This window comes from Panthera tigris, chromosome X (assembly GCF_018350195.1).
Source record: "Panthera tigris isolate Pti1 chromosome X, P.tigris_Pti1_mat1.1, whole genome shotgun sequence".
In the NCBI taxonomy this organism is placed as follows: Eukaryota; Metazoa; Chordata; class Mammalia; order Carnivora; family Felidae; genus Panthera; species Panthera tigris.
The window spans coordinates 116401863-116546041 of NC_056677.1; the positions used below are offsets into that span (position 1 = coordinate 116401863).

At 38.5% G+C, this 144179-nt stretch overlaps 1 pseudogene; it reads right to left on the reverse strand.

Moving 5' to 3' along the window:
- Window positions 1-122682: 122682 nt before the first annotated feature.
- On the reverse strand, window positions 122683-123752 carry LOC122235463 (annotated as a pseudogene).
- Between the last annotated feature and the right edge of the window lie 20427 nt (window positions 123753-144179).

Below are 144179 nucleotides of genomic sequence, written 5' to 3' on the forward strand. Positions count from 1 at the left end.
TTAGCCTACTGAGCATGTTTAAGATAGATTATTTAAAGTCTTCATCAAGTAAATCAAAGGTGTGTGCTTCCTTGAGTACAGTTACTATTCATTTCGTTTGCAAATGGACCATAAATCCCTGTACCTTAGCATTCATAATACTTTTTTTGTTGAAAACTAATCATTTTGTTGCATGTCTGAATATCAGAGCCTATCCTGCCTTATAGATTTATTTTGTTGCTTGTTGCAGGCTGTAGCTGTTTGTTTAGGGATATTTCTAAATTATTTTATAAAGTCTATATTCTTTTTTATATGTGGTGTCTAAAGTCTCCTCCTTTGGCTTGTGTTTAGCTAATGTTTTGACAGATTTTTTTTGAGTGCTAGGAGAAAAAGAGGAGAGAGAAAGGGAAGGATGGAGGAAGGAACAAAGGAAGGGAGAAAGGAAGGGAGAGGTTGAGAGAGAGAGAGAGAGAGAACAAGAGAGGGAGAGAAAGAACAAAGAAAAATAACCTTTGCGCTGAGGCTAGAGACCAGCCAGAGGTGAAAATGCAATCTTCCCAGGTCTATTCTGAGCATGCATCAGCCCTGGGCATAGGTATGGCTTTCTAAATTTCCTGTTCTATGTGGCTATATGTCAATACCCAATATCTCAAAGAAACTGTCTCCCCAGGTTTTCCTTCCAGACTTCTGGTGCTTAAGCATAAGTTTTGCCCCAGATAACTGCAATAATTTGCCTCACATGTTTTTGAGGAATACGAATGCTTACCATTTTTTTTGTCCTGAGTGAGTCAGTTCCCAATTGGGTGAAACAAAGTCAGACACTGGTTAGAACAGACAAACAAAATCTTTGTAAATAATATCTGCTCTGCTCCACTAGGACCAGACACCAGAGTTTCATACTAGGAGTGTAGACTGCTAGCTCCAAGGCTACCACTGACCTGGGGAAAGGGGTTAAGGTAAGGACAAATAAAAATGCTACACATCTTTCCTATTGTGTTACAGTTGCCCTTTTTCTGAATTCAGCATGGGCTTGATTGTTGTGAACCTTTGACTATTTTCCAGTGTTGTGACCAAAGTGATTCTTAGAGTTTTCACTTGAGTTTTCAATTGTGGCAAAATCCCATACAATATTATTTTAAGAAAAGAGAATAATGAACAGAATAATGTCCCTGTAGACAATGAGAGCACACGGGAAAGGTATGCTCACAAAACAGATAGTGTAAAAAATCATCCCCCAAACCTAGAGAAGGTATAAAAGAACAGCATCAGATGGAATTATAAAGACTAAAAAGTAAGATTATTTGAGAAAAGGACAATGTGAAAACATATCAAAACTCAGGAAGGAATTGAAAATGAAAATGAAAAGAAAAAACAAATATGGTAGAATTGAAAAATGAACTAGAAAAACATGACAGCAAACTAAAGCCATGGAAAAAGCCTTGAGAATGATAAAATACAGAAAATAGGAAATTTTTTTTTCAATTTGGAAAGAAAAGAAGAAAGGGATAAAAGAGGTTTCAAAAGAAAGTGATAGAGATAGAAGATATTAAAGCATATTTTATATATGAGTTTCTTTCTCCCCCAGGAAGAAAAAAAACAATGGATCAAATATACGTAAAACCAAACAAATTAACCAACAAAAATTTAAATCAACAAAGCTTTTCTATCATAAATTAAGATTTAAAATATACCAAAAGGTATATATGGGAAAATCAATCGAAAGTGGTCAAGAGCATGAGACATTCAAGTCAAAAACAAATTTGACTTTTAGAGGAAATAAAAGCTTCTAACATCCAGGCAGCAAGGTGTGTGTTAGCGAAAGGAAAAACAGATTGTCATCAGACTTCACAGCAATTCCTTACCAAAAAGCAAAGGAAAAAAATGTATTAATTTTTAAAAAAAATTTTTAATGTTTGTTTGCTTTTAGGAGAGAAAAAGAGAGAGTGTGAATGGGGGAGGGGCAGAGAGAGAGTGGGAAACAGAGAATCCGAAACAAGCTTCAGGCTCTGAGCTGTCAGCACAGAACCTGATGCGGGGCTCCAACTCAGGAATGGTGAGATCATGACCTGAGCTGAAGTCAGGCACTCAACCAACTGAGCCACCCAGGCACCCCAGGGAAAACACGTATTTAATATCCTGGAGGAAAGAAATATGACCTCAGCATTTTGTATCCAGCCAAACTGTTCTTCAAGGGAAAAGGCCACCAAAAAACCTCTTGTGGATATGGAAGAAATCAGAGTATTCTTCCCATGAGCCTTTCATGAGGAATCTATTAGAGAAAAAACTCCAGAAAATAAAATAAATGGAGGAGTATTGGTATGAAGACAAGTGATTTGAAGTTGAACCTATGTAAATAGTTTACGTAACTACTTAACAATTAAATTTAAAAAGCCAGTTCTTTTTTTTATAGAGGTGTGATTTATATACTTCCAAATGCAGATTCTTTTTTTATTTTATTTAAATTCAAGTTAGTCAACATATAGTGTAATAATGGTTTTAGGAGTAGGATTTAGTGATTCATCACTTCCATAGAACACCCAGTGCTCATCCCAACAAGTGCCCTACTCAGTACCCATCACCCATTTAGCCCATCCCCCCACGAACCTCCCCTCCAGCAACCCTCAGTTTGTTCTCTGTATTTAAGAGCCTCTTATGGGTTGCCTCCCTCTCTCTTTCTATCTTCTTTTTCCTTCCCTTCCCCTATGGTCATCCGTTGTGTTTCTTAAATTCTACAGATGAGTGAAATCATGATATTTGTCTTGTTCTGACTGACTTATTTTGCTTAGCATAATACACTCTAGTTCCGGCCACGTTGTTGCAAATGGCAAGATTTCATTCTTTCTGATCACCGAGTAATATTCCATTGTATATGTAAACACCACCTCTTCTTTATCCAGTCATCAGTCGATGGACATTTGGGCTCTTTCCATACTCTGGCTATTGTTGATAGCATTGCTATAAACATTGGGGTGCAGGTGCCCCTTTCAATCAGCATTTTTGTATCCTTTGGATAAATACCTAGTAGTACAATTGCTAGGGTGTAGGGTAGCTCTATTTTTAATTTTTTGAGGAACTTCCATACTGTTCTTCAGAGTGGCCGCACCAGTTTGCATTCCCACCAATGGCCAAATGCACAGTTTCTTAAGTGTGCAGTTTGATGAATTTGGGGAATGTACCCACATCGATACCCACATCAATATATAGAATCTTTCCAATGCTCTGGAAAGCTTTGTGTCTCTTTCCAGTTAACCCCTGTCTCCAAAGGGAGTCACTATGAGTTTTACTACCATTGCCATAAGTTAGTTGTGCCTATTCTGAAAATTCATATTAACAGAATCTTAGAGTATATACTCCTTTATTTCCAGCTTCGTTTGCTTAGAATAAACTTTTGTGATTCATCCATGTATCACTACTGTGTTATTTTATTGCTGAGTAGAATATAATTGCATGAATATACCAGATGGACACTTGGGTTGTTTTCAGTTTGGGCTATTATGAATAATACTGCCATGCATATTTTTGTACAAGTCTTGTGAACTTCTATTACCCAGGAGAATAGATCTATTTCTCCTGGGTAAATATCTAGGAGGAAAATTGCTGTGTCATAGTGTTCAAATAGAGGTTTAATTTTATTAGACATGCTAGCAATTTTTTCCAGAGTGAAAATACCATGTTATCCTCCATCAGCAAATGTATGAAAGTTTCCGTACTTTTGTATCCTTGCCAAGACCTTGTATTTTCATTAATGTAAGCAATTCCACTGGGTAGGTACTGATATTTCATTTGGGATCAATTTAGATACTCCTAAATTATAATAATCTTAAGTATCTATTCATGAACTAACTGGCGATTTCTGTATCTTGTTTCGTATTGTTCAAATACTTTTCCAATTTTAGTTGCTTGTTATTGGTTAGTAAGAGCTTCTTAATCATTCAGATACCAGTCCTTTGTCATATGTGTGCATTGCAAATATGTTTTCCATGTGATGAGGAGAGAGTTTTTTTAATACGAAGCCCAATTTATTTATTTTGTATTGTTTTAAGAGTAATGTCATTTGTGTTCTAAGAAAGTTTTGCTAGAGATATTTTCTTCTAGAAGCCTTGAAGTTTCAGCTTCTTTATTTAGAACTGTGATCCATTCTAAATTACTTTTCATGTATAGCATAAGGTAGTTCACATTCGTTTCAATATAGACAGTAAGTTGCTCCAGCACCATTTGTTGAAAAGATTTTCTTCTTTCCATCGAATTTCATTATCACCTTTGTTGGAAATTGATTGTGTATGTGTGGGTCTAGATGTAGATTGTCTATTCTGTTCTTTAATTCATTTGTTTATCTTTATGCCGGTACCACACTGTCTTGACTAATGTAGCTTTACAATACATATCGAAGACAGGCAGTTTGAGTCATCCAATTTTGTTCTTCCTTGTCAAAATTGTTTTGGCTGCTCTGGAGCCTTGAGTTTCCATATGAATTTTAGAGTCAGCTTGTCAATTTCTAATTTTAAAAAGCCCGCTTCAGGATTGACATCTTAATAAGATTATGTTTTCCAATCCATAAATAATTTTTATAGCTCCAATTTCTCTGGGCATTATCTTATAGTAATACTTGTAGAGTTCTGCAACATGTTTGTTAATTATTTCTAATTTATGTATTGATATTGTTATAAGTGTATTTTTTCTTGTTGTCCAGGCCATTCAATGATATGTTGAAAACAGGCAGGGGGAATAGACATTCTTGTTCTAGTCCTGATATTAGGGGGTGAACATACAATAATTTCTCATGAATTGTGAATTAAACTGAAAATTTTCATAAATACTATTTATCAAATTTAGAAAGTTACCTTTCTGGGCGCCTGGGTGGCTCAGTCGGTTGAGTTTCCAACTTCAGCTCAGGTCACAATCTCACAGCTCGTGAGTTCGAGCCCCGCGTCGGGCTCTGTGCTGACAGCTCAGAGCCTGGAGCCTGTTTCTGCTTCTGTGTCTCCCTCTCTCTCTGCCTCTAACCCGCTCACATTCTGTCTCTGTCTCTCTCAAAAATAAATAACCATTAAAAAAAAGTTTTAGAAAGTTACCTTTTATTCTTAGTTTGCTGAGAAGTTTGTAATGAACAAGTGTTCAATTTACTACATGTTTTTTCTGCATCTATTGAAATGATCATATCGTTTTTCTCCTTTATTCTATCTCTTTGGTGAATTATATTAACTTACTTTCAAATGTTAAACAACCTTTGCATTCCTGGAATTACCTCACTTGGTCGTGATGTATTTTCCTTATAGTACAAGTCTCCATTCAGTTTTCCCACATTTTTAAAGGATGTTTCTACCTATCTTTATGGAATTCAATGACCTTTAATTTCTTTTCTCTAATAGCTAATTGCATTCTATAGAACTTGTTTAGTTACTGACACAAACACAATGCAAAGTAAACATTTTTGAGACAAGTGGGGAAATTGAACACTTCTACATATTTGATGATATTAACAAATTATTCTTACTTTTTTTCTTGGTCTGTTAATGGTGCCGTAGTTAAGCTTTTTACAATATCACTTTTTTGGTAAAGGTTTTAGACTATTCTAGTATATTTACCTTTCCATGTGTCTTTCAGAACCAACTTGCCTATATCTACAAAGAATCTTGTTGGGATTTTGTTTGAGATTGTGCTAAACTATCTATCAATTTGAGGAGATTAACATCGTGTGTTAAGGTTTATAATTTTTGGCCATAGTATGTCTATTCAGAAAACATAGAGGGTTAGTGGTATGGGCAGAAATTGGGTCATTCATACATTGTTGATGGGAATGCAAAATGGTATAGCACTCTGGAAAATGGTCAGTTTCTTACAAAGATCAACATAGAATTACTGAACAACTCAACAATCCCATATTTAGGAATTTAGCCAAAAAGGGAAAAAAAAACAAAACCTGTGCTCACATGAAAGTGTTTTACAGTAGCACTATTCATAACTACCAAAACTGGAAAGAACTCATATGTCCATGAACTGCTGAGTGAATAAACAAGCTAGCACATCCATATTGTAGAATACTAACGATTCAGCAATAAAAAGGAACAGATTATTGATACATACAACTTGGATGAACTTCAAAACCTTGCACTAAGTGAAAAATCAGCCTTAAAGTGATACATACAGTGAGATTCAGTTTATATAACATTCTGGAAAAGGTAAAACTATAGGGAACAGAACAGATTAGTGATTGACAGAGATGAGGATAGAGAAGGTTCTGACTGCAAAGTTTCAACGTGAGGGAATTTTTAGCATATGGGAAAAATAACTGAAATACACAATATTTAGCACATAGTGCAAAATGAATGCTACCTTGTTTTTAAAGTGAAAAGTAACTGGTACTTTATACAAGAAATTTACAGGCCACGGGTCTCCTTTTCTTTTAAGTTATCTGAGAGATGCATGGAAGAGATCGTTACCTAAAGTATGCAAACATTTGCCCTCCTCTACAATGTCCAAGGATTGTTAGAGCTCTGCTCATATCTTGGGGAAAAAAGTAGCATTGAGCAGTCTAGGAACTGGCCCTTTAAGAAACCAAATATAAACTATAAAATAAGCAAAGACTTGAACAGTCTAGAAGAAAAAAATGAGGAAAAGACACACATTATTAGAAAAAGGGGCAGCTAGAGAGGTTTTTTGTTTTGTTTTGTTTTTCTTTTTTTTTCTTTTTTTTTTAATTTTAGACAGAGAGAGAGCACGAGTGAGTGGGGAAGGGGGCAGAGGGAGAAAGAGAGAGAATCCTAAGCAGGCTCCATGCATTGGAGCCAGACCCAGGGATCATGACCTGAGCCGAAATCAAGAGTTGGACGCTCAACTGACTGAGCCAGCCGGGAACCCCTAAAGTGATATTTTTAAAAACATGTACCAAATTATGTTAATCTCAAATACTCCTAATGTTTCCCATCAATGAAATTTTTAAAAATCTTTATCATGCCTATAAAGGTCAGTTTGATAGGTTTGCTTCTCGGGGCACCTGGGAGGCTTAGTCGGTTGAGAGTCAGACTTCAGCCCAGGTGCTGATCTCACGGTTTGGTGAGTTTGAGCCCTGCGTCAGGCTCTGTGCTGACAGCTCAAGAGTCTGGAGCCGGCTTCAGATTCTGTGTCTTCCTCTCCTTGCCCTTCCCCTGTTCACACTCTGTCTCTCTCAAAAATAAATATTAAAAAAAAAAACAACAACTTAAAAAAAAATAAAAGAATGCTTCTCTTTCACTGCACTCTAGTAGCTTTCATTTTCATATCAAATATTACCTCTTAGAGGTCTTTCTCCAGTTACCCCATTTCAATATCTTGAAATTCAATTGCATACCCCATTCAGTACCCCATTTCTTGCCACTATTCAATATCTCATCACCTGTTTATGTCTTTCATAGCATTTTCTCACAATCCGTAATTGCCTCGTTTGTTTTTGTCTCTTCCCAATAGCCCTTAGTCATTGTGCCACTTTATCCCCCTTCCTTTAAACATGCTGACGTTTATTTGGGGCAGCAAAATACTATACACCCATTGTCACCGTATGTTGAGTCTGTAGTCCTAGATGTGGATCTAAAATTTACTGCACAAAAGACCATATGAGTCTCTGTCCCTGACTTCTCTGTAGTTAAGGTGCTTTAGAGAGCTAGAACACTCTATGTGAATTGTGAAAATTAACCTGTTTTACATATTCTGTCACCTCCTACCCCCACCCCCACCACCACATCCTCATCCTCTAGGACAGAGGTCGGCAGACTTTTCCTTCAAGGGCCAGATAGTAAGTATTTTAGGCTTCCAGACCATCAGGACTCTCTCACCATAAAACTTTATTTGCACAAACTAGCAGCTGGATCTTTAGCCATAGTTTGCCAAATCCTGCTGTGGGGGGCACTAAACCTAAATAAATATTTAGTAATTTCCGTTATTCAAGTGGAGCTAGTTTTTACTGAGTTCTTCCTTCTCTATACTCACATCGTGTTTCCTTACATGATGGCAAGTTGGTTTGGGATCATTTATCTATATCTATAAATCCTGTCTCCTTTCCACTAGGTCATACTGAGTTTCACATATGGAATGTTGTAGAATAAATTTTTAAAAAATACATATCAAGACAAATAAAGAGAAGTAGCTAATTTTAATCAATGCTGCCCGTTCAAAGAACTCCATTTACCACGAAATCCATCCATTTAAAGCGTATAATTCAATGTTTTCTTACCAAGTTCACAGAATTCTGCAAGCATCACCACTGTCTAATTTGGGGACATTTCCATAACCCTCAAAAAGAAATTCATTACCAACGACAGTTTGTCTACTGCCTCAAACAGCTGACAATGACTAATCTGCTTTCTCTTCTGTGGAATTACCTATTGGGGACATTTTATATAAATGGAATCCTACAATATGTGGCCTTCTTTGCCTCCTTTGCCTTAGCATAGTGTTCTCAACCTTCATGTTGTGGCATGAATTAGTACCTTCTTTTTATAGCTGATTTATATTACATTGTATGGATATACTACATTTTTGTTTATCCATTCATCAGTTGACGAGCAGTTGGGTTGTTTCCACTTGGATCAATTATGAAAGATGCTACTATGGACATTTCTTGTACAAGGTTTTGGGTGAATATGTTTTCAATTCTCTTTATATACCAGAGAAGTGGAGCAGTGGAATTCCAGAGTCATATGGTAACTCAGTATTTAAGTCTGAGGATCTCTCAAATTGTTTCTCACGGTGGCTATACCATTTTCCATTCTCATAAGCAACGTAAAGAAGTTCAAACTTCTCTATAATACTTGTTATTTTCCATTATATTCCATCCCCATCACTAGTGGATGTGAAGTGGTAATTCATTGTAGTTTTGATTTGCATCTCTCTAGTGGCTAATGATGGTGAGTATCTTTTCCATGCTTACTGGGCATTTGTATATTTTCTTTAAAGACTGGTCTGTTTAAATATTTTGCCCATTTTAAATTGGGTTATTCATCTTTTTAATCATGAGTTGTAAAAATTCTTTATATTTTCTGGATAATGGATTTCATCACATATATGCTTTGCAAATATTTTCACCCATTTCATAGACTGTCTTTTCACTTTCTGATGGCATACATTAAAATTAATGAAAATATAATAGAGATAATCAACAAGTCACAGTTGGTTTTTGGAAAAAGATCAATACAATTGAGAAATCTTGAGCTAGGCTGACCCGGAGAAAAACAGACAAAAGTCAAGTTACTAAAAGAAGGGATAAAGGAGAGACATCACTACTGACTGAAACCTTACAGGAATAAATTTAAGAAAAGGAGTGCCAGACATGCACATTGAAAAATACAATATATTGTTGAAACAAATTAAGGAATATCACTGTAAATGGAAGGCCATTCCATTTAAAAAAAAAAAAAGTTTATTTTTGACACGGGGGGAAGGGCAGAGAGCGAGGGAGACAGAGGATCAGAAGCAGGCTATGCACCAGCAACAGAGAGTCCCACCATGCGGGGCTCGAACTCACAAACCGTGAGATCTTGACCTGAGATGAAGCCGGATACTCAACCAGTGAGCCACCCAGGCACCCCCAGGCCATTCCATTTTTATGGACTGAAAGGCATATTATTAAGATGACAATACTTTCCAAATTGATCTACAGGTTCATAATAACCCCAGTCATTGTCCCAGCTACATTTACCCCACAAGTTGGCAGCTCATGTCACAATTCATATGGAAATTCAAAGAAACCCAAAATAGCCACAAACAATTCTGAAATATAAGAACCAAACTGACAGATTCATATTTCCCAATTTAAAAATTTACAACAATTGTAGCAACCGTGAGAAAAAGTAGTATGGTACTGACATAAAGATAAACATATAGAAGAATGGAATGGAATTTTCAAATCCAGATATAAGCCCTTATATTTATGGCCAATTGCTTTTTAAGACGGATGCCAAGATAATAAAATGGAGAATTTTTTTTTTAAACCAGTGATGCTGGGTCCACAGGATATCCAGATACAAAAGAAGGAACTTAGGCACCTACTTACACCATACACAAATATGAACTCAAAATGGGTCATAGACCCAAATATAGAAGTTAAAATCTTAAGACTCAGAAGAAAGCATGGAAGTCAATATTTATGACTTCAGGTTAAACATAGTCTTTTTCGATATGACACCAAAAAATACATGGGTGACCAAAGGAAAAATAGATAAACTGGACTTCTAATTAGCATTTCCTTCTTTCTGCTAGCTTTGAGACAATCTTGCAGTTCCTTTTCTAGTTCCTCAAAGTGAAGAGTTAGGTTACTGCTTGGAATCTTTCCTCTTTTTTAAATGTAGGCATTTAGAACTATAAATGTCCCTATAAAGTTTGCTTTTACTGAATCCCATAAGTTTTGAGTTGTGTTTCCATTTTCATTCTTCTCAAAGTACTTTTTAATTTCTCTTGTGATTTCTTTATGATTCATCTGTTATTTAGGAGTGTTATTAAATTTCCACATATCTATTAATATTGAGACATGTTTATGTTCTAACTTATAGCATATGCTCGAGAACATTCTGTGTGTACTTAAGAAGAATATGTATTCTGCTGTTGTTGGGCAATGTGTTCTATAAATGTCTGTTAAGTCTAGTTGGTTTATAGTATTCAAGTTTCCTGTTTCTTTGTTGAGTCTCTACCTAGTTTTTTTGTCCATCTTTGAAATATAATATTAATCTCTGTCTACTTTTTGATTGGTTTGTTTAACCTATTATATTTAATGTAATTAATGATAAATTAAGATTTATGTCTGTCATTTTCTATTTGTTTTCTGTATGCCTTATGTCTTTTTGTGCCTCTATTCTTCCTTCACTATGTTCTTTGATGTTAGTTACTTTCAAGTGTACCCTTTTTTTCTTCTTGTCTTCTTTTTCTTCTTTTTTTTTTATCTTAATGTTTCTCTTATTTTCTTAGTAGCTATCCTAGAGATTAAAATTAACATCTTAGGGGTGCCTGGGTGGCTCAGTCAGTTAAGCATCCAACTCTTGATCTTGGTTCAGGTCATGATCTTGCTGTTCATGGGATTGAGCCCCACATGGGGGTCTGGGTGGACAGAACAGTACCTGCCTGGGAGTCCCTCTCTCCTCTCTCTCTGCCTCTCCTCTGCTCACATGCTCTCTCTCTCTCAAAATAAATAAACTTAAAAATATATTAAAAAATAAAATAACATCTTAATTTCTCACAGTCTAGGTAGGATTAATATCACATTAATTTCAATAGAATAAAAACTTTTGTCCCTATATTGCTCCCTTTCCTTTCCCCTTTTCTTTGTGCTGTTGTTATCATGCAAATTACATCTTTATATATTCTGTGCTTGTAACAGAGATATATGATTATTTATGTAGTTGTCATTTAAATCATATAGGAGGGGAAAATGCTTTACAAATAAAAAATATTTATACTCTTTTTTACTTACTTATGTTGTTACATTTACCAGTGCTTTTATTTCTTCATGTGAATTCAAATCACTCTCAAGTGTCTTTCATTTACGCCTGAAGGATTCTTTTTCCGGTTTAGGGTTTAAGGAGTTCTTACAGGTCAGGTCAGCTAGCAACAAACTCTCAGCTTTTGTTTATCTACAAATGTCATAATTTCTCCTTTGGTTTTTGAAGGATATCTTTGTTCCTAGTCTATTTCTTTCAGCTTCCATATTTACTGATGAGAAGTTAGCCGTCAATGTTATTGAGTATCCCTTGTACTTGATGGATCAACTTTCCCTTGCTGCTTTCATGATTCTCTAGTTTTGTTTTTGTCATTCGAAAGTTTAACTGTGTGAGCATGTGGTCCAGTTTCTCTACTTGGAGTTCTTTGAGCTTCCTGGATGTAGATTAATAGTTTTCATTAAATTGGGAAAGTTTTCAGCCATTACTTTTTGTTTTTCAAATATTCTTTCTGCTCCTTTCTTTTAATCTTCTTTTGGTATTCCCATTACATGTTTTTTGGTGTCTTTAATTGCATCCCACAGGTTTCTGGAGCTCTGTTTCATTCTTCTTCATTCATTTACTTTCTGTTCCTCAGACTGGATACTCTCAAGTGACCGTGTTTAAGTGTGTTATTTTCCTCTGCTGGCTTAAGTCTCCAGTCTGCTGTTGAGCCTCTCTGGTGAATTTTTCATTTCAGTCATTGAGCTTTTCAGGTCCACAACTTGGTTCTTTTTTATAATTTATATCTCTTTATTGATATTTTCTGTTTGGTCTAACATCACTGTCCTACTTTCCTTTAATTCTTTAGATGTGATTTTCTTTAGTTCATTGAACATATTTGTTCTATCTGATTCTGAGTCTGTCCAGTAAGTTCAACATCTAGGCTTCTCGAAGATAAAGTTTCTAGTTCTTGCTTATATTCTGGAATATGGTATGTGCTTTTTTATTCCTTTATGTGTCTCATAATTTTTGCTTAAAACTTGACAGTTAGGGTGCCTGGGTGGCTCAGTCGGTTCAGCGTCCGACCTCAGCTCAGGTCATGATCTCACAGTTTGTGGGTTCAAGCCCTGCGTTGGGCTCTGTGCTGGCAGTTCAGAACCCAGAGCCTGCTTTGGATTCTGTGTCTCCCTCTCTCTCTCTCTGTCCCTCTCCTGCTTGCACTCTGTCTCTCTCTCCCTCAAAAGAAACATTTAAAAAATTTAAAAAAAAACCTTGACACTTAAAATAGTATAATATGGAATTTTGGAAATCAGATACCATTCTCCAAAAGGATTTGTTGGTACTCTCAGTTTTTCTTGCTTTTGTTGCTTGTTTCGGTGACTTTCGTAAACTAAAACTGCAAAGTCTGTATTCTTAGTTGCGTGTGGTCACGAAGACTCTATTTACTTAGCTAGTGATTTACCAGAGGTTTCCTTCAATGCTTTGCATCAATAAATTCTCAGCCTTTGCTAAGGGGGCTCTGTGTATACGTTGGAGCATGACTTCTATGTTCTAGCGGTCACTTTACAAATCTGTGCTCACCTTCACTTCCTGCTTGTGCCGAGCTTTAAGGTCAGCCAGAAATGAGAGATTAGTGTTTCTCATGTATTTCATGGGTATATACATAACCCTGCACGTGCTTTCTATATTCCCAGAAATGTGTTGGAGCTTTTCAGAGCCTGCTACAAATATCGCATTCCCCAGATTTATGTTTTTTGGTCAATCTCTGACTTGTTCTAACTGCTATCATCACCTCAGGCAGCTGGAATGTTATACAAGTGTGGCTGATGGTTTTTAGCAAGTGTCCTAAGAATAGGACAACCTGCACTGGTCATGCTATGAGTCCGATCAAATGAAGATGAGTCATTTAAGTGGGGACTTTTCCAGGAGCTGCCAGAACAAGTCAAACAGTGACAATTCTTTATATAAGGGGATTTGGGGCCAGCCCCAAACTCTTTCTTCCTTCAGTGACTGCTTAGCTGTTGTTTCTCATGGCTAACATAATTGTGAGGCTGTTGAATTTCATTCAAGGTTACTGCAAACTGAGGAGAGGGGAATGGAAAAGGTCAAGATTAAGCACGTCACAATTGCTGTATACAGAGATTTGGCTCTTTTTCTTGAATAAACATTCCTTGGACTTTTGCAAGCTGTCGGTTAATTACTTCAATTTCTAAAATGTTGATTTTGAATATTTTGTCAGTGTTCTCAGTGCTTCCATAAAAAAGTAGATTATCCAAAGGTTTTTACTCTGCCATTCCAGAAGGGCTTCCTTCGACCTAGAGCACCTATTGAACAAAAGTTTTTCACAGATTATTTGGGGGTGAATGATGGTTTAATTTTTGATACTATAGTTTTCAGTGAATAATAGTTTATAGACTCTATTCCGTTATATATAATCTAGGTTCCTTTTATTTTTTTTCTATTAAGTTTATTAAAATATGCGTTTCTACTGTGCTAAATTAATGGAATAGCACTTATTCCCTCTCTCTTCTTCCCTCTTCTCTTTATCTATAAAGAAAAATATACAAACTACCGTCAAATGAGAGTTGTGTTCAGCTGACTTACTTGTGTACTGTTAAATTATGCATTAAAATTTTGACTTTAACTCAGGAAAATGGGCTTGTGTTTTGGCTCCAATAGTGAGTCTACAACCTTGTCCAACTTTCTTGGCCTTATTTTTGTACACTTGTTTCTCCGACTGTAATAAACAGACAGTGACACCGAATACAATTTTGCGAATTCTAGCTCTCTTACTGTGCCCCTCCTACATTTTTCAAGCACCTCATCAAGATAAACAAAAAGCTCACCAGCCCAAGGTTTCATCTCATGCATAAGGTGCTCTACTGTTATCAAAAATTCTGTTTTAAAGCACCTATGTTAGTAATTTCCAAGAAACAAACATTCCTTCAATACAGCAATACAAAGGAGCCCCCTAGTCCTGGGCAAAGAACACAGGATTTTATGAGCTTTGCAACGCATCACAGATATCATCCAGCAAATTTACCCTTGCTCAGAGGAAAAACAAATAATTCTATCCCACCAACTGGCTTTATCTGCATGATACCAACTGGAAGAATAATCGTGTTAGTTAACCAATTGTTTTGTTTCTGATGCCAAATAAGCTGTTTGGAAAACTAGCTCCATTGGAAGCATAATAATTTGAAAGATAATAACAGATTTTATACATATTTCATTGAGTCTGCTTCTGTGAACAAAGACTGTTTCCTTCATTTGGTAAGGCTCTCTTTCCGATTCAAGAAGTAGAGAGAATTCTTTTCTTCCCCTACCCACCACATTTTCCTTCAAAGGTAATCAAGTACATAGTTGCTATGGTCCAAATATTTATGTACCCTCAAAATTCATATATTGAAATCCTAACCTCCAAAGTTGATATTAGCATGTGGGTAATTCAGGAGGTCCTTAAGTCATGACGGTAGAATCCACATGAATGGGACTAATGTCTTACAAAAAAGGCTCCAGAGAGATCCCGAGCCCCTTCCATCATTGAGGGCATAGTGAAACGTTACCGGCAATGAACAACAAAGAGGACCCTCACCTGTCCCGTGCTGGTGCCTTGATCTTGGACATCATAGCCTCCAGAACTGTATTAAATAAATTGCTGTTGTTTCCAAGCTACACGGTCTGTAGTATTTTGTTACAGCAGCCCAAGCGAACTCAAACAGTAATAATGGTCTTTTGGTAGTGGTAGCCGTTAGCACGTGCGATTATCTACTGTATCAAACGCTGTTCTACACTTTACACGCGTTATCTCAATTACTCCTTGTAATAACTTTGAGGCATCTTATATGATCATTCCTATTTTACAGATGAATAAACGGTGAACCTCTTCATAGGTTCACAACCAGAAAATGACAAGTCCGAGATTCAACCCAGGACTGTCCGTGTGCCTATGAAGTTTCAACTTTGTGCATTTTTCCATAGTGCATCTAAAATCACGCGAATAAAGAGAAAGAAATAAACAAAGCGAAAATGGCCTAAACAAAACCCAGGACATTCACAAAAGGGAAGATAGTATGTGTAAAACCACCAGAGAAATTTCAATACATAATCCCTTGCTTTGCCACAATAATTCCCTAGCCGCTGAGCTTCTGTACATGTTCGGCATGTGCTCGATACGTAATTTCAGGGAAAATCCAGAGTTGAGGTGCCTGTTCATGTAGGCTGAACTCTTCCTCCAAGTTGCTCTGAAACTGTGATGTTCAGGGGCAGGTACAGCTGGGGATGGAGTAATTCAAGAGCGCTTCAGTAATACAAACATGGAAAGGCTTTTAGACTCGAATGCGTATACAAAGTCACATATCAGGAAGGGCTTTAAATTCAGCTGGTGAATTCTTTGCTACCAAAAGTTTTTATTTTCCTAACTAGTGCCTACCTTTGAGGGATAGGTTTGTGTGAGAGGAACAAGTGATTTTCATCTGCATAGCGGACTTCCTTATGAAAATCTTTTCGGAGGTTCTCTACCAACAGAGCAACTGGGGCTGACTTAAGCCTGAAACACAAACTTGGACTGTAGGGAAATTATTTTTAATTTTTACAATGTGTGTCACACACACACACACACACACACACACACACACACACACTAAGCCTTAGAACGCTTTAAGCCTTTTAAAAAAATCAATGTTGCATTTTCAGTATGCATGAATGAATACAAGATGTTCAGAATTTTTAGCTCTCCTATCATATTGCACATCTATATTTTTGAAATTATTCTTTAGTCTGGTAGCTTTAAGAGTAAACTGAGCATTGATTTCTTTTTATTCTATTGATTTCCCTGTGCATTTAAGTTTCTATTTGTGAGGCATATAAATAATGGAGATATCATCTCAATGGGCTTTGTCATTGACCATCTATAAACTTTCCTTTTACATGTGTTATTGGCAACATTGTTATTATGGTATTGACAAAACATGGGGGAGGGGAGCTGAATTTACAGTTTACCAAATATCTTCATTTCCAGATACGGGCAATCTGGGGAAGGCTGAAATTTCTACGTTAGACTCTATCTACACAATAGCAAGTAAATGCCTTTTCCTGAAATTGCTCAGTAAGTACAGTTGCTGCTTTTCCATCGGATGTTATTTTCTGAAGGCGGAAGTGCTCTCATTTGGCTCTCAGTCAGATTCTCACTTGGATGGAGTGGTATTACCTGGCTCCCTAGATGTCTTCAAACAATTAAATTATTTAATCCTTATATTGTAAATTTGAGGACGCTTGCTAAATTTGACCACACAGCCATGGCCTAAGACTCTCCTTTTACCCAGAGCTGATAGAGCAATGATTCTACAGCCTTAGAAAGTCTCAGATCATCCAACATACATGGTACCTACCTATCCATATTGATGGCTCACTAGGGCACTGATTTGTAATGACAGTGCTGGGGAGGCAATGATGACCGCATCTCCCCCACAGGTGACTTATCTGAATGGAGGGGGGATGGCATACTTATTAGGAAATCCCAAGGAAACAGGTCTTCTCTTGGATTGCTAAAGGGAATATACACTTCTACAAATATTTTCAGACATAATCTATTAGGATCTATTAAAATGTAAAAATGCACATAATTTTTGACATTTCCACTACTGGGAATGTATCACAGTGAAATAAAGAAATAGTACATATGCCTACATCCGTGTGTCTTCTTACACACACACAGACAAGAAAATGAACAAAAATGGCTTCCAAGTACATAAAATTAGGGAAAGTTTATGGGCTATTATGCGGGCATTAAAAAATGAATTAGATACATAGCTATTAATTGGAAGAATGCCCTTGAAGTATAATTGAGATTACAAACTTTGTGTAAAGAAAAAGGGAGGAGTCCCTTCCTGTACACACGTACACAGATAGATGGGTGGGTCAATAGATGGACAGATGGAAGGATAGAAGGAAAGACAGAGAGTATCTTTATCTGTATGTAATCGTGGAGACAGTGTTTACAGTGAAAGGGATTGGGACTGGGTTTTCCTCTTTATGTAACTATGAATAGTTTAACTCGAGGGTAAGAATATTTTAATTTGAAATTAGCCAGGATGTTAAAAAGGAGGGTAGTCTCCATGGTACTTTGTTCTCCTTCTTCTTCTAAGCCTCTCTCAGGCCCTATCGAGAATTACGAAACCACAACGTGGTTGGAAAAGATTCCAAATGCTCACAAGGCCATTCATACCAGAATATAGGATTTATCAATAGTACTACTGAAGGAAGGCCTAGAGGTCACCTCATGAAGTCCTCTTATTTTCCAGATGAGGATTTAGAGTTCTCTTTTAGGTCCAATAGTCTCTATGATTTTTGAAGCATTCACTCTCACGTCCACTTTCGAGGCTTCTCTGGTGGCTTTCTTCCAGTAGTATATATATATATATATATATATATATATATATATATATATATATATATATATACTGCCCAACCTTTTCCTCTGAGGTTCAGACTACTTTGCAACTCCACTTATGTTACCTAGAAGACCTCAAAAGAGTTGTCTTCCCCTTCACAACTTTTCTTGATCCCACTCCTATTAGGTTTTTATTCTTCACAATACATGGAAATTATTCTGTTCATGGTCGCCAATGACTTCTTTAAACCCAATAGTCAGTTCTCAGAGTCCGTTATACTTGAACAATGAGTAATATTTAGTTCAGTTTATCACTCCCTCCTCCTTGAAATATTCTTTTCCTCTGCCTTTCATATTGTCATCCGCCTGTGATACTTAGACCTATAGCAGCCATCTTTTAACCATGACGCTATTAACTACCACATTGAATATGATAGAGCAGAAAAGAAAAAAGAACTCCAGGCTTTATGATGTAGCTGAGTTGCTAAATATATTAAATCTGAAATTGCTTATCTATGAACTTCCTGATGTATGAGAGAACAACTTGTCTTGATTGTTAGAAATACTTTAAGTTGGCTCTTCCGTTAATGAAACTGAAGTCACACTAATTGATAGATTTACAAACATATACCTCTGGCCCAGACTTTCCTGCTATAATCCACATTCATACATCTAGTTGCCTACTTGATATCCCTACTCGGATGTCTAATAAACATTTGCAGTTTAAGAAGTCCAAAGCTGACAGGCTCTTTGAAACTTGATCCTTGGCCAGCTTTCCCCATCTTCATAAAATGGCACCAACAGTCACCTGGGTGTTATTGATTTCCTTCCTTTTAGCTTAATGTCCCACATGCAATTCATAAGCAATCCATTGGATTTATTTTCATATTATCTCTTGGTGACACCACTCCCCCATGCATTTCACATGATCACAATCCAATCAAAGTTACACCAACTCCTGCCTCGCCTCCTGCAATGGGTCTCCTGACTGGTCTTGCTTTCACCTTTGTGTTCTGCTGTATATTCTCTTGTACAGCTATATGTGAGTTCTCCCTAAAATGTCAGTGGGATCACGTCACTCCTCTGCTAAAGCCTCCCAATACCATCACAACGGAATAAACTCCTCATTCCTTACCAAGTTGAGGTAGACGCAGTGTCTTCTTCACCTCTACCTGCATCCACATCCTTTCCGTGGTCTCATTGCGGGAGGAGGTTATTTTCCTATTTCTGGATTTTAAGCCCGGACCTGTGACTTGCTTTATCCACTGGCATGTAGGTGGAAGTGCTAGCGTGCCATTCCGAGCACCCACCTTTCAGGGTCCTTACGCACTTCTGCTCACCCGTTGGCTCCTCTGCTGACCCCAGAAGAAGATGCCCCGGCACTCCTGCGGGTCTCAGGCAAAGAATGAGAAACTTGGGAAATGGAGCCAGTAACATGCCACAGCCCAAACCAAAGCTGCCCTAGCCACCCCCCAGACCTGCTGTCGAGGGCGGACTCATCTAGTTGGGACCAAACTCAATCACGCAGATGTGTGAGCAGCAGGAAATGAGTACAGGCGTAAATCATGGATTTGAGGTGCTTTGTTACACGGTGTATTCGAGTTCACCAAAGAAACAGAACCAATAGTATATATATCTATAGATGGGTCAGTGTGGATATGGATATAGGAATGCTACTATAGGAATTGGCTCATGTGATTATGGAGGCTGAGAAGTCCCACAGTCTGCTGTCTGCAAGCTGGAGAACCGGGGAAGCCACTGGTGTAATTCAGCCTGAAGCCGAAGGCCTGTGAATCTAGGAGGCTGGGGGCTGACGGGATAAGTCCTGGTCTAAGAACCAAGAGACCAAAGGGGAAGTTGAACTGTTCGTATATTATGTCCTAAATACTACGCGGGCAGTCCAATTATAACATATGGAACACATTAAACAGCAAACATAAACACTAATTAGTCATCAACCAGTTTTGTGTGGTTTTGATAGTTTCCTACCCCCTCCCGCCACCCCAGACAAACATTTATATACTGGTTTGGGGCTAAGTGATGAATTTGGTCAAGTAATCACTTCTTACCATAAACCTGCTGTACGGTTCCTACTGGTTTTTGAATTCAGTTGCTGCCTTCCGAATACGTGAATGGCTGAATTTCTATTTTCCAAACGACCCTTTGCATAGGTGGTCTCCATTCCACTTTAGTGATGCTTTTTGTGGCCACTTCTTCCTTTCTGCAAGTCAAATTGTAGGTCTCTGAGCTTGTTGCTTTCCGCCCGTTTTCCTTGCTACCCTTGTCTAGAGCTCTACACACAGTATATTCTGCATAAATGCCTGTTGACTGATAGTCGATGATTCATGGTCTTTATTACAAAGTATAAGGGATAACACAGTATACTGGCTAACAGCCCAGTCTGATCATCCCTTGGGAGTTTGGACTGCTTTATTCAGCAGACACGCTGGCTCTGTAACTCTGCAGAGTCTTCTTGGAAGAAGAATTACCTTGAGCATTAGTTAAGATCTCAGGCACTAGAATCAGAGTCTTGAGTTTGAATGCCTGCTCTGACTCTTATAGCTGGGTGAAATATGTCAACATCCTGTGCCCCAGTTTCCATATCTTTAAAATATGAATTATAATAAATAATAGCAACTATGTCTGAGGTTTCCTGTAAGGATTAAAGGAAGTAAGACATATCAAGCATAATTTATTGCAGTACCCAATGCATAATAAGAGCTTAATAACAGTAGCTATAGTATTATTATTATATCTCAAATCAAAACTGTCTTTACTTCCATGAGTCAGCTAGTAGTTATTGACTGCTGTCAGTGAGTGGTCAGCACAAGAATTCTTTCCGATTGCATTTATTTATTTTTTTTCTTTTTAAATTTTTTATTTTGTTTTATTTCTTTGAATTTTTTTTTGAAATTCCAGTCGGTTAGCACACAGCGTGATATTAGTTTCGGGTGTCAAATGTGATTCAACATTTCCATACGACACCCAGTGCTCATTAAAGTAAGTGCGCTCCTTAATCCCCACCGCCTGTTTTACCCACACCCCGCACCCACCTCCCGTCTGGGAGCCATCAGTTTGCTCTCTTTAGTTAAGAGTCTGTTTCTTGCTTTGCCCCCTCTCTCCCTTTTGAATCTTTGCTCGTTTGCTTTGTTTCCGAAATTCCACAGATGAGTGAAATCATATGCTGTTTGTCTTTCTCTGACTGGCTTATTTTGCTTACCATAATACTCTGTGGCCCCATCCATGTCATTGCAAATGGCAAGATTTCATTCTTTTTAATGGCTGAGTAATATTCTATTGTATATATACGCCACATCTTTATTCATTCCTCAGTCGATGGACACTTGGGCTTTTTCTACAATTTGGCTATTGTAGATAACGCTGCTATAGACATCGGGTGCATGTATCCCTTTGAATTAGTGTTTTTGTGTCCTTTGTGTAAATACCTAGTAGTGCAATTGCTGAATTGTAGGGTAGTTCCTTTTTAACTTTTTGAGTTACCATTTTCTGGAGTGGCTGCACCAGTTTGCATTCCCACCAACAGTTCAAGAGGGTTCCCCTTTCTCCACATCCTTGCCAACACCTATTGTTTCTTGTGTTATTGATTTTAGCCATTCTTACAGTTGTCAGGTGATATCTCATTGTAGTTTTGATTTGCATTTGCTGATGATGAGTGATGTTGACTGTATTTTCATGTGCCTGTTGGCCACCTGGATGTCTTTTTTGGAAAAATGTCTATTCATGTCTTCTGCCCACTTTTCAATTGGATTGATTGTTTTTTGAGTGGTGAGGGTTTTTTCTAATGTTGATTTATTTTTGAGAGAGAGAGAGAGAGAGACAGAGTGCAAGCAGGGGAGAGGCAGAGAGAGAGAGGGAGACACAGAATCTGAAGCAGGCTCCAGGCTCTGTGCTGAAAGCTCAGAGCTTTCAGCACAGAGCCCAATGCAGGGCTTGAACTCAGGGACTGCAAGATCATGACCTGAGCCAAAGTCGGGTGCTTAACTGACTGAGCCACCCAGGTACCCCTTGAGTGTTGAGTTTTATAAGTTCTTTATAGATTTTGTGTACTAACCTTTTATCGGATATGTCATTTGCAAATATCTTCTCCCATTCCACATGTCGCCTTTCGTTTTGTTGTTTCCCTCACTGCGCAGAAGCTTTTTATTTTGATGGAGTCCCAATAGTCTATTTTTGCTTTTGTTTCTCTTGCCTCAAGAGACATATCTAGAAAGAAATTCCTACAGCCATGTCAGAGAAGTTATTGTCTGTACTCTCTTCTAGGATTTTTATGGTTTCAAGTCTCACATTTAGGTCTTTAATCCATTTTGAATTTATTTGTGTATGGTGGAAAGAAGTGGTCCAGTTTCATTCTTCTGTGTGTCGCTGTCCCGTTTTCCCAACACCATTTGTTGAAGAGACTGTCTTTTTCTCACTGGATATTCTTTCCTGCTCTGTCAAAGATTAATTGGCCATATCGTTGTGGGTTCACTTCCAGGTTTCCTATCCTGCTCCATTGATCCATGTGTCTACTTTTGTTACATGCTGTACCATACTGTTTTGATGACCACAGCTTTGTAATATAACTTGAAGTCGGGAATCGTGATGCCTCCAGCTTTGCTTTTGTTTTTCAAGGTTGCTTTGGCTATTTGGGGTCTTTTGTGGGTCCATACAAATTTTAGGATTGTTTGTTCTAGCTCTGTGAAAAATGCTATTGGCATTTTGATAAGTAAAGCCAGAAAAATCAAAGCCCAAGAGTGAGGGGACAAAACTGAACTGCAGGAAATCCGAGTTATGATCTGTTTTCAAATGCTTATTTTGAATGACATGGAAATAATGGGATTTAGTCTCATGGTTGGGTTTCTACAGTGAAACTTTATTTATTATGCACATTTGGGACCTGACAGACACCGAATATTTATTAGAGATGTGCCTGTTCCAAACTGCAGAACTCAACGCTTAGGAACATATTAATGAAATCATTTGCAGAAAATAGAATTGATTTGTTAAATTAAAGTTCAGGCCTCTATTCACTAGTTAGTTCCTTCCCCTACCTAGATGGCTGTCATCAAAATTAAGCCACAGTTTTTCATTTTTTTTCAAAATATGTTTCTATAGTATTTTATTTTCAAGGAATAATTTGCCTATGCAGCTGGTGCTATATATTATAGTGTTTCCTGCTTGATGTGGAATGTACTTGTCAGTGAACTCAAAGAAGAGCCCAAAGGCCATGGTTCTCCAGCTCTGTAACTATTTTCTGAGTGATGCTAGAAAAGTCATTTGCAACTTTCTTTAGCTCAGTTTCCTCATCTGTCAAGAGGCTGATAATCCCAGCTTTTTCCTTGAAAGGGCTGTTAATGGAGTTAATTAGATGTTGATCCAGCTTGTGCCAGCAAGGCAGCGCTTTTATTTTTCCTGATGCTAAATCTGGGCCAGTTCGTTCAGTTGGCTGGATGCTAACGATAACGAGGGACGTGACAAGTTGTCTGCGCATAGGGGAATACGGCACTGGGCTATAAAGCCACAATGCGCCCTCCCCATCTGTTAAATGCTCGTCTTCAATCACAAAGGCTAAGGAGGACCAGCCGAGAGAGCCCAGATGCTTCAGCGTGGTGTAGCGGAACGAGGAAAGGCTTCTGAAGTGATGACAGCTCTGTCCTGATGAGCCGTGGAACCCTGGGCAAGTTGCTAACCTCTGTGTTCTTCAGTTATTTTATCTGCAAAATGAAGACAAAAATAGCCGTAGCGCTTGGATTTTTTTTTTCTGTATTAAAATGAGGTAAATTCTGTGAAGAACCTTATGGAGGTTCCTCTGGAATTTGAGGATTCTTTTTTTTTTTTTTTAGTGTTTATTTATTTTTGAGAGAAAGAGAGAGAGAGCGAGCACGCAGAGGAGGGGCAGAGAGAAAGGGAGACAGAGAATCCCAAGCAGCCTCCACGCAGTCAGTCCAGAGCCTGATGCAGGGCTTGAACCCACAAACCTGGAGATCATGTCCTAAGCCGAAATCAAGGGTCAGACCGCTTTACCGACCAAGCCACCCGGGCGCCCCTGGCATTTGATGATTCTCAACAAATTTATGTCTCTCCTCTCCCCCACATTTAATATTATCTGCCATTCTATGAAGAATCCATCTTGGATTTTTCATCATCATTATTATTTATATGGTTGTTTTTCTCTCTAAACATAAGCATCTTTGAATATTATCCAAATTATGTTTAGAGAGAAAAACCATGTTTTCTTAGTATTCTATAAGGTAGTCTGAATTCTTTGTCCTTTTCCATGGGAAGAAGCAGATGAAGACTGATTTGCTATCTTTGGTAACTTTGCCCTTTCTGCTTTGTGAGACTGACCCCACCAATTTTCAGCAGGAACCTCATGGTTATTGTCATCAACTTGCAATTATTCTAGTTAATGTGAGGGAATATTAGTAGATACAGCACAATTAACTAATTAACCTGTTTAGAACTTCCTGCATTTCTACTCTACTGCCGACGTTCCAAAGGCCTCACTAACAATGAGACTCAGGGAATCAAACCAAAGACGCTAAGAAGGAGGGACCAGCTGTGAATTCTAATCTTTTCTTCTTGCCCAGCTCGATATAACTCTCTGGGGGACTTCCTTTGTGTAATTGTCCTAGAAGCTTATGGGAGCAAATGCAACCTCCCTTTCCTTTGGATTCTAAAAGTATTTATGAAAGGATCATGTTGGTAAAATGAGAGAAACACAAGCCAATGAACATTGTGAGCTGTGGTGAGGAGGAACTGGCCTATAAACTGTTGAGTGAGCAAGAAGACAGGCAGATAGCCATCACACTCTAGGGAAAATGATACAGGCTTTGCAAATGTCTGGCAAACCTTAGGGCAAATTCCTGTTCTCCTTCTGGGCTGTGTGGTCTTGGGTGAATTACTTGATCTCCCTGATGGTTGGTTTCCATATCCAAAAAAATGGATACTATTGAATTAGACATTGGATGATGAAGATTTTATCTGGATGAAAAGATTTTTAAAAATCTTTTTTTTTTAATTTAATTTTTTTTTAATTGACATCCAAATTAGTTAGCATCTAGTGCAACAATGATTTCAGGAGTAGATTCCTTAGTGCCCCTGACCCATTTAGCCCATCGCCCCTCCCACAACCCCTCCAGCAACCCTGTTTGTTCTCTATATTTAAGAGTCTCTTCTGTGTTGTCCCCCTCCCTGTTTTTATATTCTTTTTGCTTCCCTTCCCTTATGCTCATCTGTTTTGTGTCTTAAAGTCCTCCTATGAGTGAAGTCATATGATATTTGTCTTTCTCTAAGTTCGCTTAGCATAATACCCTCCAGTTCCATCCACGTAGTTGCAAATGGCAAGATTTCATTTTTTTTTGATTGCCGAGTAATACTCCATTGTATATATATATCACTTCTTCTTTATCCATTCATCCATCGATGGACATTTGGGCTCTTTCGATACTTTGGCTATTGTTGATAGTGCTGCCATAAATATGGGGGTACCTGTGTCCCTTCGAAACAGCACATCTGTATCCCTTGGATAAATGCCTAGCAGTGCAATTGCTGGGTGGTAGGGTAATTCTATTTTTAGTTTTTTGAGGAACCTCCATCCTGTTTTCCAGAGTGGCTGCACCAGCTTGCATTCCCAAGAGTTTTAAAAATCTTTAAAGGAAGGGGCGCCTGGGTGGCTCAGTCAGTGGAGGGTCCCACTCTTCTTTTCGGCTCAGGTCATGATCTCACGGTTTGTGGGTTCAAGCCCTGCGTCAGGCTCTGTGTTGACAGCGCAGAGCCTGCTTGGGATTCTCTCTCCCTCCCTCTTTGCCCCTCCCTCACGGGTGTGTGTGCGCGCGCTCTCTCTCTCTCTCTCTCTGTCTCTCAAAATAAATAAACTTAAAAAATTCTTTAAGGAAGTGCAGGATAAGGTGGCCATGTAACTCTCAGACAGGCTACAGTGCTCTGGTCACCTTATCTTAGGAAGTCTCCGGATCCAACAATCGGGCATCAAAAGCAACTGCGTCTCTTAGGAGCCACGTTACGTTCAAGTCAAAGTGACGTGTTGCATCTGTCAGGTATCGTGGATGCAGGACACTGCCCCGTACCACAAATGTGTGGCCTGACCTGAGCTGCAGCTCTTACCAAAGGCCCATTTAAAATACTCATAAAGGAACTGTTAACGGGCAGCTTCTGCTTGTTTCCTTTACAAAGAAATGTTTGCGAGAATACAAGCTATCCAGAACCGCAAAGTGCTCTTATTCTAATCAAGCTGATTTTCCTTTGCCTCTGCATCGAAATGACGGGCAGACGTCTTCCCCGGATATCTGGCACCTCCTGTGAGTTTCTTCTTCATGTCAAAGTGACAGACTCTGAACTACCAGGGCTACTTGATCCTTCCTGGTAGCAATTCCTCGCGACACTTTTATCCTCATGCCCGTATTTAGTGTTCAGTCAGAAGTGAGGATGCTTTTCAGTTTGTTTCCAATCAGTTAAACGTAAGTGACTCATCGCTTCCTAAGACCTATGAGGTGTTTTGTGTATTTTTAAAAGATTATTGTCATTTCGATCATGGGCATTCTAGCCGTGTTTATGGTCTCTCCTCTCGAATCCAGCTCCTGTAGGGAGCCAAATGATAACCCAGACAGGACTCAAAAGTGTAACTCAATTGTAGGTGTGCAGTGAGGCAGAGACAAGAGCATTCACGACAACCTCAGACGCCAGGTCGGGGAACGTGTGGGTGCGTTTCTTGCCAAGCATTTACATTATTGACATTTCTAAGGCTGCCTGTAAGAATCCGTTCTCTCAAGGCTGCTCGCTTGATTAAAATGAACTCAATTTATTCTAATATGTTCTATGCTACTTGTGAGGAAAATGGTTTTTGACTTCTTATCAAGCACCCCTTACGGATCTGATCTTTGGAGATTTTCTTCAATTAAATGAATGTGCTTTCCATGAGATAAAACAGCAGATCTAAGCATTTTCAATGGACTTTGACTTAAAAAGCTGTTTATCTGTGCATTGCTTTATCTATTTCATTTCTAGATTATAAAATAATATTTCAAAGCTAAAAACGCCTTTGGATTCAAGTGCAATCACAAATAGCATTGAACTCTTTCAAACACCTAGCAGCAATGTGATCCAGATGTCCCGAAAGACTTGTGGCTTTACTGTTGGGGTTGTCGGAGTAGGTTCTTGTGTAAGGTGAATAGCATATCTAATAAATCACCTCTTTTCAAATTTTTATCAATCCTAAGTACCAGAATCAAAGAATATGAGCACTTTAAAGGCTTTTGATGCATTTTGTGTTTTTTTTTTTTTCCTCCAGAAACTCGGTGTTAGTCGACATTCCCATTAGCAATCTATGAAAGTGCCCTTCTCATCTCTCTCATGCCAGCAAATGGCGTTGGCATGTTTTATTTTTGGCTAGTTTTTAATATTAAAAGTGGTATATGACCGTGCTGTCAATTTACATCCCTTTGATGATTATTGAGGACTGACCATTGTTTTCATCCGTAACGATCCTTACCTCTTGTTGCGCGAATTCTCTCTTCGTTTCCATCACTGATTCTGCACTTCCGACCCTAATGAGCTACACTTATTCCCAATCTAAGGAGCAAAAAATCTCACCATTACCCCTTCTGAGGATTCCATTTCGCCCGAATTAAAATGCAGAGGAAACAACGGAGGCGGGACCTCCGGTTCCTGAGTCCACACACTCTCAGGCAGGAGTCAGGCCTTCGGCGGGGCTGTGCTGACTTTCAGGCCGCGCGCATGCTCCCCTTCCGCATCTGCCAAAGCGCTTAGGCAGATCTGCTAATAACTTGTCTGCTTCTTAACAAGTGTTCAAGAAAGGGCCATCCTTTTCTTTTCTTTTCTTTTCTTTTCGTGTGGTTCAAAAGCACCGAGAGCGGCGCATATTTGAAAGCAGGTCACTTAAAAACAGCCAGAGCCTAGAGTGATTTTCCTGCAGCTGGCCTCATGTGGAGAAAAGAAAAATGAACACACCGGTTGGTTGCTAAAAGAAAAACGTTCACTATTTTTAAGGGTGAATATTTACCATTTTGAAATGTATTTCTTAGTGAACCAGAATTAGGAAATATCAGAAAGCCAATCTTTAGTTTATTCCCTCATTCAGCATACAGTATTTTTAAGTCATTCTCCAATGTACATGTATTTTATATCAATCGTTTTTCTAGACCCTGTGGGGTTTTTCAAGAATTACCTTGGCTTTTGCAAATGTGACAAGTCTTTTATTGGAGAAGCAGTCTACTGTAAGACCTTGCAAGGCTCGTGGAATTGAGAATCCAATAGATAATCAGTTACTTTGTCAGTCTTATCTTATTGGCCACCAAAGAAAGACCAAGTGACTCTACCTGGGGAAATAATCTTGATTATTTGGGTTTTACTAGCATGACAGGTGGGCAGAAACCCACTTCACTTGTCATTTCGAAGACATTCTTGTCTCTCCTATTTATTATTCTTTGGGAGAGGAATCGGGTACTGATTAGCTTCTCTGGAAAATAACTCTATTTTATCTCAGGAAAATAGTGGCTATCTGGAAAAGAAAAGAAATAGAAAATTTAAGGCTTTCTTAGTAAAATTTGAGAAAAAAATCTGTCAGATTTATTTTTAATTTTATCCTGTAGATATCTAAGTTGTAGACATTACAAGTTAGGGGATATTGATTCAAGACTATTTGGAACAGTTAGATAACTTGTATTTACATATGAGAAATTAAAGAAATGTCGATCTAGGTAATTCAGGCCATACACATTTGCAATATCCAGGCTTTCGAAACAAAAACAATTGCTTAGCCAGAATTAATTGTGCTTTAGCTTCCATTCAATCTATACATTTCAATGAATCCTAAAAGGTCAACTACTATGAATAAATAATCCAATCTATCAAATAATTGATGGAACGATTAGTTGTGGTAAATCTTACCGAAGTGAATAGTCATTTTGGCTTTAGGTAGCTTTACTTGGTGGAATCTGTGATTCCTAAAACGTTTTGCACTCTGTGTGTAATAGGATAGAAACAAAATGTTTCCCCACTTGGAATTATATGATATGCCACTAATAATTACTGCCTTATTTCATTTTTTTATAATGATGTAATGCAAGATGTACTTCACATCGTAAAGAACTACTAGATTAGCTAAATAAAATGTACATTCTTGGACCGTCTCTCTATTCTTATTTGCCAATGTCTTTTACATTATCTCTCATTGATAACAGAGAGTCCTAGATCTTTTCACTGACTCATATACTATAATTTTAGACAAATCATGCAATTTGCCATCTGTCAAGCCATAGATAGTGAAAACAAAGCACACATATTAAGCACTCTATATATTTGCTGAATTAACAAAATTTAAAAAAGGAGGGAGGAAAACAAGAAGTGAATAGTATTCTCTGTTACCAGGAGTCAGAAAGTATTAATTAGCTTGCTCTTGATATGGTTTGATGCCTTCTATAACTTGCATTTCTCTGAGCTTTGAGTCCTTTATCCCTGGGTTCATCTTCTGAAAAATGATTACCACCTTTCCTTTCTGAAGGTGTAGATTTTGTTGATCACCAAATAGTCAGAAAAGGGTAAAAATTTCTCTACTTCTGGTAATAAATGCATTCAAGTCTTTCCCCTATTACTTTTTGCATTCTTTTCCTGGTGTCGAAGTTTTGGGTGGTTACACACTGTGTTCTGTCCACTAGGGAGTTTTGCTTTGCCTAATTTTGCCTCTGGTTAATGTGCAGATGGCACGATATTTGTTACACTGATTGATTTTTAAAATTTTGCCATATGGGATCGTGGCTTTCTTTTGAGAGCTTCTTGTTCCAAAGGCAAGAGAGGCAGCAGGGATTCAGTGCCTGTAGCCAAAGCAACATCACAAATCCTATTGAAAGATAAAAGAATCGATGACATATTTGAGCAGGAACAATATCTCTTGGCAAGACTCTTTGACCCTCACTTTTAAAAATCAGACAGAAAATGTTCTTCTACCAGACTCTACAATATGCTGCCGGAAAGTTACATTGGACGAGGATATGTCTAAGCTGGCTGTGTCAGGAGAAAGCCCCCAGCCTCCCACCCCCATAGTATTCTTGGTAAAAGGGAAAGTAGCCTATTATCCTAAAGCTAGTTCTCTGCCATTGTTTTCTGCCCAGTAAGTAGAACTACAATTCATCCAATTGCTCAAGCAAGAGATGGTCATCTCTCTCTCCTTCACCAATTCTCATTAAGAAATAATACCTACCAACTGTCATTCCTAACTGTCTTCAAAGTCAGGAACTTGTTTCCATTTCCATCATCTCCACTAATCGAAGCAATTCTCATTGTTTACCTGAACCTAATGCAGTAGCCTGCTAACTAGTCTCTTTCCTTGCACCCTGGTACTTCTTCAGTTCTTCATCTATATTTCATCTTCTAATAGCAGATATAACTCATCCGATTTCTTTTTTTTTTTTAATTTTTTTTTTTTTTTTTACATTATTTATGTTTGAGAGACAGAAGGAGACAGAGCACCAGTCGGGGAGGGACAGAGAGAGAGAGGGAGACACAGAATCCGAAGCAGGCTCCAGGCTCTGAGCTGTCAGCCCAGAGCCCGACGTGGGGCTCGAACTCACAAACCGTGAGATCATGACATGAGCCAAAGTCAGACGCTTAACTGAACTGAGCCACCCAGGCACCCCCAACTCATCCGATTTCTAATCTGAAACAATGTCACTACTGTTCACCAAGGTGTGCAAGTCAGAAACCTTGGTGTCTCTCTTTATACTTCATGTTTCTTCACCTACTCATTTTCAATTCATCACCAAGTATTGGTGATTTTTACTCCAAAATATAGAGCAAATTTGTCATTTTTTTTTGTTTGTTTTCTACCATTATTCCCCTAGTCTGAGTCACATCATCTCTTGAGTGCTGTAATATAATAGTCTCTTCTCTGTTCTGCCTATTCCTGTCTTGATCTTCATCAGTCTTTAAATCAAACTTTAAATTCATCAATCCATTTCCTGGTAATGTCCAGAACACTCTGTGTTAAGTGTAAATCAAATTACAAAGAGAAAAAAAGGACTCTACAATGGAAAAACCTGGCAGTCATCACCGTAACCACATGGGCAGGATTAATATCACCGGTGCTAAGCCAGATCAACATCATGAACCTCCTGATAGGATGCACTGAGATGAATACAACATGATTCTAAGGTATTCTTGTTAAAAATGCATAACCTCAATCTGATCATAAGAAAACATCAGACAAATGCAAAATGCAAAATATTCTAACAAATAATTGGCCAGTATTCTTGAAAACTATCAAGGTCACAAAAGACCGAGAAACACTGAGGAACTTTCACAGAATGCAGAAGACTAAAGTAGACATCCAAACCACAAGCAGTGGGAGATCCTGGACCAGAAGAATAGCATTAGTGGTATAATTGGTAAAATTTGAATATTCTCTGCCTCGTAGTTAGTAGTGTTGTTATCAAGTTTAGTTCCCTGGTTTTGATGGCTGTGCTATAATTTTGCATGATGCTAACTTTAGAGGGAACTGGGCAAAGTATGTACAAGAACTCTGTATTTATGAAATTTAAAAGTGTAAGTCACATTATGATAATTGATTGCATTAATACATTACAGGAATTTCCCATTGCTTTTAAAATAAAAACAAAAGATATAAACTTGTTCTATTGGGTCCTGTTTAATCTGCTCCCTGATGCTCTGTCCAGGTGTATCTTATTATACCACATCCCCTTTTACTCACTACCCTCAAATCACATTGACACATTTCCGTTCCTCGAATAATCAAGCTCCTTCCTGCCTTGAGGTCTTTGTCTTTGCTATTCCCTTTTACTAGACTGTTCTCGTTCCTGTCCTTCTCATGGCTGCTTCTATCTACTTGAGCCCCTCTGCCACCCCTGCAAATTATTTATTTATTAGAATAAAGTTGAAACACCTTATGGTGACCTATCGTGTAAAGAACCTTCTGACTCCTGCCTATCTTTCCAGCCTCATCCCAAGCCACTCTCTTCATAGCCTAGCACTACCTCTGCCCTGACCACTTTACCTTCCAAAGACAAATCGTACTCACCTTTCAATTCTCAGCCGGGATATCACTTCCTAAGGATGCCTTTCTGATATTCCCCCTCTCGTATCTGGGGGAAATGCCCCTTATCGTCTCTCCCATAGCTCCTTCTATTTCCCCAACATAGCATGTATCAAACTCTAATATAGTGTTGTGTGTAGTTTATAATATATGTAGAAGTAAAATATATGACAATAACATCACAAAAACCAGGAGGAGCGAAGTGGTAGTATGCTAGTATAAGGTTATTAAACTGTATGCGGAACGGTATAATATCACATGAAAGTAGTTTGTGACAAGTTACAGATGTATACCAGAGGATTTCCAGCTTCCGCCGTGAGACATTGACAGCTGGAAGGAGCATCACTCCTGATTTCACAATGGAAAAGAGACAAGCTAACTTTAAATTCATGATCAATTTCAAACACATCAAACACATCAAAAGATGAGGTTTCAGAGCAGCCATATGACTTCAAATCTAAGGACATAAGGGGGCGTCAGAGTCTAGAGTCATGAACTCCTTCACAACTGGGGTAGGTGGTCACAACCAGACACCGGTAAGACTTCAGCTGGAATATCTGTCAAATTAGTGAAGTCCAATAGAAGGTTTGTGGGATAATAGGAAACCTCTAAAAGGGGCCGAGAAATTGGTAGACTTCAAAACTTCTTAACAGCTTCTTTCCCTACCAACCACACTGAGTACATACAGAAACGATTAGAAAGAGACCTAAGAAATAGCTACTGTAGTGGAGACCTAAAGGCTGGAAAGGAAAAGTGCTGCCAGAGAGGGGGAAAGACCTCTAAGATACTTTTCTCCTATTATATAGAACAAAAGCCTTTATCTGTGGGGAAGGGCAGTAAACACTGCTTTCATTAGGACATTGTTGGAGACTCCGTATATCCACGGGAAGGGAACAGAGAAGAGAAACACATAAACATACTAATAATCATATTAAGTACAAATGGCCTAAACTCCCCAGTTAAAAACAGAGATTATTGGATGAAAAAGCAAGACCTGATTTTATGCTGCCTGTAAGAAATGAACATTAAATATAAAGACAATAACAGAAAAAGAAAATATAAAGAAAATAAAATAATCTAAAAAGAAAAAGAAAAATATATACCAAACATGTGATCAAAAGAAGGCTGCAGTATCTACAAATAGAAGTTAAAGTAGATTTCAGAGTAAAAAGTATTATTAAGGACAAAGATCTTTCATAATAATTCAGGGATCAATTCGTCAGAAGAACAAAAACCTTAAATATTTATGCACCTAAAAATAGAGCTTAAAAATACATGCAGCACAACCTGAATTCCTGAATTTACAAATTCACAATTATAAATCAGAAATTTCAGTACCCCTCACTCAGTAATTGATAAAACAGGCAGAAAGTCATTAAGACTATAGATTACTTGAACAGCACTATCAAAGAATTTGACCTCATTGACATTTACAAAGCACCATACCTAACACTTGTGAGAAATGTTCTTTTCAAAGATACACAGGGCAATTACCAAGATAGACTATATTCTGTGCCATAAAAAAAAAAAAAAAAGTTTTATCAAATTTGAAAGAATTAAAGACCTACAATGCAGTCTTCCTGAGAAATAGAATTAAATTAGAAATCAATAATGAATAATGAATTCCACTTATCGCAAAATCCACTAATACTTGAAAAATAAAAGACTTCTTATTAATTGATGGTTCAAAAACAATTCAGAAGAAAATTAGAAAATATTTTGAATGAATGAAAATTAAAACATAAGATAGCAAAATTTGAAGGATGCCACTAAATCAGTACATAGAAATAGACAGCACTAAATGCCTGTAACAGAAAGGAATAAAAGTCATAAATTACCTCAACTTCCACCTTAATAAACTACAAAAGAGCAGATGAAATTTAAAGTAAGCAGAAGAAAGTAATTAATAAAAATCAGAGCAAAAATCAATGAAATAAAAAACAGCAAAACATAGACCATTTCAAAAGCTGAATCTGAAGATCAAAAAGTTGGTGAACCAATAGGCAGATCGAATAGCAAACAAAAGGAGTAGACACAAATTACCAATGTCAGGAATAAGAAAAGTGGCTTAGCTACAGACCCAATAGACATTAAAAGATAATAAGGAAATTTTTAAGAACTGTGTGTTCATAAAGTTGACAACTTAGATTGGAAAGGGAAAATTCCTTGAAAGACACAACCTATGAAAACTTACTTCGGAAGAATCAGGTAAGTGATATAAACTCTGTATCTCTTAAATACAGTTTATGGTTAGAAACCTTCCAAAGAAGAAATTTCCAGACTCAGATAGGATTCTCTTCCAGAAAAAGGAAGAGAACATTTCCCAGTTCATCACCCTTGTATCAAACCAGTCAAAGGCATTACAAGGAAAGTAAACTACAATCCAATGTAATTATTCATATAATTTTAGCAAATCTAATTACAATATTTATGAAAAGGATAATAAATCACCTGGGTGGCTCAGTCGGTTAAACATCTGACTTCGGCTCAGATCATGATCTCATGGCTTGTGAGTTCCATCCCCTTGTCAGGCTCTGGGCTGACAGCTCAGAGCCTGGAGCCTGCTTCGGATTCTGTGTCTCCCTCTCTCTCTGCCCCTCCCCCACTTGTGCTCCGTGTCTCTCTCTCTCTCAAAAAATGAATAAACATTAAAAAACACTTTTAAACAGAACAAACAAAAATCACCATCAAGTGGAGTTTATCCCAGGAATACAAGGAAGTGGAGTTTTATCCCGGGAATACAAGGTTGGTTTAATATTCAAAAGTCAGTCAAAGTAGCTTATCATGTTAATAAATTAAAAGAAAAAGAAACTTAAAATCATCACTATACATGCAGGAAGAAAGAAAAAATTTTGACAAATCCAATATTTTCTTTGTGAGGTTCCTTTGAGTGTGGTCCACCTGTTCCTTTTGAGTGGGGTGAGAATTTAGGCAATGTGAATGTGGAATCCTTCTGGATGTTTGACATTATTTTTATCAAAATTTTACACTTGTCTAAACCATATCTAATTTGACAGGTTTTTTTCTTAAAAAACTCCCTTCTATTAGGTTTTTCTAAAACATTCTAGTCAGTTTCTGTAGAAGCAACCCCCTTTTTTCATAAAGCTAATGTAATAGTCTATTAATTTAGGTAATTATGATAATAAAAACAACTCACACAGGTTTTAAGATCAAACACAACTGAGTCTTGGCAGCATTCGGCTGGACAATAGGAAACACCAGTGTGCATGTGCTGTGAGCATCAAGCAAGAATTGGAAGATTTTATGGCAGGGATGAAGAAAATCAGTTAAAGTAAAAACTTGAATTAGTAAAAGAGAACATTTATATTGTATTAATTTTTATACTTTTATTGTCAATATTTTTTTCTTAAATTATTTTTAATGTTTACTTATTTTTTGAGACATACACACACACACACACACACACACACACACGCGCAGATTGTGAGCGGGGGAGGGGCAGAGAGAGAGGGAGACACAGAATCCAAAAATCCAAAGCAGGCTCCAGGCTCCGAGCTGGCAGCACAGAGCCTGACGCAGGGCTCGAACCCACGAACCGTGAGATCATGACCTGCGCCAAAGTCGGACGCTTAACTGACTGAGCCACCCAGGTGCCCCATGTCAATATATTTTTTAATACTAATGGATTTTTTGTTGTTTATGATTTTTTCCCTTTTCGTTTTTTATATCCTATTTCTTTTTTAGGAGTTCATTTTTCTTTATGTTGGAATAAAACTGTGGGGTGTTTTGGTTTTGGTTTTGTATTTTTCTAGTGAGAGTCTTTTAGTTTCTGTATATGCACTGAAATTTTCATTACTCTCTCACACTTGAATGACAGTTTAGCTGAATACAGAATTCTATTTTGTGAGATATTTTACCTCAGCAGTTTGAAGACATTATGTGATTGTCTTCTGACATTTAATATTGCTGATGAGAAGTCTGCTATCAATCCAGGTGATATTTCAAAACTAATCTCTTTTGATGTTCTGGTAGCTTTAAAATTTTTCCATGGGCACTTATTCTGCCATATTGAAAAAAATTCTAGAAACTCATTACCCAGAGGTAACTACTATTAATATCCTGGCAATATTTTTTCATGCTTTCTATATTATATCAGAGTCAGATCATGCTGTGCAAAACTTCGCATCTGGTATATTTTAAAAAATATACAATAACAAGCATTTTTTCACCCCATTACCATCTTTTTCAAAGTACGATGTTAATGTTTAGTAGTATTCTACTGTCTGATGTGAGTTAATATATGTAACCATTTTCCTATGTTTTTCATATTCCATTTTTTCTGATGTCTTTATTTCATAAATAATACTGTTGTAACCAACTTTGCCTGTAAGTCTCATCTCTGTTTCTCTTGAATACATTCCTCAAGTGTGGCAAAACTATCTTAAATGGTATGGATTTTTTAATATTCTTAATATAGAGTGTCATATTGTTTCCAATGAACATTTTCCCAATTTATAGTCTCACCTGTTACAAAACCTGTATGTTCACCAGGCTTACTATCATTCTCAAAATGATCCTTCCAATGGTTACTATTAAAAATTATATTAATTTTTTTTTCATTTGAATTGCTTTATTATAAGCATATATAAATGTATAAAAATATACATTTTTTTCTTTAATTATCAAATCTCAGCCTACACCTGTGGGTTCTCCCTGGGGTCAGTTCCTGAAGTATCCTCATATTCCAAAGATCACTGAAGGGACCCATTACTTATGCTCTAGTTGATCATTTTTCTTAACCTTATTTTCCTATGTATTGGTATATTTCCAAAGAGATCCGATACTGTTGTTTCATTTGACCATTTATTCACAACTTTCAAATTCTTAATGTTTCCATCAGAAAGCTTTCCTAAATTTCAAAGAACTGGTGAAAATACTTTCTTGCCCTTTCCGGGTATAGTCTACTTGGGGTATTTGCACAGACTTCGTTGAAATTTGGGGGCCACTAATCTTTGTATATAATTCTTTTTTAAAAAAATTTAAGTTTATTTATATATAGAGAGAGAGACACAACTGGGGTGTGGCAGAGAGAAGGAGAAACAGAATCACAAGCAGGCCCCGTGCCATCAGTGCAGAGCCTGATGTGGGGCTCAAACTTATGAACTGTGAGATCATGACCTGAGCTCAGATCAAGAGTTGGACGCTTAACCAACTGCGCCACTCAGGCACCCCTGTATACAATTCTTTATTGAGCTTCTGGAAAACATACAGAAGAATTTATGTAATCAAAGCTGTCTTACTCTCTTGGATTCCATTTATGTTGCTTTATGGTTTAAAACTATTATGTAATAGGAGGACCTGGGTGGCCCAGTCGGTTAAGCATCCAACTTCAGCTCAGGTCATGATCTCGTGGTTTGTGAGTTCGAACCCTGCTTCAGGCTCTGTGCTGACAGCTCAGAGCCTAAAGCCTGCTTTGATTCTGTGTCTCCCTCTGCCTGACCCTCTCCCACTCTCACTCTGTCTCTCTCTTTCTCTCTGTCTCTCAAAAACAAATAAACATTAAATTAAAAAAAATACTATATAATAAACCTTGCTAATGTTTAAGTAGGATAACCATTGTCACCAGCGAGGCTAGTTTGTACTTGTATGATTCTGCTCATTGCGGTCTTTCATTAATAGTCTACAAAAGACTGATCTTTTATGAGACTGACGCGCTGCCTACTGCGCTAAGGAGGCAGGTAAGACTGATCTTTTAAAAACAGATATAGAAGATCATTTTTAGTAATTAATAGTAGGGATGGCAAACAGATTTCATCCATTGTGTGAACTGTAACCAATTGACATTAGCTGCCTACTTTGCAGAACTGAGAAGGATTCTGAGACTTTGTCAAGTCTCATTGGAAAAGATAGTCATAATTGATTTAGCAGTGTCAATCATGGTTAGGTGTGTGTGTGAGAGAGAGGGAGAGATAGATAGATAGATAGATAGATAGATAGATAGATAGATAAATGTTAGAGTTATGTACTTTTCATTCCTGAATTAGAGTTAACCAAGCATGAGAATAACATCTCTTAAAATATACTAATTATAATTATTGCTGGATTATATATTAAGAAGACTAGCATACTGTACCTTGCTCACTGCATGACACAATATGCTCACTAAATGTTGAATGGATATATGTACTTATATTCACAAAAAATACTCCAGAGACCCCTTAAAATACGAAAAGTAATTCTGCATTCAGGGTAATAGGGATTTAAAATGAATTCACAAACACAAGCAAGGGGTACCATTGATGTTTTTTATTATTATTATTTTTAATTTTATTTTTTATTCTTTAAAATTTACATCCAAATTAGTTAGCATATAGTAAAACAAGGATTTCAGGAGTAGATCCCTTAATGCCCCTTACCCATTTAGCCCATCCCCCCTCCCACAACCCCTCCAACAACCCTCAGGTTGTTCTCTATGTTTATGAGTCTCTTCTGTTTTGTCCCCCTCCCTGTTTTTATATTATTTTGGTTTCCCTTCCCTTATTTTCATCTGTTTTGTCTCTTAAGGTCCTCATATGAGTGAAGTCATATATTTGTCTTTCTCTAAGTTCGCTTAGCATAATACCCTCCAATTCCATCCACATAGTTGCAAATGGCAAGATTTCATTCTTTTTGACTGCCGAGTGATACTCCATTGTATGTATATACACATCTTCTTTATCCATTCATCCATCGATGGACATTTAGGCTCTTTCAATACTTTGGCTATTGTTGATAGTGCTGCTATAAACATGGGGGTGCCTGTGCCCCTTCGAAACAGCACACCTGTATCCCGTGGAGAAATGCCTAGTCGTGCAATTGCTGGGTCGTAGGGTAGTTCTATTTTTAGTTTTTTGAGGAACCTCCATGCTGTTTTCCAGAGTGTCTGCACCAGCTTGCTCTCCCACCAACAATGCAAAAGAGATCCTCTTTCTCTGCATCCTCACCAACATCTGTTGTTGCCCGAGTTGTGAATGTTAGCCATTCTGACAGGTGTCAGGTGGTATCTCATTGTGGTTTTGATTTGTATTTCCCTGATGATGAGTGTGTTTAGCATTTTTTCATGTGTCGGTTGGCCATCTGGATGTCTTCTTTGGAGAAGTGTCTATTCATGTCTTTTGCCCATTTCTTCACTGGATTATTTGTTTTTTGGGTGTTGAGTTTGATAAGTTCTTTATAGATTTTGGATACTGACCCTTTATCTGATATGTCATTTGCAAATATCTTCTCCCATTCTGTTGGTTGCCTTTTAGTTTTGCTGATTGTTTCCTTCGCTGTGCAGAAGAAGCTTTTTATTTTGATGAGGTCCCAGTAGTTCATTTTTGCTTTTGTTTTCCTTGCCTCCAGAGACGTGTTGAATAAGAAGTTGCTGCAGGCAAGATCAAAGAGGTTTTTGCCTGCTTTCTTCTCGAGGATGTTGATGGCTTCCTGTCTTACATTGAAGTCTTTCATCCATTTTGAGTTTATGTTTGTGTATGGTGTAAGAAAGTGGTCCAGGTTCGTTCTTCTGCATGTCGCTGTCCAGTTTTCCCAGCACCACTTGCTGAAGAAACTGTCTTTATTCCATTGGATATTCTTTCCTGCTTTGTCAAAGATTAGTTGGCCATACGTTTGTGGATCCATTTCTGGGTTCTCTATTCTGTTCCATTGATCTGGGTGTCTGTTCTTGTGCCATCACCATACTGTCTTGATGATTAATTACAGCTTTGTAATACAGCTTGAAATCCGGGATTATGATGCCTACTGCTTTGGTTTTCCTTTTCAAGATTGCTTTGGCTATTTGGGGTCTTTTGTGGTTCCATACAAATTTTAGGATTGTTTGTTCTAGCTCTGTGAAGAATGCTGGTGTTATTTTGATAGGTATGGCATTGAATATGTAGATTGCTTTGGGTAGTATTGACATTTTAACACTATTTGTTCTTCCTATCCAGGAGCATGGAATATTCCCATTTTTTGTGTGTGTCTTCTTCAATTTCTTTCATAAGCTTTCTATAGTTTTCAGTGTATAGATTTTTCACCTCTTTGGATAGATTTATTCCTAGGTATTTTATGCTTTTTGGTGCAATTGTAAATGGGATCGATTCCTTGATTTCTCTTTCTGTTGCTTCCTTGTTGGTGTATAGGAATGCAACCAATTTCTGTGCATTGATTTTATATCCTGCAAAAAAATATTTACTTTAAATACTATTTTCCAAGTACTTATTTCATGTACAGAAATAAGGTTTTCTATTTTTCTGTTTTGAAACAAGGACCAAACAAGACATAGGATTCTTGCCTAGTGTTGCCAGTAAGGAAGAACAGAAATGCGTTCTAAAGAGGGCATTGGGCTTTCTTCCTGTGGTGGGAGCGCAGGGATGGAAAGGAGGTGGATACAGTGCATTAGAGAAATAAAGCCTCTTTGAGAAATGAGGATTTTGAGTTTATTGTAAAAACAGCCAGGTTAGATATCTAAGGAGAGAACTTACCGAAAGTCAGGGGAGACTTCAGGAACTAGATCCATATAAAACAATAATAATGTGGAACTTAAACTCATTTTAAACTGTGATCTCTTAAAGAAATGTTAAAACAATAAGAACCATAGCCTTGTTGTTTCAAGTAAACTATAAATTTCCGGGATGGAGTATCTAGCCATGAATAAGCTTTATTTTATTAAGATTTGGGAGAAGGCGATGCAGTTAGCATTGAGGTTGAGAGTGAGACTTCTGGGTTCAAATTCTGCCTCTATTGTTTCATAATAGCACTGTGACCCGTGACAAGTCATGACTTCTTATCTCAGATTTCTCATCTGTAAACCAGTGATGTGGAGACTTTACAAGGGATCAATGAGTTAATATGTCTCAAATGATCTATAAATAATTCCAACACCCCCACCCATCCCTCACACATGCACCACCACCCACGTATCCTTGGTCTCTTGAGGATCTCCTTATGTATTATCCATAAATATTGGAGGTTAGGGGGAGTGACTTGAAAATATGCGCAAGTAAGATTACCACTGACCCAGTTATTACTCTATCCGTCTGACCGCTAAAAAAGCAGAGGTTCAGGGATGTAAGTGATTTGCACACAGTCACACAGCTGGAAAATAGCAGAAGAAGTTTCAGAAACTATAACCCAGACTCAAGTTCTACACACACGGTCATGCTTTCTGCCTTTCTTGACCCTCTCAGTTCACGGGAGCCTGATGACTCCTAAAGCCATCCCTTCTCCTGATGGGAGTAACACTGGTAAGTGATAGATACCCGGAGAGAAAAGAAACGTACTGGAGATTAGTGGAAGTCTATTTTCAGCCTTCTCCTCTTCCCCTACCACTACTCACTCCCAGCCCTCTAATTGCTAACATACTTGGAATGTCTCTCCTCATTTCACTGTGGCTGTTAGCAGTTGTCCTTTAGTTGTGGGATGCCCCCCAGATATGCCTTTCCTCCCTGGGGTGTTGACTTACATGTAGAGGTGACACTGAATCCTGCTGACTGCGATCATCAGTGTCACAAGTGATGTTATTGTCTCTCTAGTGGCAGCAGCAGCGGCAGCAGCTAAAACCAAAGCATTGTCCAGTTGATGATGTTATTTTCATATGTTCAAATGTCATCTGTCTCAGTAACCAGAGTCTCTTGTCTCTTCATGACTGTACCCACAACTGCAGAGAGGTTGTGTTTCTAAAATGCACAGTGAATAAGTTATGTAAAGAGGCCGATAAAACACCCAGCTAAATACAGGTAATCTGCGTCATTTAAGAAACAGAAAAAAAAAATCAGTTTCCAAGTTAGGCAAGGAGAGCACCTGGGTGGGAATCGGGAGCCCCAGATTCCAGTCCTGGCTCAGTCACGTTCTGGGTGTGTGATCAAAGTGATCACCCTCGTCTTCTGATGTAATTTCGTTTCTTCTAATGAAAATCTCAAGCCTGAAAATTTTGTAGTCAAGGATCCCGCCAGGTGGATGGTAAAGAATTATACACCTGTAAAGGGTGACTGTGATTGTTCTAAAGGTGTTTATTGCTCTTCTCTAAGAATGTTCTGAGAGTAGAATATTCCGCTTCTGATTACCAGCCCATGGGCCGCTTTCTTTAAAAAAATTATGCGCGTCAAAGCTGTATCTTCAACTCTTAAATGGAAGTAAAGGAAGAAACAGGCAACTTGGCGGAACAGAAATAAGATTGATTTTCCATCAGTACTTCCTTTTTTTCCAAAGATAGCTAATGCTATATTATTACAATTCAAAATCTCCTAGGAGAAAATGCAGCTTCTCTGGGTAATTAAAAGAAGAAAAGTTGTCAAATAGAGAAAGAAGAAAGGTGGAGGTAATTCAAAACGGAGCTAATTGGACGGCCTGAGTAGGCAGAAGTATAAGGTGATAGAGAAACCACTTTTAAATAGGGAAGATATGATCTTGGCTGGCCTTCTGTGAAAGTAATTATGCTTCTTTGACACATTAGGTTCATTGTCCTTTAATCAAACCCTCTGGAATATGTTTTGCATTTTCTAATACAGTATGGAAGTCTTATGTGTTTTTATTAATATATATTTTGTTCCTCACTGACAACAGGAGTCAAAAATGCTCCTATATTTCAGGCACATTCTCTGAATGATTGTGTGAGAGTAGAGCAGACTTTTCTTTTCAATTTCATCAAAGCATGCCTGCATTACAAAAACCAGAATGACAAAGCATATCAATAGCATTGGCAACAATAACAAAAAGACCGAAATTCCTGCCTTATCAGAAGTATATTCATTTTGCAAATCAGGTCTTCTCCCATCTTTTGAATCTTTTTTAGGTTGGTTCGAATCAGCATATCCTTATAGGCTATCGCCTAATTCCTTCTGAACACTCTTAATATTTGTAAACTTAAATTCAGCGAGGCAGTCAACCACAGAAGATATTTCTTGGTGTGAAAAGACTAAATACATTACACTTTCTGATGATAGATGATTTATGTCCACTAAGTATCACAGTTGCTTTAACCATGAGCTGTCAAAAACAATGAAGTTCATGTTTTACTGGACTTTTTTTTCATATGGTGAAGATTCTTTATTTAACACCTGCTATCAGTGTATGCACAAAAACAACATTGTAATTATGTATTTCTGAGTAAATTGAATCACAAAGGTATGCTGCAAAATATGGGAATGTAAAGTCAGTCTCAAGAAAATAGCTCAAGCTTAAAAAAAAATCTTATTCTTTTATTTAACTCATCCAAAGAGATACTCTTCTCCAACAAAATTTCCACTGGTTTGGATTTTAGGTGGAAATAAAAAGCCCATGTATAATGGTAAAAAACAAACAGCAAAATAGCACCAAAAATTCTGTCTTCCGGCATCGCCAAGCCCTTCCCCACCTCTCTGATTGTCTTGAATAATGCTGTCTAAAAAAGTTTATTTCTCCCTTGTCCTCTGTGAGAAATTTACATGTTGAAGTTCTTCAGAATTCCGTCTCCCACCCTCTTCTCTCCTGCTCTTTTTTACTCTCATTCAGGTCTGCAACATCAACCACCGTTCACACAGGGTGCCTCCAAGGTCTTTCTCCTTGAGCTCCAGGCTCATTTCTATCAGCCTACTGGGACGATTAGCAATTTGCCCTAAGCAGAAAAATAAAGAGGGGGCTTTCGGGTTAACCAAGGATGTCTGATTGCAAAGCAAAAGACATCTGGAGTGATAAGAACAAAGCCAAAGGAATTTCTGAAGCTAGCAACAGCACAAACTATGCAGAAACTAAATGCAGAAATCAAGTAAGGGAAAGGAGGCCCACTGATTTATCTGCAAAATGCACAGGATTAATACATATGCACAAACAGCTGTAGTCTGTGTGCCTATTTCTGGGAATATTATGGAAAGGTTTGTTTGCATCGAAAGAATTCTGTATAAATATATGTTATTGAATAAAATTGTCCTTAGTAAGTTTGAATTTTTATGTTTATCAAATAACAATTGAAATATATTTACCTTTGAAATATATGTATATAATGAATATATATAAGTGTATATAATATGTGAAACATATATATTCACTTTGAGTTAGATTTTCTTAACTTCTCTATGGCATAAGACGTTTTAGTGGGAAAAAAACCACAAATAAAACATGTCATTTACATAAGTCAATAGGCAATTTATAAAAATAGTTTTAAAGGAGTATGGTCTTGCACCAGCCACTGTTCTAAGTGTTTTATGTGCAGTTATTTATTTAATTTTCATAACAGTCATGTGAGATAAGTACTTTTATTCTCATCCTCATCTAGTAAGCAATAGAGGGAGGAATAGAAATCATGTTGTCTGGCGGGAGAGTGTTCACCTTTAACCATGACTCTATACTACTCGGTAATATGCAGATTCTTCCAGAGTGTGAAAAATGGAGGAAAGTTTTCCAATTCATTATTATAAAGCTATGAAATACCATAACAATGACAAACATGTATCGAGCACTTACTCTCGGCCAGACACTGAGAATTTACATGGGTTGTCTCATTTAATCCTCATCAAAAATTCATGAAATGTCAATGTCTGGAAAAGAGTGAGTGATCAGTATGTATTTGTTGAATGAATGAAGCCAATATTATCCCAAATTTACAGATGAAAACACTGAGGCTTTTGGCCTCAAATAAATAAATAAATGTATCTCTGGTGGTCAGTTAATAAGTGGTGGAATGAAAATGACTCTGATTATACAATATAGAAAGCCAATCCGTAGTCACTGCAGCAGCTAGAAGGATCTTTTTGGGACCCAGATCTGATCACGACCATCTTTCCTATAAGCTGGTGCTTGAGAGATAAAAAAAACAAAAAACAAAAAACAAAAAGCCCTCTTTATGGTCTTCAAGGTCGTGGACTATTTGGACCCTGCCTATTTCAGCAGAGTCCTCATATATCATCCCACCTTGTTCTTTCTCTTTGAGTCACTCTGACATTCTTTCACTCAGCCATAATCACAGGACCCCTTCTTCAACAGCACTTTGCACCTGCTCTCCCTTCTGCCTGAAATTCTCTCACCACACCCCTTTGCATATTTCACTGGGTTCCTACTTCAGCGCTCAGTTCTGGCATTACTTCCTCGCTTGAGGATAGTTTCCCCGATCACCCCGTTATAGGCCCTCCTGGCATTAATGCAACTGTGTCCGCTCTAATTTGAAGATTATGTGTGTGGGGTGGTGGTGGTGTGTGTCTGATGGTTTGATTGAGACTTGCCTCTTGTAATAGACGATAAACCCCATCCCCAAATTTCTTTTTAGTCATATGTTAATGACAATAATAACTTTTTATTGAGCTCAAATAATTTTATAACTTCTGTGTTACGCAATGACACAGTTAACTAAATGGCACAACAGTTATAATGACATAACAGACGTAACATAACAGCTAAAATGACATAACAGTTAACCCACATGAAAAGATTATAGCTGTTTCTGGTGCATAGTAAGCACGTGTAAGTGTTTGTTAAAAACATTACTGTAGGGGTGCCTGGGTGGCTCAGTGGGTTAAGCGTCCGACTTGGGCTCTGATGACGATCTCACCTTTCATGAGTTCGAGCCCCGGATTGGGCTCTGTGCTGACAGCTCGGAGTCTGGAGCCTGCTTCCGATTCTGTGTCTCCCTCTCTCTCTGCCCTTCCCCCGCTCAGCTCTGTCTCCTCTCTGTCTGTCTCTCTCAGAAATAAATAAACATTAAAAAAAAATCACTGCACTACTTCATTTAATCACATAGCAAGTCTCTTAGGGAGGAGCTGTTATTTTGCCCACTTGACAGGCACTGAAACCAAACCTTTGAAAGTTGGAGTAACTTACCCAGAGTTATACCTTAATAACCATTAAGAAAAAAAAACAAACACTCTAAAATGCAACAAAATTCAGCAGTATATTAACATAATTAATTATATGCCTGGTTATATTTATATAATCTGGAAATGTAAAGTTGGTTTTGTATTGGAAATTTTCGTACACGATATCATACATATCTAAGATAATGGAAAAATATGATTATATTGATAAACATGAAAAGACATTAAATTTTTTATGCAACCAGGAATAAGGTGATTTAAAAATTAATTATTCCTTGAAATGACTAAAATATATCTTTTAAACAATAACCATAGTACATGTAATGTTGAAACACTTGAGACGTCTCCATCTGAGATAGGAATAAGGCAAGAAAACACATTATGGCTAAAATTCGGCATCACCTCAAAAGTTAAAGCAAACATAAGACATCAGGAAAAGAAAATTTTAATTATCAGCCTCTGGAAGCTGTATTATTATTAATTGCAGATGATTTTACTCCTTACCAAAACAAAATGAAACTAAACCAAGAGAATCCATTGGTAAAGTATAAGAAATAAGAACTAAGAGCTCCCTTAGAGGGCAGCAATTCACGAAGTGTGGTCCCTGGACCAGTGGCTTCAGCATCACGTGAGAGTTGTTAGAGGGGAAATTCTCAGCCTCCGTCTCAAACTTACTGCATCAGAGACTCTGGGGTTGAGGCCCAGAAATCTGTGTCTTAAGAAGACCTCCAGATAATCTGGGTCATGTTAATGTTTGGAGAACCATTGGTAGAAGGAAATAGAAATAAAAGTTAAGGAAAGCCTTCTCTATTTCCTCACAATAATTAGTTAAAACTAGTGGAAACCAGTGCCCAACAACATTCCCAATAACATAGCGTTGTCAGGTTTAACCAAAAGGAAAAAATCATTTAGGTGGCCCAGTTAAATTTGAATTTGAGATGAACAATGAATAATTTTTTTAGTGTATGTCCCAAGTATCGCATGGAACATAAATTATTCATTATTGTGAAATTGAAGCTTAACTGGGTAGCCTCTATTTCATCTTGCAATCTTACCAATGAAAGCAAAAAACAAAATCCTAGGAGTAAACATAATAAGTATGTAGAGACTAAATGAAGAAAACTATAAACTTTACTAGAGCAAATAACAACACCAACGTAAGAGTTTTTGAGCGCTCGTTGTGTGCTGGATGCTGTTCCAACTACTTTAAATTGCATGTTCAAACTACCTGTATTAATTCACTAACCCTGGCAACAATACTATGAGGTATGCACAATTTTATAGTTAGAGGAAATGCAGCCACACAGAAGTTAAATACCATGCCAAAGCCACATAGTTATAAAATGTTTTGTACTGATAGAGAGATATATCACACCCCTAGATTAGAAGGCTCAATATTGTAAAAACGTCCATTTTCCAAAAATTAATTTATAAACTTAACGTGATTCCAGAGAAACATCTAAGTAGAATTTCTGTAACTTGACAAAAATTTTAAGGCTTCTCTGAAAGACTGAACATCTTAGACTAGCCAGAAAATGTTTGAAGTTGCAATAATAAATGAGGAACTTGTACCATAAGATATTAATACCTAAATTTTATTGTAACGGTATGATGCTTTCACAAGAATGCAGAGGCATATGCATAGAATAGAATATTGTAGAATAGAACAAAATGGGAAGAAATACACCAAAATGTTAGCGGTGGTAATACGTGGTAAGGATTTGTGTAATTTCAATAATTTTTCTTTTTACTTTTCTGTTTTAAGTTTTCTGTAAATATTTTGTATTCTTTTTAGTGAGGAAAACATATTTTATCTCAAAGACTATTGAGGAGAAAATCTAAAAGTCTTTATTTTTATGCGATTCTGGGGTCCCTAGGAAGGCCACATATGCCTGGAGTAGTGTGATCCTGATGTTAACAGACTTCTGTGTCTACATGTGTTACTGGAACCTCAAACTCTCAGGAAGTCCAATGTATGTTTTCTTTAGCGTCTACTAAATGAACCATTTACCATTTTGCAAACAAACCATGTGGTAGACATTTTCTCATTTGAATTTTCCAACAGTGCTGTGTAATGCTAAAGTAAGTGCTCTAATTAGACATGTTATGGATGAAACACAAACAAGTTCAAGGTGGTTAAATAACTAAGTTTCTGTGGCAAAACTGAGATTCAAGCCCAACTGGGTTCTCAGTCTGATTCCATTCTGCTCTCAATACTGCCCCTGACCCTGCTCCTGTTCAGGTATTCTCTCTCTGGACAACTGATGCCAACACTGAATCTGAAAACCAAATGAGGTTGAACGTCATTCACCCTCAATGCCTCCAACTCTTTCCATCTGGGCCCCAAATCCAATCAGTCACCGGGTCTTGTTAATTCTATTGAGATTTTCCAAATCCCTTTTCTGTTTACTTCTCTCCATTACCTCTGCTACTAAGAGGAATAAATCCTTTCTTTGTTCTTGTCTTTCTAAGTTTTGCTCCTCTCCTCTTCATTCTCTACACTGAGGCCAGACATCCCTAAAATACAATTCTTAGGGGCACCTGCGTGACTCAGTCGGTTAAGTGTCCAACTCTTGATTTCTGTTCAGATCATGCTCTCATAGCCATAAAATCGAGCCCCACGTGGGACTTGACACTGGGCATGGAGCTGCTTGGTATTCTTTCTTTCCTTCTCTTTCTGCCCCCTTCTCTCTCTCTCTCTCTCTCTCTCTCTCTCAAAAAAAAAAAAAAAATACAATTCCTAGCTTTTCATTTCCTTGACCAGAACCCTTTAGTGAATCCCATTGCCTAGGGAATTGAAACTCATTAGCCTAGCACATAAGGCCTTTTGTGGTCTAGTCTTTGTCAAGATTGGTAGCCCTGTGAGGCACCACTGTCCCATGGGCAACATGAACTTTGGCCATACTAATTACTTGCATATCCTTGAATGTACACACCAGATTATCAGTCTTACTTGCCTTTACACATGTAAAGGCATACACATGTGTATTTAAAATATACCTGTTTTAAATATCCTTCCCTGTTCTGTCCTCTTGGAAAATGCCTCTTCATCCTTCAAGAGTTAACTCAAATGATATTTTCTCTTTGGGATTGCTCTAACCTCTTCAGGCGAAATGAGACCCTTCTTCTCGTGTGTTTGTACATCATCTGTCACTTTTTTCTTACACAGTATAATGGAAATGGAGTAGGGTCTGCATTCAGAGGTTTCTGCTTACTAACTATATGATCTACTGCAAATTATATCAACATGGGATATAACGAAACTCTTCAAAAACAATTTGACCAAAATATGTGATTCATTACCTACCTGTTTAACCTTTTTTAAAAGTTTTAGAATGTTTTTACTTATTTTTGAAAGAGAGAGAGCAAGCAAGCAAGGGAGGGGCAGAGAGAGAGGGAGACACGGACACCGAAGCAGGCTCCAGGCTCTGAGCCGTCAGCCCAGAGCCCGATGTGGGACTGGAGCTCACAAACCATGAGATCATGACCTGAGCTGAAGTCAGACGTTTAACTGACTGAGCCACCCAGGCGCCCCTACCTTTTTAGTTTAAAGACATTTTCCTTATATTTCCCAAGATGCATTCATTCCCATTCCCATGGATATATCCTTTCAGCAAACTTTTAGTGAATTCTCATGTACCAGACACACAAAAACAAAAATACAGTGATAAACACCATAAAGAGAAATAGAAATAGGTGATGGGGATTAAGGAATGCACCTATCATGATGAGCACTGGGTGATGATGTATGGAATTGTTGAATTACTATCTTGTACACCTGAAACTAGTATATAACACTGTGTGTTAACTGTACAGGAATTTTAATTTAATTTAATTTAATTTAATTTAATTTAATTTAATTTAATTTAAAAAAGAAATAGAAGTACAGTTCTCAAGGAGTCTCATAGAAGACTCTACAAAATTTTAATCTGATACATTCGAGTGGAATATTAATAAACCAAGAAGGTTGTGTTAATATTAATTTACTCCCATAGCTCAGCTTCCCATCTTCCCTTGTGGCTGGTGAAAGTTCAAGATACATTAGTTCTTGGTTATTCTCTTAGAGGTTTTCTTTCCAACAGTGAAAGAAGTCCCCACATCAGAGGCGAGTTGCTTCGGGAGCTATCTGTATATTTCCCTTCATTTTCCAATGGTAGAATTGGGGGGCGGGGGGAAGTAAGGCAGTATTTAGTTCAGTAACATGAACTATGACTTTTATTTCATCCATCAGTGTTTCTTTTTTTTTTTTTTCATTTTTTTCCCTATAACTAAAGCATACTGATTTTCATTTTTAGAATGTGTTTGGTAAAATAATGCAAACTGCTTCTGAAAGCAGCCATTTCAAAGTCAGTTGTATATATATGACACACAACTTATATTGACTAGTTTTCTTATATTGACTGGTTTTGTAATCTCAAATGTGGTCATATCTCAGGTTGAGACGTGATCAGTTGCTCTGTATTCAGACATTTATGCAGAGAAAATGGCATATCGGTAGAGAACATGAATTTTATAGTCACTCAGACTTGGACTCAAATTTCAGCTCTGCAGTTGGAGTGCCACTAAACAACAATCTTTAAAGTATCTACATACTGCGTATTATAGTCAACAATGGTGAAGTTATTGAACCCATTACATGACTTACTAATAACGATAATATCTAACATTTATTGAGAGATTACTATTAATTATTATCTAATGTTTGGAGATCACTGGCTTAAGGCTTAAGTAATGTGGGGGGGATATGGAAAGAAAGGGGGGGGTGGATTCCAATACAGGATGTGTCATTAAATGGGTCTAATATCTCATTTAGCAGATATATGCTGTGAATGCTGCTAATCTGATACATTCGCAGTATAAGGTATTTTAGTGTTGTGAGAAAAATATAAAGCATCATGAGTCTTAGAGGTAGAGCTGATTGGAGCCACTGAAGGGCAGAATGTGAGAGGAGACTAAGCCCGGCCCCAAACATTTGAGTCTGGGTTTGTACATCTCTGTTGAGACTTCTGTGGAAGCCATGTTGAGACTTCTGTGAAAGCCATGTAAATCGTTGTCTTAGGCAACACAAGGCCACTGGTTCCTTTGGGAAATTGACTTCTAATTGCCTAGTAATAGGAATTGGGGAGAGGGCGACTGACATCAAGATCAGGACAGGAGAAAGTTGAAAACCAGGCCCTTAGCTGCATCACTATACAGAGTACATAAGAGGAACTAAACGAATATCCACAGGGTGATTGGGTAGAAGTTGGGTATAGGCATGAGCACATAGGTGCATGTCTGATGGAAAAGCAGTCGATGGATGCTTCTGTGGTAAAACATCCTGTGAGTAAAGTATTGGATACACTGGAATGAGCTGTTTCAAACATGTACTTAGTATGAGGTTGCTGCTATGTGTGCTGTTTACAGTGTAAACCAAGAACCAAGTAGCCAACCCCAGGCTTCTACCTGGTGCAGAAAGTTGCATTTGAAATGTCTAGTAAGTATAGGGCTTGGAGAGGCTGCCTGACAGTCAATGCTTGTTATATTAACAGGAATGCATTCGTCCTTAGGGGGTAGGCAGATCTATTAACTTGGAAGGAATATTCCAGTTCTGTTCTTTATAAGGGCTGCTGCTGTGAGAGCTGTTGGTAGATAAATTACAAAGCAGCCAACTCCAGACTTCTTTCCAGAAGGTGGACTTCCAGCAGCTAGGTACAGACATGTACAGCCAAGGAAGCATGAGTGACAGCCAATGACAGTAAGCAGGCTTGAGAAAATGTGAGCATTTGTTTTGGACAGTTCAATATATTTCTGGGTTTTATAGAGAGAGGGGAAAAGTATTGAGTTGGTGGGTGTACAAACAAACAAAACTGATGTGTGCATTTCAGATGGCAGGATTAAAACCTCACATACCCAAGAAAGGTCACCTTTTCTACTTTATACAAATAAACCACCTGCAAGTAATTTGAGTTGTTTAAAAGCAAGCTAGAGATGAGCAGCAAAGCAGCTCTTCCCAGAGGCTTTGTCTTTTGACCAGAATTATGACCCTATGGAGGTAGATGGGACACTAAGGAATGTCTAGTCCCATTGCCTCATTTTACTCACAGGTAACTTGGAGCTTCAGTGAGCACAACACAGAGGGGTTTAGAGCCTGGACCCAGGATTCCATGCAAATCCCAGCTCCAAGACTTACCCAGCTCCAAGCTGTGTGACGTTGGGAAAGTCCCTGGGGTACCCTAATCCTTACTCTTGGGCAGGTGAAATGGACAGATGGGCCAATACAGTGCCATTAAGGATTTCAAACCAGGAGGATGTGACGAAAAATACTTGGCTTGGAGAGTGAGGAGTGTCACGTTAGTGCTGACTGTATCCCAGAAGAGATTCTCAAAGGTCTCACAAAATTATTTCCAATGACATGCTCGGTAGTGACATATACATATTTACTCTTTTCTTTTGTTTCTTTACTATGAAGCTTGTAAGTAGTCCTCAGGTTGTAGTTTAAAATGCATAAAGCTATAGTTGAAATCATTTATGTGCCTTTCAGTAACACATAGAAGGATGACCTAGGCAGAATATAAAAGTTAGAGGCTAAGGTCACGATCTCGCGGTCCGTGAGTTCGAGCCCCGCGTCAGGCTCTGGGCTGATGGCTCGGAGCCTGGAGCCTGTTTCCGATTCTGTGTCTCCCTCTCTCTCTGCCCCTCCCCCATTCATGCTCTGTCTCTCTCTGTCCCAAAAAAAAAAAAAAAAAAAAAAAAAAAAGTTAGAGGCTAGAGGTTTACTTAAAGTTATATAGTACTACTTGTCATGATAATTCAGCTCTATAATCAAGCCTGAGGAGCCAAGTTCATTGCTGCTAAGATTGGCAATATATATTATATGCCTAAATGCAGTATAGATATAATAAAAGTAAAGTTGCTGTTGGTACATATTTTATTGTTCCAGGCTCCATGGAGTCAGTCTACTTCTAAACATCACTTTCCCTTTAAGGTAACAAGAAAATTATCAGCTCCTTGTATCCCAGGGACTGAAGAATGACTTCCCACTCTCTAGAAAGTTATCCCGTGGAAACCGAAATATACATGGGTGGCAAGGGAGGCAAAGGATATAGACCTCCTGAGCCTAATCTGCTGAATCGAGTCTTTTCATCAGTGGGCAACAGACTTTGTGGAACACCCTTAGACTAGCCTAAAGAAGAGCAGCATGCATCTCAGCGTGTAAGGTTCATGTCAGCATGTACCTATTTTTACATGTATATGTGCAACTTTTTCTTGCACGCTTATAATTTTAAATGTTGGAGAAATTCTGTGGGAGGTCCCCCAGACTACACTCAGGCGTGATAATTCCATCACTAGAACAACTCCTAGAACTCAGAAGCTGTTATGCTCACAGTTACAGTTTATTACAGTGAAAGGATATAGATCAAAGTAGCAAAGAGGAAATGTGTCAGTGGCAAAATCCAGGAGACACTAGGCACAAGCTTTTAGTTGTTTCTGGAATAGTGCTGAATTTCAGCAGTATAATGCTGCCTATGTAGTGTATTGCCTTTTCCACATAGTTCTGCACAGGATGAGATAAAAAATTGGAGAAAGAAGTTGTGGGGTGTGAAATTTCCCAGCTATTTTACTTTCACACGTGTTGATTTCTCCTCCCTCTGCGTGAGCTTTCTTCCCTTTCATCTGACCAACTTCCACTCTTTATCTTAGGTTTTCTTTCGTTGTTGTCTCCGTAACGTAGCCGTTCCTACTTCTGACCCTTCACAGCATTTTTTAATACAAGTATTAATCCTGTTTGATGTGTTTTTATTAGTTGTGCTCACATCCATTTCCCCTACTTCCTTAGTACTTAATGTCTTATTCTTTGTAGGATATTAATAATTATAATAATAATGTAATTGGTGCTTAAATGATATATACTATGTTCCAGATATCATTCTAAGTGCTTTACATATGATTACTTACTTCATCCTCACAACGACCCCACGAAGTACCATTTCCTACGGCCGCGGGAACAAATTACCACAGAATGAATTGCCACAAAAGTAAAGAACACCAATTTGTAGTTCTGGAGGTCAGAAGTCTTAAATGGGCCACTGGTCTTAAATCAAGGTGTTGACAAGGCTACATTCCTTTCTAGAGACTCTACGGGATAATTAGTTTCTTTGCCTTTTCCGGGTTCTGGAGATCACACACATTCCTTGCTTGTGGGCCTCTTCGTCTTGAAAGCCAGCCCTGGTGAGCTGAGTCCACCTCTGGTGCCACCTCTGGTTCTCTTTCTCTCTCTGAGCACAGCAGGGAAAGATTATCCACTTTTAAGGACCTGTGGAATTATGTGGAGCACACCCACATAATCCAGGATGATCTCATCTCTTAAAAGTCACCAACTTAATCATATCTGCAATGTCCTCTCTGACATGTAAAGTAACATATTCACTGGCTTTGGAGTTTAGGGCATGACACATTTTGAGGGATATCATTCTACATTCCACACATGCATAGTATTATGTAGATGAAAAACTGGGGCTTGAGGAAGTTTAGTAACTTACCCAAACTGGTAAATATTGAGGATGGGATTTAGGCACACTCTTGCTCTATAGGCCTTCTTTCTCAGTGTTACCCACCTGTTGGGATTCCCTCCAGGAGACAGCACTGTATCTGGCACATAGCAGTTGCTCATTGTGTGTTCACAAAATTGTTTCCAGTCTGAATATTCCCACCTAGTCTCATTCTTCCCTGTTCCCGATTCTTGTCACTGTGAGGAGTTATTTCAGTTTTCCAACTCTTTTAGTTTTCTTTTTTTTTTTTTTTAATTTTTTTTGACATTTATTTATCTTTGAAAGACAGAGAGAGACACGGTGTGAGCAGCGGAGGGGCAGAGAGGGAGACACGGAGTCCAAAGCAGGCTCCAGGCTCCGAGCTGTCAGCACAGAGCCCAACGCAGGGCTTGAACCCACGAAACGTGAGATCATGACCTGAGCCAAAATCGGACCATTAACTGACTGATTCACCCAGGTGCCCCAACTCTTTTAGTTTTCTAATTTGTGTATTTTTTTGTACTCTACCGTTACAGCTTATCGTGAATTCCATTCTAGCACGCATGACCTCAAGAATTTGGGTAAGCTCAGAGTGGTTCCTGAGGAACATTTCCAATTGCAAGGAGGTCTAGACAGACACGAAAGACCTGTTCGGGGGACTCAGAATAGGTTCCCAACTGCACAACGATCTAAGAGGCCCTAGAAAAAAAACAGATCACAGGCTCTGGCTTTGGGTTTCCTGAAACTCTCTGATAAGAGTCTCAGCTTCTTTTCCTCTTCCCTCATAGCCCTGTGAGAGTACTGAAGCAAAGGACAGAAGCCTGAAAAGCCCTTGCTTATTGCAGTATGTTTTTAAAATATGTATTATTCTTCACATGTATCTCTCTACTTAATATTCTTCAGGGTCCTTTTACCAACCAGGATACAAGCTCTTGGGTGTCTTCTCCATAAAAGCTGCAATTAGAATATTTATGTATTTTTAGGGCAATAAAAGAAAAACTGAACATCCATATCTAAAAAACACAATATTTGCATACTGAAGGCTTGTCTTTCTCTCAGTCCCTGGGCAGCCCTCTTTGTGTCTCGACAGTTGCGTTCCCTGGAGGTCAGTCATCATTATAAATTTAAAGTGACTTTTACAAGAACTCAATTAAGAACAAACTCAGAAGAAGTTAGTGTACTTGTAATTCATGTATTTACGTGGTTACGCAAGTAGCATAGCAATGACTAGCAGTATGTAACTTCAGAGGGATACAGTACTACATACTTGTTAGCAGTTTTAACGGCTGAACAATTGTAAATAGAAATTAATCATAAACTGTCCAGTGAAGGCACCCTGGGCCTCCTTTTCTGCCTTTATTATAGGACTTAAAGTCTGTAAGATCTCAGATCCAAAAATGATTTAATTGAGTACCTATGCACGGAAACAAGGAGGAAACCTATCTGGCATTGCGAACTGGCTGTGGAATATCTGCATGTTAAAAATACACTTTCAAAATCAGGATCTATAAAACAAATCTGATTTTCTCATCGGTTGCCATTATAAAGTCTATGGGGAAAAGGCCCAACAAGTAAATGATTTTTTTAGTTTTGTTTTTGGAATTTTTTTTTTTTTAATGATGAAAAAGATATGGTGTCCACCTAGCCCTTCACTTTTTTTTTTTTTTCAGTGTTTTTGGAATTGGCAATACTACACTAAAATTCTCCTTCACCTCTTTCCATCCCTTTAGCACTTCTACAAAAAGATGGAGTAAAATTCAAAGCAGTCATTGTTGATGCTTTTATTAACCCAGATAGAAGAAATGGAAATAATTTAGTTAAAATCAGGTATGTAGATTTTAGTTAACCATTGTTTTACCTTACATAAAGAAAAAAATCTTTGCAAAATAGCCTACTATCTCTTATACCTAAGAATTGTTTTCTTTAACTAAGATGATCGTTTAAATGACTTATTAACATATGTTTCGATGTGAAACATTTTAATCTGATTAACTCTGTGAAATAAAAGCAAAATGTACGGAGGAAAGCCGATATACAAAATTTCCATTTGAACATAAAAGCAGGAAATATCAAGAGGGTCCCCTAATATTAATGGCTTGCTGCTCTTGTCTTTTATCTTACTATGGTGATGGAATAAATCGCAGCTTGCAAAGCTGAGATGAAAGAGGCTGACTCCCTGAAAAATGAACCCATCAATGAGGAGTCGTAACATCAGAGGGGCTGTTGTGGAGCACTTTGCCTCCTACGGTCTGGCACAGGGAAGTGCACTGCCTCCATATGTGTCCTGCATGCCATTGTAAATCAGTTCCTCCATAAGAATTTTCTCAGATTTCAATGCTGGTGGAGAATGGAAATCCTTCTCAGTTTTCAAACAGGGTCATGAAGTAGTAGAAGTCACAATTAGCACGCAGGATAAGTTAACTGCTAAGGTAATCCTAGCATTTCAATCTAAACTCTTCGATTTGGAGAAGTATTTAGCCCTGAGTCATAACAACTTTTAGACACTTGGAGAAATAGAAGTCAGAAATCCTAACCTCCTTTTTGGTATATGATGCAGCTGTCTCTTAAATTTGCCCTCATTTTATTTGGAAGGGCTAGTACAACATTCCATTTGAGAAAGAATTGGCTTTCCCCTAACTAAGCTTATTACAAAGGAAAACTTACGAGCAGTGGAATTTCCTGAAAGTGGTGTTTGTAAGTGTTTGATACATGGTTGTTGGATAAATGGATGGCCTAGGCATCCTTTTAATTTTAATTAATTTTAAAATTAATTTTAAATTTTAAATTTTAAATTTAAATTTTAATTTAATTTTAATTTTAATTTTAATTTTAATTTAATTTAATTTAATTTAATTTTAATTTAATTTTAAATTTTAATTTAATTTTAATTAATTTTAAAATTAATTTTTAATTTTAATAGGATTAAAATTCGAAGTTTGGAGATGCTTATAGCATAGTTCCTATTTTTCGGTACACATTAAGGTAGAGAGAGAAACGTGTAAGCCTATAAGCGTAATGAAATTCATAATGCCACGAGACAGACATAGAATGTTTCCGCAGCAAGGAAGAGGAGCACTTAATCTTGATTTGGAAGGAGAAGGGGGGGGGGGGTTCTAGGGAAATTAGAGTAGGTGAGGTCATTAAAGTGTTTTAGAAGTTTGCACCTTCTTGAAAAGCACAAATTGTAAATAAGCTTTCTTTTGGTAAAGGTGAAAAATAAGGTAAAATAAAACTGAGGATGTCAGTTATATTCCTGTTGCTCTTAGTTTATCCCTAAATATTATCTTTGTGAAACCAAACGGGGTGACAAGTGTGTTGTTATTGTTTGGTGTGTGTGTGCGTGTGTGTGTGTGTGTGTGTGTGTGTGTGTGTGTGTGTGTTGGTTGGTGTGTGTTTTGTTGGGGAGCACTATTGACCCAAACCTATTCAATTATCCAGTTATGATGATTTTATTAATAGACTAATATATACTGATTCATATTCTGATTGGTGAGCTGACCCAGAAAGCAAATAGTGACTTGTTTTTTCACACTAATACTATTTTCCTTTTACTGCTTGTGTTTTTTATGACTGTGTCCTTTTCCCCATGCTTTGCATTTCTCCTTAACCCACTAGACACTCATACATATCCCTCCCTGGTTCTTCCTCCTCTTCCTAAATGATAAAAATCGGAGTACTCCAGAGCTTGGCGCTTGGTTCTCTTCCCTTTGCTGTCTACACTCACGACCTTGGTGATTTCAAATCTATAGATTTAACTATTCTCTCTATGCTATTGTTTCCAAAACTTACATCTGTGGCTTTGACACCACTTTTGAAGTTCGCACATGGATGCTACTGCCTACTTGATGTTTCCTCTTTTCCAAAACTGAACTCTGCAAGTCTCCCCAAGAAATGCTTCTTCATGTAAGCAAATGTGTTCACCCAGTTGCTCAGGACAAATGTGCTGTCATCTTACCCTCCTCACCCTTGCCACCATCCAGTGCATCAGCGAATCATGTTGGCTCCACTATCAAACCACATCCCAAAGGTATTACTACATGACCCAAGGTTATAAACTCATCCAAAATTTATCACTACTATAACCATTTCTTCTACTAGTTGGAGCGATCATCTTTTTTTTTTTTTTTTGCCATAACTCTTGCAATAGCCCACACTGGGCAGTTTGTGTTACTTTAGACTTTGCAGTGGAGCAGTTATGGGGATGACAACTTTAAGGGTAGTGTTGTTCAGTGGGTGGCCAAGGCGGAATGGAGGCCAAGATCAGTGGAAGTGAGAGGTCAAGGAACTAAGGGGCCAGGATATATGAGGATCATCCGTGTGAACTTTGAAATTGCCAAATTAATGATAAACATATGGCTAGAAAGCAACATAGGGATTCAGGTGGTAAAATCTGAAACATGAAATGAATGAGGGGGAAGTCTTTGGTCCCATGTATTTCCACTCACTTTATAACTCTTCTCTACTTACAGTTTCAGCTTTCTCATAAAGTTCCTAACTCTCACCTGTTCATGGGTTCTCTGTATATCCTTTCAAATTTAGCTCCTGTGGATAATCTCATTCCCGGCATTGTTTTTCAACTTAGATTCCTATGAATCAGAAACAGATTGGTTTAGCCCATTCTTGTTTGAGTAGTCATGTTTTTTTTTTTCTGCACGTGGCAGGCCACATCATAGTTTACCCTTGGGTCATGTTCCTGCCTCTGATCTGGTTAACTGTAGCCAGAGGGCGTACAAGGAATGACAGTTGCGGGGATAAAGGGATCATGGCCACCTAGGAATGTAACTTCAGCAGAAATTGGGTTGGGTGGTTTCTCTTGTACGCTAAAGCTTTGAAGGCACTTCGGACATGGCACACAATTGCTGTAATCTCTGTAGGGCCGTGTCAGGGAGACAGCACCGAAGATGCAGGCAGTATGAGGAAGTCATTTTACAAGTTACCAGTATAGCCATACTGTCATTTCAGTAGAACAAAAGAAAACCAAACTGAGAACATACATGACTTTAGTTAGTGCTTGATGCATCCTAGATATGAAAGTGTGTTTTAGTTCCTTTCTGTCATTCACTCACCCAATAATTATTGAGTAGCCCCTCTCTGCTAGACAGTGGTATATAATGACCAAAGGGTCCTAGTAAGAAAAACCTGGAATCCTATCAGGTTGCCCATGACACCAATGATATTCTACTTGCTGTCTCACAATTCAGGCCACTTTAGCTAGCTCCTAACTCATCAAGAAGGATCTGCAATACTCTAGAAGTGATTTCTTCCTGTTACTTCACTTTCCTTTAATGCAAATTACAAAGGAGGATAGCACACTTACTTCATAGGAAATTAGACAGACTAATTAAGTCAGGAGGCAAGGCTTTGAAGATGAAAGTGGTTGCTGAGCCTCAAAGTGCCAAAGTATTCAGCAGTTGTGGGTACAATGCAGTTGGCAATGCTGGTACCATGAATAGAAGGCCCCCCATGATGCTTTTGAATGACAAAGGCCTTTGTTGAAAACTCAAGTGACACAATGATGTCCTTAATGGCCTTGGATTTCCAATAAAGTATTACTCTAGTATCAAGTATATATAGAAAATACAAGGACACAGATTCAAGATAAAAGCCGGATTTAAGTGGACAGAATGAAATAAGGAACCCCATCACAGTGTGCATCCCCGAGTTCAGAATATGTGAGGTGAAAGTCTCCTCCTGCATTGCTTGATCTTGAGTTATAAATACTAGAATAAAGGAGTTTGGAGGCAGAGTCCAGGGGACATGAAAAATGTTCCTGATGTTGGGAGGAAACATGTTTCTCTACCCTTCAGGATTCTTCTTGCTGGTCTATGATTAAATTGACATGAGACAGAGCAACAGGAAAAAAATCAATCAGAAGTTTAATAACATACATAACTCCTGTATACATGGGAGAGACCCAGGAAAACCGAGTAACTCCACAAAATGGCCCAAGCCATGACCTTAAATACCATCTCTAAAGATGGAATATGCTGGGTGTGTTGGAGGCCAGTTACGGGAAGTTGCCAGGCAAAGCATAGTAAACAGGGGTATGACTGTTATTCAGAATGAAGTCATTGCCTTCTTCATTGATAAGACTTTTTAGAGATTTAGAGTCATCCCTTCTCTTCCTGGTATAGACTTACATTATAAATGCAAATGTCTCAGAAAAAGGTAACTTCTACTCGGTTTACAGAACTTCTCATGTGTCTGCCCCTTCTTATTAACAAGCAGCTTAACATAATCAGTGTGCCAGAGGCATTTCTTGGGGTTGGAAAATTTGCTCCCCTACATCAGGATGTGAGAAATTAGGTAAGATGAAGGCTGAAAGGAGGGCTGAGAACATTGATTTGAAGAAGTCCTATAAATACTTCCTACGTGCCTTGGGGTCTCATCAAGGAGAGGGGAAACAGACTGAGTAAAGATACGAGAGTATATATTGTTTGCTCACTTATTTGCTTGCTTACTATATATTTATTTATTGTATTAAGTGTTATGGGTTGAATTGTCTCCCCGCCCACAGAAAAAGAGATACGTTGAAGTCTTAACCCCCAGTACCTGTGAATGTGACCTTATTTGGAAATACATTCTTTGCTGATGTAATTAGTTAAGATGAGATCATACTGGAGTAGAGTGGGCCCTTCATTCGACATGACCAGATGACTGGTATCCTGTTACAAATGGGCCGTGTGAAGACAGAATCACACAGGAGAAGGCCATGTGACAACAAAAGCTGAGATTAGAGTTATGCAGCTGCAAGGCAAGGAGCGAGTGCCAAAGATTGGTCACAACCACCAGAGACGAGGAGAGAGGATGGAACAGATTCTTCCTCGGAATTCTCAGAAGGAACCAACCCTGCTTTCAGGCTTCTGACCTCCAAAGCTGTGAGAGGATACAATTCTCTGTTGTTATAAGCCACCCAGTTTGTGGTACTTTGTTACGGCAGCCCTAGGAAACAGTGCAGGTTGAGGAAATGGCCAATTAAATATACGCACATACGTGCACATTTTTCTTTTGAACAAGTCTGTGCTCACTGGACGGTGTAGGGTGAGGGGGTAGGAAACTTGCTATAGAGAGTTAATATTTCAGGTTTGTGGACCACATGGTGTCAGTTGCAAATGACTTAAGTCTGCAGTGAGAGTGTAGCATTAGTAACAATCAGTGGCAAATGGGGGTGGCTGTGTTCCAACAAAACTTTCTTTATGGACATGGAATCAGGATTGTATGTAACTTTCATCTCTCACGAAATATTACTCTTCTTTTGATTTTATTCAACTACCTAAAAGTGTCAAAAACATGTTTAGCTTATGGACCAGATTTGGCCTAGTTTGACAGCCTCTCGTCTAGGAGAAAGATAGGTTTTTGAGATAGATAGACCCGACTCTACCCCTTTCTGGCTGTCTAACTTTTGATGTTGCTTTCCCACTCCCAGTTTGGGGTTCTGCCCTTCCCAACTAGAAATCATTGTGGTTTCTTCAAAAGGCTATTAAAAGAATAAATTTGCTTTCACAGGATTGGGTTCATGGGCACATGATCTGTGTGATGGCCCTGCAAGGGCCCTCCGTTTAGTCTAATGCTCTGTTATCATCATCTTGAGATTCTTCATAATTTTGAGCAGGTTCTGTGTTTCCATTTTGCATTGGGGCCTGTGAGTCCCGACACAGCCTGGGAGCCCAAAATGAATAGCTGTTCTTATTACTATGCATTATGACGTATGAATAAGTGTCGATTAATGAGAAGCTAAACCCAATCCTTGGTGAAGGAGCTATGGCTTCTTTGGGAGAGGTCAAGGAAATCCTGTCATAAAACAAAAGCACTAATTACTCAAAGACGGATCTGCAGCGGATGAGCAGACGGACGGAAAGTGAAGACATAGTACCCCGACTGTGTAACATGACAAGTTAGCCGCCAACTGGAGATGCTCCAACGTCAGCCAGTTTGTGGGGGGCACCTAACTATTCTCCCGTGGTGAAGGTTTGTGTTATGAAATAACTTTGGAAATGTGCTGGCTTTGCAGGGATGTGTGCACAAAATGTTAAACAAATCCTTGCAGTTGGGTCTTTATTTTGAGCGGTGACATCAGAGCATTTATCCAAACGTTTGTTTAAATAGAAATGCAAAACGAGGTGCATTGCAGTGTCTGCTGAGCAGCGGAAATCTTACATGGGTAGAAATCGGGACTCTGAGGCTGTCTTGCCAACACAGCACAAGAGTCTGACCTACTATTAATTTCTTTGCTCATCGTACGTGACCAAATTGGAGAACTCCGAGCTCCAAATGAATTAGATGATCACCAACTGTTTTTCTCACTTTCCAGAACCGCTGCGCAGGTAGAGGCAAGCACTATGTGATTCATAAATAAAGGAGCCCCACCGATTTTTTCTTTATATCTGGGGCGACACCCTTGTTGGCGAAAACGGTCCCTTGGACAGTTTTCCAGCATGTTTGGGTTTGTGTCAAATAGCATTTCGGAATCTTCTGGCTGATACAGGAATTCCAACTGCAGGCTCATAAGCTAACGCCAGCTCTTCTGAGCGCCGGTGAGCTTTTGTAGGGCTTTGATCACGAGGGCATATGGAGTAAGAAGTGAAGGTGGTCCATCCGGACAGCTTCTACCCCGCAACCATTCTACCGACGCCATATATCCAGTCTGGGGAGTGGCTTCAGCCGCTGGTTAGATACATCTTGTTCGGAGTTGATTAAACAAAACCGTTATAAAGTGAGTTACAGCATTTACTAAGCAGCTTATATTATACAGCAATGACAACAGTGTACGGACCTCCCGTCGGGCTGCTCGCCTCCCCGCGTCAGTACGTATTCAAGGGTAAGTATACCAGGCTTCACGTATTCACGGTCCCAGCAAAGAAAGTGCATGAGAAATGCAAACCTTATTATCCAACAAGTTCAGGAACCTGTGCTTTCCTCCTCCTCTGGCCTCCCGTGATTGTGCATTGAGCCACTTTGTTACTAAGGAGCACCTCCGATATGCACCGCTCACGGGCGGAGAGAGAGGTGGAAATCAAGTCAGCCGATCTGGCTTCTTATTCGTAACTCTGGCAAAAGACTTGCAGGAGGGCTTCCAGCTAATGGCCAAAATGAGAGGAAATCATCCGTGCTATTCCTATTCTTGATTCCCGAGTGAGCAGAAGGCTGGCTGATTTCCTCTTTGCTAAATAGTGTCCTGAGGGTTTGAATGCTTTATAAAAATGCCTGCCTTACACTGTATCTACACTGGGAAACTAATCAGTTGGCTGGGATCAAATGCATTTGCCAGTTCAGTTTAAAAGGTAATATGGGTTTAACAGATTCCCCCCCTTCCACTTAAATATCTATGTTTTGGGGTGGTTGGTTGGTTTTTTTTTCTTTAGTTTCTGTTTTTGCTTCGGTTTGGTTTCATTTTCTATATCAAAAAGGCATGACCTTTTGGGGGGTAGGATGGCACTGAAAATAAACAAGTCAAAAAATTAGGTAAATACTGCAGTTAGTTTAGATAGTAGTATAAGGACTCGCAAGAAAATAAGGCAGGTGAAGAGTCAATAATTGGATGGTGCTGCGATGCTATTTTACATAAGGTGGTCAGCCTGTTGAGGAGATGACATTGGATCGGTGACCTGAGTGATGATAAAGGAGAAACTTCGTGAGGATCTAGCGGGAGCATCTTCCGGGCGCGGGAGTGCCGAGTGGAAAAGCTCAGAGGCAGCAAAGAATTGTGGCTGCACGAGGAGCTGCAATGAGGCCTCTGTGATTGAAACAGTGAACGGGGGAAGAGTAGGAAGAGGCTAAATTCGAGGTGCAGAGATCTGAGAATACAGAGTCCTGAAGGCTCTGCTAAGGGTTGGGGGTTGGAATCTAAGTGCAGGTGGGGGCCACTGACGAGTCAGACAGGGAAGCGGCACGGTCTCATTTATGGTTTATCCTGTCGATCGTATTGAGAACAGATGATAGGGCAGGTGAGAGGTGACGTTGGGGGACCAGTTAAGAGGCTGTTGCACTAAACCCAGTGAGTGGTAAAGTGAGAGACGTGGACTGAGGCGGTTATGGTGGATGGAGACGGTGACAAATAGCAGGATTGCAGATCAGATTTTAGGGGAGGGGCGCCTGGGTGGCTCAGTTGGTTGTGCATCCAACTTCGTCTCAGGTCATGACCAAACGGTTTGTGGGATGGAGCCCCGTGTCGGCCTCTGTGCTGACAGCGTGGAGGCTGCTTGGAATTCTCTCTCTATCTCTACCCCTCTCCCCCGCCATGTGCATATGTGTGTGTGCTTTCTTTCTCTCTCTCGAAAATAAATAAACTTTCAGAAAACTTTAGGGTAGAACTTGGTAATGGATTAGATATGGAGAGGGAGGAGGATTGAGGGAATAAAGAGAAGTCACGAACATCATTTAATCGTAACTTGGCCCCCCACAAGTATTCTAGAAGGTTGTTAAAGGGCAATATTTCTATTCTACACACAAGGAACTCATGTACAAGATTGTGAAGGTTTGATATCACGTGGCAAGTAAGTGGCAAATGCAGGACTTAAATCCATGTCTGTTTGCCTCAGAGCTCATGCTCTTTCTTGGTAAGTGCTACCCAAAAATGTGATGGCGGACTGAACCTTGGAGACCTGACTCTATCTTAAGGACCCGTAATACTATAATTGGGAATCTGAACAGGAAGTAAAACTCTCAACCGTTATAGAAAGCCACAAGCCCAGAGTTGCCCTTTTAATCCCCCGGAGCTCCTTCTAGGAGTTGGAATAGGAGAAAGACATTCTGTTAAAGTTTGCCCAGGATTTTCGACATTTTTAAAAATTTTTCCCACTTTAATTTTAAACTGAATGTTATTAAGCAGATGGGATCCCACTAGCAGTTTTGCTGGGAAAGGCGGAATGCCTAAAATGAGCAAACGCAATGCACCCACTGCCTATTGCATTGTCAAGATAGTATACAAATATTAAGAAAATGGATTTTTGAAATGTGAGCAGTGCCAAAAGCCCCAGATTTAAACGATGCTAAAAATGGGGATTATATCCTTCTCAAGACAGAGGTTTCCCTTTGTGTAGACTTTGATACGGAATCTGAGAGAGTGTGGAAATGTTCAATCAACCAAGTTGAGCTTTATTTACAGAGCAGAAACTGAGGTTTAGCACTTTTAGGTGGCCCAGACACTCCTCCAGCAGAGCTCTCCTAGCTTATATCACATATCTCTTTCTCCTTCACCATATTATTCCAGCTTTTAGAAGACAAAGGAAAGCGCTGCTGATATCTACCAGAGCCTGGTGCTGCCTAAAATGAGGAGATGATCAAAGCTATTCAGGTATGACCTCATGCTTCCCTCTATCTCCAGGGCAACATTCAAATGACCCCAGAAAACAATCTATCTTCCTTTTCTCCTGCCATCATCCAGAGGCAGAGACTTCCTTGGCTAATATGGCCCTTTGCCCGTCATGCACATTTCCACTTGCATAAACGCCTGTGCCCTGTAATTACTTTCTGCTCTGCTGTGCACTGGTGTGATGCAAGACATAGCCTAGAGCGAGAGCATTCCGTAGATTGTTAATGGACAGACGTATGGGTCATTGGCCCCGCGTTTCAGCTTCTCATTTGTTTGTTAGTAAAAGACTACAGGTTGTCTGAGTCAGCTGCTTGACTCAGCTATGGAAAAATAAAAGACAAGTGAAATGAAAGGATACTTTTCCTTAAAGGAACAACCCCCAAACTAGAGTTAGAAGCTGCCTTAGTGGAGATATTAAATCTACCAGAACATTCGTTGCAGGTAGCAATTTGTGCTTTTTTGGTATCCTTTTGGGGCAATAAACTTGGCAAAATGAAGACAAGTGATCATTTCGGGGCAGAAATAACATCACAGCAAAAGATTCAACAAGACCGCCTAGTTACGACATTGTGCTTTTCCTTCTAAAAGTGGAGTACTATAGTTTAAGAGACTACTTAGCTGCAATTTGGAGTTGCATTAAAGAAACATTGCTATTTAAGTCAAATCCGTCTTCAGGGACTGAATTTCACCTGAAAGGTCACAAAATTTGCTGTACTACAGCATCAGAATATTGGCTAATGAAAACAGCTACTGAAAGGAAAAGTATGAGAAGGTTATGTAACTATTCTATATACTGTTAATTCCTGTCATTATCGAAGATAGAATTTACGCCCCACAGAACCTTGTAAATGCTTCCTGGCATGGTGGACAGCTAACGTGAGGATGAGTCTCTGCATGGTTCAAGTGTGTGAGTTTGTTCTTGAAGACACATGGCATTTCTAGTGCTGTTGAAGTCGGACTTGGCTTCCTCATCGTAACTTTCTCGCTCTCCAACAACAGACAGGCTAGAGCAGTGAGAGGTTCAAAGGTTATGGTTGCCTCACTGAACTAATTGAGTCTATTATGAAGTCTGCGATCGAAGGTCTCCATCCCTCGACCTATAGATGGGGAAATTAAGATCCACACAAGGAGAAATTCAGTGCCTCTCTCTATCGCTACCCCTGTATAGACTGAATACCTCAGTCTTTCTTGGTCAGGTCTGTGAGCCAGAAGAGAATTGATCAATGGTATTTGCCTAGCAGGTGGTTTTTACTAGTGTCCAGCTTGTTCTACGAAGCAGAAAGGAGAAAGAGCTGGTAGTGATGTGACGGGGCAGGACGAGGGTGGGGAAGGGGAGCATTTTCAAACATAAGTGGGCAAGGTAGTCCATCCTTTCTTTGAAAGATATCGCTGATTATCATATGTATAATGGGAAAATATCTTATTTTCATGAATGCAGTACTAAGAGACATTTTTATTTAAAAAAATTAATGTTTTTATTTTTGAGAGAGAGAGACAGAGAGAGAGAGAGAGAGAGAGAGCTAGCAAGGGAGGGGCAGACAGAGAGAGAGAGGGAGACACAGAATCTGAAGCAGGCTCTAGGCCCCGAGCTGTCAGCGCAGAGCCTGACATGGGGCTGGAACTCACAAACCGTGACAACATGACCTGAGCCGAAGTCCGACGCTTAACCCCCTGAGCCACCCCGTAAGAGACATTATTTTTAAAAAATATTTTGCAAGTGAGTAACTTACAAGGTCAGTCAAGGAACAGCGACGTGAACTGCAGAACCTCAAAAGAGTATAAATTTACAAAACTCGGTTTAAACTTGCAGAATTATCAACCAGATATTGGGCTGCATGCAAGATATGCAATTTCTAAAAATTTAGACATACCATCCCGACAAATGAAGCCCATCAGTGAGTAGGAAATCATAAAATAAGACTTGTCACCTCACATATTTCCTTTTTCTAAATAAAAGCAAAATCTTGAAAAAAAATGTAGCCCACAAACATTCTATAAAAATTATTGAATTAGCCTTCATTTCAAAAACATTGCCCTAATTCTGTTAAAGCACTCTTCTGCTATATGTGTTACTCCTTTTGTTACTCCCAGAAGCCCTATAACGTGAATGGGCTAAGGATTTGAAATGATATTTCACAAAACAAAGCAAATAATAAACATACCCAACATTTTCTTCTTACTGGTATTAAAGAAAAAACCACATAAAATAATAATAATAATAATAGTAATAATAATAGTAATAGTAAAGTACAGTTTGTATCAACAAGTTCACAAAAACAAAGTGATATTAACTAAGACTCCTGCGGTTAACACAGAATTGGGTCACTCGGATTTTACTGGTGCGAAGGGAACAAGGGTTCACCCTTTTGGAAAGTAATTTAGCAATACGTCAAGAACCATACAAATACTTTTATTTGGCCCATAAATTCTGATCCTGGAAATCTGTCACAAAGAAATAATCTAACTGAAGGCACAAAAGTATTCCGACAGTGTTCTCAACCACAGGCGATTTTGCGTCTCCCCCCCACCCCCCTGCCTGCCCCGGGAGACATTTGGCAAAGTCTGGAACTATTTTGTTTGTCACAACTGTGAGAATGCTACTGGCAGCTAGTGGGTAGAGACCGGAGATGTGGTTCAGCATCCTTTAAGGCACAGGATAGCCCCCAACAGCAAATTATTGTCACAAGTGGCAGAGTTGGAAACCTCACTCTAAGGTGCTCTTTGCAGAATGATGTGTAATTATTGACACACTGGAAACAACTTTGATGCCCCTCCCCCCACAAAGACATGGAAGTTTAGGGTGTCAAGGTGCGTGTATCCATTTTTTAGAGTATTGTATAGACACTTAAAATATTAGGGTGTTTTGAGGATTTTTTTAAGTTTATATATTTATTTTGAGAGAGAGAGAGAGAGAGAGCACACAAGTGGGGTAGAACCAGAGAGAGAGAGAGAGAATCCCAAGCAGGCTCCACACTGTCAGCACAGAACCTGATGCAAGGCTCGAACTCATGTACCGTGAGATCAAGACCTGAGCCGAAACCAAGAATCGGAGGCTTAACCAGCGGAGCCAGCCAGGTGTCCCATAATGTTAGGAGGCTTTCAATAAGAAATTTGAAAAAAATAAGTTTTTTTTTAAGTTTTTATTGTAACAAAAGTGGAACCAAAAAATCTACTGCAATCAGAGGAATATGAGCAGATTATTTAGTAAGGGAAACTCATTGTCATATTTTAGATTTGCTGAGTAAGAATCAGTCTCTTATTCAGATAACATCATAAACTGTCCCGAGGGGATCAGACATGTCTATTCAGGGCAAATGCATTGTCTTCTCTCCTGCTAATATGTCTGGTCTGGAAAAATTACTGATTGAGGAGACAATGCACCGAATCAAGGAAAGCACCCCAGGAATCTTTATGGATTTTGCTGACATGAAATTTATCCCCATCAATTGTAAAATGAAAGCAGCTCACCTCATTCAGGCTGCTCAAAGAACCAATTAGCAGTAACTCATCCTCAGCAGGATTTAGGACAATCAATTTCTTGTCATCCGAGTCTGCATTCTAGGTAGTACTAGGTCAGAAAGGGGGGAAAAAAAGAGCAACATAATTTGCAGTGACATCTGTATAGTATTGGAAAGTAAAGATGCCCCAACTGAAAACTACTTATAGTGTGTACGTCTGTGTGTGTGTGTGTGTGTGTGTGTGTGTGTGTGTGTGAAGTACAATGAAGTTGGTATTATACCTTCTTGTGTTCTTAAATTGTACATAGGCAGTGCAAAAAAACAAAATATGCTTGTGGACAGAATAATGACCCCAAACAGGTCCTCATATTAATAGCCGGAACCTGAAATACGCTATGTTCACATAGCAAAGAACAATTAAGGTTGCAGATAGAATTAAGGTGGCTAATCAGCTGACCTTGAACTGGCGAGATTATCCTGGATTACCCAGGATGTTATTACAAGAATCTTTGTAAAGAGGGAGACAGGAGAGTCAGAGTCTGAGAAGATGTGGTGATGATGGGAGCAGAGATTTGAGTGATAGGATTGTTGGCTTTCGAGATGAAAGGGGCCCTTGAGCCAAGGAATGTGCATAACCTCCAAAAGCTGGGAAAAGCCAGGAAGCAGATTCTCTCAGCTCCTAGAAGGAACACTGGCCCAGTGACGCGTAATTTAGCCCAGTGAGAACAGTGTAGGACTTCTGACCTACAGAACCGTAAAGTAACGAATTTGTGTTGTTTTAAGTTACTAAGTCGGCAGTCAGTTTTTACAGCCACAATAGGAAGCTAATACAATTACACCTTTGTGGCTGTGTGTGTGCTATGCCTGCCCGTGTGTGAGGGAGCACGTGGATCCAGTTTTACTTTCTTTTCTCATGATGGTCTGTGCTATAGAAAAATGTTACTTTCCAAGTGGTTTTTTTTTCAATGACCGATTATGTGCTTCCCCTGGAAGCAAGACGGCCCTCTGGCCCTGTGGCACCCAGTATGCAAATATGGAGCAAGGACGTGAAGAGCAATGTTTGCAGATCTTTTCATCAAGAGTGGCTTCTCTAGACTCAGAGTGAGGGAAGTACTTATGTTTTGTAATGGGTTGAAGGATAAAACTGTCCAGTGAACTAGAAAAAAATTTAAAGTTTGAAATCAGACACATCTGAGTTCCTGTAGCCAGGCATGAATGTCTTGAGTGACCAAAGGCAAGCTATTTAACCTTTGTAGATCAAAGTCACATCGCTTCCTAGCAGAAGATGGCCTGCCCACTACAAATCTTGCCATGACCGGGACATGTTTCATGTTTGTAGTACACGAAAGGGTGTTCTTCCAAGTATAATGATCTAACGGGAAGATACCCTGCACACGCAGTCTTTGTAAATAGTCACGAAGGGCAAAGCACAGCAGCATACCTAATCCTCACATTTGACCATGGCCCTCCTTTGCTTTAAACCCATCAGTTGCTTTCTATCGTTTATGACAGCAGCTTTCAAACTTTTTTGTTTTAGGACCCCTTTACACTCTTAGTAATTACTGAGGACCAAAAAGAGTCCTTATGTGCACTGTATCTATTGATATCTGCCATATTAGAAATCAAAATCAAAGTGACTATAACTAAAAATCCCATTAGAAGTCAAAGGAAATATTTTATGAAATTAACTGGTTTTTAAGACATACAAAAAGTGGGCATGAAGCAATAAATTGTTTTATTTATTTACTTTTTTACAATTTTCTTTAACGTCTTGCGGTCATTCTGATGCAATATTCTGTTTCAGTTGAAGTAAATAAAACACATCTAGCCTCGCACAGATATGTAGTTGGAAAAGGGAGGATTATCTTATTGGCTTATTCAGATTCATGGCATATCTATGAACTTTTTGTATTCTGTTACATTAAAAGCCCTTGGTCTGTCTTACACTTTAAGTATATGTTTTATCCATGCATGGTTTTGTCACACCAAGCACTGGTCACTTAAGACGTTTTGGTTTTGGGGCGCCTGGGTGGCTTAATCAGTGAAGTGTCCCGACTATTTTGGCTCAGATACAGCCATGTGTCAGGCTCCGCACTGGCATAGATTTGGTTTCACTAAGTTATGAAGATTTTTAAATGTTGGCACATTTCATTATAAACATCAAAAATTCACATTTGTTGGACGCCTGGGCAGCTCAGTTGGTTAAGTGTCTCACTTGGCTCAGGTCATGATCTCACGGTTCGTGAATTCAAGCCCTGCATCAGGCTCTGTGCTGACAGCTCAGAGCCTGGAGCTTGCTTTGGATTCTGTGTCTCCCTCTCTCTCTACCCCTCCCCCGACCCCGCTCTATCTCTCTCTCTCACTCTCTCAAAAATAAATAAACATGAAAAAAAATTTTAAAAATTCACATTTGTTAATATCATCACCGATCCGATCAGAAAAGTATTTAGGCATTGGAAAGCTGTCAAGCTTACTGTGATGAATAGAAGTTTTCCAAAATTTTAAGCTTCACCAAGAGGTTTGAATTTTCAACATTTCACCAAGACCTTTGAATTTTCGAATTTTATTATTGGCAACAAACACTATGGGTTGTTTTCCTTGAGCAATAGGCTTCTTTTATTCATTTTTGAGAAAATATCTGCCAAACACCCTATGCGAATAACCAGTTTGTCAGTCATCCCTTCAAGTAAAAACAATGCTTTCTGGAAAAGTCAGATGGCTCAACTAACAGCCCAAACAATCACACAAGTTCTTTTCCTGGAAACAACCATCATACTTCAGTTTGCAGCAGAAGTGATTTATGCATATGTCCCAGCTCGTCACATAGAATGTTAACAATATGTGTGCTCAACATTGAGATTTAATAAAATCAATTATTTCTACTACTTAATTAAAGGCATTCCTAAGTGCAAATGGCTCTTCCTTCTTTTCTTTTCTCTTTTCTTTTTCTTTTTTCTTTTCTTTTCTCCTCTCCTCTCTTCTCTCCTCCTCTCCTCTCCTCCCCTCCGCTCCCCTCCTCTCCTCTTCTCTTGCCTTGTCTTGCCTTTCTTCCTTTTCTTTTCTACTGTGAGTACCTGACAGTGAAGACTATAAGATGACTAGTGCATTTGGCAGTGCACTCTAGTGCTAGGTTTGATTTGTGCTGAGATGACAAGAGTTTTATCTCCATTGCTCTTGTACCCTCAATGCAAATGTCGACACAAGGAGAGAGGCAAATAATGTCTGCATATTATTTTGAAAATAGTTCTGGCCTTGCAGATCCCCTAAAAGTGTCTTGAGTACTCACATGCCATGCTTTCTCTGGTGCCTTTCAGACCCCTTTCCACTTTAATCTCTCTCTTCCCAAGATTATGAGCTTCTCGAGGGCAGAAACTCTGCGTAGACTAGGTATTCAATAAATGCTGTTTGAACGGATGCAGTGATCAATGTGAATGCACACAACAAGACAAGCTTGGGAAAAAATGAACAATCTCAGTGTTTCTGTTAAAGTTTTAACACTTGCACCACAAACATATTTTCACTTTAATATAGAATTCTGCCAAACAACAAAACGATAGGGTCTTCCTTTTATTTGACATCTTTCCAACAGATTCACCAAAGTGTCTACTTTTCTCCTGTCTCTAGATCTTGTTGTTGAGGACATGAAAGCTATTGGTTATACAATGATAATTCAGCATCGCTATGATTGAAAGTAAACTGAAGCCAAATCATTCGTTTTTAGTGTGTGTTTTCCTTTTAATACCTGTGTGAACTTGGACAAATATTTAATGTCTGAGACTCAGTTTCTTTAGCTGCAGAATGGAGATAATAGTACCTGTTTAAGGTCGCTAGAGCCCTACAGTCCCTTGTTACTCAAAGTGTGATGCATGGACCATTTTTGGTATCACTTGTGAGCTTGCGCAGGATCATGAGACCCACCTCCGAACTTCTCAGTCAGAATCTACATTTTATCAGATCTCTAGGTCAATATTTTGAACATTAAAACTTGAGAAGCACTTTTATACAGAGAAAAGAACTCCTGTCCTAACATTCCTTACAAAATGGTTAATGCTGGATGCATGCTTGGGCCCATTTCTTCTTATAGTTCTAAGGGCTCACTGAAGTTTTTGTGAGCTTTTTAGAACTGTGCTTAGTGTTGATTTCACTTTGTTCATTTCACCTTGCATGGAAATTAAAATCCCAAATTAGCTTACTTGCCTGGATGAAGCTAAGGACCAGATAAGTCTCCTTGTAAAACCAGTAAGTGAACTTTGAACTGTGGGTGCGAAAGAAACACGCATTACAGGGGTGGCTGGGTGGCTCAGCAGGTTAAGCGTCTGAAACAGCTCAGGTGGATCTCATAGTTTCATGAGTTCTAAGCCCCACATTGGGCTCCATGCTGACAGTTCAGAGCCTGGTTGGGATTCTCTCTCTCCCTCTCTCTCTGCCCCTTCCCCACTCGTGTGCACACACACTCTCTCCCTCTCTTTCAAAGTAAATAAATAAACTTTAAAAAGAAGAAAAGAAACACACATGACATGTTAGTGTAATGTCAAGTTTAAAAGAGAAACCACTAGAGGAGAATTCTTCCTCAAACTAGCATAATGGACTTGGATTTCAGTGTTTGGATAGGGATTTCATCTATTAAAGTCTTTTCTGATACTGAGTATTCGATAAACACAAATGAATATTTACCAAAGATAGGCTCTAGCATATAAATGTCTGTATATGGCAAGAAAGATAGGTATAGGAGATGAATTTGGCAAAAATTATTTGTCAGTGAGATAAGCTTTTAAAAACCTAGCTGTATTCTTTATCATTAGATATTATTGAGAATTGCAATGCTTCTGAAGCTTTATTCTGAATATGAACCATTTAAGGAGCATAAAAAAATCCATATTCCAGGGCCTCACTCCCAGAAGTTCTGATTCAGTAAGACTCAAATAGGGTCCAGAAGATTATATCAAGGTCTCTAGTAGAATGCTTGCAAATGCAACCATGCTTTGAGAAATGTGGAAACTCAATCAAGTCAGAGTATCGAACCAAAGCACCTGGGAAATGCAAGAAGCAATACGAATGAACTAGTATTTAGTATCTGTTAGGTGTACTAAGAACATGATCACGTTTTATTTTTACATCTTCATTTTATGGGAGAGCTGTTATCCCCATATTATAGATTGGAAACTAGATCACATAGCTGGGAACAGTGGAGCCAAGATATGCTCCTAAGTTTCTCCGATGCTGTAACTTATGCTCTTCTCACCACCACATGGTGTAAGCCCTTAACCTGGGTTTGAATCTTTGCTCTATAACCATTTTTGTAATTCCGCACGAGGTGCTTAATTTTGAGTCTCAACTTTCTTATCTGAAAAATAAGGATAATAATAGAAGCTCTGTCAACATGGTGGAATTGTGACAATCACAGATGATCATGGATGTGATCACAGATGTGAGTTCTGCACCTGTTTTCATAAAATATGTCCCTGGGTCTTGGTTGGTCATCAAGAGGTCCAACCCTGATTTGAAATCTGAGATGAGCATGGAAGTACTTTATTTGGTTTCATATTGTTGCTTGCTTGTTTCTGGTGATGAATGAATGCATAATCATTGCAGAAATTTTAGAAAATATAGAAGTAAGAATGAATTGAAGTATCATGTATTTCTCTTCAATTAACATAATTTTATCTCCAAGTCTTGTTCCTTCTGTGTTGACAGAAAATTCTATCATTTATGGGCTCAATTTCCCCTCCCAGGATAGGACCAGGATATAAGGAGCTGTCAAAAAAAGAAATCAAGGATTAACCTCTAACATCTCCTCTGGCCATCGTGGCAACGGAGGTTGCTGGTCGACATGTAGGATCTTGCCATCTTCCTTTTCTAACGGGTGTGCAGATCCTTGTTACCTTAGCCCTGTAGAGCTATGTCTTTCCCAGACTAAAGAAATCTCCCTCCTCTTTCCACTACTCTCACAGGCACTTTTCTTTCTCTCTTTCTCTGATTCCACTTACCTAAACTTAGCCATAGCTCCTCAGTGGGTTTAGGCTTTTATGAACAATAGAACATGCCCATATCTATTAAGCTGAATTTGCTATTTGGCTCTACAAAAAATACTTGAGGCAAAAAACAACAAAGGACCTAGCTACCTGCTTAGTTTATAGCAAAAAGGAAAACAAATATAGAGAGAGAAAAGCCCATGCTCATACATAAAAAAGGCCTACCACATGTAGCAGCATATAAACATTTCGGGAGAAAAGACACAGTCCATCATTGTAGAGAAACCACTATTGTCATTTTGGCATGTTTCCTTGTATTTCTTTTTTTTTTGTCATTTTGGCATATTTCCTTGCATTTGACATTTAAACTCTATTCTTTTTTTTTTTTTTTTTTTAAATCCACTATAGCTAATTCCACAGTGTTAGTTTCAGGTGTACAATATGGTGATTCAACAATTCTATACCTTACTCAATGCTCATCATGATAAATGTACTGTTAAGCCCCTTCCTCTATTTCACCCATCATCCCACCCACCTTCCCTCTGGTAACCATCTGTTTGTTCTCTATAGTTAGAGTCTGTTTTCTGATTTGTCTCTTTTCTCTGTTTATTAGTTTTGTTTCTTAAATTACACATATGAGTGAAATCATATGGTATTAGTCTTTCTCTGACTTATTTCACTTAGTATTATACTCACTAGATCCATCCATATTGCAAGATTTCATTCTTTTTATGACTAATATTCCATTGTGTGTGTACACACACACACACACACATATACATACATACCGCCTCTTCTTTTTTTTGAGTTTATTTATTTTGAGAGAGAGAGCAAGGGAGGGGCAGAGAGAGAGAAAGAGAGAGAGAATCCCGAGCAGGCTCTGCACCATCAGCACTGAGCCCGACGTAGGGCTTGAACTCACGAACCATTGAGATCATGACCTGAGCCAAAATCAAGAGTCAGACGCTTAACTTACGGAGTCACCCAGGAGCCCCTAAATCACCTCTTCTTTATCTATTCATCAGTCAATGGATGCTTGGGCTGTTTGGATAATTTGGAATTACATAATTTACATTATTGTAAATATAGTGCAATAAACGTAGGGGTGCATATATCTTTTCAAATGAGTGCTTTCCTATTCTTTGGGTAAATATCCAGTAGTGCAATTGCTGGATCATACGGTCGTTCCATTTTTAACTTTTTGAGGAGCCTCCATACCATTTTCCACAGTTGCTATACCAGTTTGCATTCCCACCAACAGTGCATGAGGGTTCCATGAGGGTTCTTTTTTTCTCTACATTCTTGCCAACACTTGCTGTTTCTTGTGTTTTTGATTTTAGCCATTCTGAGCAGTGTGGGGTGACATCTCATTGTGGTTTGCATTTGCATTTCCCTGATGATCAGGGATGTTGAGCATCTTTTCATGCGTTTGTTGGCCATCTGAACATCATGTCTTCTGTGGAAAAATGTCTGTTCATGTCTTCTGCCCATTTTTTAATTGGATTGTTTGGTTTTTTGGTATTGAGTTGCATAATTTCTTTATAGATTTTCAATGCTGACCTTTTATTGGATATATCATTTGTAAGTATCCTCTCCCATTCAGTTGGTTGTCTTTTAGTTTTGTTGATTGTTTCCTTTGTGTACAGAAACTTTTTATTTTAATGTGATCTCAATAGTTTATTTTTGCTTTTATTTCCCTTGCCTCAGGAAACATATCTGGGAAAATGTTGGTATGGCTGATGTCAGAGAAAATACTGCCTGTACTTTCCTCTAGGATTTTTATTGTTTCAGGTCTCACATTTAGGTCTTTGATCCATTTTGAGTTTATTTTTTTGTACAGTGTAAGAAAGTGGTCCAGTTTTATTCTTTCGCATGTAGCTATCCAGTTTTCCCAACACCTTTTGTTGAAGAGACTGTCTTTTTCCCATTGCATATTCTTGCCTTCTTTGTCAAAGATTAATTGACCATATAATCATGAGCTTATTTCTTGGCTCTGTATTCTGTTTGATTCATTTATGTGTCTACTTTTCTGCCGGTATCATACCATTTTAATTATTGTGTAGTGTATCTTGAAAACTGGGATTGTGATGCCTCTAGTTTTGTTCTTCTTTTTTAACATTGCTTTGCATATTCAGGGTCTTTTGTGGTTCCATACAAATTTTAGGATTATTTGTTCTAGTTATGTGAAAAATGCTGTGGTATTTTGATAGAGGTTGCATTAAATCTGTAGATGGCCTTGGGTAGTATGGACATTTTAGCAATATTTGTTCTTGCAATCCACATGCATGGAATATCTTTCCATTTGTTTGTGTCATCTCCAATTTCTTTCATCAATGTTTTATAGTTTTCAGAATACAGGTCTTTTACCTCACTGGTTAAGTTTATTCCCAGGTGTTTCATTCTTTTTGGTGCAATTGTAAATGGGATTTTTTTTCTTAATTTATCTTTCTGCTACTTCATTATTAGTGTGTAGAAATGCAACATAGTTCTGTACATTCATTTTGTATGCTGAGTCCCTACTAAATTCTTGTACCAGTTTTAGTAGTTTTTGGTGGAGTCTTTAGGGTTTTCTGTAGGGAGTATCATGTCATCTGCAAATAGTGAAAGTTTTACTTCTTCCTTACCAGTTTGGATGCCTTTTATTTCTTTTTGTTGTCTGGTTGCTATGGCTAGAACTTCCAGTACCGTAGTGAATAAAAGTGGAAAGAGTGGATATCCTTGTGTTGTTCCTGATCTTAGGGGAAAAAATTCTCAGTTTTTCACCATTGAGTATGATATTAGCTGGGGTTTTTTCATATATGGTCTTTATTATGTTGAGGTGTGTTCCCTCTAAACCTACTTTGTTGATGCCTTTTCATGAATGCATTTGTACTTTGTCAAATGCTTTTTCTGCATCTATTGAAGTGATCATATGGTTTTTATTGTTTCTCTTGTTAATGTGATGTATCATGTGGATTGATTTGCAAATATCGAACCACCCTTGCATCCCAGGAATAAATCCTATCTGATCATGTTGAAGGACTTTTTTTAATGTGTTGTTGGATTTGGTTTGCCAATATTTCATTGAGGATTTTTGCATCTGTGTTCATCAGAGATATTGGACTGTAGTTTTTTTGTTTTTTGTTTTAATAGTTTGAGAGGAATAAGTAGTAGCTCTTCTTTAAATGTATGGTAGAATTTACCTGCAATGCTGTCTGGCCCTGGACTTTTGTTTGTTGGGAGATTTTTTTGGATTACTGATTCAATTTCATTGCTGGCAATTAGTTTATTCAAAATTTCTATATCTTCCTGATCCAATTTATACTCTATTCTTACATTGATTTTCTTTGTTTTCAGTTAGCATTATATAAAAATTACTTCCCATGTAGCTTACAACTAGTGAAAGTTTAAATTATATCCAAATTTGTATAGTGACCAGTGTTGCGACAGGTATAGTCATACAAAATCGTGCTTCTGCATTTTCACCTATTTTCTTTTTTTAAAAATTTTTTAATGTTTATTTTATTTTTGAGAGAGAGAGAGAGCGAGCATGAATGGAGAGAGGAACACAGAGAGAGGGAGACACAGAATCCGAAGCAGGCTCCGGGCTCTGAGCTGTCAGCACAGAGCCCAATGCGGGACTTGACCCCACAGACTGTGAGATCATGACCTGAGCTGAAGTCAGATACTTTCTTTGAGAAACATGCGTAGAAGTGGAAGTACTAGACTGTAAGGTATGGAGTTTATTTTTTTCGAAAAGAAGAATCTGTTCATTCATTCAATAAAGCTTTAATTGATACCAGTCGTCATTATTTATTTCTAAGCTAAAGAAGAAATTTGGCTTCCCATGAATACACCTGGGTAGCCAGACTAGATGGGGCTTCAGGATACAGGTGATAACAATGTCAAGGACCAGCAATAACAGTTGGCCCCGGTGGTCATGTCCCACCTCAATGAGGAGAATATGGGGGTGAATATTTGCAATCTGAGTTGAATGAATTTTGAGTCCCCTCTGGTTTTGTTAAAGTCCCAGAGACATTATAAATTTCAACGTGTTCATTAGCATAGATCGAGCATTTGTAAGATGATTGCGCAAGAAGAGGTGGGGTCAGGGCTGGCTTTCATGGGTGCGTGCCTGGTACAGTTGCACCTAGCTCCGTGGTCAGAAGGGCCCTGCACTTGGCTTAATGCTCTGTTGTGGCCATTTTTTAATTCATAATTTTAACATTTTCCCCACATTTTCATTTTGCACTGAGTCCTGCACAGTAAGATATCACTGCCATAAAAATGGCATGTATTGTGGATGAACTGAAAGATCTTTAGGGCTAGTTCTGATATTTTGTAACACTGTCTGTTCTCTACCAGACCCTTTAAATGCTTCGGACCCCCAGCACCAAGTCCTTCATTTAGGAATTCCATAAAGATCAGCCACAGGCAGTTGTAACATTATGTTAATGGTATTGGCTCCATTTGTCCGCTGTCCTGTTATGATTCATTCTCCTTCACTTTTGTCTTCCTTTGGTCTCTGATCTCTGTCTTGTACCTGACTTCCAGTCATTCTCCCTGTACCTGTTTTGAGACTCCATCTGAACAAGCTTTGGTTCCTAGCATTGTTGTTCGATACAATATAGAAAACTTCTAGACCTATTCACTTGCAGATGAGAGGCATTCACATGTACCTAGTACATTGAATTAGACCAAATCCAGGAACCCAAAAGAAACATGGTAGCTATTTCGGGATAGGGAGATTTCTTGATTTAATTTAGATATAATAGGTTTCTGAAGCTACTCCTGCCAGGAAACCTTCCATTATTCTCCAACAGTAAAATAGCTGCCTCTTCTCTGTGGTCCAACAGCACTCTTTACTCACCCCTATATAGTACTTACTCCTTGACAGTATCTGACACTACAATATAAGCTGCTTGAAGCCAGGTACCATGTTTTGTTTTCTTGGGCATCCCCCAAAGCTAGGTATAGTGTCTGGGATATGGTATTTGCTCAAAAATATTTATTCAATGAATTAATGTGTGGGTAAGTTAGTGTTGGAATTATTTGATTTATTTAAATTAATAGGCCATATTTTTCGAGCAGTTTTAGGTTTACAGAATAATTGAGTGAAAAGTACAGAGAGTTCCTCTATATCCCCCCTTGCTGTCCCACAGTTTCCCCTATCATTAATGTTGTGCTACATATGTTAGGATTGACTAACCAATATTGATACATTGTTTGTAATGAAAGCCCATAGTTTACATTGGAGTTCACTCTTTGTATACTACATTCAGTGGGTTTTGACAAAGGCATAATTACATGAATCCACAATTACAGTATCATACGCAGGAGTTTCACCACCTTAAAAATAGTGCTACACCTATTCATCCCTTTTCCCCCACCCCTCCCACCTGAACCCCTGAAAACTGTTCATCTTTTAACTGTCTCCAAAGTCTTACCTTTTCCAGAATGTCATATAGTTGGAATCATACAATCCATAGCCTTTTCAGATTGGTTTCTTTCACTGAGTAATAGGCTTTAAAGCTCTTCCGTACCTTTTGTATTTTGAACTTTCATTTCTCTTACTGCTGAATCACATGCAATTGCATGGATATCTCACAGTTTGTTTATCTATTCACCTACTGAAGGACAACTCGGTTGCTTCCAAGTTTGAACAATTATGACTAAAGATGCTAAAACATTCATTTGCAGATTTTTGTGTGGACCTAAATTTTCAACTCATTTGAGTAAATACTTAAGAGAGTGATTACTGGAGCGTATGGTAGGAGTATATTTCCTTTTGTAAGAAATTGCCAAACTGTCTTCCAAAGTGGCCGTACCATTTTGCATTGCATCAGCAAAGAATGAGAGTTCTTCTTGTTCTACAGCCTCACCAACATTTGGTGTGGTCAGAGTGTTGGGTTTTTGCCATTCTAGTAGATGTGTTATGGTCTCATTGTTGTTTTAATTTGCATTTCCCTAATGGCATATAATGTTGAATATTTTTACATAACTTTTTGCCACCTGTATATCTGTGGTAAGGTGTCTGTTCAAATGTTTTGCCCATTTTTTAGTCAGGATGTTTTCTCATTGTTGAATTTTATAAGTCCTTGGTACATTTTGGACACTAGTTCTTTATCAGATATTTGTTTTGCAAAGTCCCAGTCTATGACTTGTCTTTTCTTTCTCTTAATAGTGTCTTCCACAGAGCAAAAGTTTTAATTTTAAGTAAGTCCAATTTATCAAATTTTTCCTTTTGGGTGGTGATTTTGGTGTTATATCTAAATAGTCATCACCAGACCCAATGTCACCTAGGTTTTCTCCTATGTTATCTTCTGGGAGTGTTGTAGGGTTTTGTTGTTGTTGTTTTACACTTAGGTCTATGAGCTATTTTGAGTTAACTTTTGTGATAAGTACAAGGTCTGCTTTCTCTGCTGAATTGCCCTTGCTCCTTTGTCAAAGATCAGTTGACCGATTGTGTGTGGGTCTATCTCTGGGCTCATTAACCTAGTCCGTTAATCTGTAGCTTTATAGTTAAATCTCAAAGTTAGGTAATGTCAGTCCTTTGACTTTATTCTAATTTCAATATTGTGTTGGCTATTCTGGAGCTTATACCCTTCCGTATAAATTTTAAAATCAGTTTGTCTTTATACACTAAATAATTTTTTGATTTTGATTGGATTGCTTTGAATCTATAGATCAAGTTGGGAAGAAATGACATCTTGACAATACTAAATCTTCCTGTCTGTGTACATGATATATTTCCCCATTTATTTAGATCTCTGATTTCTTTCATCAGTTTTGTCGTTCTCATACAGACCTTGTACATATTTTTTAGATTTATACCTATTACATGTTTTCATGTTGTATTTATTTTTCATGACCAAAAAATCCATGTCCAATATAAAAAATATGAAAAGCAAAATATCATTAAAAATTTCTACAGTCCCACTGGCTTTGGCATATATTTTGAAAGATATTTATCTATGTATGCATTTTGGTGAGGAGAATTTAATTAGTTCCAACTAATGCCCTCCCATTAGATATTTAGGTAGTTTCGCTTTGCAATGTCACGACTAAAACAAACAGGGATAATTGAATGAATATGGATTAGAATTTTAAAAATAAGCATTTAAACAATCTAAAATTGTCAAAGCCAGAGAAAACTGTTGTATTCACAGAAATTTACAGAAACACTCTGCTGTTTACTAAGATTTATAATAATCTAATGGTAGCATCTAGGAACCCTAATTCTGATCAAATCGATGTTTTTATCTAATTGTGATGTTAAATATCTTTCTTTGTGCCAAATGCTTTTAGCCAAGTATTTTTTTTAATGTTTATTTATTTTTGAGAGAGAGAGAGGGCAAGCGGAGCAAGGGCAGAGAGAGGGAGACAAAGAATCCAAAGCAGGCTCTGTACTGACAGCAGCGAGCCCTATGTGGGGCTCGAACTTGCGAAGTATGAGATCATGCCCTGAGCTGAAGTCGGGCGTTCAACCGACTGAGCCACCCAGGTGCCCCTTAGCCAAATATTTTTAAACTACATTACATGGAGCCCATGGAAACTGAAAACAAAAGTGGATTCTCATCAATTTTAACTTATTTTCATGACTTTGACTACACAGTCTTTCTAAATTATTTAACCTTCTATTCCTCATATCGTGAAAAGTATGGAATAGTGTCCATCATGGGCTTCAAACCATCCTCTGCTAAATTATGTAGTTATTCAAAAGTATGTGTCACAGCCCATCTACATTAATATTAGCACACTGGGCCATGGTTATCAATCCATTATCTGCGACCCTTCTTCTCACAAATGTCTCCAATTTCTCTTTTAGAACTCATCTTCTATGCGTAGTCCATGTGGCTTGGATGAGGAATCCCAAGGGATGGGGTAGCTACTAAACCTAGACAATCAGATCATTATATAACTCAACTATAATGACTAATTCAAGTGTGGTCTTGTTAACTAATAAGTGCTAATATCAGGGCATTTGATGAAGGAAACTAGGTAAGCTTCCCACTTTTCAAACACACATAGAGCTATACATTTGCAAGAATGGATCTACCAGACAACCCGCAGATGAGCGAGATCTGCATGAGATATGGGCAATGCAGAGGAAAGTCAAGCTAGCAGCTTGGGGAGGGAAGGAAGGTAAGGGAGAGAGAGAAAGAGTGAGAGAGAAAGAGAAAGAATTGAGAGGGATGAACTGGTCCTGATGACATTACTGAGACCCAAGATTTAGCCATGTCTGCATATTCACCCAGAAGCACTCCTGCACATTTGAGTTCTAGCAATCACGAAATCACTTTTTTTTTTTTTTTTTTTGCCTGGAGATTTTTAAGTGGATTTTCTGCCTTCCTTATATCCAAGAGTTTGTGAATAATAATTTAGGATGGTTCAAGCACTTTGAGGTACAGTTTCTGTTTCCAACTTCTATGGTACTGCATATTCTTAGGTTTAAAGAACAGATCGTAAGTAATGACAGCACAGTGATTGTGGAGACAAGAAATGACCTGGAGATGTTTCAGTACAGTTATTTTATTTGACTATTTGGAGTTTTTATTTGTATTGAAGTTTTCAAGTAGTAAAGCACAGAGTGAACTGAGAGGTGTAATTTTTGTTGTTGGATAGTTTGAATTTTAGGTTATATATGAAATATTTTACTGGATTTGAATAGCATCTTTAAGATTCAAATTTCTTCTCTTAGAAGTTGTTCCTATGTTTTAATACTAAAGGACAAACCAAGAAAATAATGAGTATTACTGATTTGTGCATAATTATTATTAAAAATGATTTTGTCATGGGGCGCCTGGGTGGCTCAGTCAGTTAAGCGTCCGACTTCAGCTCAGGTCACGATCTCGCGATCTCACGGTCCTTGAGTTCGAGCCCTGCATCGGGCTCTGGGCTGATGGCTCAGAGCCTGGAGCCTGCTTCCGATTCTGTGTCTCCCTCTCTCTCTGCTCCTCCCCCGTTCATGCTCTGTCTCTCTCTCTCTGTCTCAAAAATAAATAAACGTTAAAAAAAATTTTTTTTTAAAAAATGACTTTGTCATATAGATGGGAGAAGTGTTAAAAAGTGATCTGCTCTAAATGCTCAATACCCTTGGTCTGCCACTGTCTCTTTGCTGTGGGTAATTAAAAGATATTTCCAAAACTGCACACTGTCAAATATAATGCTCTCCTTAAATGTTCAAAGCCCCTCTCAGATATCCCTTACTTTTAGCTCATCGCAGGAGTCTCTTGATGCCTTTCTCCAGACATTGGTTTGTGATCTATTATCTTCCCCATGGCTTAGGTTGGTTGGGTCATGACTGTATCGCCCAGAGTTCACCACTCTTACTCAGAAGTGATCACATTGCATTACCGTCGTGCCATATGGTAAGGCTGCTGTTGTAATGGAACAAAATGGTGGGTTCTGTGTTTCACATGCACTTGTGATTGTCTAGAGGAATTTTGTTGGCATTTTGGTGATTGGTAACTTCTTGTGATGTTTCTGGGTCTTTGCTTTAATTTTCTTTTCCATTCCTGTCTTTTCCCTCGTGTTTTCTTTTGTTTCTTTGTTTTTATATCAGCTTCAAATCTTTCTTTGTTCTTAGAGAAGTGAGATATTATAGATAAAACTAAATGCTCCCTTCAGTATTATAATTTCTTTCTCTCACTTTCCAAAAGCAAACATAGCCATGAAGATCCTTTGTAAATACTTTTACTAGATAAGTATTATCTATTTATCATCTATTTATAAAGATATGTATTTGATTATATCTTTTCCTGTAAAGTCTGTTGTGATTATATAAGACACACAATAAAGAATAAGACAAGTAACACGCTTTAACCATTCACTGAATTTTATTCCCCTGCCCTCCTTATTATTTTTTGTCTGGGTTTCAGTTCAACTTTTGTTTTACCCCAAAAACGAGCTGTCACTGATTTTACTTCCTAAATATCCCATGAACCATGAAATATGAGTCTTCATAGCAACCATTGATTTTTCTGGTTTAAGCCACAATTTTTCTGGTTTAAGCCTTCAATAGTCCCTGATTACCTAAGGAATAAATTCTAACACCTTCATAATCGAAACCTTGCCAACTCTTCACACCTTATTTGGAATCCGTTCTACCAAACTAATTTTTGTTCAAAGAATTCTGAAGGAAGAATTCCCAGCAAAGAAGGATCACTTAAGAGTGAAAGAATTGCTGCCACTTTTAACATAAATGCCTCCAACTGCTTCTAGACAAAACATTGTAAGGAGAGAAAGGGACCCCTAATGTAGATATTTCTGACCTGGTTTTCAAAAAGTCATTGCTGGTGCTCACTTTTCTTCTGAAACTGCCTCAAAAATATCTGTCAAAAACCATTGTAAAGAAAACCTTCTGGATCCCATGATTTCAGGAAAGTCATGTCTTCACTTTCAAGTGTGTTGTTTACAGAAGGCAGAAATTAGGAAGACAAAAAAAAAACGTGTATAATGAATACTTCATGTCTCTGCCACTAATTTTTTCCTTATTTTATTGGCTGCTATATATGTCAGAAAGGTTGCAATTTTCTAGCACATGATTTGCATTTGTGTAATAGGTTATTAAATATAGATTTGTGATTATTTTATACAGTTGTGGGCAATTAACTACACGGTAGCATTAATATGTAAAATCAGGTTCAATCTATATCATTATTAATTAAGCACAGTTATTTTTTTAAAAGTAGTGGTCCATATAGGGAAAATAGGAGACAAGTGCAACTTTAAGGAGATCGACGCAGAAAATTTACACATAACACATCATGTTTCGAGAATATAATGTAATTGTGGTTCAATTTTCATTTTCATATAGTTGGAAAGTGTGTTACCAAACAATATTGTATTGAGCCATTTTATAATATCATGGGTACTTGTGGGAATTGGGAAACATCTTGTTTCCTCTTGTTTTTCGTGAAACTGACAGACTACTTGATACAGCATTATCAGGGATATTATGAAATATAATCTCCCTCAAAATTTCCCCAAAACATTGTTTTACTAAAACCACTTATTTTTTTAACCTACGACTCTAACTCTTAAAAAGAGTCACAGATCTTGTGTTCACAATGCTCAGCATGTAGCTGAAAAGAACACAATTAGGGAAAGATACACACAGCACTTGACAAATCATAGTTTGGGAGTTTGTTTGTTTCCTGTCCCCAAGGTACTGTGGAATCCTGTGGTGGATTGGAATTTGATAAGTTTTGTTTTGTTTCTGAATTTTTAATAAGTTGTAATATTTGAATATATGCAGCCATTTTAACACCGTGTATTCCTAGAGACCACAGGAGAGAGTAATGCCTCACAGATGACACTGAAAAAAGTAAGGCATGGTAGTAAAGCTAAAATATGACATAAAAACAAAGCCATGGTAAACCTTCATAATGTGGGGCCCCTGTGTGTCTCAGTCAGTTATGCGTCTGACTCGATTTCAGCTCAGGTCATGATCTCACAGTTCGTGGGTTCGAGCCCTGCAAGGGCTCCACGCTGACAGCTCAGGGCCTGCTTGAGATTCTTTCTCTCTCTGTGCCCCTACCCTGCTTGCTCTCTCTCTCTCTCTCTCTCTCTCTCTCTCTCAAAAATAAATAAATAAACATTTAAAAAACCTTTCATAACGTTTAAGATGGAGAAGCATGCCTCAAGTTGGACGTGAAGACAATATGGCTATAGTTCCAGCCTGGCTTTGAATCCCGGCTGCTACGCGAACGTCACTTAACACCTTTTACCCACATCGGTAAGAGGATAGTGAAAGTCACTTTACAAGCTCAGGATGACGCTTACAGGATGTGAGTGTGGATAGTCAGTTACACTGAGAGCGACACTGGTGCTCAGAGAGGTTTCAGTGGTCAGCACTTATTGCAGTGCCTGATAAATAGGAAAGAATAAAAAAAAGAATAGGTGGGAAACCAATGAAACTAACCAGACTCATCATTTTGCCAATGTGTAAACTCTGTCTCAAAGGTTCACGGTGCTAGATGTTGCCAGATCCTGAACTCATACCTGGGTTTCTTGCTTCTTAGATCAATAAGTTGGATATACAAGGGGGCAGTGTTTGTTATTCATGTCTTTAGGCAGCAAGTGAATGTGGAATTCTGAGCTTTGAATATGATACAATTTATCATATATATAAATTTACGTTATAAATACACACACACACACACACACACACACACACACACACACTTCATTCAATGTTATTAGCAACTCTTTTTCTCCCCCTAAGTTTAAAGATAGAAGATTCACAATGAAGGAATTTCACTAGCAAGCATCAGGGGCAAATTCTAATTACAAGTGCTTGCTAAACCACAGTGTAAATGGAATAGAGCTTTTCTTCGATTCTAGCATGGGGTGTGCTATGTAACACTGGTATGCGTAAATGAGCACTTTGCCTTTTGAGACAAATAACAGATCAGCTTAACGTCGCCGTCCTGCAGATGCCCCTGGACCCTGGGATGCCACTTTTCCGTCGGTGGCTTGTGATCATTTCACTAGTCATGCACAGAGAGTGAGCCCCGTGAACGGAGCGCCGCAAACAAGGCTTCTCTTGACTCAGTCCCAACAACTGTTCCTTGTGGAGTTTTCTGCACTCCATCGGTTTCTGTGGCTCTCCACATTCAGAACTTAGTGGCATGCATTTTCCCTTTATGGTATGGTAATTGGGGTGTCATTCTGTGTTGGAGATCCCCTCTCTGCCTTTCTGCTTTCTGGGCCTTCTTCCCCTCAGTCAGCATGAATATATTCACTTTTCCTTTTCCGCTGGATCTTAACCCACATTTTAAAATTACTTACGTGTGGTTTCTACAAGCATATACTAAAAGAGAGAGGTTTGTAAAAGTGATTTATTAGAGGGATGCTCCTTTGTAAAGTCCTGTAAGGGAGGGCATGAGGCAGGATCAAGAAGCAGAAAGAGAACCGCAGGGTTGTGTTCTAATAAAAAGGGTAGTCCGGCACCCCCCGGGGGGGGGGGACGGAAACTGGAGTAGAAAACATTGCCTCGTGGTTATTTTCTCTTGAAATACATGAGCCAGCCTTTGGTACCTTCTGTCTTTCAGTCATTAGTTGTAGGCCATACTCAGAAGATGTAACTCTCTAGGCAAGAGGGCTCCCCGCACTTACGGCAGCCAGCTGAAGAGGCGATTTGAGCGTGGTACCACAGTAGCTACCACAATCCAGTCCTTGCGTCACTGAGATCTCCGTGCTTCTCACACTGCGCTCACTGTATGCGGACACAGCTTCTCCAGCAAAATTCCCAGGGCGGTTTCAAAGAAGACTGAGACAAATTTGGAGCGGGCGACTGGTATGGATCCTCTCCTGGTCTACCACACATTCTGTAGTTTCCTTAAGCCGTCGCTTTTGCTGGTCTAGGTGGCTCGCCTGGTCAGGTGACCTAGACCCTCATCTCGGAGGGGTCTGAGCTGCAGTGCCCCTGCACTTACGAGGCCTGTGGTTGCTGCACTTCCCACTTACAGCTAAGACGTGGCACGAGAGTGCCAAGAGATGCCCCAGTAGGGCACCTGAATGCCGGACCGCACGCTGCTCCCGTTATGTGGCAGCAAGCCTACTTCCTCATGACGGTGAGGATCAGTTACTAGTGCCGACGTGGTAACTCTTTTCTGTGCCTGCTGGCCCACTAGGAGAAGGAATCCAAAGTGACCAGGCAGTAGCCGTAAGCTTTAAACGTAGCAGGAATCTTGCTGTTTCTCCTGGCGGTGATGTTCCCGCGCCGGGAAACAGGACCTCCACGTCCACGGAGCCTGAAGTTGAGGCGATGGAAAGCACAACTTCCCCGAATTCCTGATGGGGAGTGATGGCGCATGGGAGTGATGGAGCATGTGGTCAACTCCTAATTTCCACCCCTCCGTTCCTGGACCCATGTGGACCACCTACTGAGAACACATTACAGTATCTCGTCTGCCTCACCAGTATGTCTCTTAGAAAAACGATTTATAGAGGCACGATTTACATACAGAAAGCTATAACGTTTTAATGTATGCAATTTGATGAGTTGTAAGTTAAGTATACATCTGTGGAACGATCACTGTGATGGATGCTATAAACATATATGTCAACTCCAAAAGTTTCCTCCTGCCCTCTTATTATTGTTGTTACTGTTATTGTTATTGTTATTTTGTGATGAGAACGCTTCACATAAGATCTACACCCAGTAAACTTTAAAGTGTACAATAGAGTGTCGTTAACGATAGGCACCGTGTTGTACAATAGATCTCTGGGACTTATTCATCTTGCACAGCTGAAATTTTATGCCCTTTGCCTAAAACCTCCCCATATTCCTTTCCCCTAGCCTCTGGCAACCACCATTTTGCTCTCTGCTTGTATGAACTTGACTATTTTAGTTTCCTCATGCAAGAGGTATCATGTAGTATTTTTCCTTCTGTGTCTGGCTTATTTCACTTTGTATAATGTCCTCCAGGCTCATCCATGTTTTGGCAACTGGCAGGATTTCATTCTTTTTTGAGCCTAAATAAATATTCCGTTGCGTGCATGTACGGCCTCTTCTTCATCCATTCATCCATGTATGGTCACCTCCACACTGTTTTCCATAGTGACTGCACTAATTCACATTCCCTCCAGAAGTATACAGAAGTCTCCCCTTCCCCGTGGGTTCACTTTCCGTGGTTTCAGTTACCTGGGGTCCACCCCGGCCTGGGAGCAGACGATCCTCCTTCTGATGAATTATCAGAGGGTCAGGAGTGGACTAACACTACATCACATGCGTACGCCATCCCCTTCCCTTCACGTCATCGTGCCGGGATTTGTCATCTCACATCACCAGGGTAAATACGGTACAACATGACAAGAGAAATAGAAAGAGACCTCATTCACAGAACGTTTATTACAGTATATTGTTATAATTGTTCCATTTCATGATTAGCTATTGCTGTTAATGTCTTACTGAGCCTAATTTATAAATTAAACTTTATCCGAGGTATGTATGTATAGGAAAAAAACATAATATCTATAGGGTCCGGTACTATTTGTGGTTTCAGGCATTCTCTGGGGGTCTTGGAAAATATCCACTGCTCATAAGGGAGGACGACTGTACAGATTTTCCTCTCATCCACATCTTTACCACCACTTGCTATCTTTTCTTTCTTGATAGTAGTCATCCTAACAGGTATGAGGCGATCTCTCATTGTGGTTTTGATTTGCATTTCCCTGATGACTGGTCATGTAGAGAACCTTTTCATACACCTATTGGCCATTTGCATGTCTCCTTTGGAGAAAGAAATATTCACCTAATTTGTCAATTTTTTTAGTCAGGCTCTTTGGGGTTTTTGTTTGTTTGTTTGTTTTCCTCTTGAGTTGTAGGAGTTCCTTATATACTCTGCATATTAGCCCCTTATCTTATATATGGTTTGCAAATATTTTCTCCCATTCCCTAGGATGCCTTTTCATTTTGTTTCTTTTCTTGGACAGAAGCTTTTTAGTTTCCTGTACTCCCAACTTGTCTACTTTTGCTCTTGTTGCCAGTGCTTTTGGTGCCATATCCAAAAAATCACTGCCAATGTCAAGTATTCCCCCTATATTTTCTCCTAGGAGTTTTACAGTTTAAGATCTTATATTGAAGTCTTTCATTTATTTTGAGTAGATTTTGATATACGGTAAGGTAAGGGTGAGGTAAGGGTGCAATTTCATTTTTCTGCATGTGGATGTCTTGTTTACCCAACACTATTCATTGGAGAGATGACGTATCCATTCCCATTCTGAATTCTTTGCTCCCTTCTCAGAGAACAGTTGACTGGATAGGCATGGGTTCATTTGGGGGCTCTCTGTGCTGTTCCATTGGTTTATATATCTGTTTTTTGTGTCAGTGCCATACTATTTTGATTATTGTAGTTTTGTAATAAGTTTTGAACAGGAAATGTGATGCTTCCAGCTTTGTTCTTCTTGATCAAATTGTTTTCACTATTTGGGATCATTTGTGGTTCCATATGAATTGTAGGATTTTTTTTTCTATTTCTACAAAAAATGCCATTGAACTTTTGACAGAGATTACATGGACTCTGTAGACTGAGAGAGTATGGACATCTTAACAATACTAAGTCTTCCAATCCATGAACATGGAATATTTTTCCATTTATTTGTGTCTGCTTTAATTTCTTCCATCAGTGTTTTATAGTTTTCAATGTACAAGTCTTTCACCCCCTTGGTCAAGTTTATTCCTTAAGTATTTTATTCTTTTTGATGCTATTGTGAGATTTTTTCTTAATATCCTTTTAAGATAGTTTATTGTTGTACAGAGAGATGCCACTGAGTTTTGTATACTGATTTTGCATCCTGCAACTTGCCTGAATTCTTTTTCTAGTTCAAAAGTTTTTTGGTGAAATCGATCAGGTTTTCTACATAAAGGATCACGTCATCTGCATGCCAACATAAATTATTGTACCTATTGCTCTGCCTGCCATTTCCAGTACTATGCTGAATGGAATTGGTAAAAGTGGAAATCCTTGCCTTGTTCCTGATCTTAGAGGAAAAGCTTTCACTTTTTCCAAACTGAGTATGATGTTAGCTGTGGGCTTATCGTATAGCCTTTATTGCATTGAGGTAAATTCCTTAGATACCTAATTTATTGAGAGTTTCCATCATAAAAGGTGATTGAACTGTGTCAAATGCTTTTTCTGCATTTGATGATCATGTAATTTTTATTCTTTCTCTTAATGTGGTGCGTTATATTGATTGATTTGCATACGTTGAAACATTGTTGCATACAGGTATAAATCCCACTTGATCATGTGCGTGAACCTTTCAGTGTAGTGTTGAATTCAATTTATCAATATGTGGTTGGGGAATTTTGCATCATATTCATCAAGGATGTTCGTCTCTGGTTTTCTTTTCTTGTGGTATCTTTGTCTGACTTTGGCATCAAGGTGATACTGGCCCATAAAATGTTTTTGGAACTGTTCCCACTTTTTCTATTTTTTGCAAGAGTTTAAGAGTTTGATATTAAATCTTCTGTAAATGTTTGGTAGAATTCACCTATAAAGCCATTTGGTCCTGAGCTTTACTTTGTTGAAGGTTTTTGTTTGCTAATTTATTTATTATCTTTTTCATGTTTATTTCTTTATTTTGTGAGAGAGAGACCACACATGCAAGGCAGCAGGGGAGGGGCAGAGAGAGAGAGAGAGAGTGAGGGAGAATCCCAAGCAGGCTCCACGCTCTCAGCACAGAGCCTGATGTGATGTTCGATCTCAGGAACCATATCATGACCGGATCCAAAATCAAGAGTCACACGCTTAACCGAGTTTGCGAATTTAATCTCTTTGTTATTCGTCTGCTCAGGCTTTCTATTTCTTCTTGATTCAGTCTTGGTAAGTTGTTCCTAGGAGTTTATCTGTCTCTTCTAGTTTCTCTAGTATGTTGGTGTGTAATTATTCACAATAGTCCCTTCTAAACTCTTTCATTTCTGACGCTATGTATTTGTGTCTTCTCCTTGCTTTCTTGGTTCGTCTAAGAGTTTGTTTATTTTGTTTATCTTTACAAAAATATCAACTCAATTTTTGTCTATTTTTCCTAATATTTTCTTATTCTCTATTTCATTTATTCTTGCTCTAATCATTATTTCCTTCCTTGTTCTGATTTTGGGCCTATTGTTCTTTTTCTAGTTCTTTGAAGTGGAAATTTCGTTTTTTTATTTTATAATTTTTTTTAATGTTTATTTATTTTTGAGAGAGACACGGAGTGTGAGTGGGGGAGGGGCAGAGAGAGAGAGAGAGAGAGAGAGACAGAATCCGAAGGAGGCTCCAGGCTCTGAGCTGTCAACACAAAGCCCAGTGTGGGACTTGAACTCACGAACCGCGAGATCATGACCTGGGCCGAAGTTGGACACTTAACCAACTGAGCCACCCAGGCGCCCAGAAATTTAGTTTTACTGAGAGTTTTCTTCTTTCTAATTTAGGCATTTATATCTATAAATTTCACTCTTAAAACTGTCTTCACTGTATCCCATAAGTTTTGGCATGTTGTGTTTTCCTCTTCGTTTATCTGGGGATATTTTCTAATTTCTCTTTTGATGTATTCTTTGATCCAATCATTGTTCGGGAGTGTGTTGTTTAATTTCCCTGTATTTGGATGGTTGTCTAAATTCATGTTCCTGTTGGGGAGAGGAGGCCTAAGAGCTCCAATTCTGCCAACTTGAGGATGTAACACCCCTCAGCAACATCTTTAAACATGTTCCGTCTTTTTATTCTGTCATTTTTTAGGCGGTGCATTATGGAAAAGAACAAGTGACTCATGTGCCTACTACCACACGTCCTTTGCCTTAATTAGGGCCCCTTGATCCAAGGCAATACTATGAAGTTTCCCATGCTGGGAAATTAGACACACTGTGAGCTCTCAGATAATGGTTTGGGTCGAGACTTTGTGGACATAAAATTTAAACTCATACCCAGAATATATATTAATCTTAGGAAGAATTGCTGTACGTTTCAAGTTGAAAGTGCTTCAATGTGATCAACCTGCTTCCAAGTGACTGTACATGTCCTCAAGGCTTGTTGTCATATCAGGGGCTCAATATCTCTCTACCGTTGAAATTCAGACATTCAGCATTGGTAGCAGCTAAATGGGGATTGGTAAAACGGGTCCATGTTGTTGGGACTATATATAGTTTCCATCTCTGCCAGCACTATGGTAGCTGAAGACAGAAGCTGACTGTTACCAATTTGCTAAGTCATCTGTCTACTTGAATGTTTAGTTCCTCTAATGGAACAGATGCTCACCGAAGTTATCTTAACATGTGAATAAAAGAGATTTTTACACTTGTATCCACTGTATCCACTCCCATAAGTCCTTCCACATCTTTGGTCTTCCACCTTGCTCCTTCTGGACTATGGACAAGCCACTTGATGGATCCAGTAGGTCCATGGGCACCCATTCCTATATTTGGCCACTTCTCTCTCCACATAAAGTGAATGAACAGAGCTCTGCTCGCTGGGAGGATTTCCCATCGCCGATGCATTTCAAGGCAAACCTGAGTGGTACTGCAATTCAGTAGTAGTCCATTTGTAGTTTGCACCAGTGTATTAGGCTCTCTATCTGTGATCTTTTCTTTCACCTGGACGTAAAGAAACTCCCATGAGACAACAGTCATGATCTGAGTGAAAGGTAACAATATTTCAGCGGTAGGGGCTGTAGTAGTTAGCCAGATGTTTGTTCAGTTTATTCGTATCCCGTGCTCTGCTTATGCACAATCCCACTTCCTCTTATAAAGCATTGTTGCTGGACATGCTAAACCTTATGATATAGAAGCCAGCCTATGACTAATAGTCTTAGCCATAGGGTGACTTGACTTGCCATGCTCAAGTACTCTAATATAATGAACCAATGTGATGTACTGTGGAATTGCCAAGATGCCTCCAGATTTCTGTGGACCATATTATGTGAAAGAGCAAGGGAATTAAACACATCTCTGGGGTTTCAGATTCCGCTTCCTAATGGATTTGGAAAATAATGTCTTCTCCATGTCAATACCTATATATACAATCCTGTTAATCTGATATAGTGAAAATACCATCCGGGGCACCACAGTTGTAATTGGGCCTACTGTTTGCTTAAGTTTGTGTTAGTCCACTGTCATAGGCCATTATCATCTGGGTTTTTCAGGGCCCAAATGGCGAATTAAGAAATTATGATTGGGACAAGCACTGCTGTATCCTCTGCCTCCAGGGTGCAATATTTGGGTGTGTATATGTATGTATGTGCATGTGTGTATGTGTATTTTTTAACTGGTATACACTGAAATTTACTTTTTCTGTACAGTTCTATGAATTTTAATACATGTGTAGATTAGTGTAACCATGACAACAATCTGGATACAGAACAGGTCCATCACCCCCACAAAGCCCCTCATGTTATCCCTTAATAGTCACTCTCTCCTCACAACCATAGACATTGGCAACCACTGACCTTTTCTCTGTCACCATAGTTTTTCTTTCTAAAAATGTGATATAAATGTGATCATATATTACAGAACATTTGTGAACTAACTTATTTCACTCACAGTAATGCCTTTGAGATTAATCCAAGTTGCTTCTGTCAATTGTTCTCTCCTTTTAATTGCTTGGAAGTAAACCATGGATGTTCAATAGTTTGTTCATTCATGCACGTGTTGAAGGACATTTATGTTGTTTCTAGTTTTTGGCAATTATGAATACCCCTGCTATAAACATTTGTGTAGTTTGTGTGTGTGCACATACGTTTTTATTTCTTCAGGATAAATATCCGGGAGTGAGATTACAGTGTCATAATTGTAAGTGTATGCTTACCATTATGGAAAACTTCCAGATACAGTTTCCACAGGGTGTGTGCCATATTGCACTACCACATATCAACAGCAATGTATGAGTTTTAGCTGATGAGTGTAAGGATATTCCGTCATGGTGTTAATTTCCATTTATCTAATGAATAATTATGTTGAAATATTTTCATGTGCTTATCGCTCATTCATATATCTTCTTTTGTAAAGTATCTATTAACTATTATGTCCATTTAAAAAATTGTTTAGAGGTGCCCGGGTGGCTCAGTCAGTTAAGTGTCCAACTCTTGATTTTGGTTCAGGTCATGATCTGACAGTTGTGGGATTGAGCCCTGCATCGGGCTCCATGCTGGGCATAAAACCTGCTTAAGATTCTCTCTCTCCCTCTCCCACTGCCCCTTCCCGACTTGCATGCGCTCTCGCTCTGTCTCGCAAAAAAAAAAAAAAAAAAAAAAAAAAAAAAAAAAAAAAAAAAAATTGGCTGTTTGCTTTTTTACTGGTAAGTTTTGAGAGTTCTTTATTTTCATATAATTGTGGTTTCCAGACGCTGGGGGTAGGGGAAATGGGGTGATCTAGGTCAAGGGTGCAAATTTTCAATTATTAGAAAACCACAGCACAATAATAGTAGGAAACTTCGCTACTCCACTTTTAACAATGCATAGATCACCTAGACAAAAAGTCAACCGGGAAACCTTGGGCTTGAACCATTATTATTAGTGAATTGTCTGTTTCTCCCTTCAGATCTGTGTTTTTAAATATATGTAGGTGCTCTGATGTTGGGTGTGTGTATGTATATATGATTGTTGTATCTTCCTGATGAATTGACCCCTTCATCATTATACAATGACCTTCTTTGTCTCTTGTTGCTGTTTTCAGCTAAAAGTCTATTTTATCTGATTTAAATATAGCTACTGGCACTATCTTTTAGTGTCTGCTCACATGAAATAACTTTTTCCATCCCTTCACTTTGATCCTATGTATATCCTTAAATCTGAAGTGAGTCTCCCATAGGCAGCATATAGTTAGGTCTTGTTTCTTTATGCATGCAGCCACTCTGAGCCTTTTGATTGGTAAATAAAATACATTTACATTTAGAATAATTATTGATATGTACGGACTTACCAGTGTCATCTTATTATTTGCTTTCTGCCTGTTTTGTAGTTCCATTCTTTGTTTTCCCCCTCTGTTTCTGCTTACCTTTGTAAATTTGACGATTTTATATGGTGGTATGCTCTGTTTCTCCTTTCTTTATCATTTTGTGAATCTACTCTAGATTTTTGCTTTCTGGTTACCACGAGGCTTACATACAACATCTTACAAATAAAATAGTCCATTTTATGTTGATAGCAACTTAACTTTGATCATATACAAAAACTCCACCCTTTTGCTCTCTTCTCTCTCTCTCTCTCTCTCTATATATATATATATGTACATATTATACATAACTCTCTATATATATTATATATAACATACATATAATATATATTTTTTGAATAGCACTGGATTTTAATTTTTTTAAATGTCTATTTATCTTGAGAGACAGAGAGAGAGAGAGAGAATGAGCAGGAAAGGAGCAGAGGGAGAGAGAGAATCCCAAGCAGGCTTCACGCTTAGCAGAGAGCCCAGCCCAGGGCTCGATCTTACAACTGCAAGATCGATACCTGAACCGACATCAAGAGTCCCGACGCTTAACCAACTGAGCTACCCAAGCACCCCTCCCTATTTTATATATTTTTTTTAATTTTTTTTTAACGTTTATTTATTTTTGAGACAGAGAGAGACAGAGCATGAACGGGAGAGGGGCAGAGAGAGAGGGAGACACAGAATCAGAAGCAGGCTCCAGGCTCTGAGCCATCAGCCCAGAGCCCGACACGGGGCTCGAACTCACGGACCGTGAGATTGTGACCTGAGCTGAAGTCGGACGCTTAACCGACTGAGCCACCCAGGCGCCCCCCTATTTTATATTTTTAGGTCAAATTTACCTCTTTGTATGCTGCATACTCATTAACAAATTATATTGCCCATAGTTTTTTCCTTTAATATTTATATTATAGTTAAATGGTTAACACACCATCCTATTACAGAGTTAGGGTCTTCTAAATCTGACTATGTATTTACCTTTATCAGTGTGCTCTATGCTTTTGTGTGTTTCATGTTATAATTGGCCTCTTTTCATTTCAGCTTGAAGAACTTCTTTCAGCATTTCTTGCAAGGCCGGTGTAGAGGGAGTTCATCACTCCTTCAGCTTTTGTTTGCCTGAGAGAGTCTTTATTTCTCTTTTGTAACAGAAGGATAACTTTTCCAGATACAGTATTCTTGGCTGGCAGGTTTTTTTCAACACTTTGAATATGTCATTTCACTCTCTCCTGGCCTGTATGGTTTCTATTGAGAAATCCACTGATAAGTTAATGGGGGTTCCTTTGTCGGTTACTAACTTTTTTCCTCCAGTTTCTTTTAGGATTTTCTCTTTATCTTCCACTTTTGGCAGTTTCATTATAATGTGTCTTGGAGAAGATCTTTTTGCACTGAGATAATAGAATGATCTGTTAGCTTCATGATCTTGTATATCCAAACATCTCCCCAAATTTTGGAATTTCTCAGCAATTATTCCTTTTTTAAAAGTTATTATTTCTGGGGCACCTGGGTGGCTCAGTTGGTTAAGTGTTCCACTTCGGCTTAGGTCGTGATCTTGTAGTTCGTGAGTTTGAGCCCTGTGTCGGGCTCTGTGCTGACAGCTCAGAGCCTGGAGCCTGCTTCAGATTCTGTGTCTCCCTCTCTGCCCCTCCCTCCCCCTCTCTCTCTCTCTGTCTCAAAAATAAACATTTAAAAATTTTTTTGAAATTATTATTTCCTTAAACCTTCTTTCCCCTTCTTCCTCTCTTCTCCTTTGGAAACCCAAATTATTCTAATATTTACACATTTGATGGAGCCCCACAGATCACATAGGTTTTCTTCACTTCTTTCATTCTTTTTACTTTATTCTCCTGGGTTTGCTTATGTCAAAGTTCCTATCCCTTAGCTCACTTATTCTATCTTCTATTTATTCTACTCTGCCATAAATGATCTCCATTGCATTTTTCATTTCATTCATTGAATTCCTCAGCCCCAGATTTTGTTTGGTTCTCTTTTATGATTACTGCTTTTTTGTTAAATTTCTCATTTTGTTCATCTATTGTTTTCCTGATTTGGCTTTCTGAATTTTAAGCTAGATGCTTAAACACTAGCACACGCAGCTAATTTAAATTATTTATTAACTAGATGGCAAAATTCCATGCTTTTGAATTCAGTACTTGAAAAATTCTTGTTAATCTTTTGGTGATAGTATGTTTCCTTGATTCTTCGTCTTCCTTTTAGTTTTGCATTGCTGCTCTCATGTTTGGAGTATCAGACACCTTCTCAACTTTTTACTAGTTGCTTTCGGATGGGGTACGCTGTTCTTTGGTCCTGTTATATCTGGGGCTTTATTCAACCTTGTATGAATATACTGGCTCCACATTTCTTGCTCTTTCTTGTGGCAGAATTCTTTAGTTTTTATTCTTTTTCATGTTCTTACAATTGAAAATTCTTCTTTATAATTCTGGATACAAGTTTTGTGTTGGCTATGTGATTTGCAAATATTTTCTCCCAGGCTGTATCTCACTTTTCTTTCACCTAACAGTGTCTTTCAAATAACAAATTTTAAAATAGGGTTGAATCCATTTTACCATAATTTTCTTTTATGTATTGTCTTTTGGTGTCATATTTAATAAGTTTTTCCTAAACCCAGGTCATGAAAACCTGTTTTTCTTTAAAATTTTTATAGTTTTATATTTAGCCTTTAGATTTATTATCCACTTGGAGTTAATTGTTGCATTAGCCATAAGGCTTAGATTATTTATTGTTGCTGCATTTACTTATTTATTTATTTATTTATTTAGCCTAGAGTTGTCTAATTGGTGCAACAGTATTTACTAAAAGGACTGTTCTTTTCCACCAAATTATCTTTGCATCTTTGTTAAAAATCATTTATTCGTGCTTGCATGGCTCTGTTTCTGAACTCTCTATTCTGTTTCAAAACTTGATCTATGTGATCCCCACCAATACTATAATGTGATTACTGCGGCTTTATAGTAAGTCTTAAAATCAGTTAGTGATATCTCCAACTTTATTCTTCTCTTTCAAAATTATTTAGGTGTTTTTTTACATTTCGATATAAATTTTAGAATCATCTTGTTCCTATATACAAAAAGCATTGGGCAAAGATATTTGAATTATAACTTTATAGATCATTTTTTTTAGGATTTATATTTTTACTACATATATATATGTAAAAATATATAAATATTTTTACACATTTTTACATATTTACACATTTTTACACAAAATATATATATTTTTACTATTGAGTCTTAGAATTGATATTTTTACTACATTGAGTCTTCTAATCCATGGACCATGGTCTATATTTCCATTTATTTAGATTTTCTTTACTATCTTACAAACAGCTTTTGGTAGTCTTATGCACTGAAATACTGTAGATATTTTGTTAGTCTGTAAGTACTTTATTCTTCTAAAGCTATTATGAATTGATGTGGTTTTGTTTTTAATACTTGGTTTCCAATGTTCATGGTTAGTGTATATATATATATATATATATATATATATATATATATATATATATTTAAGAATGATTTTGTGTTTGTGTTCTTATTTTATGTTCTATGGCATTGGTAAACATACTTATTAGTTTTAAGATGTTATTTTTGTGGGTCCCTTGGGAATTTTACATAGGCAAATATGCAATCCGCAAAGAGGGACAGTTTTATTTCTTTTTTTCCCTGCGATACGTATTTCTTTTATTTGTTGTCTGACTCCGTTGCACTGGATAGGATTTCCACTATGATACTGAATAAGAGGTATGAAAATGGGCATCTTTGCCTTGTTTTCAATTTTAGAAGAAAAAAATTCAGTCTTTATGTTTTCTATAGAATTTTTATATATTTTTTATCAAGTGGAAAAGGTTTCCCTGTATTCCTCATTTGTTGAATGTTTTTATCATGAATGAAATCTGGATTTGTCAAATAAGTTTGCTATATCAATTTTATAATATATCTCTTCTTTTTTAAACTCTAGTTCTGATGGAATGCATTGGTTGATATTCACATGTTGTGCCAGTTTTGCTTTGTTGGAATAAAATACCTTGTTGTGGTGTTTTCATTCTTTATATAAATTGCTGTCTTGATTTGTTACTATTTTTGACTCTGTTGCATCTTAGCTGGTGTGCAGTAATGAGCTTCCGTTTTCTTTTCTTGTACTGTATCCGTCTGGTTTTGGTATCAAAGTAATGCTGGCTTCATATAAGCTGGGAAATATTCTCTTCTATTTTTGGACATAGATACTGCAGAATTGGTGTTACACATTTCTTAAGTGTTTTCCACTCACTAGGGAGTGAGACAGTTGGTTCTGTGAGATTTCTTTTTTGAAAAGGTTTTAAAGCTGAATGTATTTAATAGTTGTAGAACTATTCAGTTTATCTATTTCAAATTGAGTGAGTTTCGGTAGTTCGTGGTTTTCAAGGATTTCATCCATTTATTTCATCAAATGTGTAGAATTTATATGTGTGGAGTTGTTTCTAGTATTCCCTTCTAGTCTTATTAATGTCTGCAGGGTCTCTATTTGTACTTAGGCTTTTATTCTTCATATTGGTAATTCATGTCTTTTTTTCCCTTGTCGTTTTTTCTAGAGAGTTCTGAATTTGATTGATGTTTTCATATAACCAGCCTTTGGTTTCATAAAATCTTTTTTGTTTTTGTTTTCAATTTTATTGACACATCTGCTTTTATCTGCGTAATATTATCTTTTGTGAAGGATTTTGCCTATTTTTAATTTTTTTTTTTTTGAGAGGTAACACTTCTTTTAATATATCCTGAATACAAATCCTTGGTCAAACACGATTTGTGAATATTTTATTCCAGTCGATGGCCTGCCCTTTCATTTTTTAATGGTATTTTTTGATGAAAAGAAGATTTTGAGTTTGAAAAAGACTAATTGATCTTTTTGTTTCCCATGCTTATTGATTATCTTATCTTGTCTAATAAGTCTTTGTCAACCCTAGGTCATAAATACATTTTTCTATCTCTGCTCTAAAATCTTTATAATTTTAGCTTTTGCATTGAGATATATGAGCCATCTAAAATTAATTTTTGTGTGTGGTAAGATATAAGGGTCAATGTCCATTTTTTAAAATATGGATATACTGTTATTTCAGAGCCATTTGCCAAAAATCCTTTCCTTTCTATATCAAATTGCTTTGGTGCCTCTGCCAAAAATCAATTGGCTACATAAGTATTGAGTCTATTTCTAGGCCCTTCCTCCAGTTGTGTTGCATTTATGCCATTTCACATTGTTTTGATTACTGTAGATTTAAAGTAAAACATATTTCATTAGTGTAAGCCTTCCACTTTGGTATTTTTCTTTGAAAATATATTTTAAATACTTTAAGTCCCCTGAATTTCAATATGAATTTTAGAATGAGATTTTCAATTTAAGAAAAATTAAAAAGAAAGAGAAGTTACCAGAGGGGAGGTCAGTGAGGGGATGAGTGGAAGAGGTGACAGAAATTAGAGTACACATATCCTGATGAGCCCTGAGTAATGTATAGAATTGTTAACTCACTGTATTGTAAAACTGAAATTAATATAACACTGTATGTTAACTGCTTTGGAATTAAAATTTTCAACTTAATTTAAAAAGAAATAGAAGTGCTAACAGTGGCCATATCAACCTTGTTCTTGATTTTAGGACGAATGTATGAATTGCCATTGATTATACTAGCTGTAAGTTGCTCATATATGCTCTTTTACTAATTGAGGTAGCTCTCATCTGTTTCCAGTTAGTTCAGTGTCATGTGTGTTTTTAAAAATCATATGTGGGTATTGAGGTTTTTTGAATACGTTTTCTGAAAGTAGGGAGATGATTATGTGATTTTCCTCCTTTATTTTGCTAATGAAAAGAATCATACTGATCGATTTTCAAAAGTTAAACCCAACTTGTATTTATTGGATAAACCTTAATTAATCATGATGTTTTTATATGTTAATAAATGATTCGGTAATATATTGTTAAAGATTTTACACCTATATTAATGAACTCTTGGTCTGTAGTTTGTTGTTGTATTTGTTGTTCTTATGATCTCTTTTCTGCCTTTTTTATTGGGATTATCATCACAGAATAATTTGGGAAGTATTCCCTCCTCTTCTGCTTTCTGAATAAGTTTTTTATGAATGATGTCAATTGTTCCTTAAATGTTTCATACAATTCACCAACAAATTCTAGGAAGTTCATTGTGGAAAGATTTTTAATTACATTTGTTTACATAGATGGCTAACAAGCTTTCTTATTTCTCCTTTTTTTTTCTTAATCGTAATATAATACTGTATTAATTTTAAGAGATTCTGAATGTTTTATGGCTTTATTGAGATATATTTTACAGGCCATTACATTCACCCACCCAGTTAAAGAATACAGTTCAGTAGTGTCTAGTATATTCATTGAATTATGCAACCATTACTGCAACTCATTTTTTAACATTCTCAAGACCCTAAAAAGAAATGTTCAAACATTATCTGTCATTCACCGTTTCCATGGCCCCTGCCCTCCATCCCACCTTGGTAAACAGTAATCTATTTTCAGTCTCTATGGCTTTGCCTATTCTGGATAATGCATATAAACTGAATCACACGATATATGTCCTTTGTGTGGCTTTGCTTGCTTCGTGCAGCATTTTCAAAGTTCATCCATGTTGTAGAATGTATTAGTGCTTTATTTCTTTTTATGGCTGAAAAATATTCCATCATGTGTATATACCACATTTTATCTATTCATCAGTTTCCGCTGTATGACTATTAAGAATCATGATGTTTGAACATTTGTGTCCAAGTTTTCGTGTGGACATGTTCTATTCCTCTTGGATATATACCTAGAAATATTGCTAGGTCATGTTCAATCGTTTGGGCACCAGCTAGACTATTTTCCAAAGCAGGTGCAGCATTTTATATTCACACCAACATTATATGGAACTTCTAATTACTCCACGTCGTTGTTAACACTTGTTATTGTCTATTGTGAAGTGGTGTCTCATTGTGGTTTTGATTTGCATTTCCCTAATGACTGATGGTGTTGAGCATCTTTTCATGTGCTTATTGGCCATTTGTATACATTCTTGGCAAAATGTCTATTTAAATCCTCTGCCCACTTTTTATTTGGGTTTGTTTGTCTTTTGTTGTTGCGTTGTAAGAGCTCATTATATATTCTGAACACTAGAACTTTGCCTTATATGCAACTTGCAAATATTTTTGCCCACGTCATGGTTCTTTTTTCACTTGATGCCCCAGTTTTTAATGTCACTGAAGTCCAAATAATCTGTTTTGTTGTTGTTGCTGCTCATGCTTTTGTTGTCATGTACCTAAAAGTCCATTGCCAAATCCAAAGTCATGAAGATCTACTCCTGTTTTCTTCTAAGGGTCTTAGAGCTTTCTTCTTATATTTGGGTCTTTGCTCCATTTCAGATGAATTTTTACATGGTGTGACGTAAGGGTCTAATTTTATTCTTTTGCATTTAGATATATACAGTTGTCTCAGCACCATTTCTTGAACAGACTGTTATTTCCTCCTTGATAAAAATTATATGGCCAAAGCTCTATGAATTTATTTTTGGACTTTTAACTCTATTCCATTGATTTATATGCCTCACCTTATGCCAGTACCACACTGCTTTGATTATTACAGCATTGTAGTCAGAAAATTGTGTGTCCTCCACTTTTGTTCTTCTTTCTCAAGAGTATTTTGGCTACCTGGGATTCCTTGCAATTGCACGTGAATTTTTCTAGTTCTGTGAACTTTGGCAGTTGCAATTTTGATAAAGATTGTATTGATTCTGTAGACCACTTTGGGGAGTATTTCAATACCAACAACATTAAGTATAATAACCCACAAACGGGGGGTATCTTTCCACTTATTTATATCTTCTTTAATTTCTTTAAGTAATGTTTGTAGTTTTTAGTGTACAAGTCTTTACCCCTCAGTAAATTTATTCCTAAATGTTTTATTCTTTTTGATGTTATTGTAAATAAAAAATTGTGTTTCAAATTTCCTTTTGAGATTGCTCCTTTTTAGTGTATACACAAGTTGACGTTGTATACTTCAAATTTGCTAGACTTGTTTATTAGCTGTATTTTGATGCATATATATACATAAATGTATACATACATATACATACCTACATGTATATACTTATATTATAATGTACATAAGACATTGTCTTCTGTGAGTAGCCATACTTTTACTTCTTACTTTCTAGTTTGGATGCCTATTTATTTTTCTTTCCTGAATGCTCTGGCCAGAACTTCCAGTAAGGTATGGAATAGAAATGGCAACAGCAGGCATTCTTGTCTAGTTCCTGATTTTAGCAGGAAAATTTTTAGTCTTTCACAGTTGACTATGATATTACCTATGTATTTTTTCATAAATACCTTGTTAAGGACTAAATGTTTTCTGCCCTCCCAAATTCATATGTTGAAATCCTAACCTCCAGTGTTCTAGTGTTAGGAAGTGAGGCCTTTGTGAGGTAATTAGGTCATGATGGTGAGCCCTCATGCATGGGATTAAGGGCCGTTATAAAAAAGCCCCTAGAGAGCCCGCTAGCCTTCTTTCCATTACACGAAGGCACAGTAAGAAGACTGTCTCTGGCTGTCTATGGACAAGGAAACTGACTCTCACAGACACTGTATCGCCAGCACCTTGATCTTGAACTTCTTAGCCTCCAGAACTGTGAGAAATAAATGTTTGTTGCTTAAGCCACCTAGTCTATGGTGCTTTTTGTTACAGCAGTCAAAGTGACTAAGTCTACCTTTTATCATGTTTAAGAAGTCCTCTCTGGGGTGCCTGGGTGGCTCAGTGGGTTAAGCATCTGACTCTTGATTTCAGCTCAGGTCATGATCTCACAGTTTGTGGGATCGAGCCCCACATCAGGCTCTGTGCTGACAGCACTGAGCCTGTTTGGGATTCTCTCTCTGCCTCTCCCCCACTTGCACTTTTGTGCGTGCTCTCTCTCTCTCCAAATAAATAAATAAACTTAAAAAAAAGTCCTCATTTATTCTGAGAGTTTTGTTTTGTTAAGTATTTTTTCTTATTTAGTTTTAGCCAGGAATCAATCAAGATGGTTATGTGGATTGTTCCTTTTTATGAATGTTAGGTACTATATTCACTCATTATTTTATGTTGATCTACTTTCACATCTGGGATAAATCCCATTGGGCCACGGTGTATAATCCCTTTTAATATGCCTCCAGATATTGTCTTCTAGGATTTTGTTGAAGGTATTTTGCATTTATATTCATAAGAGATCATAGGTATGTAACTTTGTTTTATTGTGAAGTCTTCATCTGTCTTTGGTGTCAGGGCATGCTAGCATGATAGTTCAGTTTTCTTCTGTGTTTTGTAAGAGTTTGAGGATTTGTGTTAATTCTTTCTTACATATTTGATGGAAATCATCATTGAAACTGCCTGGTCTTGGGCTTATTTTTTCGAGAGACTTTAGATTCCTGATTTCAACTCTTTACACTGTTTTAAGGTTAGTCACATTTTCCTTTTTGTTCTTTAGAAAGTTTTAACAATCTGTGTGTTTCTAGGAATTTTTCCATCCCATCTAAATTATCTAATACGTTGATGTACAACTATGCATAGTATGCTCTTACAGTCCTTTTTAATTCTGTAAGATCCGTAGGGAGTTCTTTGTTTCTAACTTTGATTTTATTGAGTCTGCTATATTTATTTTTTCCTGGTCAGTCAAAAGGTTCATAGATCTTGCTGTTCTTTTCAAATAACCAATTTTTGGTTTTGTTGATTCTCTCTTTTTCTATTCCCTATTTCACTTATCTCCAGTCTAATCTTTGTTATTTCCTTCCTTTTACTAGTTTTGCGATTAGCTCACTTTTCTTTTCTTATCCATAAAATGGTCAGGTTGGTTTCTTCTTAGATCTGTCTTCTTTCTTAATGTAGGTATTTGTAGCCATACGTTTTTCTTTGATCATGGTTTTTGCTGTATCTGGTAAGTTTTCTGTATGCTGCTTTATTTTCTTTCATCTCAAATTATTTTCTAGTTGTTCTTACGATTTCTTTTCTGATCCATTGGCTATTGAATAAAAGTGAGAGAAGGCATATTTCCTTGTTTCTGGACTTAGGGGCAAAGTTGACATAGTTGACTATGTTAGATGCAGGTTTTTAAATAGATGCCCATTTTGCAAACTGAGGAAATATCCCTTTGTTCCTATTTATCTGAGAGCATTTTTTAAGCAAATTCTAGTTAGTTAACATACAGTGTAATATTAGTTTCAGGTGTACAACATAGTGATTCAACACTTCCATACAATACCCAATGCTTATCACGAGTGCACTCCTTAATCCCCATAACATATCTAACTCACACCCCCTCCCTTCTGGTAACTGTCAGTTTGTTCTGTATACTTCCAAGTCTCTTTCTTAGTTTTACTCTCTTTTTCCCCCTTATGTTCGTTTGTTTTGTTTCTTAAATTCCATATATGAGTGAAATCATATGGTATTTGTCTTTTTCTGACTGACTTATTTAACATAATACTTTCTAGCTCCAACCATGTTGTTGCCAGTGGCAAGATTTTGTTCTTTTATATGGCTGAGTAATATTCCATTTTATGTATATACCACCTCTTACTTATCCATTCAACTATCAATGGACACTTGGGCTGTTTCAATAATTTGGCTATTGTAGGAGCACCTGGGTGGCTCAGTCAGTTGAGCGGCTGACTCTTGATATCAGCTTAGGTCATGATCCCAGCATCCTGAGATCAAAGCCCATGTCAGCTTGGTACTGAGCATGCAGGCTGCTTACAATTCTCTATCTCTCTCTCCCTCTGCCCCTCTTCCCTGCTCACACTCTCTCTCTTAAATAAATAATAACAATAATAATTGGGCTATTGTAGATAATGCTGTTACAAACATCAGAGTGCATGAATCTTTTTGAACTAGTATTTTTGTATTCTTTGGGTAAATACCTGGTAATGTGAATGTTGGATCATAGAGTAGTTCCCTTTTTAACTTTTTGAGGAATCTCCGTAGTGTTTTCCACAGTGGCTGCACCAGTTTGCATTCTTGCCAACAGTGCAGGAGGGTTCCTTCATCTCCACACCCTTGCCAACACCAGTTGTTTCTTGTGTTGTTGGTTTTAGCCTTCTGACAGGTGTGAGTTGATATCTCATTGCAGTTTTGATTTGCAATTCCTTGATAAATAGTGATGTTGAGCATCTTTTCATGCATCTGTTGGCCATCTGGGTGTCTTCTTTGGAAAAAGTCTACTCATGTCTCTGCCCATTTTTAAATTGGATTATTTGCTTTTGGGTGTTGAGTTTTATAAGTACTTTATAGATTTTGGATACTAACGCTTTATCAGATTTGCATTTGCAAATGTCTTCTCCCATTCCACAGGTTGCCTTTTCGTTTTGTTGATTGTTTCCTTCACTGTGCAGAAGCTTTTTATTTTGATGTAGTTCCAATAGTCTATTTTCGCTTTTGCTTTTGTTTCCCTTCCCTCGTAAGACATATCTAGAAAGAAGTTGCTACAGCTGATATCAAAGAGGTTACTGCCTATGTTCTCCTGTATGATTTTTATGGTTTCTAGTCTCACATTTAGGTCTTTAATCCATTTTGAATTTATTTGTGTGTATGATGTAAGAAAGTGGTCCAGTTTCATTTTTTGCATGTTGCTGTCCAGTTTTCCCCACACCATTTGTTGAAAAAATTGCCTTTTTCCCATCGGATAGTCTTTTCTGCTTTGTTGAAGATTAATTGACCATATGCTATGATTCATTTCTGGGTTTTCTTTTCTGTTCTGTTGGTCTATGTGTCTATTTTTGTCACAGTACCATACTGTTTTGATTGCTACAACTTTGCAGTACAACTTGAAGTCCTGAATTTTGATGCCTTCAGTGTTGCTTTTCTTTTTCAACGTTGCTTTGGGTATTCAGGGTCTTTGTAGTTCCATACAAATTTTAGGATTGTTTGTTCTAGCTCTGTGAAAAATGCTGTTGGTATTCTGATAGGTATTGCAATAAATGTATAGATCACCTTTGGTAATATAGACATTTTAAAAATAATTGTTCTTAAAACTAAAAGGCAACCGACTGAATGGAGAAAGATATTTGCAAATGACATATCGGACAAAGGGCTAGTATCCAAAATCTATAAAGAACTCACCAAACTCCACACCCAAAAAACAAATAATCCGGTGAAGAAATGGGCAGAAGACATAAATAGACACTTCTCTAAAGAAGACATCCAGATGGCCAACAGGCACATGAAAAGATGCTCAATATCACTCCTCACCAGGGAAATACAAATCAAAACCACACTGAGATACCACCTCACGCCAGTCAGGGTGGCTAAAATGAACACATCAGGAGACTATAGATGCTGGCGAGGATGTGGAGAAACGGGAACCCTCTTGCACTGTTGGTGGGAATGCAGACTGGTGCAGCCGCTCTAGAAAACAGAGTGGAGGTTCCTCAAAAAATTAAAAATAGATCTACCCTATGACCCAGCAATAGCACTGCTAGGAATGTACCCAAGGGATACAGGAGTGCTGATGCAGAGGGGCACTTGTACCCCCATGTTTATAGCAGCCCTTTCAACAATAGCCAAATTATGGAAAGAGCCTAAATGTCCATCAACTGATGAATGGATAAAGAAATTGTGGTTTATATACACAATGGAACACTACGTGGCAATGAGAAAGAATGAAATATGGCCTTTTGTAGCAGCGTGGATAGAACTGGAAGGTGTTATGCTAAGTGAAATAAGTCATAGAGAGAAAGACAGATACCCTATGTTTTCACTCTTAGGTGGATCCTGAGAAACTTAACAGAAGACCATGGGGGAGGGGAAGGGGGAAAAAAAGTTAGAGAGGGAGGGAAGCAAACCATAAGAGACTCTTAAAGACTGAGAATAAACTGAGGGTTGATGGGGGGGGGGGGGTGGGAGGGAGGGGAAAGTGGGTGATGGGCATTGAGGAGGGCACCTGTTGGGATGAGCACTGGGTGTTGTATGGAAACCAATTGGACAATAAATTTCATACTAAAAAAATAAAATAAAATAAAAGAACATCTGGTTCATTCTAAAAGAAAAAAAATAAAAAATAAAAAATAATAAAAAATAAAAATATTTGTTCTTTGGGGCACCTGGGTGGCTCAGTCGGTTAAGCATCCAGCTCCAGCTCAGGTCATGACCTCATGGTTTGTGGGTTTGGGCCCCGCATCGGGCTCTGTGCTGACAGCTCAGAGCCTGGAGCCTGCTTCAGATTCTGTCTCCCTCTCTCTCTGCCCCTCCCCCACCCTGTCTCTCTCTCTCTCTCTCTCTCTCAGAAATTAATAAAAATTACAAAATAAAAATATTTTTCTTCTAATCCATGAGCATGGAATGTCTTTCCTTCTCTTTGTGTTAGCTTCAGTTTCTTTCATCAGTGTATCACAGTTTTCACCGTATCGTTCCGATTTTAGTATATGTGCTGCCGAAGCGAGCACAGTGTATCACAGTTTTTAGACTACAGATCTTTCACCTCTCTGGTTAGGTGTATTCCTAGGTATTTTTTTGGTTTTGGTGCAATTTTAAACAGGATTGATTCCTTAATTTTTCTTTGGTATATATTTTGGTATATATTTTTTATTGGTATATAGAGATGGAACCGATTTCTATACACTGATTTTGTATTCTGCAACTTTACTGGATTCATTTACTAGTTCTAACAGTTTTTTGGTGGAGTCTTTTGGGTTTTCTATATACAGTATCATGTCATCTGCAAATAGGGAAAGTTTGACCTCTTCCTTGCCATCTTCGATACTTTTTATTGTTCCTGTTGTCTGATTTTTGTTGGCTCGGACTTCCGGTACTATGTTAAAAACAGCGGTGAGAGTGAACATCCTTGTCTTGTTCCTGACTGTAGAGAAAAAGCTCTCTGTCGTTCCTCATTTATGATGATATTAGCTGTGGGTTTTTCATAGATGGCCTTTATTATGTTCAGGTATTTTCCCTCTAAACGCACTTTGTTGAGGGTTTTTTATCATGAATGGATGTTATACTTTGTCAAGTGCTTTTGCTAGATCTATTGAGATGATCTTTTCTTTTATTAATGTGGTTGTGCCATGTTGACCAATTTACAAATACTGAACCACACTTGAAACCCAGGAATAAATCCCACTTGATCATAGTGAATGATTCTTTTAATGTATCGTTGGATCCAGTGTGCTAGTATTTTACTGAGAATTTCTATATGCATGTCCATCAGGGATATTGGCCTGTAGTTCTCTTTTTCACTTGAGTCTTTGTCTGGTTTTGGTATCAAGGTAATGTTGGCCTCATAGAACGTCTTTGGAAGTTCTCCTTCCTTTTCTATTTTTTTGGAATAGTTTGAGAAGAGGTATTAACTCTTCTTTATTTTTTAAAAAATTTTAATGTTTATTTATTTTTAAGAGACAGAGAGAGAAAGACAGAGCACAAATGGGAGAGGGGCAGAGAAAGAGGGAGATACAGAATCTGAAGTAGGCTCCAGGCTCTGAGCTGTCAGCACAGAACCCAACACAGGGCCTGAACTCACAAACCACAAGATCATGACCTGAGCTGAATTTGGATGCTTAACTGACTGAGCCACCCAGGCATCCCAACTCCTCTTTAAATGTTTGGTAGAATTTACCGGTGAGGACATCTGGCCCTGGACTTTTGTTTGTTGGGAGTTTTTAAATTAGTGAATCCATTTCTTTCCTGGTTATTTGTCTGTTCAAGTTTTCTTTTTCTTCCTGTTTCAGTTTGAATAGTTTATATGTTTCCAGGAATTTATCCATTTCTTCCAGGTTGTCCAATTTGTTAGCATGTAGTTTTTCATAATAGTCTCTTATAATTGTTTGTATGTCTGTGGTGTTGGTTGTTATTTCTCCTCTCTCATTTGTCATTTTATTTATTTGGGGCCTTTATCTTTTCTCTTTTATAAGTCTGGCTGGAGGTTTATCAACTTTATTAATTTTTTGAAAGAACCAGCTCCTCCTTCCATTGATCTGTTCTATTGTTTTTTTTTACTTTTCTCTATCATTCCTTTCTGCTCTAATCTTATTAATTCCTTCCTCCTGCTGGCTTTAGGCTTCATTTGTTGTTCTTTTCTTAGCTCCTTTAGGTGTAAGGTTAAGCTGTTCGTTTGTGAGTTCTCTGCTTCTTGAGGTAGGCCTCTATAGCTATATACTTCCCTCTTAGGACCACTTTTGCTGCATTCTAAAGGTTTTGGACTGCTGTTTTCATTTTCATTTGTTTCCATGTATTTTTTTTTTATTTCTTCTTTGATTTCCTGGTTGACCATTCATTGTTTCATAGAATGTTGTTTAACCTTTGTGGCCTTTCCCAATTTTTTCTTGCGGTTGACTTCTAGTTTCATAGCATTGTGGTCACAAAGGGTTCATGGTATGTTTTCAATCTTTTTGTATTTGTCGAGGCCTGATTTGTGACTTAATATGTGATTTATTCTGGAGACTGTCCCATGTGCACTTGAAAAAAATGTGTATTCTGCTGCTTTAAGATGAAAAAGTTCTGAATATATGTCAAGTCCATCCGGTCCAGTGAATCATTCAAAGCCATTGTTTCTTTGTTGATTTTCTGCTTAGATCATCTGTCCATTGATGTAAGTGGGGTGGTAAAGTCTCCTACTATTATTGTATTATTATCCGTGTGTTCCTTCATGTTTATTTGTTTATATATTTGGGTGCTTTCATATTGGGTGCATAAATATTTATAATTATTAGATCTTCTTGTTGGATTGTCCCCTTTATTATGATATAATGCCCTTTTTTTTATTACTTTAGAGAGAGAGCAAGTTGGGGAGAGGGGCAGAGGCAGACAGAGAGAGAATCTTAAGCAGTCATGGAGCCTGACTCAGGGCTCGATCCCACGAACTTGGGATCATGACCTGAGCTGAAATCAAGAGCCAGACCCTCAACCAACCGAGCCACCCAGGCACACCTGCCCTTCTTTATCTCTTGTTACAGTCTTTGTTTTAAAGTCTAGTTTGCCCAGTAGAAGTATTGCTACTCCCAGCTTTCTTTTGACATCCATTTGCATGATAAATGTTTCTCCATCCCCTCACTTTCAATCAGTAGGTGTCTTTAGGTCTAAAAATGAGTCTCTTGTAGCATCATATAGATAGGTCTTACTTTTTTATCCATTCTGACAACCTGTCTTTTGATTGAAGCATTCATTTATTCCATTTACTATCTGAGAGTATTTTTTAAGCTCTAAATGTATAATGGCATGTGTCAAATATTTTACCTAATTTATTAAGATGATTTTACCCATTTTTTCAATTAATGTGGTGGATTATATTAATTATATTAAAAGATTTTTGAATTTTAAATCAGTTTGGCATTCTTGCATTCCCACTTGCTTATGATGTTTTATCCTTTTTACAGATTGCTGGTTTTGATTTGCTAATATTTTATTAAGGCTTTATGTCTCTACATTTATCAGAGATATTGGTCAGTAGTTTTTTTTCTTGTAAAGTATTTGTCAACTTTTGGCATAAGTTTATACTTGCTTTACAAAATTAATTGGGAATTGTTCTCTCTTCAATTTTCTGGAAGATTGTGTGATATAATATTATCTCTTCTTCATTAAATATTTGATAAAAATCACCAGTTAAATCATCTGGCCCCAGGTTTTTTTGTGTGATGGTGAGGTGAAGGGTTTTGATGATAAACTTCATTTCCTTAATAGATACGGATTACTTTATTTTTTCTATTTTTGGAGGCAATTGTAAGTTATCTTTTCCCAGTAATTTTCAATGTTATGTAAAGCGTCAAATTTATTGATAAAATTTTCATAATGTTTCTTGACTGTATTTTCAACATCTGCAGGATCCATAATGATATCCTGCTTTCATTTCTGATATTGGCATTTGTTTGCTCACTTATATGCATTCTCTCTCTCTCTGTCTCTCTCTCTCTCTCTCTCTCATCTCTCTCTGTCTCTACCTCTCTCTCTCTTATTGTCTTCCTCGTTACATCAAGTGTGTTAATATTTTCAAAGAACCAACTGTTTAGTTTTGTTAATTTCCTCCACTGTTTGTGTTCTCTTACCTTTATTATTTCCTTCCTTCCATTTAATTTGTGTTTGTTTTTCTAGTTTCTTGAGGTTAAAATGTAAATTACTGATTTGTGAACTTTCTTCTTCTGTAATACAAGAATTTAAGTTTATAATTTAAATTTGCAAATTACTTTACCTGTAGATGCCCCCACCCTCCCCATTGACATGGTATATTGTTTTCTTGCAGTTCAAATATTTTCTCTAATTTTTTTCAGGATTTCTTTTTATTATTTTTTTAAATATAATTATATTTTGGTTAGAGAGCATATTCCATAAGAATTCTGTCTTTTGCAATTTTTAATATTTTATGGAGTCTTATATGGACTGTGTAAGCATTTTACCTACACCTCAAAACAATGTATGCACTAATTCCACAATCTGCAGCATCACCATGGGTCACATATTTATGCTTCTCTGCATGCCTATTAATTGTTACTGTACACAATATAGACACTATGAATTCTTTTGTCTTCTTTTGAAGATTGTTGAAATTCGTTCTTTCAGACAGTTAAATTCCAGACTGATCATGTTCACCTTGTCGAAACTTCATGTTTATACTTTCTTAGGGTTGGTCTGTGAAAATCAAAGGTCTTACCAAGCCACTCTTAACCTTTTTCAACTTGAACTCCAAACTCTGTCACCAAGCAACCACTGAAATCTCTGCCCTTGTTTTTTAGCCTTCTGACTCTAGTTTTCCATTGGACTTTTCCTTACACAAACACAGTTCATGATTCAAACTATGAAGAAAGTTGAAAGGCATATTTTGGGGCAACTCTCACTTTGCCTTCCTCCTTCCTGGGATATGCCTCTTCAATTTCTAATAACTCTGGCAATTACAGGCTTGCTTTTTTGACACTTTAAGCCAACAGGATGGTGATTTTCTGCTGCAGGGCTTACATCCCTCTTTCATGAAAACTGAGGAGTAACGGAGGGGAAAAGTCCTAGAATAACTAATCTCACCCAGTGCACTCTCCTTTTTTCCAAAGATTGAATCCCCTCCAGTTTCTGTCTGATTTCAGTCTTATTCTGGTGCCTTTAGATACTTATATTTTTAAAAATTTATGCCAAGTTTATAAGTAGCGGTGGGAGGATTATTCTGAAAGACACTACTCTGCCATTATCAGAACCAGAACTAAACATACACATTTTAAATGAAAATACTAGAAGACTCCGCTCTCGTGAAACTTCCATTTGAAAAGCCTAACTAAATGCCATTTGATTATCACTACGTGCAGTACACTGTTAGAAACATGAACAATCTTTATAAAATATATACATTTATTTTGGAGAGATGGCTTCAATAAGTTAATTACACATATACATTGGACAGAATGATTGTGAAAAGTGCAATGAAAAGCTCAATTAAGTGTCTAAAATTATACATTTAATCGTAGTTCTAAAGTGCACAAAACTGATTTGCATGTATTTTCATTTGAAATATGTTTAATGTGCAGTCTCAACTCTACTAGTTGTTTCTGCTGCAGACATGACCATGCCTCATTTTATCAAGTTTATTTTTGCTGAACCTGCACTTTATTGAAAATCTTACTTCTTGCCTTTCTTGAATCCTCAATGCCGAAAGTCAGGAAGTTCTTTACTGTTTTCGAACGTTGAATTCACCCAAAATGTACCTGTAGGCCTGGCCTAGTGTGATGTATGTTTTGTTTATTCAGAGAGATGTTGCTCATAAGAATGGCTGCCAAGGGCTTTGAGGTTCTTGTTATGACTTTATTGGTTTAAAGAAACCCATGTAAATCACCAGCTGTTTTTCCTATATCATATGAAAGTCAGATAAGCAACAGCATTCTTAATATTTTGAGAAGTGATTTGGGAGCCATAAAACTTATGCGAAATCTTATTTCCGCACAACCTTTAAAATAAGCCTTCCACTCCTTTTTTTTTTTTTTGCCTTCAAATTAACATACAATGTGCAGATAATGGACATTTATGTATTCAAGCTATTGTTTAAAGATTCTCATCTCATTGGTAAAGTCACACTTATTCTGTTTTTCATAATTATTAAGAACATCACAAACCAATTTTTGATTATGCTTAGTTTTGTAAAAAATTGCTGAACTAACTTCCAAAATAGCTCTACTAATTTGCCTTCCCACCAGCAATTACTGAGAGTTCCCTTTGCTTTACACCTTCATCAGTATTTGGTGTTTTCAGTGTTTTGGACTTTAGCCATTTGAATAGGCGAGTAGTGGTACCTCAATGCTGTTTTAATTTGCAATTCCCTAATGGCATGTTCAGCATGTTCACAAATATGTACCAAAGCCACATAATGGAAGAAAATATTTGCAATTCAAATATCCAACAAAAGACCTGTATCCAGAATGCAAAAAGAATCCTCAAAATTGAAAAACTAGAAAACAAATACCCTAATTTTTAAATGGGCAACATACATCAATCCATACTTCAGTAAAGTTGACATATGGATGTCAAATAAGCACATGAAAAATTTCTCTACATCATTAACCATTACAGAAGTGGAAATTAAATTCATGATTCAAATTGGAAAAAATGATATATTGGACTTCTTCCATATTAAAAAATCTTTGTTTCCCAGGCCTGACAATAGAGTAAGGCTGGATTCTGTGAGGTCTTATGTGTACTATGGTGTGATATCTCCTCAGTCCTCCTCAAGATCATCATATTTACTCTTGACAGGGCCTGCATGCCCTCTCCACCTACTGACTTGAGGATGGTCCCTCAGGTCAAGGTCACCATCTCCTGAGATGCCAGAAAAAGAAGTCAAGGAGATGCAGAGCTGTCTTTATCTGATGTTCATGCATGAGGCCTCTCAGGGCCAACAATGAGGGTGGATTTCTGCAAGATTCCATCTCTGTGATGAGAGGTCCCCTCTATTCTCCCTCTGGGTCCTCACCTTGATTCATGGCAAAGTCTAGAGTTCCTCCCTCTGCTGAACCAAGATCGTACCCCTCAGAAAAAGCTTCATCTCCCTCAGCTTCCCAAGATGGAAGTCCAGCTACTCCACACCAGGGAAATTGCTTGGAGCTTCTGAGGGCAGACAGCAAGGCTGGGGCCCCCTGTATCAGCAGTGAAATATCTCCCTAAGTCCTTCCTCAGAGGCGTAAACCTGAAGCCCGAACTGGTGATAACTCTTAGCGGCTGGCCTGAAGCACCACCCTGCAGAGGGAGCCTCACACCCAGTCCCTTCAGCTCCCAAGGCCTTGCCTTGAGCTTTTGGAAGTTGACATCAGGGGCAAGGTGGGACTGAGGTTCCCTGTATCCGTGGCGGGAGATCCCTTCTGGTCTTCCTCAGAAGAGCCACCTAGAAACCCAGGAGGACCTGGGACTCTTCCCTCTCCTGTTCTGAGTCAGGCCCCCTCGGATGATCCCGGGCTTCCCTCAGATTCCCTTGATGAGGTCAAGAAACACTACAAATGGGGACCCTGCCCGAAGTTTCTCTGGGTCAGGTGGGACTGGGGCTCCTTCATCTCAAGTTGGAGGTCCCCTCAGTCCCTCCTCAATGTCCTCCCCCCTTGGATGACTTGCCAGGATCAGAGAAAAAAATGGCAAATTGAAAAGTATAAATCTCAAATACCAAAAGATACGGGAAAATCTAATGAACTGGAATTAGGCAAAGAGCTCTAAAAAATGACACCAAAAAATGATTCAAAAAGAAAGATAATAAATTGAACATATTTAAAAATTTTATTTCTCTGAGAAAGGAATGCTTAAGAGCAGACAAAGCCAAGCAACAGACTAGAAAAAAAAAATATTTGCAAATCAAATTAGGATCTCTATCCGGAATACATAAAGGGCCCTCAAAATTGAAAAAAAAAAATAGGGAAAAAAATTTTTAGTGGGCAGACTATACTTCACTGAAACATGTATGCATGTTAAATAACATGTATGCATGTTATATAACATGTATACATGTTAAATAACATGTATGCATGTTAAATAACATGTATACATGTTAAATAAACCCATGAAAAACTTTTCAACATTATTAGCCATTAGAGAAAAGCAAATTAAAAGCACAGGAAGATGCAACTTACTTTTTTTTTTTTTTTAATTTTTTTTTTAACACTTATTTATTTTTGAGACAGAGAGAGACAGAGCATGAACAGGGGAGGGTCAGAGAGAGAGGGAGACACAGAAACTGAAACGGGCTCCGGGCTCTGAGCTGTCAGCACAGAGCCCGATGCGGGGCTCGAACTCACAGACCGTGAGATCATGACCTGAGCCGAAGTCGGCCGCTTAACCGACTGAGCCACCCAGGCGCCCCGATGCAACTTACTTTTGAGAACAGATTAAAAAAATAACACTAACATTAGTAAGTGCCAGCAAGGATATAGAACAACTTGAACTCTCATGCATTGCCCCAGTGAATATAAAGTTGAACAGTCATTGTGGGGAATGACTTGGTGATTTCTTATATGCATATACACTCACCATTTGACTCAACAATCCCATGCCTGGGAGAAATAAAAACTTATGTTCACACAAAGATCTGTGCATGATTTTCTATGATAGCTCTATTCATATATGACAAAAGCGGAAAACAATCCGATGTCCTCACATTGGGTGAATGGATTAACAAACTAGGTTAACAAACTTATAATGGGACACTCCTAAACAACAAAAGGGATAGACTATTGACACACACAGCGATTTGGAAGAATCTTAAAGACTGTTTACTGAGTAAACCAAGTATCAATAAGTTATATCTTCTATTACTTAATTATATTGACTGTCTTTGAAATATATAACTATGGATGTGGAAAACAGATGAGTGGTTGTCCAGGTTAGGTGTGGGAAGAGTATATAAACGTACATAACACATGGGAAGGGCTTTTTTTTTTTTTTTTTTTTGTAAGGAGCAGTTATGGAACCATACAGCATCCTGATTATGGTGGTGGGTACACAGATCCAGACAGGGGTAAAAATCATTGGCTTTGTACACCAAAAAAAGTGTTATTGGTTGCTATTTTTAAAAATAAAATAAACATGGAAAAAGAAGGTAGCTAGATTATTATAACAATATCAGGAAAAAAAATAACTTCATAGGAAGGGAGGTTACCAAGAATAAATAGAGGATATTACATAACGATAAAAGAATCAAATTACCAAGATGACATAACAATCCTTAATGTGTATAAATCTAAAAGCAGATCTTCAAAACACATTAAAAACAAAAAACAAAACAAAAACCAAGAGAATGGGAAAAGAGAAATAGTTGAAGCTACAATTACATTGAGAGACATCAACATCCCTCTCTACATAAATAATCAAATGATTCAAAAATAAAACCTGAAAAAGAATATCAGCCAAACTGATTTACTTGACATTTAGAAAACACTCCAACAGCAAAATGTACATTTTTTCAAGTGCACTCAGAACATTCACACAGATGATAAAACAGCACTTGACAAATTTTAAAATATTGAATTACATATTTCTCTCCCCATAATGAAATTAAACCAAAGAAAAGAACTAAAGAGATGTAAAAAGTCACTAATTTTTGGAAAATAGACAACATATTTTTACCAACCCTACTTCAAAGAAATTATTAAAGGAAGTTAGAAAATATTTCCAACTAAATGAAAATGAAAACCAGACAGACACATCAGAGTTCAAGGGATTCGGCTAACGCTGTACGTAGAGGTAAATTTATTTCATTAAATGTTTTTATTTGGCATAAAAATGACCCAAATCAATATCTTAATACTCCACCTAAATTATAAAAAGAAAAATTCAACCCAAGTAATGCAAAAGAATGAAAATAACATAGATAAGAGCAGAAATCAATGAAATCGAATTTAGAAAAACATTAACTATCAATAGAAACAAAACTGGCTCGTTGAAAAGATCAGAGGAGCTAAAACATCCGCTGTTGGCCTGAGAAATTAAAATAAAAGGAGATCGTTGAGAGGCGATGGTGTGGGACATAGCTAAAAGTATAGGGAACTATATAGAGAGAAAGGGCCACATCACAGGAGAGCTTTCAGAAAGTGCAAAAATGACAGGAACCTGTCATACAATCAAACTCTTGGGAGTGCCGGAAAACCAGGAGGAAAAACCGGGATTTGGTGGAACTGGGCCTATTAGGGTCCACACAGATAGAGGCCTGTGCAGGTGCATGATGAAATCCGTGTCTGAGGAAGGGCCCTCCATCACCTGCGTTTAGGGAAAGCCTAGAGTTCTGTGCTTGGGTGCGAGCACCCACCACCTTGGGGGTGGAGGACAGGAAACATAACGAGTCGGTAGGGACTTTGAGCTTAACAGTCCTCGCTTTGATCAGTTTTGCCTTCCTCATGTTCATGGATCAGATTTCGTTTGAAGGCTTCCTCTGGAATGAGGAAAGGAATGTCTAATTTCGACAATGTCTACCAGTCAGATACAGTAAGCATCATAGAGACCCGGCCTCTAGGTACTCTGGCCCAAGCTGGCTTACAGTCTTGCTCTGTTTGCTATGAAAATCTTTAGTTCCCGCACAGCTGTCAGCTTTGTAAAACAGCCACACTGGATTAGAAGAGTAAATGTCTGGGTATTGATAGGTATAAGCTCAGACCTGAACAAAGGGTGTCAATAGCCAAACTTTAAAAGTGATCTAAGATATTAGATGTGAGATTGAAAGGCCACGATCACTGTATATATAATATGAGCCACAAATACACAGGCATGGATGTGTGTGTGTGTGTGTATGTGTGTGTGTATGTACATATATGTATGTGTATATATAAATTTAGGAAAACTTTTTCTTCTCATTTATTACTATATGAGTATTTTTCCCCTTTAAAGTATTACCTGGACATATTATGGTATTATACTTTTCTTTTTCATTGTCGCTGCCAAGTGTATTCACAGGAAAGAGAGGACATTCCACAGCATGTAGATCTCTGTCTATTGATGCAGCTTAGTCTAGTCTCTAGCCCAGTACCCTCTCCTGAGAGTCAGACCCATGGTTCCTACCAGACCTATTGACCCAGACATCCCTCTCAGCTTCACCATCTACATGGCTCACGCTGGTATCTTCTGCCACAACTTTCTTCATGACTACCATAACTCGAATTGCAACCAACTCTTCTTCTCTTCTCCTCGGTCTCATCCGGAAGACTTCTGCCTAGTCAGTAATTATACGACCTCAGAATCATTATATATTATTCTATCATTTCACAGTTGCTAATTTCCTAATATTTTCTACAATCTGCCTCCTGTTCATTTTCTCACATCACAGCTTGAGTTACGTGTGTTCATTTCTTTTTGGTTTATTTCCTTGGTGTTTCTCCCTAGCATATGTTCGGTAAAAGCTTCCTGACTGAAAGGACAAATGAGAGAATGATGGATGGGGTGAATTAATAAGTGAATGAATGATCACATGTTTTGATTCCAAACGTGGAATGTGAGACCTACCTGGGCCTTTGAACTCCATGGAAGAAATTGAAAATGGTACAAATGGCTTCAGAATTCCCCTAGGAAACTATTACTGAGTTTGTCATTGTGGACTTCTTGCACCCAGGCCCCAGCACTGTCTTGGACTTGAGGATGTTCTCAATGTCATGACACATGATACTTCTTGCTTTGGATTCCACATCCATCCATCAGTTTAACAAGGAAGAGTACCATCTCCGTGGATTTCCATCCACCCTGCAACTGTCTGCACCCTTGGGCCAATCCTCTATCTGGTGGCAATGTAGACCAAAGTCCTAGCCATGGGACACCTACCCTCTAGTGTGCCAAGAGCTCAGAATCTGTGGGAGGCAGCCCGAGCCAGGGACAACACGGGGACCCGTTTCGAGGTATGTCCACACCCAGCCCTTTACCTGCAGAGTCACCGAGGTGATTAGTCCCAGGGCACTGTGTCTCCACTTCCCACCTCCTTGCAGCCGCACACTCCCTTCCCCTGCTCATTAGTATCTCTGGTCTGTCTCAACCGTCACACGTCGGTCACCACCCCCGTGCACCCACATAGCCCCAGCCTCCACAGAGGGGTCCACCGTGCGCAGGGGAAACACATTCTGGTGTCCAGCCGGCACCAAGGCAGCTCTCAGCCCTGGGACGCCAGCAAGGGTGCCCTGGACCGCTAGAGTACCCAAGAGTGCTGCTCACCCAAATGACACAGGGAGCAGCTGTGCTCTTCCTGACAGGACTTAGGGTGGCCCTAAGGTAGGGGCTGGTGCCTGGCATGCTGCGGGGCCACTCCTCCAGTTGACCTATTTACTTAGACCTCATTGAGACGTCCAGCCAGTGACGATGATTCTGAGATCTCCCAAACCTATTCATGTAAGATGTCCCATACAACCTTCACTCCCCACTCAACACCCAGATTCCTAACCAACTCTGACAGAAGAAATTGCCATTTCTCAGAGCTCCAAAGTGCCTTGGCTCAGTGCCTTTTTACTCAACTGCTTCCATTTGGAGTCTCACCTCCTCACTCTTTTTTCTTGCTCTGTAGCTCTTAGAGGACATCCCACCATGTTCCTGATATGATTGCTGCTCCTAGCCTCTACCATTCTTTGGTTAGGGAGTGTATCCTGCTAATCCTAGGATCCCCACTACTAACATAGGACCTTCCAAGGAGCAAGTAAAAAATTGATGTTTGGTGAATAAAAAAAGTCAGTGAGCAGGGACTTTCATCTATTAAGATTTCATCTACTTTCTTGAATAGGCCAAGCAAATCCAAGTGTATCTTTTTAATTTTCCAGAATGGTGGACTGAAAGGTATAAGCAAACTCAAGGATAAACCATCCTTTGTATTTTTCCCTCTGTTTATTGAACCCTTATACTTTACTACTTGGCTCTTTCACATTTCCAAGGAAATTTCTATTCCAATGTTACCTTGTACCAGATTCCCTAAAAGATGGGAAGTTTCCCAAATTTTTGCAAAATATTAAAACTCTTATTCTTAAACCTGAAAAACCAATAAATGTGTTACTGATGTCATTCAAAACTTAGAGTCTTTAGGGAATTAAACTGTCCATTAAAAGGGACATTTGGGGGTGCCTTGGTGGCTCGGTTGAGCATGCGACTTCAGCTCAAGTCATGATCTCGCAGTTCATGGGTTTGAGCCCTGCACCAGGCTTTGTGCTGATAGCTCAGAGCTTGGAGCCTGCTTTGGATTCTGTGTCTCACTCTCTCTCTCTCTCTCTGTACCTCTGCCCCATTCATTCTCTCTCTCTCTCTCTCTCTCTCAAAAATAAATAAACATTAAAAAATTTTAAAGGGACACTTGAAAAATATCAAAAGAAAAAAAGATGAACTTCTAAGTCACCCATACAAAACAGGAACACAAAGTTATTGTACACTGTGTTCTCCCCAGCCTGATCCTGACTCGTTTACTCAAAACCAAGACTGCCCTCTTCAAATACAAAGTGATGATTCAGGCTCACTCTTCAGTTGGGGTAAGAGAAGCTGCTGACCAATGCTATGCAATGAACATGGCAGTAGTATTATCCATAGAGCCAATTCTGGCCTGGGCCCTCTCTTCCTCATCTCTCAAATGCTAATACCAGCATGAAAAGGAAGTGGGGTTAGTCTCTTTGACCTTGGCCAAAAATTCCAGAACTTTCATCTTGCTGGTTTCAGCATGGGCCCTGGGACCCCACAGGAATTAATAACATGGAGGATCATGATTAGGCATCTGCTGATACTCCAAGTAATTCTCCTGAACCCAATATTTGGTGATGAGCTTCCCGGGCTCCCCATAAATGAAATGCTCCCTCTCAGCATACATTCCTATCATATTCAGGAAATCCCAGGTGTCTTCCTCAGGGACACTGTTCCCCCCATGAAGATCACACCCAGGATGATTATCAGGAGATTGTATTCAGGCATGTTCTGGTTGTCACTAAGCATCTTATGATGGGTAAGGAGGTCCAGTGAGTTGACAGGGACATAGGAGTGGATGGTGGGGTCCATTTCCTTCACATAAATGCCAAAGGTCACCTCTAAACACTTAGAAGCTTTATTAAAGATCATAGAGAAATGTTTCCTGTACCTTTTCATGATAACCATCAGCATTTCTGCCTGTGTGATGGGCTCCTGCAATCGGTACTTAAGGATCATGAAATTCACTAAGTCAGCTACCTTCTCATCTAGTGGGTCTGTGGGCAAAGATTCGGTGTCTGTTCAGGTCTGCGGGAAACATGTATCTTCTTCTTCTTGGCTATTGGAGCCTCCTTCTGATGTGCTCCGTGTTACGGAGAAGAAGCAGGGGCTCTGAGGGTTCTGGGGAGGACTCAGTGTTGTGGCGGGCTCCTTCTCAGGCTCCTTCTCCTCCACCTCCTTCTCCTCTTTGGAAACCAGGATCACAGGAGAGGAAGGCAGGGAGGAGGAGGTGGAGGGGTAGGAGAAATTGAAAGAGCAAAAGGAGGAAATCTCCTCCTCCTCCTCCTCAGCTGTGAGAACACGGGCCACCGCCAGGCCCTGTATCTCAGTTTGGGCCTGAAAGTCTGGCTCAAATGTGAGGCGCAGACATTTTGGAGAGTGAAGCATGATGACTCTACTTGGCAACAGCAAGTAGAAGGTAGAAGTGTGAGTGTGATGGTGGGAGATCAGGTACCACAAGCCTGGAGAGAGAGGGAGAGGGGCAGCGGCCTCAGCAGAAAAAGATACTTTTGGCAGCTCTGGACAAAGGATGACTTACAAGTCTCCTCTTTAGGGGGTGCTCTAGGGCCCCAAAGGGCTTCGGGACTTATCATAGGAAGTGAAAAATCTCCCCAGGTTATAAGCAACCAAGAAAGCCTAGGGATTTACGGGTTGATGGTAGGCAGATGGGATCGGAAACTGTGGGCTCCCCTCTGTTCTGGTATGAGTAGATCCCTTAGTAGACATTCAGTGTCTACACCTTGAATCCTGGCACTGCCTGGGAGCCCTCTGTTCTGCTGACTGGAGGACACATGCTTTAGAACAAGGCCTTCACCACCCAGTTCCTAGAGCCCCTGTAAAAGGAATTGAGGGGCACCTCTGGATACAGATGGCAACCAGAGCCTCCTGTGTTCTAGGATGGGAGGTACCTTCAAGCCAAGATCCCCATTTCCTGAGACCCCAAAGAGGATATAAAGAAGTGGGATTATCTACCTGAAGGCCCTGCCTGGGACTTCTTAGGACTGAAAGTAAGAATGGGTTTCTGAGAATCTTCTCTGGAGTGGGAGATCCCCTCCGCCTTCCCTCAGAGTCCTCTTCCTGATGCTTGGTCGGGCCTGTTACTTCTCCCTCTGCTAATCTGAGGCTACACGCCTCAGAGAGAACCTCACCACTTTCGGCCTCCCAAGATGGAGGTACAGATACAGCACATCCAGCTTCTCTGCTTGGGGCCTCACAAGGCTAAAAGGGACAAAGCAGTCTTGGATCTCCCTCTACGTGGAGTGGAAGGTCCCCTAAATCTTCCCTCTTAATCATCAGCTTGATGCTTTGCAGGGCCTGGGACTCTTTTCTCTTGTGTACTGAGCCAGGCCCCTGCACAATAAGATTCACACTTCTCTGACAAGCCCCCTCCCCCACCCACTCAGATGGACAACTGGAAAACTCACCTCCATCACACATGGCTAGGCCTGGCTCAACTTCCCAGGCTGAGAGCATGTTAGGACTGAGTTCTGTGGGGCCCATTGTGTTCTAGGATAGCAGGTGCCCTTAGTCCCCTTCAAGATGTATATTTTTGCCCTGTCTGGGCCTGAACTCTCTTTCACAGAACCAATGATGAGTCCCTCAGGCCAAGATTTCCATGTCCATATGATGCATGAAGAGGTAAGGAATGAGTCTGCTTGATACTCCTGCCTGGAGCGTGCCAGGGCTAAGAGCAGGGGCATGGCAGTGCCTGGCAGCCCCCTATGTTGAAAGTTCCCCTGAGTCCTCTCTCAAGAGTCCTCACCTTGAATCTTGGCACTGCTTGGGCCCCCTTTCCCTGCTTGCTTGAGTGTGTCCTCCTCAGACCAAGGCACTCACTTTCTTGAGATGATCAGGCAGCAGTGAGGGTCCATCACATGCATACACCTTGTCTCAGGGCCTCTGAGAGCTGTCAGCCTGGGCAAGGTGAGACTGAAGCTCATCACTCCTGGGTGGTGGGTTCCACCAGTCCTCACTCAAAGCCCATACCTTGACTCCTGGTGGAGCTTGAGCTTCCTCCCTCTACTGACCTGATTTTGCCCCCTCTGACCAAGGTTCTCACCTCTCCTGGATACTCTTGGACAAATCGGATGCTGCTGCTTATAGCCACCATGTCCCAGGGCCTATTGGAGCCAACATTGGGAGGGAGTACTGAATTGTGTGAGGCCCTCCTTTGTTCTGTGGTAGAGTACCCTCCACTCTCCCTCAAAACACTAATATTCAAACCTGGCAAGGCCTCAGCCACACTCCTCTCTACTAACTTTAATGTGGCCACCTCAGCCAAGGCCTCACCTTTCAAAAATACTACTCATCACTGACGGAAGTGAGAGAACAGTACATCTGGCCACCACAGGTCCAAACATTGCAGGCAGTAGGTTCAGGGCAAAGTTTCTGTGGGACCCCATCTATTCATAGTGGGAAGTCCCATTACGCATCTTCAAGGTCACCGTATTTCCTCCTGGCAAGGGCTGCACTCCTCCCTCTGCTGAGGTAAGGATGTGTCTCTCAGGCCAAGGCACTCATCTCCTTTGTCAAGGTGAGGACTACAAGGGAGGAATTAGGGGATCTCCTACCCTGTATGAGGGAGATCCAGGACTTCTCTGCTCCTGCTTTCACAAGAAATCAGGGTCAGAATTATGACAGAGGTGTCTTCTGCCTGGAATCCATGCACAAGTCTTCTCAGAGATGACCTCAGAGCGAGTTTCTGTGAGGTGAAATGTCTCCTTTGTCCTTCACTTAGGTCTTCATCTATGTGCAGCTGCAACCCCTTACTCTGCTTAATCCAATGAGGCCCCATTCAAAGAGTGTCTCACATCTCTCCGACTCCCAAAGTGGAAGACAGAAAATGTATTCAGGGACCCTCCCTGGGGCTTCCAAGACTGACTGTAGGAGGGAGACAGGACTGTGTTACACTCTATGTGGTGAGAGGTCCCTTCACCTATTCCTCAGAATCCTTACCTTTGCTGACCTGACTCTGCACCATCCCTCTCCCCCTTGAGGATATTCTTCTCTTAGATTCCTGAGATGAAGGTCAGGAACCAAGATGGAAGCCAGGATGCACCACAGCTAGTTACCTCTGCCCAAACATCCTAGAGCTGACAGTACAGACAGGTGTGGATTTTGTGGACCCCTCTGTGTTCTAGGTTGGTAAATACCCTGAGTCATCCTCAAGGTTTTTCTGTTTACTCCAGACAGGGCCTGAACCTTCTTTCTCTGCTGGCCTGAAGATGTCTCCCTCAGGCCAAAGTCGCCATTTTTCTGAGACTCCCAAAGAATAAGAGTAGGAGTCAAGAGTTTCTGCCCATCAGCCCTGCCCAGGGCCTCCCAGGGCTGAAAGCATGAGCAGGTGTTTGGGGGCCCTCCTCTGTCTGAGGTGGGGAGTCCACTCAGTCCTTGCACAGAGTCTTCCCAGTGACTTCTGGCAGGGCTTGGGTCCCTCACCTTGCTGACCTCAAGCCAGGCCCCTCTGAACAAATCCCTCACCCCAAGTAAAAGAAGGCCCAACGTTCACCACCATGGCTGAAGGCTGCCCATTGCTGCCAGTGTGTGGGGAGCTGGATTCTGTGAGGCCTCCTCTCTGTGGGGTGGGGTTTTCCACAGTCACCCTTCAGAGTCCTAATCTTGATGACTGGCACATCATGGGGCTCCACACTTCGTACAAAGATTACAGTGTGGCACAGGGAAAAAGGGATAAGTTTACTATGGAGAAATCCGACACTCTGTCATCAAGCTAACATCGTTACTGATAAATCATGTTGACAGCGTGCACCATGGATATGGTGTGACAAGAATGGAGCTTCAGCTCTCTGGTCTTCCTCCCCAAAACACCTAATCCATGTCTAATATTGAGGAAACTATCAGACAAATCCTAACTGAGACATTCTACAAAATCCTTGACCCATATTCCTAAAAACTGTTGAGGTTATCAAAACAAGGACATTCGGACACTGGCACAGCCAAGAGGAGTCTAAAGAGATGCGGTCATTAAAAGGAGTAAGTTGTCCTGGAGGGGACGCTGAACAGGAACAAAGACATGTGGTGAAACACAAGGAAATCCGAATAAAGTGTGGACTTTTGTAAATAATTCTGTATCAACAGTTGTTCATCAGATATGACACAGGTACCTTACTAATGCGAGATGTCAGTAATATGAGGGACCGAGATTGGGACACATTGAAGTTTCTTCACTACTTCTGCAATTTTCCTGTAAATCTAAAATTGTTCTAAAATGAACTCCTACAAACCTAAAAATATGTTAACAAACTAGGTAAAGTATATGTACAAAAAACCTATAGCAAATATCAAACTTTCGAGGCAAAGTGAAAAGCTTTTACTTTGAACTTGGGAACTAAGCTAGGGTTCCTGCTATCACCATTTCTTTTTTTTTTTTTTAATGTTTTATTTATTTTTGTAAGAGAGAGAGACCACGAGCGGGAGAAGGGCAGAGAGAGGGGAGACAGAGGATCCAAAGCGGGCGCCGTACTGACAGCAGCAGAGGGCCCCATGTGGGGCTCGAATTCACAAACCGTGAGATCATGACCTGAGCCAAAGTCAGACGCTCACCTGACCGAGCCACCCAGGCGCCCCCGTTGCCATTTCCATTCAATGCTGTAGTAGAAGTAGCAGCCAGTGCAGTAACACAAACCAGAGTCACAAAAAGGAAAGGGATCGGAAAGTAAGAAATAATACTTTCGCGATAAACAGATGATTGGACTGTGTACGAGGAAAATCCAAAAAGGAAAAAAAAAAAGAAAGCTAAGCTATTCAACCCATGAACATGTATATAAGTTTGCTAATTATAAGATCAATACACAAAAAAATGAACTTTGCTTTCTGCCAGCAACAAATGTGTGAAAATGAAAGTGAACAAAATATAACGTGTAACCTATAATACTAAATCGTTGAGTATCTTAGAATACATTTAACAAGAAAAATTGACTTTGACAGAAAAAAACATTTAAAAATATACGAATGTTATTTAGATAAATTCACAAATCCCTCTGTACATATTGAATAAAATACATTCGTGGATGTAAAGATTCAATACTGTGAACATTTTGGTTCTCACAAAGAAGAAAATGCAGGTTCACTGCAACCCCATATTTAAAAATAGGAAAGGGCTTCGTGTGTGAATATTTGTGTACATGATACCATGGGTGATTCTGAAATATAAAGGCATACAAATAGTCAAACAGAGTCAAGATATTCTCGAGAAAACGAGAAGACAAGAGCTATTACTCTGCCAGATGGAAAGAAGTACAAGACAGCTCCAGTAACCAAGTTTGTACTTTGGGTGCAGGGACTGACAAGGAGACTAGCGTCATTGAATCATGAGTCCTGGAAACACACACACACACACACACACACACACACACACACGTCCCCTTCATTTATGAAAAAGTTGCAAGTGTAGAGCTGGAGGACACTCTCTTAATAAAGTCTTAATTTTAATAAATTGCATTGAAACAACTGAGTGTAGATAGAGAAAATCAAATACAACTGGACCCCCCCTTCACACTAGACACAAAAAGCAGTGACACAAAGATTAAAGGCCTACTTTGAAGCTTCTTATGAACATTTTTAAACATATGTAAGAGTATACAGGAGAACAAATTGAACCTTTGTATAGTCTGTCATTTAGAGATAGCAGTATGGGTCAATTAGAGCAAAGGTAAGGCTTAAGGGTAAGGATTGGAGGAGGCTGGAGATGAGGTGAAGTCGGTAACAAAGAAAGGGAAAAGGAGAAGAAATGGCTGCTCCTTCTGTCCCCTTGTATCAGCCCTAGATGGCCTTGCTACTTTCATGGGCCTTCACTTTTGAAGAGCAAGATCCAGAACTTAGTAGTGGCTTGGGAGGATGCTACCGGGGCCAATGGTTTCTTCATTCCACCTCCTACTGTGATCAGACTCCCTGCTAACTTCTGGAGCGCTGCAGATCCAAGAAATATAATCTAGACAGAACTATTCCAGAAAATCAGGACCAGGTGGTGTTGGGTTGACTACAGACACCATGAACCAACCCAGGAGTCCTTTACTGACTTAGGGCCAGTGCCACGTTGTCCACATGCGATGGGAGCAAAGGCCTCCCTCTCCCCACACGGATGCGAGCTTCTGCTGGAGGGAAGACGTTGGGTATCTTGACCTCTCCCCCTAATGGCTCGAGCGATGGTGTCTGTCAGATCCTATTATTTATCAGAAAGACCCTCCTGAGACCCCCGTGTACTAGGCTTGGGACATTTAATGGAGCAAGAGATATGACTCTTTCCTTGCTGAGGTCAGGGGTGCTCTGAGTAGAAAGAGGACAGAAAGCTGGACATAGTCTTGAGCTAATTCCACAACAGGTAAGGAGCTTCCAGCGATTATAGTGGGAAGGTCTCTTCCAGCGCATGAACCACCACGTATCTGTCCCAGAATTGCCTTAATGAAGTCGCTCAAGCATCAAAATGGAATTTAGGACTCACACTTGGAAAGGTGTGAATCTGGCAGTTGGTTCTTGAATGAGAATGGATGTCGCTCACTCATAAATGGGGTCACATATGGTCAAACTGAGGTGTCGCACAAGAGGAAGTGTCACCTTGGGCATGTCACCACCACATGGGTACTTGCTTGTACAAGAACTTCCCCAATTCTGCTCCACATACTTCCTTCCAGCTGCTCTCACTCTTGACGGGACCCTCAGCAAAATTCCAGAACCCGGAGATTCCAGAGAGATGTTCTGGCTTGGCCATTGATTCCACTGACAGTTGAGTCATCTCCAGAACCACTCTCCCCAGGACCCACTCAGCGGTTCAAGAGTTGACATTCTGGTAACAACTAAAACTAAACTAAACTAAACTAAATCAGGGCTCCGCGTTTTCGTCAATACCAGAGGTTGCAAACTTTTTACCGGCACGACTGATGCCTCTCTTGCCCTTAAGCCCCGCGCAACCCCCTGCCGGTTTCTGTCCCATCAAACTCCAAAATCCACTCCAAACCCCTTCCCTGTGGCCGGTCTCCATGGCTACTGCTGTGGGTGGAGCTAGCATCATCTGGCACCTCCGGGCCAGGAAGGCTGCCCGTCTGCTGCCTCTGCCTCCACCCTTCCCTGTAAAGTCCTGTCTCTTCTCGGCAGCCAGTGATCTCCCTGGTTGATTACGATCACAGCAAGTTATATATATTTTAACAAATAAATATAGTCATATATCTCCCATCCAAGGATCATACAAAACGGTTCTATCAGCCTAAAATATTCCTGTGTGTCTCCTTTGTAGTCAACTGCAACACCTTTACAACTCCCTACCAACTACGGTCTTTCTTTGCTGTGCCTGTAGTCGTACCTTTTCCAGAATGTCATACAAACAAAGCCATCCAACACTGTCCTCTGGAGTGGCTATCCCTTTTTTTCATTACAATCAACAATGAATGAAAGTTCCTGTTGCTCCACACCCTCTCCTACACTGGGTATTTTCACATTTTTGGATTTTAGCCATTCTGTAAAATGTGTTATGGCATTTTTTTGAGGTTTTAATTTGCATTTCCCTGATAACCGGTGGTGTTGAGCATCCTTCACATGCATTTTTGTGATCTGTATATCCTGTTTGATATAGTGTGTGTTCTGTTTGCATATTTTATTGTCTTTCTGTTTGATATGTTTCATTTTAAGAGTATAAGCAAACGCATACTCTAAATTTTACTCTAGTAAATAAATACTATATGTAAGTATAGTGAGATATGAATCCTTTCCTATGTAGGGGATTTACAAATATTTTCTCTCAATTTGTAGATTGTATTTTTGCTATTTTTGTAAGTGATTTTTTTAATAGCTCTATCAACGTAACTTATCCTTGTTGATGTTGATGATGATGTCCTGACAGAGACAACATTTGTTAAGTTTTTCTGTTGTAAAGTTACTCTTCTTTCCCACTTGAATACTGTATTCTTTGGAAGAAACTATCTATGCACAACCTGTACTTGAGTAGAGAATTATGTTCCACCTCCTTGAGGAAGGATATATGTAAAGTAATTTGGAATTCTTCTGCCCAGATGTGCCTATTCTCTCCCATTATGTATATATAAAATTGTTTATCTCAGGACGGATTCACGGATATGTATTTTATGCATTGGGTTATAATCTAATGTTTAATTGCTCAAATCGTTTCGTCTTTGGCCACTGGGAGCTCTTTCAGTTGGTCCCCGTGTCCCTTTGACATGCATTCCTCAGGTGTTTGTTTGTGAATTCCATTACTTTCTGTCACTACAGGATACTCCAGGCTCACCTTGTATATTTCTTGACTCAGTCTTTGAGTCACCAATTTCTTCACAGAGCACAGGTTCCCTTTTTTGGAGTTTGATATCAGAAACCTAAATCTGGGCATTAGGTATACTTGTCACTACCATTGCTTCCAGGCCCTCTCAGCTGATAGGGCAAAAAACATATGTGTGTATGTCAACCTGTGTATATACACATATCTATAAATATTTATATACATATATATTAAGCTAAACATGAGTTCATGCTGATTTCTGCAGCTTGAATCCTTGGCTGTAAAGATCAGTTCTAGTCTCTCAACCTTTTTTGTCAGTGACATTCTATTCCAACAGTGAGAAATCTGACTCTCAACATTCACCATACATTTAATTAATTTTTTAAATTATGGCATACATGTATAATGGTTTCAGAATTGTCAATAAATACATATAATAAATAAATTGTTAGTAAATACATGTAAATAAATTCATGTGGGAAACAACTTTATTAACAACTAGAGTGCAGTGCTTTTGTGCAGGTCCTTTGGTTTGGGTCTTACAAACCCTACTCGTGTTCAAATTTACTTAGGTTAACACCTTTCAACCCCCTACCCTTGAGTGAAGTTGTTTCATACTTTGTAATACGTATGAGTTGTTGTTTTCATAATTTTCCTTCTGTCCTGACATCCCCCAACCGCCCATTTATTTATCTTTTTATTGGTAAGCATTATCTTTATGCTGGAAAGTCTATGGCTTTTGAAAATAATGAAAGGTGTCACGTATCCACCATTATAACATCGTACAGAATAGTTGTACCAGCCCAATAAATGCATTTTATTTAACCTATTCAACCTCCCTCCTCAAGCATCTAGCAATCATCTATTATTTTACTGTCTCTATAGTGTTGTCTTTTCAAAAATATTATATAAATGGAATCGTACCTTGTCTAACCTTTTCAGACTGGCTTCTTCACTCTGTACTAGGCACTTAGGATTTATGCATGTCTTTGCCTAAATTGATATCTCATTCCTTTTTATTGATTAATAGTACTCCATTGTGTGAATATAGGACAGTTTGTTTAACCATTCACCTATTGAAGGACATCTTGGATGCATCCAGTTTGGGGTGACTATGAATAGAGCTGCTATAAAAATCCATGTGCAGGTTTTTTTGTGGACAATACATTTTCAACTCAATTGGGTAAATACCTAGGAACATGAAGGCTTGATTGTGGGATAAGACTATGTTCAGCTTTGTGAGAAACAGACTATCTTCCAAAATGGCTGTATCATTCTGCATTCCCACAAGCAAGGAATGAAAGTTCTAGTTACTCTGAATCCTTGCAAGCAATTGGTTTTGTCAGTGTTTCGAATATTAGCCACTCTAGTAGGTATGTAGTGGTATCTTTTCATTATATTAGTTTAAAATTCCCTAACGATAATGATATGAACCATCTTTTCACATGCTTGTTTGTCTTTGTTGTGGTGTCCATTCAGAACTTTTACCCATTTTTAATTAGGTTGTTTTCTTGTTTGTTGAATTTAGGAATTCTGCGTATATTTTAGATAAACATCCTTGATCAGCTGTGTTTTATCAGTATTTTCTCCAAATTAGTGGCTTGTCTTCTCCTTTTCTTAACATTATCTTTTCCGGAGAAGCAGTTTCTCTGTTTAATAAAGCCCAACATCAGTATTTTTCTCATGGCTTGTGGGTTTCATATTGTATCTAAAATTCAACACCAGACACAAGGTAATGTAGATTTCTTCTTCCTATGTTTTCTTCTAGAAATTTTGTAGTCTTGCAATTTACATTATTTATAATTTATATAATTTATTTTGAGGTAATTTTTGCAAATAGTGTAAGGTTCTGTGTAAGTTCATCCTTTTGCTTACGGATGTCTAATTGCTCAGTTACCATTTGTTGAAAAGACCATACTTTCTCCATTGCACATTTGTTGAAAAGCAGTTGGTCATATTTTTGTGGTAAATTTCATGACTTCTATTTTGTTCCATAGATCTGTGTGTCTTTTCTTTCACCAATACCAAGTTATCTTTATTATGGCAGCTTTGTAGTAAGTCTTAAAATTGGGTAATATAACCTTCTAGCTCTGTTTTTTTTTTTCCTTCAATACTGTGTTGGCTATTCTAATTGTTTGTCTTTCCATGTAAACTCCAGAATCAGTTTGTCAATATCTAGGAAATAGCTTGCCAGGATCTTTATTGGAATTGTGTTGAATTTATTGATAGATTTGGAAGAAATGACATACTAGCAATATTGGGTCTTCCAGTCCATGAACATGGAATATCTCTCCATTTATTTATTTAAATCATCTCTAGGGGCGCCTGGGTGGCTCAGTCAGTTAAGCGTCCGACTTCAACTCAGGTCACGATCTCGCGGTCCGTGAGTTCAAGCCCCGCGTCGGGCTCTGGGCTGATGGCTCGGAGCCTGGAGCCTGCTTCCGATTCTGTGTCTCCCTCTCTGCCCCTCCCCCGTTCATGCTCTGTCTCTCTCTGTCTCAAAAATAAATAAATGTTAAAAAAAATTTTTTTTAAATAAAAAAAATAAATCATCTCTAAAATTCTTCAACAAAGAAGTTTTGTTGTTTCACACATACTGCTCCAGTAGAATTGTTTCAGTTTTAATGCTGTTTCCAAGGTCTGGAGTGTGTGTGTGTGTGTGTGTGTGTGTGTTGTCAGTTTAAATCCAAACGTTTATTGCTGATATGTAAGAAAATAATTGACTTTTTTGTAGGTTGACCTTGCATCCTGGGGCCAAGCTATGGTGGCTTATTTCTTCCAGGAATTTTGTTTGAGAAAATGTTTATTTCTACTTCACGTTCAAAAGAGAACTTTGCTGGATTCTAGGATGGTGCTTTTTTTTTTTTTTCCTTTCAACACTTTACATATTTCATCCTACTCTTTTTTTACTTTCATGGCTGCTGACAAAATATTCACTGTAAATGTTATCCCTGTTTATTTATAGGTAATTTTTTTTTTTTTGCAGGCTACTTCTTTCTCACTTTGTCTTTTTTTTTCTCCTATTTGAATATGATATGCACAGGGATGTGTGTATGTGTGTGCATGTGTGTGTGCGTGTGAATGGGTGTAACATAAATACACACACAGCCACATTTATTAACATCAGTTACAAAGCAGGAACTGTTTGAACAGGGGGAAAGACAAGCAAAATAATATAAAGAAGAAAATGACTGTATACAGTACATGTGAGTATGACCTCAGATAATGCATTTATGTAAACATGCATTTATATACATATAAATACAATAACAATATAAAATATAAAAAATATATATAATAAGTTGATTGCAAGAAATGGGGTTTTAGAGATTGTTAATTATAGGAGAAGACCACCTAATTTAAGACATTTCCTTCATTTCAAGTAGGAGTAAAAGTAAATGAGGTTTCCTGTGACCTTTAATTATAATCCTGTGTGAATTTGAGCAAACAGTTGTTCTCTGGACTGATATTAACTAATATTTTTCGACCTAAGACAAACTTGAGCCTTCCTTTACTTAAGGAACATTAAATAATCCATCTGAATTGTAAATATGAATTCCTTAATCTTACAGGAAAAAAGCTTCATACATTTTGATATTTTCTGATGACAATGGACTTCAATGCTATTGTTCTTTTTTCTCTATTAAGTAATATTACCAGAAAATATCCAGGCTATAATATAAGTTTCCTTGAGAAAACTTAAATATATGAATGCATGAAATGTAACTATAACTCAAAATGGAAAATTAATACTCTTACTAGAATTAATTCTTCTAAATTAATGCAGGAGTCACTAAGTGCAAAATCATTCATTAACCATTTATTTCTTTTCAAAATACATATACTAAGCACATGCTATGTGCCAGATTCTGTTCTAAGTGCTCAGGACACAGAAGTGAAAACACCCCAACACTTTGGGACTATACATTATAATGGAAAGTGATACAATTAATTCACTAGCCGGGTAATTTCAGAGTTGTAAATATTATGAAGAAAACCAAGGTAGGTAAGTAAACAGAGGGTGAAGGTGGGGCCTGAGGGTAACACTGAGCAGAGACTTGAATAATGGGGAAAAGTGCCATGGAAAGTCTGGGGGAAAGAGCACTTTAGGCAGAGAAAACAAGGATAAAAGCCCTGAGGCAAGAACAAGCTTGACAAGTTCAAGGAGCTATAAAAATTCTTGTACCACTAGAAGAGCAAACAATAGGGAGGGAGTGGGAAGAGAGGATTCAGAAGGCAAGCACAGGCATTTGTAGAACATGGGAGGACTTTGCATCATACTGCAGTTGTGATAGGAAGCCCCCAGAGACCCTTGAAAAGGAAAGTGAACTAGGGAGATTTATGTTATGAAAAGATCTTGTGTTACAAAGGTGGGATTTAGAACTCTATTTTGAATTCTACATTTGGGATTCCCTTCAAATTTTGCACCCCATTCACAATAATATTTCTATTAAGATAAAATATTTGTCCTTTAAGAATGAATTTCTTGGGGCTCCTGGGTGGCTCAGTCGGTTAAGCGGCCGACTTCGGCTCAGGTCACGATCTCGCGGTCCGTGAGTCCGAGCCCCGCGTCGGGCTCTGTGCTGACCGCTCAGAGCCTGGAGCCTGTTTCAGATTCTGTGTCTCCCTCTCTCTGACCCTCCCCCGTTCATGCTCTGTCTCTGTCTCAAAAATAAATAAACGTTAAAAATAATAATAATAATGAATTTCATTTAAAAAAAAAATTTTATGGTTAACATTATTGAATACATTTCCAGGCAAGCAGAACCTGGGTTGGAGGCTCAGGCTTCTTTCTTGAAAGGTATCTGCCGGTTTGAAATCCTTCTCTTCCTGACTTTCTGTCTTGAGTGGGGATTACTCCTTAACTTCCTGGACTTAGTGATTTTTCCTGGTTCTTTGTCTTGAGTGTGGTTTCACTTTGCAATTTCTGGACTGGAAAATTGGCCCTGGCTCTTTGTGAGACCTCATCATCCTCTCTGGTCCTGCTACTCCCATGAGAACTTTTCACTTGACTTAAACCCCTTTGTTGAACTCCTACTGAGTATGCAACCCACAAATTTTGTTCACCTACTTCTTGTTGGTATGATATTACCAAGGAAAATATATGGAACATCAATGAACTCTTTGGGAAAAAGAAGATCTCTCCAATCTGGCTCTTCTAAAGTCTCTCTTTTACCACTTTCAATATTCCCTTAAATTAAAAATATAAAGCAAAAGTGTACTAAAATTTTAGTATAGAAAGTTGTACTCTCTGTGTGTTCATATGACTGCATCTCCATAAATATGTGTTATGCATATGTGATATTTTCTTACCTCTGGACAGTATTAATGAATTAATACATAAAACCCCTTAAAGGAGTTCTATTCAAATTGATTTAGAGATAAATGAGCACTTAAATAAGTTACGTGTTCCTAACACTTCCAGGAATACAGAAACTAACTCAAATACTTTTCAAGTTCATGTAATTTAGATAAATCTTTGGCAACGAAGACTTGTTTAATATTGCTGATTTAATTTTTTTAAAAGCTATGTCTTATGAATCATCAACATTTTTATTCTATTTGGGCTCACTAGCCAAATAAGCTAATATCTCGTTTACTGTATATTTAAGATTATGAAATAGTAAATTCAACCCAAGGAAACAATGTACATGTAAAATGCAATAAAAATCAATTGCTTAAAAACAATGAATTATTTGATATCCATTACTTCATGTATAACAAAAACACCAGTAAAACGAAAACAAAAAAATTCATTTAACTTTATAGGTTTTTGCTTTTTGTGACACTCACCTAACACACAGGTACTATAAAAGTAGTCAACGGGGAAATAACTTGAAATGATAGTTAGCCTTGTTTGGTGTTTGTTATAGTATGTCTGCCTGAAAATTGTTCCCAAAATCTTTTTGGTAACTTGAAATCTTAGAACTATGCTAAGACAAGTAACAGATAGTCATCAAATATCTAGATTATTAAGTAAGTATGACAAAGAAAGTAAGACAAAGTATGGAAACAAAAGTAAGTAAGACAAAGTATGGAAACAAAAGCGTATATACTTTTGGCATTTCTTTTTATATGGCATATAGAAGCCAAATATATTTGGGTCTATTAATAAATATGTTCTCTTTGCCACACTGAGCATTTGTATCATGAGGAAAAGTATACAGTTGACCCTTGAACAATACAGGGGTTAAGTGGTTCCTACCCCGATACAGTCAAAAATCTGTGGGTAACTTTTGACCTTTCCCTCAAAACTTGACTAATAGCCTACTCTTGAATGGCAGCCTTTCCAATAACATAGTCAAATTAACACATATTTGGTATGTTATGTATATTATATGCTGTAGTCTTACACTAAAGTAATCAAAAGAAAAGAAAATGTTAAGGAGTCAAAAGAGAAAACACATTTACAGTACTGTGCTGTATTTATGGGAAAAAAATCTGCATATAAGTGGACTCACACAGTTCAAACCCATGGTGTTCATAGGTCAACTGTACCTATAAAAACTGTGAGATATTATATTCACAAAATTTGCTAGGTTGCTACAGAATGCTTGCATGTGAGACAGTTCACAATTGTTACCTTTCTAGTTTTCTCTATAGAAGAGAGGTTGCTAATGGTTAAATCCATAAGGATATATGTCATTAAAACTGCTAAAAATAATAAGGATGATGAAAAAAACTTTGCAAGGAAAGTAAGATGTATTTTTAACAAGGAAAAGTACCCAGGGTGTGAAGGATGTATTTTTATTAAGGGAATAAAGAGAGCAGTTTTAGCCTAAATGGTTTGGTTGTTTCAGATGGAGAAAGATGAAAAATATAGGACAAATCCAAATGGATATACAAAGTTGTAGTGGAGCGTGGGTGGCTTAGTTGGTTGGGTGTCCAACTCTTGATTTCAGCTCAAGTCATGATCCCAGGGTTGTTGGATCGAGCCCCACATCAGGCTCCACGCTGAGCACAGAGCTTGCTTAAGATTCTCTCTCTCTCTCTCTCTCTCTCTCTCTCTCTCTCTCTCTGTCTCTTGGTGCCTGGGTGGCTCCGTGGGTTGAGTGTCCGATTTCGGCTCAGGTCAATCTCATGGTTCGTGAGTTCGGCCCCACGTGGGGCTCTGTGCTGACAGCTCAGAGCCTGGAGCCTGTTTCGGATTCTGTGTCTCCCTCTCTCTCTGCTCCTCCCCTGCTCACGCTTTGTCTCTCTCTCTCAAAAATAAATAAAGATTTTAAAAAAAATTTTTTTTAAAGATTCTCTCTCCCTCCGACCCTCTCCCCCACTCGTGCATGCTGTCTCTCTCTCTCTCTAAAAAAAAAAAAAAAAATTATAGAAGTTTTGTATAAAAAGAATTTTATGTGTGGTCAAGTTGGTAAGATTGAATGGATTTATTTATAAGGATTTAAGAACTAAATCTTAATATCAAAAGTATTCTAGTACAGATCTAGAACTCAGCTATCTATTTGTTAAAACCACAATACTTTCTTGGATTATTCATCTGTTCTTAATACGACATTCTAAAAGGTTTTTATCTTTTAAGTAACCTGCCTATGAAATAAAGCTTTTCTACCTTATTTGAATAATGTCTTGTGGCTTATGTAGACCTTTATCATATTCTTGATTATTTAAGTTAATCTTACTCACTTAAAAACATTTTTTTTAATGTTTATTTCTTTTTGAGAGAGAGAGAGAGAGAGAGAGAGAGAGAGAGACAGAGTGTGACCTGGGGAGGGGCAGAGAGAAGGAGACACAGAATCCGAAGCAGGCTCCAGGCTCCGAGCTGTTAGCACAACACCCGATGCAGGGCTCAAACTCACAAGCTGTGAGATCATGACCTGACCCCAAGTCGGACGCTTAACTGACTGAGCCACCCAGGTGCTCCAAGACGTCTCACTTTTAAATGAGCCAATGTTTTCTTACATTTGTGGCAATTTTACCTCCCCCAAATGAAATCTTAAATGAAATCTTTCTGTTCTGTAACAGACCTTGAGATTTCTCAGAGGGTCCTGAAAAACCTCAAAGGATTGGTTCTCTCACCTTAAAAAGAAAAGTGTTAAACATAATTTTAGCTCTCCCCTTTCCTCCATCCTTGTGGTACATGCAGTTGACCGTACCTCGCCTCGTCTTCTCACAAGGCTCTCAGGATCAAGCAATTCTTACAGAAGAAACTAAAGCAGAATCATCCCATTCCTTAGTGGATTCAGGTGAAAACCGGTAACAAAGTCAGGTACAATTCCAAGAGGAGCATTAGACAACAGCCAAGCTGGTTCTATGGGGGGGGGTCACATGAGATGGCACGCATATTTATGCTGTATCCAGGCCACATCACTCGGTAAACATCCCTATTACCTGAGCAACAGACACATTTTATTGGAAAAATAAGTGCTTCTGCATCCGTTGGTCGGTTAGTTAATAAATATGTGAGAACCTTTGTTTGAAAAAAAATTTCTTTTTACTTGATATGCTGAATTGCAAAAAAAGTTGCCGTCGAATAAAAAGCGATGTGTAATCTTCCCCAGGTTGTATTTGTATGGGTAAATGTGATTAACATCAATGTTTCAGAAATTGTATGAAGTTCATAGATATTTGTCAGTTTTCTTGCTGCTCACGATAGGTCTTGGTGCAACATTGTCAGTCATAATTCTCATTACCTTTTTAAAGGTTGTATGCCACAGGAATAACCAAATTCCCTTGTTAAATGAACTCTCATCAGAGCTTTAACCATGACCAGTTTAAGTCTTTTGTCATTCACAGTTGTTTTACCCGGTGTTTTCTCTGAAAATATTTGCAATCAGCTACAGACCAGAATGCCCTATGATGGCATCGCTTTAACTTTAAGACTATACCACTGGACTTAGAGTGGATTTACAAAATTCTAATGAAGAAGCTTCTAGGTTCATGAAGCTGCTAACCCAAGATCAATCGGAACAAGAGTTAGTTACATGAGACTAAATGACCTGAAAAGAATGGCTATGGTTTTTGTTTAGAACATTGCTAGTTCTTTAATGCTTCATTTTCCAGATATAAGGAACCCCTTTTCTTTTTTCTTTAGCTATCTATAACTCACAACTATGTAACAGACTACATTTTGTAACCAGATATGAAACATTTTTTTCTCCCTGCTTGATAGCTTGAATTCAAAAAGTCTTATTGAATATTCTTATTTTCATGGCAATATAATTATTTGCATAAGTTCAAAAAGAATCTATTCTTGTAACAGCTCATACTGGTCGGAAACTGCTTATACTTGGTTATGTAATGTCATATTTATATGGCATATTTGAAAATGACGTACGTAAAGTCTGGTTTAAGGAACTAAGGTTGACTTTATGAAGCCAATGTCTACAAAGCCTTTCTGGGAAAACCAGGACCTGGATTACAAAGTTCCCAGCCTTATAGGTAAGGAAGGTCACTTGCTGGTAGGCCCAGGAAACTCGGGATATCTTGGGTATCTGAAGAAGAGAAGAATTCAACCAAATCTATAGGGGCCACTGGTGAGGTCTGATGACAAGTTCTTGGTTTGCTTTCCTAGCCTCAAGAGGCTTTTGAAAGTCTCATCTGAGATTCCTTATGTCAGTTTCCAGCGAATCAAACTCAAAAAGGCCTACATGGTCAATCACTATTCTTGCTTCACTTATGTAAATAATAAGGCCAAATCTAATGAGAGGAGACTTGCTTTATAAACAGGAATCAACATGAGGATGATTTTGGAAATTTATGTTATGGTGAAAAACTATAGCATATCCTGTGGAGTCTCAATTCTAATTTCCTCCAATATCTGGCTACAACTCTCCAAATGGACATTTTCAATTTTTCTCCCAGTCTTGTCTGGTCATCACTGAGAATTAATACTGCCCTTATGCCCCAAAGCACTGCAAGCTAGAACTGAACTTAATATAAACTTAAAAGAAATAACCATAACAGATCAAGTATGAACATCCTTCAAGCCTTCTGCTGTGTGGGCCGCTCAGAAAGTTCACTAGGACGCCAGAGGCCCTCATCACCAAGACATTCAAATCGCAAACCAGAAAATTCATCAGATTGCCACTGCTGTCTTTCAACCCAACATTTAGAAACCTCAACTGGGGTGGGGCGCCTGGGTGGCTCAGTTGGTTGAGCGTCCGACTTTGGCTCAGGTCATCTCCCAGTTCGTGGGTTTGAACCCTGCATCAAGCTCTGAGCTGACAGCTCAGAGCATGGAGCCTGCTTCAGATTCTGTGTCTCCTTCTCTCTCTGCCCCTCCCCCACTCATGCTCCGTCTCTCAAAAATAAATAAACATTGAAAAAAAATTTTTAATAAAAAAAATAAAGAAACTAAGCTGCCCTCTGGACTCAGAAACTGGGTTTCCAACTATTAATCTTTGTTTTTCTTTATTTTCATAAAGATTCCATTCTATAAATGCCTGACTGCTAACACCATCCAGCAAATATCTTCTACTACCAAATCCCAGCAGATGGTTCATCTAGTACTTAATGAACAAAACTCACCCAAATGAGAAATGGACTTACATTGTTCAAAGAAAAGAAGAATGTCTCTTCGTTTTATGAACCAGAGGATAGATTGACAAAGATTCTGTTCTTGACCAAACTCCAGTCAAGTTCCTCTGAGCTATTTTTCAACTAGGCCCCATGTTTAGGCATGTCATCAAGAGCCCAATTTTAACAAGAATCCTGCCTAAATCAGTTTATCCACCATCCCCCCGGTGATATCTGATCACCCTGGTCCACCTTCAACAAGAACTCTGTTCGGTCAGTAAGCCAGAACCCCCTGCCCTTACCCCTAATGTTTCCTCTTAATAGTTTTCCATCTAATGATATCTCTCCACACCCCCTCACCTATTCCTTGTCTACAATTCCTTCTTTTATTTGTTGTGTTTGGAGTTGAGTCGAATCTCTCTCTTATACTACAAAACCCCACTGGAGTAGTTCCTACTCGTACTGTGATAGTCCTGAATAAAGTTTGCTTTACTATTTTAACAAGTGTCATGAGTATTATTTTCCTTAACAACATTCAATTTCAATCCCTATCCCAGAATCTCTCTTCTCTTGTGATAAGTTTCCTCTCAAGGAAAGTTCTCATCAACTCAATTGGTTTTTAAGCATAGCTGACAATTAGAGTCAGAAAATTCAACCAATAACCAAAAATAAATGTAAATTATCTCTTAAGACCTATATAAAAAGAAAAGCAGCAAAGACAAAAATTAAGGAATAGATGCAAAGTAAGATAGAGGAGGAAAGTTGGACCTCTGAGCAGCCACAAAAAGAATAGAGAAGACCCAGCTAAGCAGTATTTGAAGCCCTGGCATTCACAGATCCGAGTGTGTTCTTCTTTCTATCACTGTCCTTTGAAATGGTAATTAGCAGATTAACCACCTTTCACAGCTCTAAGAACTTTTTCTCCTCAATTTGAAGGTCTTTGTTCTGTGAGATCTAAGACTAAGCCCATGACAGATTCAAAATATTCTTACTTCTTTTTGTTGCTTCTGGGCTTTTGTTTGTGTTAAGGGGTTGGGGGCAGATGTGTTCCTAGAGTTTGAACAAGCTGTGGTTACTTTGTCTGGGAAACTCTCCTAATACTGCCAGATTTCGCTCACTGTCACCTTTCTAAGCCATGCTTGCATTGTACCTGGTTATAGTCTACCTCTTGCTACCATTTTTAAATTATCTGTTTACTTTCCAGCATTCCTTACTACATTGTAAAATTCTCTAGGGCTGTGGTCGTATTTGTTCATATTTGCCAATGGCAATGTTTGGCATATAGTGTGAAGTCAGTAAATGACTGTTGAGTTGCTCCTTCATTAACGGACCAACCTAAAGAATGGATTTATGAAAGATATGACTAGGACTTTGGCATGCTATTGACACAATATGCCTCATCTGGCTTTTAGAAATGAAAGCCAATTAAAATATATATCTGATTGGCAATTTCTGTTCCTTCTTGCCATTATTTTAAAAATTGCAAAACTCAGAGTGTTGTAATTTGATGCACAGTGTTGAGAAGGAAGAAATTTTCTCTACCCTTCAAGATCCTTTTAGCTGGAATCAGAATCAAATTGATGTGAGATAGATTAATAGAAAATCAAATTTAGTTTTAGACATGGAATTCCAAAGACAGTCAGGCAACAAGAGGCTTATGAGGCATCTTGAGCTACTAGAGAGAGGGTTTCTGGGGATACAAAGGGGAAGAAGACCATTAGCGGGAAAACAGAGGCGATGTTTGGGAAATAAAGGTTGCCCTGTTATGCAGATAAGTTTCTTAGGTAAAGAGAAATCTCTGTTAATAGCTCTTTTCCTGATATTGGCAGACAGTTGAGTGGGAGGTAAAGAGTTTGTCCTACACCTGCTGAGTTTGGATTGCTTTTAACTCAAAATAATCTTCATGTCAAAGTTGCCCAGGTGCAGCCTGCCCTTGGCCCCTGCAAATGCAGTGGAAATAAATAAAACACATAAAAAAACATAACTGATAGTCTAATTTGAAACAAAAACAGTTTTTTATGTTGATGAATAAGAAAGAGAGAGAGAAAGAGAAAAAGAGAAAGAAAAATTTAGGGGTAATGGAAATGGGAGGAGAGCCAAAATTGCTA